The sequence below is a fragment of the Poecile atricapillus genome, chromosome Z (assembly GCF_030490865.1).
Source record: "Poecile atricapillus isolate bPoeAtr1 chromosome Z, bPoeAtr1.hap1, whole genome shotgun sequence".
Taxonomy (NCBI): Eukaryota; Metazoa; Chordata; class Aves; order Passeriformes; family Paridae; genus Poecile; species Poecile atricapillus.
The window spans coordinates 143,621,059-143,762,680 of NC_081289.1; the positions used below are offsets into that span (position 1 = coordinate 143,621,059).

Here is a 141,622-nt window from a genome sequence, read left to right on the forward strand (position 1 = left end):
TCATAGGTAACAAAATGGATTAGATAGCAGTGTATATTAAATAAATCTTTGTAAGTAAAAAAGAAACCACAGAAACAATTGCTGAGGAACATGTCTGCAGGCTCAGGTCTAGAGCTGGTTGGGTCAGCAGCAGCCAAATTCACCATGGACAGATCTTGCACCAGAAGGACATGTGCAGTGGGAAGGAGTAAAATCCCATTAATGTTTATGCTCAAACCAGGTCTGCCTTCCCAGTGGTACAGAAAGTGCCTTCAGAGTCAGTGCCATTAGAAATGAACAACCCCAGTGTTAATTAGGTTCATTAGCAAGTGCACACAAACAGGAGCCAGAACAGAGCTGTGTTCCAGAGTGCCAGATTTCATTCAGAACGCCTCCGTTGCAAACAGGAATGAGGAAAGGATGGAAAACCAATCACTGCACAGAGAGAATGACAGGGTTCAGCACGTTCTCCTGGAAGGCTTAATGCCAACCCCAGCCCAGATGCTTTGTAGCACATGTACAGCTTGGCAGTAGCAAGGCAGTTTCGGTAGAACAGAGATCTGGACATGCTGTGTCAGGGCTCTGCTGTGCCTTGACACTCTTCTAGTACTTATACAAAAACGCAACATCCAGCCCATACTTCTGGATACAGAACAACAGTGATGTGCTTAATGAAGAGAGCTGCTTTTGAGAGACAGCCCATGGAGAGAAAGCTTCCAACAGCGCTTTCTCCTACTCTGAATGGTTTACGAACACAAGGTTCAACGTGCCTTAAAAAAAGTCTGAAATTAAGAAAAATGCTCATTTTTTCCAAGTATATGATATTTAATTGTAATGAAATAAAATCTGAAAATGTCTAAAGCAATTAAGAAGTAAACATGAGTTGTAATACTATACCTGTAAAATGATTAATTCCATTCATTGTCATTAGAAATTGTGTAAAATATTTATTAAGGGCTTTGCCTACAGAGGCACAACATAAATAGAGTAAGTCCTGCTGAAATGTGATCAGTTCGCAGCTGCTGCGGGAACATCAGCAAGGCCACCCCAGGTGACAGTCCCAGCCTCGGGGCTCGGCCCCTGCGCTGCCAGGGTTTGCTCCAGAGCCCAGCGCCGGGCAGCTGCTATGCCACAGTCCCTTGGAGTCCCTCGGGCAGGTGCCAAAGCCAGCAAAACATGCTTGGAGAGGGAACGGCTCCTGCAAAGTTAATCCACCCCTTCAAACCCTTGGGCATTCTCCACGGCCATGAGGAGCTTCTCCCGCAGGTCTTCAAAAGATTCATACAGAGGTAAGTCTAGGCGGTTAAAGCTGGAAGGGACAAGGAAAGAGTCAATAATCCATGGGAAAATAGAGTTTTAAAGAACTAGAAAAGATGAAATGATTAGGGGTCTCGGATTAAGAATGCAGCTTGTGGTCCACAGAGTTCCCTGCACACCACACCTGCCCAAGGTGAGCTCTCCAGTAACTGTGTGCTGCCTTCCTTTGCAAAGCTGGAAGCAGGAATTTGGTAAAAATCGCTTAGGAGAGGGGAAAAAAGCCAACAGAAAGCCCCTCACTACATTTAGATGATGGAAAACAATCTTTGTCAAAAGATTTCTTGCTGATTTCTTGAGGCACAGCAAAAATATTCTGGATTTAGTGGACAGACCCTTTGCTCTCTAAGGGGAAGAGATGAAACATCCAAGAGAAAATCTTTCAAAGGTAAAAGGGTAAAAGCTAGCAGAGAACTGGAACACAAAGAGGATGGGCTGATTTTGGAGTGTGTTCAGGGTAGTATTGTGATTTTGTTTGGTGGGTTTTGTGCTTTTGTCTTCAGGTTTGTTTTTTATATTAAAGCTCATTATTCTATAGAATGATTAGTTTCACAGAGAGATTCCCCAGTCTGTACTGATAGTCTGTATAATAGTTTTCCAATTCAGCACAATTTTTCTTTGAAAAGCCACATTCCTGAAATGTAAGAGAGCAAGATAAATTTGTGCTGAATGCTTTCCATGTCTGCAAAATCTATAAACCAGGGTTAAATTATAACCTTACATTTGTTTTGAATTCTGCAATGATTTATGTGCTTTCTATGGCTGTTTGGTGATGTCTGACTTGCTGTAGTTCATTACATCCATTTACTAGGATGTAGGAAATAAACTAATATCCTTCAGTTTCTCAGTTTGTGAAGGCACTGGGGACCCACAGGATCAACTGCAGCAGTGTGGCCCTTCTGGCAGGAGCAGCTCTGGAATTTATGCTTTGGTGAAATTTATGCTTTGGTGACTTACCAGGTGTGAGCTCGGGGCAGCTTATCAGGACTCCCCCACTGCTCTATTGTAAACAGCTGAGGACCATTTGAACCTGGGTGAAAATGAAAACCGTATGAAACAGAAATTGCTGGACACTACCGAAACCACCTAAACATTATTTTTGACATGAAATGTTGGCATCAATCGTGGGCCGGATTTTTCACCCGTTCCAGGTACATTAGAGCAATACGAATGCGGTTCTTTCTTTCCGAGCCCCGTGAGTTGGTTTCAGAGCTTGGTCATGCCAAGGAAGTGAGCTCGGAATCAGCATTTAAAACTCAGTGCTGCGGGGGGGTCAGAGGTTGGCTGGATTCCCATCATGCCACGAGCAGCTCACCATAAAGTTCAGCAAATCCGTTCATAGGCACGCGTGATGTCCCGGTCACAAACTGCAGGAGCCGGATCCGTTTCTCAGCATCCATCAGCAGAACAGCCTGTTGGCAAATGGACACCACTGGCCTCAGCCTCCTACCCTGGCCTGGATGGGCCGGGCTGAAGAGCAGCCCAGAGCCAGCAGGAATGACCTTTGTATGAGCCAAGCCTTCGGGACAGAGTGGATTGTCTCTGCTCCAGGTAGCATCTGTGGGCTGCTCTGGCACCTGAGTGAGGTGACAGCAGATCCTGCCCCCAGCATAACACCCTCCTCATTCTTAGCAGTTTTCATAAAGAAAAATGATTGCAAAAAAGGGGCAATAACTTTGACTTACAGGACCAGTCAGAGGTGGTACCCAGTCTTACCTTCCAGAACCACTGGATAACGGGATGATTTGGGCAGTAACCATTCTTGTAGATGGTGTGTTGTCTCCAGTCATTGACATCGACGTCACCAAGGCCACACATCAGTAACTGCAGGGAAGCAGAACGGTGGGATGTGAAGGAGTGTGTTTCCCTGCACTCACAGGGTAACAAGGTGTCACTGCCCCTTTGGTCATTTATGCACACAGGGAGGGGAGAGTCCCAGTTTCTTCCCACAGTGTTCCAGCTACTGGAGAATGGCTGCACAATGACACCATGTGACAGCAACTTCCATGTGTTTGCCTCAAATGTGACTGGCACTGACCCACCAAGCTACTTCCAGAGGCACACCCCAACCACCTCCCCGAGTAACTACAGTTCTTTCCACGTCATGAATAGATTTATTAATTAGGAAGAAACATCTGATTTCCAACTCTGAGCAAGGCAGCTGTGTCTGCGCATTCCCTAAGGGAGAGGGATGGATAACTGAAGAGCCCAGAGCATGGCACATCTGTCAGAGAACTGTCGGCTTGGGGCACCAAATTGACTCACCTCTAGTTCATTCTCATCAAAAATTTTAATCAGATCAATCGGAAGCAGTTCTGTGAATCCCTAAAAAGAAGAGCAAAGTTAAAACTCTCATTCCACATAAATTCTAATTAAAAACATCAATGACCAAATTCCTTCAAGCTCAAATAATTAAACTTGAAAGAGAATGACCTTATGCTCATAAGGGAAAGATGATATATTCTTACACAAGATAAAACTGTAAAATCATAAAACATTAAGTATTCTATTTGCATTCTGTGCCAAGCTCCCTTTACACACACAGCAGTGAGTTAAGAAATCTGTTAGAAAAAAAATCCCTATTTTTGTGAAAGAAAGGAGCTACAGAACCTCACCTCCAGAAAGGCATTCATTTGTTTCTGCACTCTGTTGACAAACCGCCACTGGATGACCAGGCTGCAGAAAGAAACAAAAGCCCATCAGAAAAACAAACTCATTACCAGGTCTCAGCCAAGTGTTCTGAGGTTTCAGCAACCCCAAGTGCTTTCAGTTTGTCATTTACAATTTCAGCAAGTTCAGGTAACTGAGCAGCTTTCACCAGTTGATCCAATTTATTGGCTGGTGACTTGAGTGAATTTTGGAGAAACAAACCAAAAACCCCAGTGACTATGACCAGATCACAGTGGGAATATTTTCACTCCTGTAGGTACCTACGTGAGCAGACATTTTATTCTTCCAGAGCACTGAGTAATTAAAAATTCCCAGCAAAGTCTGCAAGCTCTGAGGAGAGCTGTCAGGACACAGCACCTCGCCTATAAATAAAGAAATACACTGCAGCATCAAAGGGACACCTTGCTTTCAGTACCAGCCACCCACAGCACAAACACCTCACAGGTGCAGGCATAAAAAATCAATTCCAGGCATGGTCCAGATCCAGGCATTGGAAATTAATTACCAATTTGCATGAATGTAGCAATTTTAATGTCTTTCACCTTGGAAAAGACCCTGATTTAAAATGCCAGCAGGTATAAGTGAATTTTGCATTTTACATCCTGGTAGGCAGAAGAACAGAGAAAGCTGAAAATTACACCTAAATTCAGATTTGGCCAATTTTTGGTAGGAGCACTGGCAATGGAATCCTGGCTCTGGTCTGTGACTGGCAGAGGAGGACAATGGGATAAGGGCCAGGCTGGAGATCATCTTCTGGCTCATCTGAGCTAGATGTTAAGAGAAGCGTGTTTCCATGGGGAGGAATTTCAGGAGAACAAAGCATGTAATTTAATTTACTCTTTGTTCTTATATCTCACCAATATAACCAATAGTAACAGTAAGATTTTTTTTTTTTCCCCCAAATGATCTCTGATGCTCTTGTGGAGTACAAAGTTTAGGAATTGCAGCAGGGTCAATTGTAACTACAACTGCTCTTTCTTACTCCAAGGCATATTCCATAATGATACTTACTCAATGTATTCCCGCTTGTTTTCATTTGTTACCATGATTTCGGACCCATTGGGCTTCAGGTCCACTTGATATGTCTGTATTTCAGAAGACCAAAAAACCTGTTATTTGAGGACATCTTTCTCCCAGAAGCCACTCTCCCTGAGCAGCATTTCACAAGCAGTATCAGGAAATCATAAGTAAATTGATTTACACTTTGGAACAAACTTGCATTGACAGAAGGGAAAACTGGCAAAGAGGGGCCGTATAATAATTATAATTATTATTTATAATAATGAAATTATATATTTATATAAAATATAACCAAAAATATGTACTTTATATGTACAAAATTTTAATAGTTATTATTTATAATAAAAGAAGCTAAATCACATATTGAAACTGCCCAAAGCCAACCAGTGTATTACAAAACCTTTCTATTCTGTGGCTTCAATACTTTCCCTATGTAATACTTTCTCCATGTAATCCATAACTTTATATTGCTTCAGGAAAAAGGCAGTAAGCACTGGAAAGTGGATCAGAATGTTTTGGACACGACTTTGAGTGCATGGTTTGAAATGTTTCAGTCAGTTTTTATAAAAGGCTCTATAGTCCCAGGTCAAGTTGTACCTGGAGCCAGGATCTAGCTCTCAGAAGCAAACAAAGGGAAGACACTAGAAAAGGTCATAAAAGGTCATAAAGGACATAAAAACTTCTAAGCAAATTAATTTGATGTCTACAACATTTTCATTTGTAATGGACTGTGATGCTATGAAACCTGGCAGCTTCACCCTGCTGTACCAGCTGTTTCTGTGACAGGCACTGCAGAGAGGACCTCCCTGGTCATTCTGCCACTCTCCTCTGAGAACACCTTCAACCTCAGAAACCCAAACAGCCCCTGGGCTCAGACCATGTCCCAGCTGGACTGTGGCACACCTTTATTCTCCTCATTGCAAGTATTTTATTCAGCTGTGTATCCTGCTTGTCGCAGAGATGTCGTGGCTCCCTGACAGGAATGTGGCACCCCCAGTCCCAGCTGGGAACACAGAAGCTGAAGGCTGCTCAGTGCATTCGCCACCATGAGACTCTGCTCAGTACTCAGGTACTTGTTGGCAATAACCAGTTCTAAGATGTAAATAACCTTTACATACCTGTCCAAAGTTTTCCTCATCTATGCAAAACATGAGATCCAGCTCCGTAGGGTCATTTTCCAGGATCCACTTCAGAGAGTTGTAGTATTCGCTATCCTAGGGCAGATCACAATTAGGCAATTTGAAAATAGGCAATTAGTGCAGAGTTGTAGAAACCCATGGGTCTGTGAGCACTGGCACGGGTTAAATGGGGTCTTACCACTGACTCCATGTCCTTCAGAGTTATGGGCTTCCCCAGCATCATCTTGTAGAAAGGTCTGATGAAGAAGCCTGTGAGAGAGGAGAGCGTTACCTGCCCTGCTCTGCACCTGCACATTCCATGAAGGTACAACTGCTTGGGGCCACCACCCCTGGCATTTCCTGTTACCTCCTGACTGTAACAGTCCTGCAACTGCAACAGCATCAAAGCAGCTCAGGTGTATTTAGGCACAGAAGGTCCAGTTTTTCAGTTTCAACAATTATCCACCAACTGCCATACTCCACTGACCACCCTAACATTAATGGCAGAGAGAGCCAAAAGCTGGGGAATTGAGCTCAGGGCACTCTATCCCATGTAAAATCACTACTCCTCTCTCCAAGGAATTGCCTGAAGAGCAGCCTGGTGAGCTTCCTCTGCTCAGGACTCCTCTGCTTCTTTTGCTGCACCAGGGCTCAGGAAAATCTGGTCAGTAATGTCTGCCTGGTGTGAGATTTCAAAATGAAGCAGAAATTCTAATTAAATCATTCAGCAATAATTTTACGTATCAAAATATGCTGCAGTTGACCCCCCTAGTTTGGCTGCAGGTTTGTATGGAAATGTCTGATACAAATTCCATGCTTTTCCTCTAGGAACAGTGCTCGTGCTGGTTCTGGAGTTTCAACTTGAGTGGAGAAAGGAGCAAAACTTTGTATGAAACCCACTTGTTGTAATTTTGTGAATTACCATTCAAGTCTCAACAGTGTCAGTCCTAGACTGTCCCCAGAACCTGGGGCTCTCAAGCAGGTGCATTTCCTTCCCCAAAGCCCAGGGGCAGCAGCAGAGCAGGACTCACCGTCCAGCAGCTTCCCGTGGTACACGGCCAGGCCGGCAACCCGGCCAATGAACGTGAAGTACGACAGATGGTCTTCGTTACAGAGACCTGAATTAGGATTAATCTGAAGTGTATAGTTGTCCCTTTTTTGGGGAAAGAAAAAAAAACAGCTAAAGAACCAAGTCTTTAAATAAGCAGATACTCAGATATGTTAATAAATAACTTGTGCTTGGGACATCTCCCTCCAACAGCATTGTGGAGCTGTGTCCAAGTCCTTTCCAGTCTGTCCCACCACGGAGGCACCGAGGGCTGACACAGCAGCAAACCAAACCCACTGTGAGCAAGAGATGCCCTCTCTCCCTTGCACTAGTGGATTACCCCAAGGTTTTAAAGCAGGGCAGCCCCCAGTTTAAAGTTTAAAGGGAGGCCACTGCTGGGGAGCTCCTGCAGTGTGAACGGGCAGCTGCGTTCCGAGCTCGCTCTACAGCAGTGCTGCAACTCTGGGCACCAGAGGAAAGAGGCTTTTCTGTGACATTGGTCCCTTCACCATTACAGGCCTCAAAAAGTGCAGTTTTGCTGCCCTGGATATTGTCTGAGCAATGGAAATGTTTTCTGGGTCCTCAAGGACAATTCCAGAGGCTCTCTGAAGGGCAGCAGGAGCAGGACAGTGGGGCTGCCCAGGGCACCCCGGGAAGGAGGAGGAGCTGCTTCTGCCCAGAGCAGCTTTGCCTCTTGTGCAAAATGTAATGTATATCCCTTGAGAAAACAAATATTAATGGACACTTACGTTGCTGAGTATTCAAAGAGACCATAGTAAGGGTTAAACATCTCCTTGGACAAGAGAAAAAACCATTCTCTGGCCACACCTCCATAGTCAAGTCCTTTTTCTGACTCAAATTCAATCCAGAGTCTGGCTTTTAGTACATCAGGTCTCTTCACAGACATGATTCTTCTGTAGGACTCCTCAAAAATGTTATTTCTGTGTAATTTCATCTCAAATCTGTTGGGTATGTCAGCCTGTGTCAAAGAAGATTAGATTGTCCTTGTTAGTCTCAAGAAGGAAGTCTTTGGGCAAATTACTGACTCAGTGACAGATCAGACATCTGGTGTTCCAGCTCCCCGTGTTTTTACTTCCCAGTGCTCTCACAGCCCACAGGTTGAGAGCATGGCAGGAACTGGGCCAGTTCCAGAACAGTGCTGCAGACTTCTATGATAAATATTTGATGAAAATGACAAGAAAAGTATCAAACAAAACAAAAAAGGAGAAAGATTGACTGTGCTCTATTTTAAGGGCATTTGCATTTATCTAGAAAAATATGAGTCTTAAAGACTTTAAAAAGCTTTTTGTTGAGAAACCCATCAAATTCAAACTTTGCTTTGTGTTTTTGGTTCCCACATGAGCCCTTGAGGAGCAGCACAATGGAGTGACCTGGCAGGTGTGTCCTGCAGCCCCCCCGTGCTGGTTCTACTCACAGGTTTCTTTAACTTCTTGCGGAAATAGTCGTACTTCTGCTTGAACTCCCTGGAGTACGGCACTGCCTGTTGGGAGCAGCGGGAGGACACGTCATTCCAGCTACTCAGCTGATACCCCACGGTATTTAAGGGAATGCACAGCCCTGCTACCCACACATTGTGCTATGGGCTCCCCTAAACCCACCCAGAAGGGACAGCAGCCAGGAGAGATCTAAAAATCCCCCAAAATGATACCATTTTACTCTGAAGATAATATGACTTTACTACAGCTGTTAAATATTCTTTCTACATGTTTCCTTTATTTAAACCCAACACAAAATGCAATTTAAGTAATTCTGTTTTTCATGGCACCAGAAATATTATTATTGAAAACATTCAGATGAATCCTTAGTGCTTCTGTGAAATGGATTAGCTCCTGCTTTCCCTTAAAAACCAACAAACGAACCACTGTCAGTCACTCAAGGGACCATGAGCATTTCATTTCCTTCAAACAAACTTTCTCAAACAGTCTCTCTCATTTATGCTCAGCACTTCTGGGGAGAGGCCTATTAACATTTGGCACAGTGCTGTGTGTGAGGATCTCCAGTTTTAAATGTCTGAAAAATGGGTAAATCCCCCTAAAAGCAACTATGGTCAAACAAGCGACTATTACTGATATTATTACTAAGCAATTGGAATTACACTGTGCAGCAGGCTCATCTCCTTTGTTCTGAAACTCTTGAAGGTCACAAGGATTTACCCAGAATAAAAAGGCACAGGAAACATCTTGGGATTGGAAGTCTGATCACTCAGAATTACCATAACCTGGCATAATCCAGCATAAAACCAGCATAAAAAGTCAAAGAATCACTCTTTGATATTTTAAAAATTTGATACTGAAGTAAAATGCTGTGTTTATATTTTTCTAAGGCTGATATTCTGACACCTCTGTTTACCTGCAGGAGGTTTTATGTCTCTTAAACTGACAGACCCATTTTTGTCTATTTTTTTTTTTTCACACTTTGAATCCACATAGGGCCACCTCTCTCCTCCCAAGTGTAAAGAGATTTTCGTTGTCCAGAGATTCCAAAGAAACAGAACAATGTGTCAGCTCAGTAAAGTCCTACTGTCAGTAACGACCCAGGTAAGGGGTAAATAGGAGCACTTCTCCTTGGGCCTCCCCAAACCCTGAACAATCTGGGAGGCTGCCCTGAACTTGGTGTGACATTCCCAGCTTCTTCTGACTTAGGATGTGGAGCAGAAGAGCTCCTGCTCCTCCTAGGCTGCCCACCCCTGATGTGGGGAGCAGGCAGAGCATTTAATGGAAGCAGTTTAATGGGCATTTAATGGAAGATCCCACAGCAGTACTTACTGGGCCCGTGATGGCTGGGTTCTGCAGCCTGGGGTCTTCCCACTGCGTAATTTTATTATCTGCAAATAACAAAAGAAACAATCCCATGGTTTCTCTGGTACCACACTGTGAATTTCTGTTGGTTTTTTCTCCCTAGCACTGCTCAGCTCTGTCAGGGTTAGCAAACACTTGTGTCTCCCCACCCTCCCCAGCCCCAACACACTGTTTAGTTGAAAACATTCACTCAAAAACACAGAACTACCCCAGAACCCAGGGAATTTGCACTGCTTTGATGGCAACATCTGCACGAGTGGGTGAACATGTTCATTTGAACATGGGCTGGGATTGGAGATACACGGCCCGACAGGTAAAGGAACCCCAAACTTTTGGCAATGACACCCCAGGTTACTGTTTGGAAATTTTGCATAGACAGCTGAAGTATCATACTTCTAAACTTGGAGGGATTAGCATTTTCCCTAGACTGATTTAATGAGAAGGTAAAGGGAGGCAGAACTGTCCTGTTTTGGTGCAAGAGAACCACCCTGCTACGACCAAGGGAGATGCTTTCCATCTACAGCTTTGAGGAGCACCAGGAGGATGACAGGAAAGGCTCTACAGGACCACGGTGGGACTCCCCTGCCTCTAAGACAGCTGCTCCTCCCAGGATTCTGAACACGACGGAATCACAACAAAACAATGGTGTTGCAACAATAAGACAATGCTCCAAACCCCGTCCCAGGTGCCACCTGCTTTGGCGAGGTGTTGGTCACCCATGGCCTGCCATCCCTCTGTTACTGACACTGCTCTGGGTTAGGGACTGGGTATCAGGAATCAAGATTGCATTTTCCATGTTTCTAGAACTGGAAAAGCCCTGGAAGTTTTGAGCATCCCAAGCTGGTTTAACAGGGACTGAATCTGAAAGGTGCCATTAAGCAAATGTTAAATGGAGAAAATTCTGAAGGATTGCAAGCACATTTCAAGCCATTTGATCTATTAGTTAACTTAATAGTAAAATATTAGTTTACTTCCCTTCACACATTAAAGCTATTGATCACTTATGGGAATGCTGGAGGGCTGCCAGCCTGAGCTCCAGAGACCCCAGAGATGCTGCCAAGGCAGAACCACCCAGCCCAGCCCAGCCCTTTCCATTTTCAACCCCTACACTGGAATTCCCTTCCACAAAGTTCTCTGGTCACTTCTTGACACCAGCAGCCACAAATCACAGTGCCAGTTTTCTGTGAAATCAGAGGTAACACAACTGGAAATGACTGACAATGTGTCAGCTCTTTGCTGTCTGTACTTCTGAGTGCACAACGACACCAACGAATCTCAGCCTCAGTTTATTTTCAGAGTCTTACAGGGACTTCATATTAAAAATGGTCTGGCATGAACAACTCCACCTGGAATTGTAGCTCAGGATTCTTTGTCTTATCCCAAGTGAACATGGATAACAAACTTATGCTTTTTGAAGAACATTTTCAAAATTCTCAACATTTTAAAAAATTTCAAAGATTTGAGTCTTCCCACCAATACAATTCTCTGTCATAATGCAGGCTCTCAGGCCTTTGAGGATTCCCTCTTCTCCCTGCCTTTCTAAGGGGCCCCCTATTTCCCTGAAGTTTGGGACCCCCTGCCAGATACAGAACTCTCACAGCCAGGCATTCCCAGTGCTGATGGCATCAGAAGGGTTGGATTTAGGCACTCTTATCAATACATCACAGGGTGAGATAACTCATGACCAGGTGATGGCATTTTTCATGCCCTTTTCAACCAAAATTCTGCTAATTATTCCTGTTCTGAGTAATACTTTGCAATTCTCTTCACACATCCTCTTCCTGCACACTGCAGTGGCCATTTGCCAGCCTCACTCTCACTTCCCATCCCATTCCAGCAAACCCCTCTCCTGCTTTGCTGCTTCCTGCTGAACTAAGGAGTGCTTCCCCCTAATTCCTTGTGTAAATCACTGATGCATATTGTGACTATCAGCATGTGCTGGTGGATGTGGGCACACTCTGAGGGGAACCCATTCAATGTATCCATCCCCCTTGTCTGTGAATCCCTGGTAACTGTTCAGAAAATGGTTGCAGAATGGTTGTTTTTCCTTGTGATCCCTTCCACCAGGTAGAACAGAGGCTCCCAGGAAGGGCAGCAGTGTGCAGGGAACACCAGGGTGCCATGGAGGGTAAGGTACAGGGGCAGCTGAGGGCCCAGGGAGCCAGGAAAGGGTTCACTGACACACACAGCCTCTGGTACCAGTAACACCTGTGTGCTGCTCTCAGTGCTTCTGCTCCCTGTGAAACAGCACAGAGGCTGTGCTGGCTGCAGGGGAATTCTGCAATTCTTGGAATTCTCCCAAAGATGAGAGAAACATTTCAAAAATAGGACAAACAGCACTGGAGAAGTGTGCAGCAGAGGTACAAAACGTAGCAGGGAAGCAGGACACGACCAGCAGCTGACTCTGGCAGACTTGTCCTGCTGGTTTTGTGTCCTGGCAGTGGCACAGTCCCTGGCCCTCCAGGCCCCCCAGCCCAGCAGTGCTCAGGCACCAGGCTGAGACCAAAGGGACATCTGCTGGAAACAGGCAGCATTACCAAAAGCTTCCCCAAACTTCTGTGAAAAATGCTATATGAGAAGCTAAATCCACTCAGATCAAAAGAGGCTGGAGGGAAAATTCAGATGCACATAAATTTTGCTTTGTTAACAGTTACAAATTCTTTGAGGAAGTCTAATTAATGTATGACTTTAACATTCCACTTTAGGGACTAACACATGCTCAAATAGCTTCAGGAGACTAAAAAATTAAAGACTTTTAAGAGAGATTGGGAGGCCCAGCAGTTACACAGGTGTTTTAAATGGGACAATTTTATCCTGTGACTCCTTAGTGGCAGCAGTTTAAAATCAATGGCCATAGTTACATTTCCAGATCTCTGTTGGGAAAAACAATTACAGAAGGGATAAAGGATAACTCTGTACTGAAGTTTGGAAGAGGTTCATCGGGTGCTTGACAAGTGTATTTCCAATGTTTAGTTAAAAGTATTTATTCCATTTCAAAATTGTTATTACTTTAAAGGCAGTCTTTTAATAATGACTTAACACTGTCATCTCTATGGATGAGCGTGGGAGTCAGTGAAACTGAGGGACAAACCTAATTCTGTCAAACATGGCTAAGTTTAGGTTTTAACTCTCTGTGCACCCTCCTCTGATGGTTATGAGAGGTAACAATGGCTGTGAAGAAATGTCTCAGTATAAGTCTTAAAATCTCAAAAAAAAAACCCAAACAAACAAAAAAAAAAAAAAAAAAAAAAAAAAGAGAAGACCCAGGCCAGCCTTTGTGGGTGGCTTTGTTTCCAAACACCAACAAAACTCACACAGCAGTTCTGAGATGCTCTAGGAAGACAAATCTACAATGAAACATCACTTACACTAAAACTCCACTAACAGAACTGGAGAATATTAATGGGCTGGTGCAGTTTCACATGCTCTAAATAGGAAATAAGATCAGAATCAGCACTGCCACAGACCTGAAAGCAGAGGAAAGTACTTCTCAGTGCTAATTGCTCCACTGCCTATATGTGGAGCTGTGGCTACAGGATCTTTTCTCATCTTATTTTCTATTCCTAGTGTATATTTTAATTTATTAAGTGCAAATAAGCCATGGGATCATCAACAACAACAACAACAACTCCAAAATATCAACAAGAACAAAAGAAACCACAGAGAGGAAATGTTAATGCTTCACAAGTCAGAGAGGGACAAAGCTTGATGAGCCAATTAAAGCAAGCTTCCAGTGAATGTACAGTACCGTAGGAGGGCACTAAGTCTCTGGTATCAATGTCTCCACATATCAACACCTGGCTTCCTAAATGAAGAGTAAAATCACAAAGCTTTCACTTCAATACTTAGTACCTCCCTTTGTCTATTTGCTCTAGTGCCTGAGTGCTTACTTACTATGGTCTATATAAAATGTTCTTCCATCCAGGTGTATTCTTTCCTCCCAGCCAGGCTGGAAATGGGAAATAAAAACAAAGAAAAGAGAGCGTAAGTGAAGCAGTAGCAGTCTCACACAGCCTGAAGCAGCGCACTGTCCACACCTACTGGACTTGTCTCAAAGATGCTTATGAGGTAGGAAACCCCAAGTGACCAGATGCATAATGGCAAGGCCAGAAATCAAGGCAGACTCAGATTTAGATCATATAGAGGTAACTGAATCCTGCGCAGGGAATATTTTCTAAAGCTTGGAAGTGGAAACCTCTTGCCTCAGGATTCCCACCCATTTCCTGCTGTGGGCAAACAATCACAGAGAACAGATGGTCCATCGTGGCTTAGTTTGAAAGTTTCTGCTCCTACTTCTGAAAGCCATGTGGGTTATTTACTGTAAATGTGTAACCCAGGCTCCCTGTACAGTGGGACAAGAATGTCCTAACCTAGTCCTCAGGGCTTCCCTTTTCATCCGTTCCCTTTTCTCATGTCCCAAGCGCCTGCAGTGCAGAAAGGAGGGCGGATGGCAGGCTGTAGGCAATGCTGGCCAGCCTGGCCTGCCAGAAAATACAGAGGAGAAATTATTTCACTTCAATCTTGTTGGAGAAACTCGTGTTAAATTCTGTAGTCATCCCAGCCTCAATCCAAACCAGGAGGTTTAACTGAGGTGAAATCTGTTACTAATGATCTGTTGCTAGTGACAAGTCAGGCTACCCTGGTTCCACCCCTTGCAGTTAACAGAACAAATTGTAACTGGCCCTTCAGTGCCCCCAAGGTGAACACACACCCCATGTACCTGGACAACTACAAAAGCACAGTGTTTCCTAAAGCCAAAGAGCATTCCTGCTGCTGTGACCAGGCATGTGGCAGCTTTCACACATTACTTTCTACCTTTAAGGTCTGGGGGTATTTTTAAAAACAAAGCAAAGCTCTGCATTTGACATGTCTGTAAATTCCCATTATACCTTGATTGCAAGTAGGACAAAGCTTCTGACATTAAATTGATGATTTGCTCTGCAAAATATGGGGGTTTCATTGAAAAATCAAAATTTATTCCAATTTCTAAATGCTAGAACATGCTGGTGCACTGATGAGAGCTTGCCTGGCACAATCTGCTCTGCTTTTCTCAATCAGTAAATGATTATCTAAAAGCACAGTCAGAGACATAGCCCAGGTAAGGTGTGCAAAGCTCAACACTCCAGTAGAACAGACAAAGGCCATCACAGCCTCCTGGGCTGGCCCTGGAGGGCCTGAGCAAGCCCCAGCACACAGCAGGGCTCCAGAGCCTCCAACAAGGGCTGTGTCCAGAACAGAGCAGAGCCCTGGGACAGCAGGTTAGGTCAGAACGCAGGCACAGCATCACTTACAGGAAGAGGGCCCAAGTCATTGGGGTTCAGAGATGCTTTGGATCTCAAATGCACCGGAAACTTCAGCCGTGGATCCTCCTGGAACACAGGATACACACACAGTATGCAACTGTAAATCCAACAGATCAAGGCAGATCTACAAAGTCAAGCACACAGGGATCTAGAAATCCTCCTATGTTACAGTTATTCCTTTTGGAGAATAGAACAAAACATGCCTCATTAGGATTCCTACAGCGCAGTGAATTTTCTGGTGCTGAGTGAGTTCGGGTGATGTAAGACCTGACGCCATTAAATGTGTGTGTGCTATGTCCAGGGATGTGCTTCAAAAGCCACACGCCTGTTCTTAGGATGCCTGCATTCCACAAGGGCTTTTACATCCACAGACACATTTTTGGCTCTCACAAGCACAAAGACAAGTGCCAGGCTGGAATGGGGTGACATGGGGGCATAGAGGCAGGAGGAGAGACGGGAGCACGGCCCTGGTGCCTCGGCTGGAGCACTTACCCACGTGGTGGTCTTGGTGTTGTGGTCGATGAAGAAGGGGCGGCCGTTCGGGGCGATGCGCATCTCCCAGCCCGGGGGCAGGAAGCTCTGGGCCCCCTTGTGCTGGGGCTTGGGGGAGTTGTAGGGGGATGGCTGCGGGGACTGAGGGTTGGAGAGAGTGTCCTTCACTGCCCTGCGCACCGGAGAGTCCTTCATGCCCTGCGGAGCAGGAAACAGCACCACTGCTCACATGGCACTTGGGGCTGCAAAACCAACCCAACCTGGCTTCACAGCAAACAGCTTCTCATTCCAGATGTAATTAATACTACAATTCAATGCTGGGACTGATTTACTAGAACATAATTAGCTCTATCTGTGCCTTTGAACACACCCAGTCTTTTGCTGTGAAGGACATGGTGTTCTGTGCCTTCCTCTGCAATGACGATGCCCCCAGGATTTACACCTGATTGTACCTTCCCCTGCACCTGCCCTGCATGTGTCCATATTTCATTTTACTAAGGAAAAGACAAAAAGCAGTGTTTTGTGCTTCAGGGCCAGGGTATCTCATTTACAAAAATGCCTTTAAGTGCAAGGCTGTGTGAGCCACAGCTCTTCAAACTCTTAAGCATGAAGAGGAAATCTGAAGAGCTAGCTCTCCTCAGCACAGCCCTGAGTAGCTGAGGCAAGAGTTTGAATCACACTGTCAGAAGTCAAACACACACAGGCTCCGATTGTGTAAGGAGCCACTTCAGCTATTCTTTAGTCACGTCACAGCGAACATCAGTGCACAGCATTTGGAATTACTCTGAAAGAAGTGCAGCCCCTGTTTGAAGGCCAAGGACTGAGGAGTGGCTGCAGGAGCAGTCGGGGGGGCTCACCTCGAGCGGTGCTGACAGGGTGACCGTGGGGGAGCTGAGGCTGCGGGGCCGCCGGATCTGTGGCTCGCTCAGGTGGTTGCTGCTGCTCGTGCCCGGCCCCACCATCCCATCCTCGGCGAGCTGTGCCAGAGCAAAGCCAGGTCACAAACGTCACAAACGCTGCCCGTGAGTAGGACATGTTCAAGCTGATGTCACTGTTATCATCACTACTGCTCTTCTTAACCCTATTTCCTTAAAGGCCAGGTATTCAATGTAATTCCACGGGAAGGGCCAAGAATGTCTGGTTCTATTAATGGCTCAAGCCAACTTTCAAATTCACTCCAAAGAACACATTCGCCTCCTTTTAAGAGCTCTTCAGCACCTCTGGAAATTCATTCCCTAGCAGCAATCACCTTAACCCGTGCCTTGACATAATTAAAAGTAACCAAAACCATCCTAAACTGTTGCAGCTTTTTATGATTCATCTGTATTGTCATGACAATGCTTAGGGTTTTTCCTTTAAATTTCAGCTTTCTGGAAGCTGCTGCAACTGAAATGACCCCTAGCCAAGCCAAGTGTTTTCTCCCTGGGTGCAGCACGGTACCTGCATGATGGGCCGTGTCCACGTTGTGGTCCGGTTGTTGTGGTTGACGTAGTAGGTCCGGCCCTTGGCGTCCTTGCGCTCCTCCCAGCCCGAAGGTAAGCCAGGCGTGGTGTGCACGTAAGCCACAGAAGGCTGCTCAGGCAAGAAATCACTCAATTCTTATTTTATAATAGCTAAAAAACATTTCAAAGTCTGTTGTTCGTAAAAAAAAAGCAACTTACACTCTTCTTAATCACAACAACCATATGGAAAAATCTGGTTTCTGATTTAATTTCATTCAAGCTCTTTGTCACATGCCTTTGAAGCAAATAATTTTTTTTCTTCCAAGAGATCTTTTGGGTCAGTCTGACACAGACAAGTTTATATGCCTTCAAACATTCTATTTTATTACACATAATGACAAAAAAGAACTTTATGTTTTAACAAGCTTTCTTTAAAAGGCTGGGGTTTCTTCCTTTTAACAGGATGGATGAGTAAGAGTTAAATAAACCTGCAGCCAAAATCTCCCAAGTCCTGTTCTCTTCTTTACCCCAGGGTGTCTTGAATCAGTTGCCAGAAACTACTGTGGGTTTAGAAAGTTAATTTTAGCCATTTTGCTCTGTCACAAATGCTGCACTCAGGGCTCTGTGCCCCGACAACAGCAGATAACCCCAAACTGGAGCCTCAGCATGACAAAAACTTTCAGTAAAAGCTCCACAAATCAGACCCTGTTCTAGGAGAAGCACACAGGTAACCCAAGTCACATCCTGTTGCCCACAGGAACCGTGTCCCTGGGTGTGGCTGTGTCCTTCCTGCCCCCAAAATACCCAAGCACGAGTTCATACACATGAGCCAGGAACTGGAACCAAGTGGAGAGACTTGCATAATTCAGAGGCTGATGCACTACAAGCTCTGAAGTTTTGCCATGAAACAATAAAGGCCTCTGAAGGCTCCTGCTGAAATCTAGGACACATTCTCTTCCTACCCTCTATATTCCTTGCTCCAGCAAGATAATGAACTTAATTCTTGCTCTTGCTTCATCTTCGTCCGTGTCAGACCCAGAGCAAGTGCCAAAGGCAATGCAGGTGCTGTTTAAAAGCAGAGCACAGTTGACACAAGGAACTGGAGAACTGCAGGGATAATCAAGAAAGGAAAGGAGAAGAGATACTGCATGTGTCAGGAAGCTGACATACCCCAACAGGGAACAGAAAACAGAGGGAAACACATGAAGAATCCAAGTACAGACTCTCAGACTCATTTCCCTCTCTCCTGAAGAGCCAAGGACTATTTTCCCTGTGCTGGTTCACAGAGCTGGCAGGCCACGAGGAGAACACCTTGCCCAGGCTGTGCCAGTGGCCAACCCATCTGCCAGGGGTCAAGAAGGCCACAGGCAGGGCTGCAAAGAGCCCCCAGTGTCTCACTCACAGCTCAGAGCTGGGGACAAGGACACTACTGCTGGGCCTGAGCTGGGGGTACTGCTCCAAGGAGGGCCTTTGGAGGAATTCTGAAGGCAAAACCAAGGTGACCAGAGCCTTTTACTGCTGACAGGTTGTTGGTCTGTGAGCCTGAGGCGCACAAAGACCCAAGAGAATGCAGCCTTTGAAGACAAAGGATTCAGACCACGAATCCTGCACGGATTTGGGACTCTGGGTGTAAATGCTCCACAAAGACAAGGGGGGGATGAGTGACTGCAGCATGATGAGCTAAAACATCTTGGTACAGCTGCACTAATAATGAGTCACCAATGTTTGAACTCAGTTATTTGCAGGGAAATATTAATATTTTGCTTTAAAAAGTCTAACCAAGACAAGATGCTCTGCCAAGGGAGTAACACTGCAGTGCAGGTTTATCTAGCACAATTAACTAACTATTAATGAGTCAGACTAATGAGTTAGACTTTGCTATTTGCAAGTGTTCTCCTCTGGTTCTAAAATTAAAAAACACTGAATAGAGACAGTATTACAGAATGATGCATCAACGCCCAAAGTAAGACTTATTTATTTCCCAGATGTAAATAGCAATTTATACCAAGTATAAATTAAATTTCTTTCTCTGAAACAAATTCTCTAGGAGGGCATAAATTCATAAAAGCTATTTATGATAGTTACTGTAAATTATTTCCATGAAATAACTCACTTCAGACTGACAGTTAATTAGGTTAAAGGTTCAATATATATAATTTGGTTAAAGTTCAATATAGATTAAACCCACTTTCAGCAAAGCACATCAAGAATTTCATGGGATGGTCAAACTGTAGTCTTGGACTGCTGAGGAACTGCTGGAAAATGAAGCTGGCATTCAGTAACACCATTAAGAGCTCTGTGCTATATCACTGTACCCCCAAGGCTCTCAAATTAAGACCAACTTTAAGAATTAAAATTAATTAGTCTATGGAAAGTAAAGGAAGACAGATACAAGATGCAAACACAGATACACATACAATGATTGGATGTCTGTAATCACCGCTGCTTCCAGCGTCCCTTTTTAAAGAATTAGCTGTTGTAGCTTTCATTTTTCAGGAGCCCATGGCAGCTCCTTAGTGAACAGCTTCATCATAATTCAATGTCACATCCATGTCCCTAAACCATGCCAGTATTTGCAGGCAACTGCAGTATTTTGAGAAAATTTGAGACAAAAATATATAAGTTTTCATTCAATACCTGTATTTCACTCAACACATTGCTGCTTTTTCTTTTCTTTTTTTTTTTAAAAAAAGTACATTGTACCTCATTGTACAAGACCTAAATGTCCCCCCGTCTTAGTTAGAGATAGTGATAGAGTTAGATGATAAGAGTTTTATTACCGTTGGCTCCTCTCCCCCTGTGACAGTTGAAGAACGGGCTCTCCTAGAGGGACCATTCTGCTGTTGAATGATAATTAACGTTACACACATTCACTGAAGAAGGTCACAGCTTACTGTCACATCTTTAGGAGCATTTACATTTACTGAGAGAGAGCAGTTAGATGGATAATAGCAAATCTGAAAGGCATCAGTGGCTGGTAACCAAGCCAGAATCCCAGAGGAGCGCTGGATTTAGGAAGAACATGTACTCAGCTGCCAGAAATGATCATTAGCTCAGGAAGGATGAAATGTGGTTAAGATCAGGTGAGATGATGTTTTAGGGCAATGCTCTCAGTGCTCAGATTTGAACACTCAGGAGATGAGGAGTGTCCCTGAAGCAGAGGAGGAGGAAGGCTGTGCCCAGCCCCACGTGCCAGCCCCCGGCTCCAGCAGTGCTAAAGGCAGCGAGAAAGCAGCACAGCAGCCTCGTCCCCCCTGCAGTCAGGCACAGAGAGCACTGCAACCCACCCCAGTGCTCACCCCCTGAGCCAGGGATGTGCCTCAGCTACACTCAATAACTGCTACAGCACGGCAAGAGTCCAGCCTAGAGAAAACCTCTGTGCTTTCTGGAAACGTTTGCCCAAGAGCAGTAGAGGGAACAAGCAACACAGAGACAGCAGCTTCGGTAACAAACTCCTTGGTGTTGCAGATTCACATGGGACATACTTAGAACTTTTTAAAAATGAAAAAAAGAAAAACTCTTGGAAGAAAAGCATAATCTTTTGAAATATTCTTTTGCAATCTGACCAGTTTTATTCAAAAGCACACCTTGCACACTCCTATTTTAAGTGGTGTCTCTTTACCTACAGCTGAGAGGTGGCTGAGAGAACAAACCTGCCACCTCTGCAACCCTTGCACGTGGGCTGTAGGAGAGGCACCACTTTCTGTCAGCCTGAGCAGAGAGTGCATGGTTCTGATGGGAGAGAGCAGCTTTGTTTACAAAACATCTTTGTATCTTTCCCTGTTTGAACGATTTTCTTAAATAAACCTCCAGAAGTTGCTTCCTTTTCACTGCAATCAGGCAAAACACCAATTTATATATTGCAAGTAAAATCAACTTATGGGCCACAGAAATACTGTTGCTATGAGCATCCTGTGGCTGCTCCAGTTCCAGGTAGAGCTGGGTTCTCCTGCCCTCTCCTCCCCCAGCCAGGAACACCCCTTGGAGGAGTTTCTCCACTGACTGCACACAGGACTGCAGGAACCTAAATTTCCATGGTAAACAACTGAGGAGGGGGTGGCTTGCTCCATCTCCAAACATTTTCCTGTCTCAGCAATGTCCTTTTTTAGCTCACATGAATTTGGTCTCTGTTACTGTTTGGGACAATCAGATGCCTCCCCTGGTCACTGATCTGTGCCTGACCAGAGCTGACCCAAGGCAAGGTGTTATTCAGAATCAGAGAATGCCCACCCAAAAAGGAAGGACTAGAAGGGAGCTCTGGCTTACCAGGGATAGCTGGGACTGTTCAGCGACTGTGTCTGTCACACTGCAGGACCTCAGTCGTGAAGAAGGTTCTCTTTGCTGCAAGAAAAAAAAAAAAGATGTCTCCAAGTTAGGATGTTTATTCAAAAAATTCAGTAATTACAGGTACTAACCTCTTTGTAGCTAATCTCCTGTAAACAATTACCTACTTCTGTTTTACCAGAGTGGTATATCCCATTTCTCTACTTCCTATATACTACAAAAAAAAAAGGGCCCATCCATTTTTCTAAAAGAGAAATGTCAACATGAACAAACCCATGAATTATTGAAAAAAATAAATATTTTTATTTATTGAAAAAATAAAGGCATTAAGAAAGAAATCCAAAATCAAATACTACGGATGAGAGCTCAAAGTCTTAAAAATTCATTTACTTCAAAATTTATAGTATTTCTTATAAAAAACAAATCAGTTTTGCTTTTCCTCTTTGCTGCTAACTTTTAAATTAGTTATTAACATCCTTCACGATTGTGAGCTAGAAACAAAACCCCCCTACAAGAGCAGACACGCAGCATGTCTGACACTGCAACGTAATTCTTCCCCAGCAGTGCAGCTGGGCACTGCAGGGCTGAGAAGTGTTTAGGAAAACACAGCACTGACACAGCTGCAGTGAAACTGGGGCAGGGGGCTACTAAAATTGCAGTTCTCAACACAAGCCTCTGCATGCAGACCCTGCAGAGCATCAGAGCTGTCACTTGCTGAACAACCTCCAGGTGACATTCCCATCAGTCAGAGAGCAACTGCACTGGCTCTTTGGGAAAAACACACCTAATCAAGATCCTGCTTGATGAGAACAAGAGTATTTCTTATCTCTTGAACTGCAGAGGTACCTTGGTAGCATCATACTAAGAGTAAAAAATAAATAAATAAGAGCACGATGTTCTGTTTACTATTTACAATTATTTTTGTAATCAAAGAGACATAAAACATTGCCCCACTGGTACTTGTATTATCCTGATTTTTTTTGTGGTATCTGACTAATGGATAACACAGAGACCATTTTTTTGTTTTTCCCTTTCCTTTGCAAATTCCTAGCTTGATACCTCTACTCCCATATATTTTGTTTCACTAAAGGTCTAATAGCAGCAGAGTCTGAAGTTAAACTCACACAGAACTCTTGAAATCTGAACTCAGGAATTCTGTTGTCTGAGGCAGTTTGCTTGATGGTGAAGCTGTGATGCATTTTTTGGAAAGGAATTTTAACGGGATGCTCAGGCTTTCCTGAGCCCAGTAATCGCTCCCCAGGCGTGAAGTGATTGGGGTTATGCCAAAGAAGAGCACATTTCTGCACTAGAGGTTTACAGATCACACATTACGTACAATCAAAGAGCCGAGTTGTTCCCCATTGGAATCAGGAGTGACCTGGAGTCTTCTGCTCAGCTCCTCAGACAGCTCCTGAGGACTGGTCCGGGACACTGGAGATGCAGGAGGAGGTGGCAGTGACAAGCTTAAGGAATCCCCACTGGCACTTGCCTCCTCTGAAATGGTTTCCCAAGGCTAACAAAAGAGAAGAAACTAAGTTCAGGTTTTATACAGACCGAGTCTTCTTTCCCTTTGCCTTCTGTGTGATCATCTCACTGTGCCCGACACACAAACAGCAGCTTCTCTTCACCCTAAATCAACTGAACTGAACTGAATCACAGGGCAGTTCCAGCCAGTCCACTTCCCTTCTTTTTATCACTTATTCCACTGCTGCTCAGAGCAGAATAAGAAGTGTTTCTATCAACGTATCTATGACAAGCAGTTTGGAATGATAAATGTTTCTTCCAGAGTTTACACAGGACTCGGTGCTGCCCACAGGCCACCAGGGAGCTGCAGCTGCATGGGACCCTGGCTGCATTGTCACTGCGCTGCCAGCATTTTCCCAAGGCAATTTCCACAAGTGCCAGGTAAAACCACGGCTCTCTGTGCTGTGTGGTAATTAGCTACACATGAGAAACACAGCAGCTCCAAGTTTAGTCAGCTCCTGAAGGCCAAGGCTTGGGGATACCTCAGGAATGTCTCCACTCTCCATAGGCTCTGGCTCCAAATCCTCGCTGATGTGGCGCCGAGAGCGGAAGCGCCGGTGAGCTGCTTCTTGGTTTATCTGCCTGATGTTGTTATCTGACTCGGACCCCACATCGCTGCAGGGGGGAATCCGCCATGGAAAGGAGAAAAGAACAAGAAAATAACCCCAGTCAGACTAAGCCCCTGTTTTATCCATTTCCTTCAAAACCCAGGTAATACTTTTGATTATAAAAATCATTATTCATGCATGTATCAAGCTTCATAATTACAAGACTGTTCAATCCCTCAGTTGAAAGAAAATAAAACTGGAAGCATTTCACAAATATCACAGAACATCAGGTTGGGAAGGACCTTGGGGTCATCTGGTTCAACCTCTCCAGGCAGGGAAACCACGGCCCAGACAAGATGGCCCAGCCCTCTGTGAAGCCCAGCCTTGAACGTGTCCAGTGCTGGGGGATCCAGCACTTCCTGGACATGGTTTAGCGGTGCCTTTGGCACTGCTGGCTTCATTCATGATCTCAGTATAACTCTCAACACTGTCAGTTATTCACACTCTGTAAAATATAAGCTCGCCACAGCTTTCTAAATCTAATCTTGAGAAGATATCGCCACGGCTTGCAGACCTCTCTGACAGCACATTCAGGGAATGAAGCCTATTCACAGAATAATAGCCAGGATCTCCTCAAAGCTAATCTGTTCAACTTCATTAAAACTTAAAAGAGTTGATTTTTTTCCTTACTTCTTCAACAGTCTCTATAAACAAAGTAATTTATTCCTGTTAAATTACTTACTGAAAAATTCCTTCTCTTATTATCCTATTCCTTAGCTTATTATTCTTTATTCCTTATTTTATTCCTATTCTAAGGTGCGTTGTTAACACACTGCCTTCCCTGCCATCCCAGACTCCCCGGAATTTCCCAGAACACTCTGTGCCCCTGTGATCTGCTGGGCCATGAACAAAGCACGTTTTCCTTTCAGCCTCAGCCTGCTTGTCCATCCCACACAGCCCCTGGCTGCTTACATGAGGCTGGGTCGGTGCCACTGGGTGGTCCTGTTGTTGTGATTCACGTAGTAAGTCCGCCCCAGGTTGTCCACCTTCTCTTCCCAGCCAGGAGGCAGCGGAGGAGGTGGCAGCTCCTCCTGACGTTGAGACGCGGCATCGCTGGAATCCACCACGTCCCAGCCATGCTTAGGAATGAAGGAAAAAGACCTCTGTGGTTAGTGTGCAGCTCATTTCAATGAGAAAAGAGCTAAATCCCCATCAGTCTATTAAAGAGGGATTTCCAAAGGTGGCCGGGTGTTCTCCTGGTGGCTTGGAGCCAAAGAGAACCAACTGCCAACTTTGTTTCTGGGGCTTTATCCTTCGAGTGCAGCTGACTGCAATTTTTCTTGAATCCTTCCATGAGGATTCAGCCTCACCTCAGAGTCATCCCTCTGATCACTATTTTCTTCCTCTTGGCCGCCATTTTTGGGCATATACGCCATCTTCAGTCTCAAGAAACCCTTCACACGAGATTTGTGGCTACAAGACAAGGAGGTACATTGCATTCAACTAATCTTATATAATTGCAAATAAAAAAATCATGAAGTAAGAAATGTTTTAAAGTCTTCAAATGTTTTAAAGGTCCTTCCTCTCACCTTCTTGGTCTGAGGAGGAAATCCTTAAATGTGTATGGCCTCTCCATAGTTGGGTCTTCAGTCTGCAAGCAGCAGAGAAAATGGCAAATTAAAGGGCTTGTCCACAAGTCCAACCACATAAAGAACATTCACACAACAGGCTGACAGATTACATCCCTGATTTCTGCTGAACCCTAAGTTACCTAAAGCCTGGAACTTTCTATTTCTTGAGAATTTCATCTTTCTTACCAAGTAAGTCCCATCCTTCACATGTGCAAAGACACAGCTGCTGTAGGTACAGAACCAGGAGTTTCAGATGCCAAGGGAAAAGGATGATGGATCCATACACATCCATCCAATCCCCTGCTGATTGTCTGGGGAACTTTATTCTAAACTTGAAGCATGAACTGTGTTATACTTGGCAGCCTCTCCTTTCACTGCCTGACCTCTGCCCCTGCCAGTGTCCACTTGCTCTGGAAGAGACAGGCTGCCTGTTCTGCTCAGAGATTTTAACAAGCTCACCAGGACACCAAGGCATGCACGATTCAGCGCTGCTGTTCAGCACTCAGCTGCAAGGGATACGCTCCCAGTGAGGAGCTGTATGTTTTACCCAAATTCTGTCAATAGTAATTAGCTGGTATTGGAGAAACAAGGATTCTGGCAAACCGATGGGCAGGATGAGACAGCTGAATATTAATTTGTTAATAAATACATGGCAGTGGCTCCTATTGAGGCAGGGAAGGATGAGCCAGTGTGCACACACACCTTCCCAACGGGTGACTCTCCCTGGAACGGGGCAGCAGCAGGTGGGGAAGTGCCCGGGAAGCTCCTGCAAGGCCACAGCTACTGAAGGAAGGAAGGACTGCTCTGAGACACAGCAGCTTTGCCATTGAAAACATCTGAGGGGAAAAGGACTCTTCCCACTGTTCCACCAGGGCTGCTTAGACCATGTCTGTGCATAAGGATACATAAATGTAGATATCCACACAGGCCCAGGCCAAGCAGTGCTGCAGAGCACAGCTGGGATGACAAGAGCTCCCATGAGAAGGGAACAATACATTTGTCACCACAAGGTGCTCCCCATCCTTCCCCTGTAGCTTTCCACTCTACAGTTTATAACCCAACACACTGCCTGCAGACTCCAAATCAACCAGAACAGACACATCTAAACAAACATCACTGTGCAAGTCATTACAAAGCCACTTTTCTCCTACAATAATAACATCCATCAATAGCAAGAAGTCAAAATCAGACACAAAAAGCCAGTTAAGCTCAACCAACACCTCATTTTGATGTAAACACTGCAATAACTTCACCCATCCACACATAAAAAGCCCTGCAAGGTCACAGATGTTAAGATTAACATGCACAACTTTTAAAAAATATTAATTACATTCAGCCAATGTTAGTCATCCAAAACAGTATATAATATCAGAAATGTTTGTACCAAGGCTAAAGCCTTGGTACATATATACATACACATATATATTTATTCCTATTTACAAATATATAAACACAAATTGCACTTAATTTAGCATCTAGTTTTGCAGCCCATGCAGAATCCTGGCTGCTGGGGGGAAACCAGACAACTGGAGCCTTACAGAATTACAGAACCAGCTTTACACTGAATTCCTCCATTAATTAAGAAACAGAAACAAACATTAGCACCGTCAATCCAAACACCTCAAAAGTCTGTTGACAATAAAATGATTCAAACCCCGTGTTGATTACTTTCAATTGATTGCTATTGAACTCTTACTGCTGGCAAAGAATTCAGTTTCAGCTAAAATAACGAACAGATGACATAGTTCTGGCAGCCTTTTGGTGTTCCATGCATTTGCTGAAGCAAATCCGCTCTCATGATGCTTTTTTGCCATCCCTGCCATGCATAGCTGATGCATCTCCCTGTCCCAGGGCAGGTGAGGCCTGGATGTCCAAACCAGTTTCCTTTAAGCTCTGCTGGGAGCTTTAGGAGGATGTAAGTGGTGCCCACAGCCCCAGGGGTTTCCAGAGATCTGCTGCTTACCGGGAGGTGACTGAGCGGTACATCCACCTGGCCCAGGAAGTCGTCTCTGGTCTGTCACACAGAAAGTAAACTTACATCAGAAAAGCAAACAATAATAAATATCAGTCTAGTCACAATGAGACAAAAATAAAGATGATTGAGTACCATTATTTTAGGAATCACTGGTTTCGACCCCCTTACTGTTGCCCATTTTTTGTTGTTCTAATTCATTTATCTCAGCACAGCACTTCCCGAGACACTCCAAAGAGGTTCCTGAGCCCACATGTGGTGCTGCTGGCACAATTCTGTGAGAATTCAGTTTCTGGGGGAAACCACCAAAACCAACCCAGAACCCCCTGAAAGCACTGAGAAGCCCCAGGTGGTTCCCTGTTGAAGGGGGACAGATGCAAGCCTCCTACACTTACCCATGGTGGGAGCAGCTCACCCAGAGAGGGAGAATTGCAGCATTTGGGTCTAGCCTGGGAACGTTCCCCACAAGAGGCAAAGCATGGAAACATTGGCAGCAGCTGAGGCCAAAGGATGCCCGTGGCAGACGGGTGTTTGCTGTCAGAGCTGGGCCCTGTGCTCCAGGGACGCTTGGGATTCACTCACACAGCAATTTTCAACAGCGAGCAGTTGTGTTCTTCCAAACCCAACCATGGACCACAGAAGGCGGCTTCTCCCAGCTACTGTTTGTGACACCAGATACCAGCCCCAGTGATTCCCAAATAACCTGCTGCCTATTTATAACCATGCTATGCCTGGAATTCCAGGAAGTGCATGCTGACACTGCAGAGCCAAGTTTACATATTTCTCATAGCAGAGCATTAAGTTTAATATTAAAATTCATATTTTATATGAGAACATCGTAAGAATTCTGTTTCTTCTACAAAGATAGGATGATGTTTCGTGATCCCCACAGAATGGACACGTCCTGCTGTGCTGGATGCTACAGAACAACACAGGACAACAAACAACACCAAGGACACTGCGCTTTTGCCACTTCTAAGTAAAAACAGTGAGTAAATTTTTCATTACAGAATATTGACTATTCATCTTCTGCCTAGTAAATACTAGAAATAAATACCTGGTAGCATGCACTGTTCTTAGGGAATTAACATTTTCCCCTTAATAGTGGCAAATCCCAAGTACTCCCCACCTCCTGCTTCAGTACAGTCACTCCAGTAACAATCACTGAAGAAAATGTACACCTATTGCTCCATCTCTTCTTGCAGCTTAACTCACGGACACAGAAAATGTTCAGGTATGTTAGAAACAGCCTTAAAGAAGCTGAACCAACAAAATAAGTTTGTAGCTTACAGTGGAACTGGAAAGCCCTGAGTCCCAGCCAACTCTGTAAGCGGGATTACCTCCTCATCTAATTCTGCATGGATATGGTCACCTTTGCCAGAACTAGGGCTCATGTAAAGCTCAGTCTTTATGTAGCACTTGACTGTACACATACATCTGTAAGAAAAGGGGGGAAGGCTAATATATTCATATAAATATTTAGTATTTTTGTTCTGTGAAAAGAATTTTCTCCTGCAAGCCTCCACAGCCCTAAAATTTAGGCATTGTCACTTTGAGGCTTCCTGCTTCCAGCAAAGGCATCTCATGAACCACAGGAACCTTTTCCACTGCCTTCTTTTTCCCATTTCTCATTATAATGATGCTGTTTGGGTTTTGCTTGTTTATTTCTTATATATGTTCTCTGTATTCTTCACACATCTATTTGTAACTCCATCACCAATTGTATTAGTGACTTGTTTTCCCAGTACTTTTCCGTGGCCTTTCCCTAGGCAGAAAGACAAAACAAACTCCAGAGCTCCAAGCCCTGGGAGGTACAAGGTCCCAACGCTATCTTGGTTCTTCCTGGGAACCAAGGCCGAGAACAACTCTTGGAGATGCATTTCATGGACAAAGTGCAGCAAGGTGGGGGCTCCAGAGAAGGGGCTTGCATCACCACTTGTCCTCCTAACTGGTGCTTTTCATCAATTATGCTAATTTCATATAAAACCTACAAATGTGTTCTCACCCCTGGGGGTGGGGGTGGGCTTTTGGGGACATCTCCCCATAACTGCTCCTGAAGGCCTTCATTAAAGATCCCCTTTTATACTGCCTCCTTACTAAAATTATCTCGAGTTTCATTTCCAGGTTGGGAAAAAGGCAACAAAAACAAGTCTCTGTCACTAAAATGCACAGAGGCACCCAAGGCACTGTTCAGGTGTGCATCAGTCTCACACCACTAACTCCTGCTCCCATCTGGTCCCCAGACAGAGTCGTGTTCTGCACAGCAAAGGCACAGGGTGCACATGCTCACCCAGCTATAGCTTGAATCAGACTCTCCCAACCAGAAGTGACCCCTCAAATGCCACTGCTCCCTCAGGGCTGCTCCTGTCCCACCTGGAACGTGGCCTCTAGGTGGGCAGCAGGACAAGCACGTGTGGGCAGGGCTGGGGCAGGGTTCAGATGCTTTGTTATAGTCCTACAGCAAAGCCCAAGTAAACAAAAGCTTTCCCAAAATTTCCTAATTAGCCTTTAACACTCCAGAGCAATTTTACAAAGTTTCAGCATCCCCTGCTCCACCTGCTGGATTGGTTTAGCACATTTATTGGAAGAGGAGAAAGTCAGACACTGCCCTATTTTCCAAGGAGCTCTCTTGAAATGAAAGGTAATCACAGCTCGGTGTTTTGGCAGAGACATAAATAGCCCCTGTCTGTTCAGGAAACCCAAATCTGTCCGAGCACCTCTCTCATTTATGCTCTGATCCTGTGGGGAAGCAGCACCAGGCTCACACACAGCAGGTACAGCAGGTGTTCTGTGCACTGAGCTTTCCTGAGTGTGTGAGGGACCCCTCACCTGCACAGACACTGCAATGAACCCTGGCCACCACTGAACCCCAACAACAGCCCAGACCTCAGAGAAAAGCCAAGGGAATAAACAAGGAAACACTTCTTTAAGTGTAATCAGTAGTCAGTGACCGAAAAAGCTTTAAAAACCAACAGAACTACTTGGAAATTCTAACTTGTGCCAAACACCTCACAATGTTCATGGTAGGGGACTGAGGTGACAAGGTGACACTCCCAAGCCAAATGCATGTAAAAATCAGGCTGCAATTTGGTGCCTATCCAAGCTGCAAGCCAGGAAGAAAAGCCTGGGATAAAGTTGCAGTGCCCTAAATGCCCTCAGTCTCCAAAATAGCAGAGAAAGGAAAAGCACCCCTTGACACTTTGGTGCAAACCAGAACGTTTAGCTGAGCCTCAGAATCGTGTACAGGCACCTCAGCTTCACTTGGAACCACAGCAAAGTATGAGTAAACTGTTGTATTGATGTTCATTTCAAACACTGAAGCTTGTTGTTTTCCAGAAGGGAAAGTGTCAATGGTTAACAGTTCAGCTGTTAGAGACTTGCTCATTTCAGCTCTGGAATAAAAGGTAAATATTACCTCAGCCATGCACCCTTTCTTTACGCTGACCTCTAAGAGTGGTGAAATGCACAATTCACCACAAGGTAAAACAGACACTGCAGTTGGGTAATAGCTGAACACACAACTACAGCAGGCAGCTCAACTCCACTTAGCTTTATTCCAGCCTGAATAGAAGTCACAAGTTAGAAAACAGCAGAGGTACAACAGGTTAGTCAGGACTTTGACTAAAAGGTTACACAAACAAGGTGAAGGATCTGCAGGAATGGGCAGGTCTCACAGGGCCATTTAGTTATGTGCAAAATGCTATTGAACCCCCCAAATGTGTGCAGACACTCCCAACACACACAGTTCTCCCAAGGAAGGGTTCTCCTGCTGCCATGCTGCAATCCTGTGCTTATCTGCTAGCTCCTAACACCAACATCATGGGCACAGCTCTCCCAGCAGCCCTGATCCTGGACCTTTCCTGCCCGTTTCCTAACCTGGACCAATGCACTGCTACAACAGATCACCAACAGCACACAACAAACTCCTGAAAAGCGCCTGAAAATTTCATAACGTTGGGAATGATCCAAAGGGGTTCCCATGGAACACCCCTGGGTGAAAACACCATCGCCTTGGCCTGGGAACCACCGACACCCACAGACCACAGAGCCGCGGCTCATCCAAACTGAAGCATTGGGCAGAGACAGTGCCAAGATGTGAAGAGAAGAAAAGGCTGAAAGGGCCCCCAGAACCGGGGCTGTGGAGCTGAGCCCGGAGTGCTGCGGGTACAGAGCTCCCAGAGGTGCTCTGGCTCCCTGGCCAGGCACCAGGCTGGGTAATAACACTCCACCCACCTCCAGCTCCCTTGGCATCTTGAGATGATCAGGATGTTCCCAGCTTCCTGACCTGAAAACTGTTGCGTACTATTTCTGGGCACTGTTTAAAGAGATGCCACGTTCCATCCCAGATATTGCTTCATTTCAGAGCAGGCAGACATGATCCCTACAGTAAATTGAACTGGATTGTTAATGCCTTAAAGTAAACCAGAGTTCACACCTTTCCCAGACCACAACCATCCTATGCCATGCTTCAGCACACAGCTATGTGCTTAAATTATTATCCAGGTGGGAAAAGCCTGCTCAGGTTCAGAGCCTGTCTTGACATTCATTCTAAATATATTACAGCCACGTTATTTCCAAACTGTTCAAATCACTGCAGGCCTGCTAAGAGCGAATGTGATGAGAGTGAAGGATGCTCATGGGAACACACGTGGTACACGAGTGCCAGCTGGGGTTTGGTGGGAGAGAGGAGAGGCTCAGGGAACGCAGCCCTTGGGGACAGGCAGCTGGCTTCAACCTGCTGATCCCAACAGCCAAAGGCACCGTGCAAGGTGGGATAAACCCACCTGGCAAAGCCAAATCCCAGCCTCTGCAGAGGACATTCTCAGCTCCACTGAGCGCTCAGCAACCACCCTGCTAGAACAGAAATGGAAAATCAAGCACAAATTAAGCCAATTTTCCTGATGTAGCACTCAAACCCCTCACTTGAGATGTGATGGACCATTGCTGCCAAGTCCTGGGAAACTGCTCCAGGAGTGGTCCAGACTGGCAGGCTCAGACAGCATCACATTTCCCAGCACAAATCCATTAGAGCTGCACACAGCAACGGGAGAACTGCGAGAGCAGAAAACACTGCTGCCTTCCCAGAGAGCTATGGGAAATCACTTGTCTCATCTGCAGAGAAAACTCTTCTGAACCATACTTTTACCAAAGGCTCTACAAATGAGAAGGACCCAAAAAACCAAAGAGGATTTCAAAGTTCATCAAAGTCCTGTTACTTATTTTTAAAAAACCAAAAAGCTAGCAGCAAAGCACAATTTTATTAATTTAAAGCACATTTAACTGCACTTGGCTAAAACCTTAAAGTATTAATTAGCCATCACAGATATCTCTACACCTAAGGCTCATCAACTCCCTGATCTCACTCTCATGAATAAAGCTACAATGATACTTTTATGATATTCCTCTATCATTTGATGATATGATTCCTAAAATTCTTAGCCGGCAAGTTGCAGCAATCTTTCTTTCTTTCTTTCTGTACTGCAGTAAAACTTTTCATTTACATAAACTTTCAGAAATTCTGCCACTTGCCACTGTCATCTCCCTTCTTTCTTAAGCAAAATATTTTCAGCAGCACTTCCCAAGCACAACTAAAATTCCATTTTTCATTTGCTAATAATGGCAACTGACTATACTTTTGCAGGGGATCTCTGCAACCTGGCTATGTTATTTTCACTGATATTTTCTTAATCAAAAACATTGCACTGTAACCACAGGGAAAAAACATGGAAAAAGCTGGGGGGGAGGTGGTGGTTTTCCTATTCCAAATCTCTAAGTGCGGGTAGAACAAACCATATAGGTGGATTATTTCCTAAAAAACATCTCCAATTATTCCTTCCCACCAGAGTAAACAAACGCTGACTTTTCCTCCAGGCAGCTCAATACAACAGTGTCAATTACAGTTTCCCTGGTGCCTTCCCTCTCAACTTTCATTTTACGACCCAATTACTGCCCTCGGGTGTCAGAGCCAGCTCTGAGCTCAGGGAAGGCTCCTGGTGTCACCCCTGGCTCTCCTGGGACAGAAGCAGGGAACATGCAGGCAGCCCTGATCCTGGGAGCCAAACCACAACTGAGGCTTAGGAATTATGGCCTGAGCTGCCATTTCCCAGATGAGGCTCCAGAACCATCACAGCTGAGGAAGAAATGCCTCCTTCCTGGCACATGGACAACCACAGCTGCATCAGTTCTTCAACGGGTTAAGCAAATCACAAGACATAAGCATCAATTATTTAAATTATTATTTAAATTCTGAATTATTTCTCTTGCACTGACTGCTGATTTGAACATAACAAAAAACACTGGGCACCTCTGCCGAGATCTGATACACTCCTGAAACACAGTAACAGCCAAGAAAATTCCAGATAATGTCAGGGAAGGAGCAACCAGTGAAGCCTTATTCTGTTCATTACTGAGCTGCCCATTGCAATGAAAGGTGTGGCACAGGAGGCTGCAAACAGGAGGCTGCTCCTCACTCTCAGTTCCCAAAGGCTCTCTCCCTGTGATGAACAGAGTGAATTCCTGCTGTTTTACCATTGCTACATTACCAACAGCCTCTGCAAAGATGTGAATCCATTCCTCCTTAGAGACTGAACAAGCCAAATGTGGACCAAGTAAAAGAGTAGAAATGGCAGGAAGAAGGAGTTGATGCCTGAGATATTTAAAACAGGCCTGAGCTGTGAGAGGATGTGGAAAACAGGAGCAGAATCAATGTACAGAAGTGAAAGAACAGGTAGAAAGGATTTAAAAATGCATTAGAACAGTTTCTGTCCTATGTTCTGTAAGAAATGAAGGAGTTACTTAAAAAAACCTCTCAGAACAAAAATGAAACAATCTTCTTATGAAGTTTCATTGTAAATCCCCCAGAAAGAACAGTGAGGCACAACAGAAGGGGCTCAAGTGCCCAATGCAATAGTCAACAAGCACCAAATTCTAAACACTCTGCACAATAATCTGCCCTCTGCAACCCATGCAATAATTGCAGCCTGTGGTACCCAAAGAGCACTGCCAGAGCTGCAGCTTGGGCAGGAGCACAGGCCTTGGGACAAGAGCAGTTTGTGTCTCTGAACTCACATTTAAGGAGGCAGCACCTCTGCAGAATCCAACCCTCCCTGCCCACTCCACGCACGTTCTGGCACGGCAGGAGAAGGGCACTGCGCCAAGAACATTTTCCAAAGAACTCTGGCTGAAACTCTTTGCTCAGAGCCCTCAAGCCATCTTCCTTACCCGAGCTACAGAGCCAGAAAATAGTGCAAGAAAGTCTCAAACCGAGTCTCATAAATGTTGCTCTTCCAAAAAGCAAAGGAACGTTTTATGGAGCAGCAGCAGAGTACACTGAGTACATGCAGAGTAACACAAACACCTGCACGCCACCTTTGATAGCTGAGGAGTCAAGAGGCACAGAATCTCCAAAACAATGGCATTCCAAGTCGAGAAACCGTAGATGTGAGGCCAGCTTGGTAAAGGCAGCAAGCAAAACGAGGGCAGGTTTACAGCAGGAGGATTGTTCCAAGGAAGGGGGGCTGGTGTCTCTCCAAAGCACAAACAGCTGCATTTTACTACTTGGAACTTGCCCAGAGCCCCCCCAAACTCTTTATTTGTTCAGCTTCATCCTCAGCACTGCTCCCACTGGGAGGGTGCCCAGAGCACATTGCAGCACTCCCTGCTGCTGCCCTGGCAAATTGTTCATTAATGTTCTCTTGCTGCAGACCAGGAACCATTCCAACAACAGAGCTCTTATTGTCTCCACTACCATTTCTTCTCCTCTCCTCTGCACTAATCTACTTATCCACTTATCCTTCCTTTTCCTTCTGCTCAAAGAACTGTTCTGCTTTTGCTGTTCCTTCTTCTCATCAACAGCAGCTCAGATTTTTGGATATACTCAGACTTTTGGATTCCACTATATATCTGTCACGACCAGTTTTTCTGTGTAAGTTATATTAAGTTAAGAAATACAACCCTCAGAAAAACCAAGTACTCTAAGAGTAGAAATGCTCTCCTGTGCTAGGGGGTTTATATTCCCCCTAAAGCTGTTCCAGTGCTTCTAAATACCCTGGAGAACTGTAACAACCGAGATCTGAAGGATTTGAGATACAGAATGTATGCAGCTCTTGCAAAAGTGCTGGAAAGATGAGCAGCAGGATAGCTGGTTTTAACAGGAAGGTTAAAAATGGCCATCACCTTTTAAAACACATTCACCTCCTCCTGCAACATGAAGAAGGCAGCTGAGAAAGACAAAAAATGGTCAGACTGTGACTTCTGTGGGAAGTGAACAGAAACAAAACAGAAGAAATACATGGTTTTTCTCTCAAAATCGGTCAAAAATGGAACTATTTTAATAAATAGCTTGAAAAATAGAGAGATTAGGGGTGCATCACTTCCAGAGGCATAATGTGTATATATTCTGCACAGACATGCTGAGTAACCTTGCACTTTGGAATTTTCTAACTAATGATTCTTTTCTCTGCAGCTCTTCCGTGATTCTGGTCAAATTTACTGGCATTCTTCATACAAATTACAATAATTCTCAACTCAACAACTCTGCAGCAAAGAACTGCTTGTTGAACAATGGAATTCTAGTCTTCCATCACACCCATCACACTGATGTGACATTCTTCATTACTGAGCACTACTCCTGAATTTGGTCTCCTTGAAGTGCATACTGCTCATTGCAAGCAGCGCTAAAATAATATAAAATGACTCATGGCAAAGTAAAAGTCCCCAGTTTTCCATTCATCCCCAGGAGAGACACTCATTTCTGCCATTCCACCCTGTCCGTATCCACGCCATGCCCTGGGGCACCGTCAGACACCCGCAATAATTCCCCTGTAACCTGAGCATGACAAGCCAAGCTCACGGGACCCGGGATAGCTTGGAACCAAATGTTTGTGTGACCCCTCATGAACCTCCAATAAAGCCTTGTGGGCACAGCAGCTCACATTTATACAAGCTGTGATTCCCATGCCATGTCCAGCTCCCTGTGTGCCAAGCTCAGCTCCCTGTCCCTGAGGAAGTTGAGGGTGCACATCTTCATTAGCAGCAGGAAGCTGCACCTCAAGCTTGCCTCAGTAACAACATAGGGTCAGGCCTTTGTTTAAAAATGACATCCTAAGAGTGCAGCAGGGCTGTGAAATCTCTGCTCTCCCCAGAGCAGCCCATGAAGTGCCAGGGATGACCGGGAGCAGCAGCCCCAGGCAGCAGCTTTGCCAAGCGTCCAGCCCCGTTCCATCAGCAGCATCACCAGGCTTTTCTGGATCATGATGCGCTGCTTTAGGCATGTGGGCTGAGGTTAAACAACAGAGCAGCGGTGGCAGGGAAATTAAAGTCATGAAAGGCTCTGCAGGCAGGGAAGTAAGATTGCTGGAATGGACTCGGGGAAGGCACGCTGACATTTATTCAGCCTGAATTTTCCAAAGGTACTAAGTACTTTCTTTCAGCTGGCTGATCCCAGCAGTACTTACACTCAAGAAGGCATTAGGCCTGGCAATATTTGATATTGTATTTTTGCTTTAAGGATTCTCCTAATGTTATGGAAAAAAGCAAAGTTCACTGTAAGGGTTCTAAAGGCTGCTTTTCTGTGACACGAGACTGCGTCCTACGGGGTAATAATCAGAATCCTGAGGGAAACATGGCTGTGCACTGACCAGAGGGGACAGTAAGGTACTTCATGCATACGCCATTGACATGCTAATTAGTGGATATTAATTACTCCTAACTTCTGTGAATTAATCACCTTTTAAACTTACACATGTCCAAGCACTTTTGCCTTGCTGAGACCAAGAACCTTCCCACCTGCTCAATTTTCAAGGTTAAAAACAACACATTTGTTTGTAGAAAGGATAGCCAAGATTATATTGTCTAGTTCATGGGGATTAGTCACTAATATTTACTGCCAGATTTTTTATGTCATTTAAATTCCAGTCAGTTGAAAATCCAGTAGGTAACTGGTAATATGAACTCTCTGGGTAAAAAAAAAATCAAGAACACGGGATTTTGTTTGTGTTCTGGAATTCTGCACAACGATTTGATTAGAGGAAAAGCCAGAACTCCAGCACTATTGGCTGCAAACGTCTGGTCAGAGCTGCCAATCCTCATCCAATTTAGGAGCAGAACAAAAGGCAAGGAAGAGTTCTGGGCAGCTCCAAGCTCCCAGGAAACCTCTGCTGGAGCCTGGGAAAGGAGCAGACGCTGCCAGCTCCCACATCAGCTCCGTGGAGAATGGAGCTGCTGCTGCCAAGCGCCAGCACCGCATTCTTCCTTCCCTCCCTCCCTCCCTGCATCTGTTTGGGCTGCACCTGGCACAAGGGTGATGGCACCTGGCACACAGGAGCCGGGTGATGGCACCTGGCACACAGGAGCAGGGTGATGGCACCTGGCACAAGGGTGATGGCACCTGGCACACAGGAGCTGGGTGATGGCACCTGGCACACAGGAGCTGGGTGATGGCACCTGGCACACAGGAGCAGGGTGATGGCACCTGGCACAAGGGAGCAGGGTGATGGCACCTGGCACAAGGGAGCAGGGTGATGGCACCTGGCACACAGGAGCCGGGTGATGGCACCTGCCCACTCAGACCCTTTGGAACTTGCTGTTGGAGACACAAACACTGCCCAGCACAGCCCGCTCAGACCCTCTGGAACTCGCTGTTGGAGACACAAACACTGCCCAGCACAGCCCGCCTGGCACCAGGGCACGTCCCATGCGCTCCTGGCAGGGCCAGGCAACCACTGTGACTTCTCAGAGAGATCAGGTCCTACAGCACCCTCTCAGTGGGAAAGAGAAGGAGTTCCCACTCTTCCTACAGGCTGGTGAAAGCTGGGCAGAATGCACAGTTAATGCACTGAATGCACAGGATTTGCAAGCTTAGACAGCAACCCAAACCCCTACAGACACCTTTCTCTTCCTCCCCTTTTAACTGAACCTCAGCTGGGGGACAACAAAACACCCAAACTCCAGCACAATGCAATTCCCTAAGGAAAAAACACTGTGAGGTTTACTGGGGAGATGGCAAGAGCAAGAGTAGATTGATTTCAGTTCTCTCACTAAACATTATGCAGGTTTGCTTTCCTTTAAGACATTTGCATTGGGGGGCTGCTGCAAGGCCAAAATGATATTAAAAAATGGTGACATCAGACCAAAACAAATCTCTAAGACCAGTTCCCACAGTGGAATGGCTCCCAGAAGGTTTTCCCTACTCAGCCAGTGTGCCATTCCTCACATTTGCAAACAACAACAAAAACTGTATTTCCCTTGCTCAGTTAAGATCAGGAATTTTTATGCAATGAATTAAAAATGTGTAATAGACCTCAAATAATATCACCACAAATTAATTGATTACTGAAAACCTCTTTTCATACTTCATGTTTTACTAAACCCTTTCAGAAATTGCTGATATCCAGCTTCACACATCAGAGACAAGGCAACCGCTCGAAAATGGAAATATAATTTATTTCATTATGCAATTTTTATGCATAGAGCGGACTCACAGAAGTATATTTAGGCCTTGGATAACATCCAAGCTAATAATTAATTATGTTTTAAACTACTTGCAGTGTAATTCCCAATATTTCCCATTTTACCTGTTCTTTCCACAGCACTCAGTGCAATTTTTATTTTATTTCAACAACTCGTCTCATTCCTTTGCCTTCAGCTCTGGAAGCTTCTCCCACACACCCTTTTCATTTTTTCATTCCTTTCAGAGACAAAAACCTGGCTGGTCATCATGCTGGTTTAATTAATTTATTTTTCTGTACATAACTGCTGACTTTTGGAAGCTCCCAACATCCTCCTGGTAGATGAAAAGATGGATGAAAGCATGGGACTCCAGATGAAGAGAGACAGTAATATATTTTACAATGAGATTTAATCTGGAAAGTAACTAATCAGGGTAGATTTGGCTTTGGAATAGCTGCTGAAGTAAAAACTTCAGTCTGCGTGCAGAACTTCTGTTCTGTTTATGTGTACAAAACATGAACGTTCTGAAACTCATCATTACTTGACAGCTTTTCTCAAACAGCAAAGCAGCTGAACAGCACAAAAAGCAATCAACACTCTCTGGTTTCTTCTCTGTAATTTTCTGTGGCTAGATCTGCACCAAGGCAGCTCTGGCTGGCAGCTGCAGCGTTAAACTCGTGTCAGCATTTCCAGTATAAATTCTCCACTTTGGAGATTGCTGTGTACCCAACTCACATATGGATTTGCCATGCAGGAGCAAAGAGATTATTACTGCTCTTTTGAAAAGTGATACTATTTCCATCTCTGCTGCTCAAGGTTTTATTCTGGTTTCTTCACAGAGAAATACCAACAGATACAGTTTTCAGGGAGAAAAAAATGCCTGACACAAAGTTCAGAATCCCAGGGAGCTCTGGGAATGTGGAGGGATGAGGTAAAAAGACAGCACTGCCAGCTATTGACTCTGAAAACCTGACTAAAAACTACAGATGGGTTTCTCAATTCTGCAGGCTAATCTACACTACTTGCCATGAATTATTTGTCCTCCACCAACACGGGGGGAAGAAAAAAAGCTGAATTTATTCAGGTCCTGCCTTGAAATGCAGCTCCTGCTCTGGCCAGGTTTGAGCGCACCCACCTCCCCAGTGCTCCAGAACCCGCCTGCAAGCTGATGGACACCAGAATTAGCAAGGGGGGCAGGTGACTTCTCACTAGGGAGAGAACTGATTTTGTCCCTAACAGAAAAGCTAAAGAGACCCAAGGAATGGAATTCATCACCCTCTACCTGCAGCTGTCAACAAAGTCCTTATCTGCAGAGAGCAGAGGCTTTCCAGGTGGCCATCTGCACTCCTTGCAGAGCAAGTGGAGAGCCAGGAAATTCACAGCACTATTCATTTGAACCATTTAAACCTCCAGCTAAGAGCACACGAATGATTTTCTAGAAATGCCTGTTAGAGCCCAGCTAGCCTGCCCTGAAGAAGGACTGCAAACCCAGACATGTGCAGTCCAGAAGGAAAAGCAGCTCTGAGGAGAAGGCAGCCTCTGGAAGGTGCCCACACCTCCCTCCTGAGAATGCCAGAGCACAGCTGAGCTGTACCAGTCCAGCCAGCCTGAAAGGGACACACTGACAGAAGGAAGATCTGGAGTGCTGTATCCAGGTCAGGGTCCTCAGAGAAAGAAAGAATGAAAGAAAGATGTGCAGCTGTTGGAGTGAGCCCAGAGGAGCCCATGGCCCCTCTGCTCTGTTCTGCAGCCAGGCTGGGAGGGCTGGGGGTGCTCATCTGGAAAGGAGAAGGCTCCAGAGAGAGCTCAGAGCCCCTTCCAGTGCCCAAAGAGGGCCTACAAAAAGGTGGGAAAGCAACTTTTTGCAGAGGCACAAGTGACAGGGCAAGGGGGGAATGGTTTTAAAAGGGGAGAGATCTAGATCAATATTAAGAAGAAATTCTCTACTCAGAGGGTGGTGAGACAGGCACAGGGTACCCAGGGAAGCTGTGGCTGCCCCAACCCTGGAAGTGTCCAAGGTGAGGTCAGACAGGGCTTGGAGCTACCTGGGATGGTGGGAAGTGTCCCTGCCCACGGCAGGATGAACTTTTAAATCCCTCCAAACCCAAATCATCCTGATTCTGTGCAAGTCTCCAATACTTGGTCTGCTTTCAGTCCACAAGTCAGATCCTAATGGAGTAACTGCTGCTTCCAGCATCATCTACATGGAAACGGGCCAGGCAGGCAAGCAGTGAGGTACAAGGAACAGGATTTGCTCCATTTTTGTCTATTTATTCTTTGGACTTGGCAGACATTTAGACTTGGGGTTCAGGAACTACACGTGAACCCATTCCGACTCAAGCCCTAGGGATGTACCAGCGTCTCTGGACACCAGGAAATGAAAGATTTAAATGAAGAGCTGAACACTGCTGGTGACTGAGCACAGGAGTGGCACAGGCAAGAAGTGCAACGCTAGGGAGGAAAACAAAGATCCCTCCCTGAACTGTATTAACACCAAATAACACTTATGTCTGGTCATGGTGATTTGAAGGGGTGAAAATCCCTTTTTGTTTTAATGAAACAATGAAGATTCTCACCAGCTTTCCTTGTGCTGATCAGCAATACACAAAGCACTTGGTGCCTTTTAACAACTCAGGAGAGAGCCAGAGCTTACTCTGAAACATTGACGTTTATTTATTTTTAATCACACTGTTCACTTTATGGGCTCAAGTAGAAAAACAGAATGATAACTTGGAACTGAATTTCATACCCACCAAAATGTATCTCTTATTTTGCAAATGACACTGCTGAAAAACTTGAACAATGTTGTTCCTTCCCTGTCCTTTCAACTGTCCCCAGAGGCAGCACAGGGCCAGCACAGCCGTGTGCTGCCTCATCACCCCATTCAGATGAGCCATGGGGTGGGACTGCTTGGTTAGGAATTCTTCTTTCCCAACCCACTGGAGCAGGGACAGAGCAGAAGCTGGAAACACATGGATAAGGACAGAGAATGCTGTGCCAAGGCTTCCATAGCATTGACTGTGCACAGCATGGCAGAAGGCTGAGCCCCAAACCAGGCTAACAGGAAACACCAAGGTATAGGGTGAGCTCTTGGGCACATTTTCCCCTCGATTTGCTAATATGAGAGATGGTGTGTCATGATCGCATCCCTTTCCTGACAGCTCCTGACTCCATCCACAGCTGGTGGGTCAGCTAGGCAGCCTTTTCTGCAGGAAGAGTCTGAATGTGTTCCTGAACAGAACTTCCTGCAGAGCTGATGTCAACCACAGTCCCAACCAAGGCAGAAACCAACCCTGCAGGAGGCTCTCCCTGTGCAAGAATGGTCTATGGAAGTGCTGAACTCTTTAGACAGACATTTCCAATCCTGGATAGGGCAGAAACACACATCTTTTCTATAGATGACTTAACATTAGCTATACTGTGTAACATATTATACTGGACACCAGGAAACTGTCCCCAGCAGCTCCACCAAGGCCATCAGCAAACCCACTGACCTACATTCTCTTAGGCCAAACTCACAAATAAACAAACCCCAACATGAATAAACTGATTCCACTCACAGGTCTCACAATGAGATAGAAAAGAGAATGGTTCCAAGGTTTTAAACTTGCCTTGTAGTAGTGATTTTCTGCATGGATTGCTATCCATTCTTTCCAAACTTTGCCCCGGTGGAAATCTTTTCCAAACCACAGGATGTCACAAAGGTACAAAAGAGTTACCAGCAACCTTTCTGTGCTGAAGGGGTGTCACTGAAACCAAGAAAAATGGGGAGTGGAATGAAAGGACTAAGGAAGCATCCTGCCCCTCTAGAAAAATACAGTGTCAAAATCCACTGGGCATTAAAATACATTATGATGTGACTGAAAAAGTGTTTTTTTCTCATCTCCATTGCAGCCATGTAATTGTCAGTGGCTAATTACCAATTTTAGAGAAGGACTCCAGCAAACACAGCCTTTGTTAAGAGCAGTTGGCTCTGCTATGGGTGATAAAAATGACCCCTGACCACCACTGCCACATCTCAAGTCAAGCAAGGCATGTCTGGGGGTGGCACAGCCCTTGGGAGTGGCAGAGCCTGGCAGCAGCACTTGCAGTACCTTGATTCCACTGAGTTCCACGTTCCTCAGATGAACTTTTTAACCACTTCTACGGAGTCTGTGTGAAAGCCATCGTGTGCATTGCACATGTTCACCCAACCCTGCTTCCACTTTGACAGAAAGAGTTGCCAGAGCAGAGTTTTAGCCAGAGTTCAGGCACTCGGTCCCTGCTTTGCCATGTGGTAGCTGGGATGAAGCTGCCGCCTTTGGTGCCCCCATGCACCCTGCAATGCAGCACTCTGGCCTTTGTGACTGCTCCACTGCTGTCATCAGAGGATCCCAGCATGGGGTGGGCTGCAAGGGATCATCTTGTTCCAACCCTCTGCCACAGGCAGGGACACCTTCCACTGGAGGAAGATTCCCTTCCCCTTATCTGAGCTTGCTCTTTTTGGTTTATGCATCCCAATCCCAGCTGGCATCTTCAGAGCACAAATAGAGTCTCTACTTTTGTAACAATATTTATTCTAAAATGATTTCTAAGAGAGGAAGAGCTGAGCTGTGAGAAATGCAGGCTTTCAGAACCCAGAGGTGCTGCTTCTGTTTGTTTACTAAATATATTTCAGTCCTACTCCTGCAACACTTTCCTAGGGCACGCTGTATTTTGCTCACAAAGATGCCTTTGTCAGCTCTCTCCAACAGCTGTCCAGTACATTTTTGAAGTGTTTCCCACAAATCCAGCTCTGCACTCACAGCCCTCAGTGATAAACAACAGCAGAATGTGCACAGACATTCTATTGCATGGCATATAATATCAGAGCAGGCAAAAGAATTTGCAACGAGGCTTCCAAATAAAATTTTTCACAGTTTGACATGAGCTCAGCCTTTACTTAATATTTTACTCTGTCTGGTAATGGAAGACATCCTGCCTGCCCCAAAGCACTTGTCTAAAAGAGCAGATATTTGAAAGGTCACAACCACTCGGAGCAGCAGGACTGCAGACGCCCGCTCGGATGTTTGCTCTGAGATAAATCAGGCTGCAGCAGCTGCTGCTCCCAGCCCTGGCCCAGGCCCTATATCAATCACATACACATAAACTTCTTGCACTGGGACACACCACAATTATGGTTTTTTTCACACTATCAACTATATAAACCATGGCAACCTCTCCCTTCAGCTTAAGAGATCAGATATTTCAGGCACTCCCTTAAATCACAGATCTTCCAAACAAACTTCTGTGGGACACATTAAAAATGGCACCTTAACAAGGAATGTTCTGTGGTTAAAAAATGCAACAAAACTTGCGCCAAAACGCTTCCATTCCCCACACTTCCCACGGCATCCTGCCCAGTCCATCACCTCTACCCACAGTATTTCCGGATTTACTACAAAGTTGAGAAACACCAAAAAAGGGTTAAGTTTCAATCAGTTCTTTTCCTTGGAGAGTTTCTGCCCTGCAGGATGCAGCACCATGTGGGCTGAGCGCCTCTGAGCCTGCCTCGATCCATTCCTCATGGTCACTCACACCAAGAGCACAGAGGAAACAATTTCCTCCTTCTCCTCTGGGAACACTGCAGCGTGTCTTTGGGAGGGGAATTGTTACCACAGGGGGGGATGAAAGCAGGGACTTGCAGGGAGAGATCCTTTAGGAAAATGAGAACTGCTGCACAGACCCCAGGGCACATCTCTGCAATCCTCTGCTGCCTCTGTGCTAGGTGTGACATCCCACAGCAACCTAAAGAACTTGCGACGGTGGGCCACCGGGAACAGCTCATCTTGGAAAGGAGCAAGGGAGAATAAAGGGAAAGGGAAAAACAGATATACCTTTTTCTGCTCCCTTACAAATCCTGGAACCAAACCTGTACCAGCAAGGGATTTCTTTTTATTTTACTCTTTGAAGAAGGCTGGAAAAACAGGGAGCCCACAAGCCTTTGCACAGGAAAGCTGCAGAGTCACCCCTGGCCTTGCTGCAGGGAGCAGCTGTCCCTGTGCAGCATTTCAGTGCCTGAGAGCACAGGAGCCATGGAGCCTGAAATCTCCTCAGTGACCACGCCACAGCTGGAGCCAGAGCTCGCTATGCTAAATCCAGCAGCCCTGAGCTGGGAACTCGAGTGGGCCGTGTTGGATTGCACAGCAAAGCAATTTAAGCAAATGACTAATCTAAACCCTTTGGTTCCGTTCCTACTTTGGGCTTCGAAAAAGTAGCTGAAAAACATCAATCCTCACCTGCTGTAACAAAGCAAACCCAGAAGATTAATTTTGCCATCCTAATGCCAAATCAAGGCAAATCCAAACAACGAGACTGTTTACTGCGCTGTGCTGAGCCACTTGCACTTGGACTTGGATCAGGACTTGCAGCATACAAAAAGCATGACGTGTTTTTCACTTCCAGAAGGAGGAAAGAGAAATTACTGTAACAAAGGTTATTTTTTCCCCAGACTTCTTAGTACCTTAACTAAGTCAGTATTTGAAAATCTCCTGATTGAAGTTACCCTAAGATTCCCACAGCCTTAACAACTTCATTACAATACACATTTTTAATGTGTGTAGAGGTACACGTGTGCCCACTACACTTAGTGACAAAGTATTTGTTTTTAAAACCAGAGTGCACAAGGAGTTCTTCATGCAGCAAGGTCTCAGCCAACTAAACTAACAGGAACATTAAATTTGCTATTTAAATGCCGTGATTTTAAAAAAATCTTTCCAGCTGACGTAACAGTGAATTAAGAAACATGTGACAGTAAGATCTGAAAATATTACCCTGGATGTAATCATGACCGAGAGCAAAGTTACAGGAGATTAGAAATGGAGGCGATCGGTAGCTTGCTCCACAGAAAGGCAGAACATTCCAGCACTAACAATGGAAGCGCTGCAGTTGGCTCCGGTCTGGCAGCCTCTGTAAGGCAATCCGTGTTTTGCCAGCGCACGCACTTTAGCAGCATCATACTTACTGCGGGGCCGGCCGCCGTGGGACCGGGGGTGCCGCTGGCCTCCTTTGGGTGACCAATGCCCTGACTTTGTTCTTCAGGCCCACGTGTGACAAGAATCCTGAAGTGCTGCTGCCTCATGTTTTGATCCGGTCTGATTTTAAACAAGCATCCCTGCCCTTGAGGCATCCGCTCTACCGAATTGCTTCTAGGTATTTCTGCCCTGTTCCTGCTGTTTCCAGGCAGTTCTGAACTCAGCCCATCACCTGCAGGGCTAATTCCCTCTGCTGGTGGCTGGACAGGGTAGGAAGTACTCCTTTCCAGCCGGATCCGAGGGTACCTGACCAATCTGTCCCCTTTGGTTCCGGTAAAGCCGAAGTTACCTCCACCTCCTGCGCCTGCACCGCTCGTCTGTGGCTGCTGTAACTGGAGAACAAAGAACTTTTTCCCTGAATTTGCTGACAGATCTGGCACATGCTGCAAGGACCAGCGTCGGGGTTCAGGGGTGGGAGCATTATTTGGAGCCTCGGGACCAAAGGGAAGTAGAGTAACTTGAGGCACATCTGTGCTTGAGGCCCGGTGCTGAATCCTCACGCCGCTTATGTTCAAAGCTGAAGCTGCTTCACTTGCTTCTTCTCGCTGGGCAGGCAGCAGAGCCTCCTCGCTCTGGTTATTAGTTGGAACACTACAAAATACTCTACGGTTACAGCAGACGGTTCCATCCGTCTGCTGCCCTAACTCCTCCGGCAGCCCGGGTGAAGAACTTTCAGGAGTCACCTGTGGAGCGCTCGGAGAAGAGCGGTTTTCAGCAGAGGATGCGTAACGCTCCCTCAAGTCTGCGAATTTACAGAGAGGCGTCTCCTCTGGAGACTCCGGGGACTCGTCGGCGCAGCCGTCGGCGCCTTTGCGCTGCAGCGAGATCTGCATGGATGAGCTCCTGGTGGGGCGCGTGTCGAGGCCGTTCAGCAGCTGCGGGATGAACATGGATGTGCTCCTTTTCAAGGAGCCCGCTTCCTGCGGATCTCCATCGCCGCCGTAATCCGCTCCGTGCCGCGAGAACGCGTGAGGGCTGCTTCTTCTCGGCAAGGTGTGGAACGCCATGAAAAAGTCATCTTCTCTCTCCCGGGCAAGGATCTCCGATTCGGGGGCTGTGTTGCTTCTCCCAGAGCCGAAATGAAACCGCAGCCGATGGGCCATGGTTTTACAGAGAGAAGAAAAGGAGAGGGAGAACAGCAACAATTCAGGCACTGCCAGAAGTTAAAAACCAAAGACATAAACTCCTAGAAAAAGTGTCCCATCTGCCAAACGGTTAGCACTGCAGCCCTGGGAGCGACAGATAGCAGAAATAGCCCAAGTGGCAAGCAGCATTCCAGGCATGATTGGGCAGGAGCAGTCAGCGCTCCTACACACATGGTGACATAGGGTAGGATGGTGGGAGTCACGTGGCCTGGTTCCCCCTCTCCAATGTAAGTGTGTGAGGAGTTTGTTTTTTCCTTTTCTTTTTTTTTTTATAATGCCAGCAAGAGCCTGAAACAGCACCTTCCCAGCTGCTCCTTTTCCATCAGGGAGGAGCGGCCCCAGCGGGAGAGCTCTCGCAGCTGACCGAGGCAGTGAACACACTCAGCACCGCTATAAATCTCAACCACATCAGATTCACAGGGCACACTCCGAGAAAGCACTTGCAGAAAAATCTAACTACAACACAACCACTTCCATTATGTGTTAAAAGTGTAAGTCAACACCACATGCAAATGAGGAAAATTCTTTCAAGCGTAACATTTTGGTGTGTTACAGCTCTGGGCTGTTATGGCGGAACAGTAATAAATACAACACGGTTATGCTTTCCATTTTAACCGTGCTCATAACACAATTAAGCAACAAACTTTTCCCTTTAAAAAGCCCCAACAGCAATGCAACCTGCACACCCCTTTGAGTAACTACAAATTACAAACAAAGCAATCGTACACGTGGCAAAGATCTCTCACACAGTGAAAGCAGCAGAACCGTGCAGGACAGCAAGACACAAAGCTCCTTTTCCAGATTTACCAGGCAGTACAGGTGAGGGAAAAGCAGAGCTGGGTGTCGCATGTGCCTTTGTACCGATTTGTCCTGCACAGAACTGCCTGCTCCTGGCTGGCCTCCAGCGAGGGACTGGGCAACGCCACCAGGCGTGGTTCTGCCAGCACGGAGTACAGTTACACCCTCTGACAGCCAGAGGAGCTCAGGAGAAGGACAGGCAGACAGGATACACCAGAATGTGAACAACCACCCTAGGTCAGAGCTCTGCTACAACCCTGAGGGCACTCACACGTGAAGGGTGCGCACACTTCTCAGCACGCAGCAGAAAAGATTCTCTGGGTAACCAGATGTGCAGCTCCATCTCAGGGCCTGGGCAGCTGTTCCCTGGAGGAACTGGAAAGCCTCAGTCTTGTCAACAGCTCTGAAAACCTGGATGCGGCGGGTCAGTCCTCTGCCTAGACATCTGAACTCTGCTTGCAAGCAGCTTGCTTTCAAAAGCCAGAAAATTGCCAATCCCAAGAGTAACGGCAGCTCAAACTGATCAAACTGCCAGCAGCCAATCCCACATTGTTTATGTGGATTATGAGACACAACAAGAATGTGAATAGCCAAAAATGGTTCTGGAGATCGCCTTGTAGAAGCACCGGTGTTGCTATTATTTTATCTTCTTTTTCAGTTAAAACATATTACTCAAGAACACGGTCTCTGCACCCAAAATGAAGCTGCATCCATCACATTCACTCTGTTGAGCTTAGGGAATAGAAAGGCAAGGACACCTGCAGAGACAAGGTGCGCTTTGATAATTTGGGAACAAGAAGAAGGAACAAAGTCCTTCCAAGGAAAACCATTTAAGTATTGACAATAAGTATGTGAGAATACAGCCAAAATAATCAGTTCAGTGTCTCCTCATTCTAGAAACAGAACCTGATGGAAACCTGCTACTCCAAACCCCCCAAAGTAGTCACCTTGCCACAGACCTCCTGCAAGGAAAGCCATGGCTCCTGATCCCAGGTGTTGCCTTGGCCAGGAGGTTCCAAGCCCAAGGACAGACTGACTTTAGAGGTAGGACCAGAAGAACACACACAAATCAGTTCAACAAACAAAAGTGCTGAAAGTGCCAGGGTAAGGCCAATACTGCACACCCAAACTTGAAAATCCAAAGCAGTATGTCTGAAATGAGTATCCCCAATCTGTCATTTCCCAGCTGTCACTGCATGTGAGTTTTTTCTCCAACCCACCTCCCTGCTCCTGTGGCACCTCTGCATTCCAATGGCATGTGGCAGTTTGAATGGTGCAGGTGGTCATTAAGATAATTATACACAAATAAATATGCTCCTGGTCAGCCCAGTGTAGAGGCACAGTGCCACTGGTTCACCAATTTACTTCCCCCTGAGGAATTCAGCCATTCAGCTGCCAAGTCCTCTCTCTCCCCAGATTACAGCTTGTGTGGTTTCCTTTGCTCTTTGTTTATTGGCAAGAAAGAAGGAAAGAACCTGTTTGTTGAAGACAGATGCTTCTACACTGTCTTTTTTTACTATAAGTATCTTCACAACTCTGATCCTAATTCTCAGAAAGGAAACAAGGTTAGTAAAGACTACTTCTCCCAGCCCAGAAAAAGTTAATTCCTGATCTCACAAATGGAGAGATGGTGTTACAATATTCAAAAAGCACCCCCCCCAAGAGCCATCCACCAGTGTGCCACTGCACTGGTGTGTTCAACCCTGGATGTACAGAGGGACACTGTCACTTTTCTCACCCATGGAACTACAACAGGAGCTAGCAGCAATCAGGTGGTGAAAGCCTCCTCCAGAAGAGTTACTACATCAGCCAAAAGCAGGCAAAGACCAAACCCACTAACAACACGTGAGCATTGTAAGGCAGAGAACTGAAACCCAACAGAGCATCGTTCTGCCATGAGCCCAAACCTTCACACACACACACACCATGTGCACACAAGGTGCAGTCTGGTAACCACCTCCAAAACACGGCACAGAAGCACTGAAGGACTGGAAAGGGACACTAAAATCATCAGGGACTGGAGCAGCTGCTTTATCAGCAATTAAAAAGGTCAGGACTTTATTGGTTTGAAGTGGAGAGGCCTATAGAAGGACAGAGTGAGGGTTTCCCTGTCAGAGGGCTGGGTGAGGAGGACTGTTTTGGTCTGACCAAGAAGGGCACTGCTTTAGTGCCCTTTTAGCCCCAAACTCCAATGGTTTTTATCCATCTGTTTGTGTTTCTTGGCACTCTCACTCAAACAACAGACTCAAGACACCTTTAAGTTGTGTTGTATTTCTATCAGCCATGGCACACAGAGCCTTGAGATCAGTGTAACACAACCAAGACAAGCACTCACCAGTCTGTTCTCATCAAACACCTCAAACAGGAGCCGATGGTTGGTTGGGTTTACCTGTGAGAAAATGCAAATGTCACTGCAAGTTCAGCAGCTGGACAATAACAATACCTGGGTACTGGCTCAGGCAGCAATCAAACCAAGGTAAAGAGGACAGGACTAACAGGTCTGATGTCAATCTTTACTCAAACTGGAGCACCAGAACCTTACTGCAACTGGCAAGAGCCTGGCAGTTGACAGGAGAGCTTTTATTTGCTGTGCTCAGTTACTGCATTTCCCTGGCAGAGGACCCCTGGACACACTGCCAGGGCTCCCTGACTGACTGATTGATTTATGAGGAGCAAGAGTTTTGCTGCATTTCCTTCAGAATTTCCCATTCTCAGGTATATTTCTGACTGTCCATGGCTCAGCAACTCTAGCCCATTTAGCACACACACCCTTGGAACACCCAGCAGAAGTCTCCCCAACACCTGCAAACAGCAAATATACCTCCAGGAAATTATTTACTTAAACTGAAGCAGAAAGACTGCCAGCATTTAAAAGGACAAAAACAAACATAAGAAGAACTCTGTCAGAAAGACAAAACAGCTGCTATTACAGAACAACAAGCTCTACAGTGTTTGATCCAGTTGATGCATTTTTTCAGAAAAGCTTTGCAAGCCAGGTTACTATGACCAACATGTCTAATTAAGAAAATTGAGAAGTAATATACCACAATGCACTAATAATTCTGTGGCACATCTGGAGATGGACATCCCAGTTTTGAGACAATCAGAGAACTATGACACTCAAAATGGGGTCTAAATTATTTTATAAGTCCTGTTATTGCTGAAGGACGTTCAAGATGTTTTAACAGCAGTGTGAAAGTGTTGTGTATTCCCTTTTCCTGAGATTTTAGATGTGTATTAGCCCAGACAAGCTGTTTGGTGCATGTGTCCCAGTTAGCATTGCCATGCTGAGGGACATTCAACGTTCAACATTGCAGTGGTGGCACTGCTCTCCCAGAGCTCCTCATCCAGCACAACTGGAACAATCTGCCACATCTGCCCTCGGGCACTGGTGTTTGAACCCCCTGAAGTTCTGAACCTCACCTGCTTTTGTGAAAGCCACAGCCACACTAAAGGTCAATAGCTGTTCTTTGGAAAAATATTGTCTGCAACCCAGTAGCAAAGTTATTGCTCTTCATATTTATATAATGGCAGGTTGGGAAACAGTTTCCAAGTAACCCAGAGCCAATTCCTGCTGAGCATTCCATCCCCACAGAAACAACAGCAAGTGCATGGGGCAAACAGGGATTTGAAGTAAACATATAAACAACAGTCAGAAAACAAGATCAGCTGTGCAGGTTCTAATAATGACCACAAATAAAGAGAAACTTACTCTGAAGTAAAACTCTTCATTCCATTTAGGGTTCAGGGTCTGTAAAAGAAAGAACAATATTTACATATTAACTTTAAGTTCTCTGGTGTGCAATTATAACAACCTACATGCAAGTGACAGTTTTAAATAAAAGAGGAAGAAAAGCATGTAATAAAAGAAATTTAAAAATACATTGCCATCTAGAAATTCTCTATTGAGTAAACCAAACGTGGGAGGATATTTGAGTCACGATGATCCTAAAATAGACATTAAATATAATTTCATGATTAAAAGACAAATCATTGTGAATCTATAGAAATAAAACCTGAAGACATTTAATTCTCAAGATTCATTGAAACCCAGATGAAAAAAAAGTATTTTTAAACACAAAGGTAACTTTAGGCCTACTAAAACATGCTCAGATTTATACTGTGAAACAAACAGAAAAATAATTTAAAAACCAAAAACAAAAGAAAAGGTTATTCCTTGGAATAGGCAAGATATTCTTCCCATCTCCTCCCAGCCCAAGGATTTTAATTTTAACAACCTGACTGAAATGCACAGAGTAAATGTGCATATAGACTGCAAGCTGAAGTAAGCTCAAGCATGACATAATAAACTGATAAAAAAAGAGATGAGAACTCCAAACAGTAATTTGGGGAATTCAAGCTTGGGTAAGTATAAAAACAATTGGACAATATGTCCAATGTTTTTGTGCTCATGCCAAATCATTCCCTCATGCTCTCACACAGCAGAGATTTACGGGCAGAGCTGACAGGAAAAATTGGCTTTACACCCACGACAATTCTGTTCTAGCAGAGAAGGGGAATCTTGGCTGTTTATCTTCCTCCTTGCTACAGATCCAATAAATTCCTCTTGTGCAGGACATGGGGGCTGACTGTACTGCACCCTTCCACAAACTGGGAGCACAGGACCCCATGGCAGAGCAGGAAACACCTCCTCAAAGAACAGAGCACCCTAAAGGGCAGGGGAACCAGTGAGAGGAAGGGATGGGCCCGTGGGCACAGAGAAACTTTCAGCTTTTTCCCCTCAAGGATCACAGTGTATGCAGCAAAAACTACTTTAAACTGAAGCAGTAAGGAAAACAATGTTACATTTTAAACACTTGTATTCACCAAATGCTACTGCTGTTGGCAAGAGAGGGTACATACATTTCACCAAACAGCACTGCCTTAACAATGGTTTGGAGGGCACCACTGCCCATTGATAATCCATTAATTCCAAATGCTGCTTAACCACAGAGTTCAGGGAAATCTGATGGATGAAGCAGCAGAGTCTTTGATAAATGCCTGGTAACTCACAGAAATTTCTTTCACCTTTACAATTCCCACTCTTCCTGGGCTGAGTCCGAAAGAAAACATTTGAGTGCCAGCAAAGGAGAAGGAATTGCAGCAATAGCTCCACACAGGACATGAGCAGGGAAACAGTAACAAAAACTCAACCTCAAGGAGAGCTACATCCCGAGGAGGGCAAGTGCTCCACACACCAAGGACTGCCAGGAGTCAAGCTGAGCTAGAGCTTCCCCGGGTGTTCAAATCCTACAGCAAAGGAGGACATGGAGAGAAATGATGCTCCTGAACGCTGGAGCTCAATGGGGAGACTGGGCATTCTCAGAGATGGAAAACTATTTTAAATATTCCATAAGGGAAAGGCAGAAGTCTTTCTGGAGCTCAGCACAGTCAAGGTGAAGAAATTGAAGAAACTGGATAATCTTCATCTGAACTTTTAAATTCCAGCAGGAATTTAAAGAACATGCTGACCACGTTAGAGGATCAGAAGGCAGCAAACAGCAAATCCAGCTTTCCCTGCTTGAGAGAGAACCTTTTCAGCAGGGCATTCCAAACACAGCTCCAAAACAAAGTACAAAGCATTAATCAAACCTTACAGCTGGATTAACTATGGAGGGAGATAAATGGAAACAAAAAGCCTCAGGAACTCAACCCAGGTAGGCATGCCACATGAAGCTGACATTTTCTGGTAACTTTATTTTCTCAGAGTGAGAAAACAATGAGCATTTAACCCCTTTGGCAGTGAAGCACTTCCAGAGGCACAGTCCAGTTGTGATCTGAGCCAGATCAGACAACGGCACAGCTCACGGAAAAGGAGAATAAAAAGGGGACACTGCAGCTCCTTCTGCTTTCCCAAAAGCACTCCTGCAAGGCAGTGATGCACAAAGTTACTCATTCAACTGAGGAACACAGAAATGAGGAGAAAAATGAGAAACACAGAGCTGCAGGAGGTAACTGCCAGTCAGTCACTCCTCAGATCAACTGTATTTGGTATTTTTCTATTAATGATTTGAACTCAAAATTGAGATATGATAATGATGTTTGCTATTTACAAAATAGAGAGAAGATTGCAACTTGCACAGGGAGAACTCTGCCTTGAGATGAAATTTAACAATTCAAAGCAGAAATTACCAACTAGAACTTTCCAACACATGAGGTAATACCACTCTTCCAGAAATGTCTGAGAATGTCTGGGCTTTGATTGACAGTGAGAAGAAACAGTGAGAAAGGCAGATGCAGTCCTGGGAATGAAACAAGCACCAAAGGCTAACCAGAAAGTCTTGGAAAATTCTTTTTCCACATCAAACATGCCCTGGTTCTGGGACAAATTCTGCTTGGATCCTCCACACCTCCAGGATTCCACACTGGTGTTCTCATGACACCCCATGTCCTGATTTTAGAAGTGCATCATTCCAGTTGGTGTTTCCAATAACAAAATTCTCCTCACTATTCTGTTTTGCAGCAATGATTTCAACTGAACCCCTGTTGATTCTAAACACCTCCATAAAAGATGACAACTCATTATTTTCCCTTACTTTTCATACAGCTTATGACTATTTTCCTCTCTGCCACCAATACCAGCAAAATAAAAAAATAAATATCCTTACAAAATCTTAGGGTCCTGATAGTGACAAATATCCCCTGGCGGAATTTTGTTTGTATGAGCTGAAATTGAGAAATGAAATAAAACCCAATTTTGGTTCTAATTAAAAACATAAGAAATCCCAGGATTCTCTTACACCATGTCTTCTGTCATCTGGTTATTTTCAATTCCCATATTAGGAAAGTATTTCAAAAATTAAAATTTTGAACACAGTGATCATTCTTGTTAAAAGTCAGATAAATTATAATTAAAGCAGAATTTCTCAGTCCTTTATTTCAGCCATGTCTTTCAACAAGATATGAATTTGAAAAAAGAAGCTGTGAATGGTGCAGTGGGATTTGATAAGCCAAGCTTTAGGGAACAATATCAACATGGTAGGTGCTGTGACCAGACCAGCAGGACTTGTTCTCCAATTTTGTTTTGGAGAAAACCACATTATACAGCTGCTATAAATGTATTTAACAATTTTAATTAGTGCTGCATTATGTTATACAACTGTGTTCCGGTGTTCTTAATCCTTCCAAAGCCACGGAATTAAAGAGTATATACGTACCTTTTTGATAGTTTTTGTCTGCACAAGAGCAAGTTCTCTGTTCTCATCTGCTACATACAAGGAAAGTTTCACATAGGGGTCACTGCAAAAGAAGACAGCAGGTTTAGTGGCCTCAGTTGTACAGCCAAGAGCACTGCAGAAGGAATTTATCACTCAACTGGGTGAAACAGCACCTCCAAACACTTCTAGTGGAATTGGCCCCAGTGAAAGCTCCAATCTCTAATGAGCTGCTGAAAACAACACACTGAAAATGGGTGTTTGGATGTGCTCAGTTAAACCCTGCCCATAACAGCAGAGGTCATTCCCTGCAGCTCTGTCCCTGCTCCCACCCAGCTCCTGCCCACAGCACTCCATTAAAACCAGTCACACAAACGGGAGCCGTGGGCTTTGGGAGAGACTGCCTGCAACCAAGCCTGGAGGCTGCCAGGGGTGCAGCAGGAAGCATTTGAAGCAGTGCTTATAATTGTTTTGAACCATAAATCCAAGCTGCACGGTATCAGCAGTGATTCAGACAGGGCAGAGAGCAGCCTGCTCTAGCGGGAGCTGCTCCTGCCCACGGCACAGGGTGGAACTGGAGCTCTTTAAGGTCCCTTCCAACGCAAACCATTCCAGGTTCTGTGCTCTAAACTGGGAGAAAGAGTGTCCTGTAGGAACAGGTGAACTACACACAGGTACAATGCCAGGGAGTGGAACGGGTGCCTGAGTGAAACCAGGATCCTGACCTGCTCTGCTGCTTCCCTCTCAAGGCTGCAGCACACTCAGCTAGATGATGATCCGAGCTTTCTTGAAAGCATCAACAAGAGACACTCACAAAACCACCAGACATTCAGATTTTCCAACCAAGTCATTCAAATGCTGATACTTTTTGAATTTAAGGAACTATTTTGTTACAGCATCACTACAGAACAATCAGCACTTGCGTGTTCATTATGCTGGATGCTCCACGTGTCCAATATAAAATGGCACAAAGGTGGAGACAAGAATAAATGAGAACATCTTATTGGATTGATTATTCCTATCAGTAGGCACACATAAATGCTTCTACTTAAACTGCAATTAAGTTCAGCATTAAGCACCAAGGTTTAGAAGAAAGCAAAGCATCATTATGATTATAAAGAAATGCTGATGCTGCTTTGAACTCTTTGATGAACCGTGTTAATATTTACAGGTTTCTTCCCAGAGTTGGGTTAACAATCCATACTTGGGCAATGTTGATTTCAGGAACCCTTAGAAATGCTGCTATTTTTAAAGTGCTAAAATACCCTGGATCAATCTTCTGCCTACAGAAAATGAAAACTGTGAAAGTGTCACAGATTATTTTTTCAATCTATTTCTATTTAAAAAAACCCAGAGAATAATTAAGTTTATTACAAATTTCCACAAGGAAATTTTGCTTTTCCTGAAGGGATTACTGACATCTCTGCCTGCTCTAAAAGCGGGACAGAGCGAGTCAGAGCGAGCTGGGCAGCCAAGCTCTCGGTCCTGGAAGTGAAGCTGGAGTTTACCCAAAGGATTGGATATTTGAGACTGTTCACTTACATGCATTTGTTTACTAAAAACAAACCTGTATGGAGACCAAGGGAAGCTGGCAGTGCCCCGAATGGAGCTGTGTCCCACAGCCCTGGAGAGCAGCTCTGCACGAGCTTGCTCAGGGACACAGCACAGAAGGGAACGAGCCACGAGGAATTCAGAGGTCCCTTCCCAGCCCCAACAGGCCAGGGGGAACACAGAGACAATTCCTCACACTGCAGTTACATGAGCTCTTAGAGACTAGAATGCACCTGATTAATACTAAAATTCTTACGTTTGGAAGTCAATAAAAAGCATTGTAAAGCTTCTAAAAAACTTAGTACCTAGAATCAGGCTCAGATTCCAACAACCAAATAAGCAGTCGAATTTGCAAGTGCCACTAAGTGAGCAGCTCCAGGTGAAAGCCATGCTCTGCTGTCTGCTCTGCAGGGAACACAACTGGCACATCCATAGAGACACCAGGAGAATGAAACAAGCTACAGAGGAAAATAACACACACCAGCTGAGACCTCCTGGGAAGCTAACATTGTAATGGAACAAACTGGTGAAGGAATCAGAGAATGGCAAAGAATGGGAGAAGGCAGAGCCCCAGTTAAGAACACAACTACAGCAGCAAAACAAAATAACTGGGATCCCAGAGAACAGACACTACATGTCAAAGCAGCAGTAGAAACACTGAGGGAACTTTACAGTGCTTAATTGCACCCTGAAAACCCAGCTAATAGCAAGTACTCCAGATTATTGTGGCATCTTTGCAAGGGAAAATCAATACCAACACGGAAGGTCTATTAGACAAAAACATGAAAATCAGTAAAATTGAGGAAAACTTGCAAAAGAATGAAATACTGCACCTGGTCTGTTAAAAGTCACTGACGAACCAATCCACAAATTGGAATGAAACAGATGCAAAGATAAGCAGTAAAATACCAGATTTCTGTCTAACAGCAGTGTCTGCAGAGCTGTTAAAGGAAGGAAATCCTGATGGTTCAGGTGACAGAAGACAATAATGAGACACCTGCTGAGAACACAAGAAAAGCCCTAGAAATCAATGGGGTGAGTTTGGACAATGCTGTCAGGCATGTGGTGAGATTCTTGGGATGTTCTTTGCAGGGCCAGGGGCTGGGACTCGATGATCCTGATGGGTCCATTCCAACTCAACATATCCCATGGTTCTATGATTCTAACTTTTGAGCACAGAAAGCAGACTCAGATCAGCCTGGAGCTGCACCTGCCAGATATTCTCACCCTGAAACAGACTGATTAAAAAGAAGGGAGATGGGGATTAAAATGAAATAGTGCTTTGTTAATTTTTCCTCAGGCAGACTCACTGATTCCTCAAGGAAGCAATGTGGATCCAGCACTCCTGGAAAGCACCATTCCAAGCAGTGCATTAATACCTTCATTGTGCTCTAAAAACAAGTGGGAAATAAAGCAGCTCATCCCACAGCTCCTTGTGAACACCAGTCTCAGCCCTGGACTGCTGATTTGCATCAGGATTGAAAAGGGCTGGAGAAGTTTAGGAGTGTGCCACTGGATGAACAGGAATGAAGCCCTTCCACTCCCATGGATAACTTCATGGATCTGACATACAGAACTTGCAAGGAAAACTCTCTGCAGAGGTCACTGAGGAGAAGTACTGGGTTTGCCTGGGGAAGAGGATAAAGGATTCAATGTGGAAATGTCACAAAACAGAAAGCTACAAGTAGAAAACTTGCTCTACATCAATTTTTACACTAGTACCAGTGCTAAAATGCCATCTTAATGAAACCTGCAGCACAACAAATTGATAGCCATGGACTGCTAGGAAGCTGCTAACGCAGGAGATATCCAAGAGGAATCTAGAGGTGTTTTGGTGGAATCACTGCAATAAAAATGGAGAAAGGAGATGGATAACGCCTGGGGACACTACAGATGGCCAGCCCAAGCCATAGTTACACTCAAACAGCATTGCATGCACAGGGACACGACAGACAGACTGACAGACAGCCCAAGAGGTGACCAGACTGCAGCTGCAGGGCATAATAAACCTACACCTAGGGCAACAAAGAGAATTTCGAAGGACCAAGTCATGCTTAAAAGAGAAATGAGCCCAGTCACCATCATACCAGTGACTGGAGATGAAGGGGAGCTGATTTGTGAGCACCTAAATGCTCTTTGCTACCAAAATCAAAAATGATTAAAAGCACTAAATCTCATCTCTCCAAACATCAGCACCTGCCAAGATCAGGAGAACCTTGAAGCTGATAAGAATTCTCTGGAGGATAAAAGGGAATCCTAACAAAACAATGCTAACAATGGAAGCTACATTAATCATAATCACAACTTAGTACAAATAGAGTTTGGCAGAACAACAGCCATCAAAACAATCTGAAGTCTTAAGAAATCCTTTTCCCAACCTCTGGAATCCCTCAGACATCCAGAATTAGCTATTTGCCACGGTTTTGCCAACTTGCAGTATTTGGCATTTTCTTAAAGCTGAAGCAACTGTAGCTATGTAATTTTCATCTTTCATTTGAATCTCAGCATGAGAAGGCAAGCTTCCAACTCCTTTTCTGGAGGACAACAAAAGCACTGATGACTCAAAAACTCCAGTGAAAAACCTCAAGGAAGATCAGCCTCCTTTAAAAATCTCATTACTTTGGAGCAGTGTGAAACTGGGGCCCATGAACAGTGTCCCATTTGTCCACATGAGTCTGGAATCCCATTTGCTCTATACTTTTGAAGCAGTTTTGAAAGCAAGTCTCAAAACTAGCTTCTTCCAGTGACATGATGTATTATTTACTTATTTTAAGCTCCAAAAGAAGGGGGTGGAGAGCACAGGCACATGTGAAAGAACAATGGAACTACTAAGGCCTACATGGCTCTATTTTTATTTTAAAAGCTGAAACCGCCTCCCCACATATAAAATTTAGTAACACTTGTTATGCAAGTGCGTGAATGCCAGGCTTGTCACATGCAGGCAAACTTTGCATTTCAAAATAGCCCGACTGGTTTCCTTTGGAACAGTCTTGCACAAGATAATTTTGCTTCTGTAAGAAACACAGAACCATTCCCTTTGTGCTGCCCCTTTTCTGCCTCACATATGTGAAAGAACAGCTCCTGGAATTCTGGCTACAGAAGTGCTGGCACACTCCAGCATGAAGGTAGAGAAGCCTCTTCCTCACAGGCACATCCCAATCTGATTCTTTCCCTGGTCTTGAGGGGAGCACTATCTGGCTGTGGGCTGATCTTCATCCATCCCCTCACTCCATCCAAGCTCCCTGCACTCTCCTCGGTGCAGGCACACACAGAACAACCTCCTTATTAAAGCCTTACAGCACATGTCTCCCTGTACTCCCGAGCCACAGAGGCTGAATGTTTCCACAATCCCCAAAATGATCACCTTCAGATTTCTGTCCAGAACAGCAGCAGACCTCAGGCCAGCTCCTGCCCACGGGCCTGGGATGGCCGAGGGCTCTGGCTGTGCCTGGCTTGGGGATGCTCCCCATGGACACTGCTACACCTGCAGGCTGCAGCAGGAAATGTGCTTTTACAGACAACACACCTTCAGTTCCACTTCCAAATTCACATCACTAACACACCGTCTTCACAAATATTCATCTCAAGGAGTCTCCACAAAACTGCGGGAGCCCCTGGGATAGCAGGTAACATCAGGGCTGAAAAGCAGGTTACGCTCGGCAAGAGGAAATTCCGTGCACCTGAAAATGTTTTTCAGAATCATTTAAACACACTTAGAGAAACTCTGTGCATGCACTTAGGGGAGCTTAAAAAGTTCCAAGATCGTTTTAAAATTCTAATGTTTTGCTTAGTCACTTTTAGATTCAAAGAGATGAGGGAAACAAAGCCTCAAAATATGCATCATTAAAGAAGATTAGAATTATAATGAGATACTTCTGACCAAGTTTTATGGAGAGCAGTAAAAACAATGTTCTAAGGCAGAACCTCTTACAGTCACTATCATTTTATCCCAATTCCCCCGGTGACTTCCCCATTCCTGCACAGTAAGAAGGGAGAAGCACAATAAGAATACACAGCAATTAACTACTAGCAATGCTCCACAGCACGCTGGCTGTGTTTGCTCCCTGGTTTTATTTTAGCACTTCTGAGTTTCATCTTTCTCCCTGAACTGAGTAACATCCATTAAGAGTTTTTCTCCAAGAGAAGGAAGATTTTGACTTCACTGTCATCCAAGTCTCGTGTCCTGTGACCAAAGCAAAGCACAAAGTGTCCAATCACACAAGGAGAAAGGAAAATCAGCTTCTGAAAAGAAAACAAAACCTTACCTTACCCTTCACCACAAAGCCAAACTTGCAGTCCGTTGTGCCTAAGCATCCCAAAATCTCACTCCTCCATAGCAAATCCCAGAGTCATTTTACAGACCTCCCATTTCCCTTCCAGTGTTTTATTTCGCAAGGAAAAGCTCGCACTACTTCTGACTCTACAAGAAATGTAGCAAGGCTTTACTGAAGAGCTGCTAGAGATAATGACTCACATCACAGACAGCTGAGAAGTGTCTGTGGTGAAAAAAGGAGTTAAAAATTATACCTCAAACCCCACCTCCAGTGTCTCCACCTTCCTTTACCACGTTATGTTCTAATAAAGGGTAACGAGATGGATTCCTTTGGTATTCTTGCTCTCTTGGAAGTCTCCCAGAGCATAAAGAATATTTTAATCTTCCAAAACAGATGGAAGTGTAAATATGGGGTTTTTTCCTCCCCGAGGCCATTTCTTTTGCAAAGGTTAAATGAATGCTCTAACAGAATATGCAGACATCAGCCCCTGGAGCTGAGGGGCTGATGTATGCATAGATCTTCCTATGCCATTTCACACTCCCAAAATATCTTAACAAGTTCCAAAATCCAGCGGGGGTGGGGGAGGAGAGAGAGAACTCCATGACACCTGGCTTTGGGAAGAGAAAAGCCCAGCACAGTAGTTCTGCCTTAAATACTTCAGACAAAAAGGTTTTCCTTAGATGATTTTATTGACATGCCCCTTTTTTCAAGGTACCAGATTCAGGTAAACTCAGATCACAGTATATATCAGGCAGGTGGGAAAGCTGAGGAGCTGAATACAGAATCTTCTTTTCTTCAAGTAACAAGAAACATTTTATGTTTCTGTATTTGTACAAAGAAATTTTTCACTGAGCACTTATCTGATGAGAATTATTTTTTTACCATGACATTATAACCGTCAAGAATTATTACCAAGTCATTAAGCAGCAAAGACCACATCCTCGAATGAGCAGCATTTCTCCATCTACAGCTCCTGAAATATGTACCCAGTGCATCCTCCAGAAGATACCGTGCAGGAATGGGTAAAAACCTGAAAGCCTGGGTGGCTGGGAAGCCCTCAGGTAGCTCAGGCTGGCGCTGGAAGCTGCAGAAACTCTCTGGGGCCCTCTGCTGCCAGCAGAGCCCTGGGTGAGAGGGAACAGTGCTGAGATGGACACACAGACACACACACAGACAGACAGACAGACACACAGACAGACAGACACACACACAGACAGACAGACACACACACAGACAGACAGCCTGTGCCCCAGCTGGCAGCCCAACATCCACTGCACACACTACCATGAGCACCAACACAAAGCTTCCCAAATGACACTGTCCATTACCCAGCACGTTTCTGCTGAGCCTTTCACCCCTTCCTGTGCCAGCACCCGCTCTGGGTGCACACTTCAGCCGAGCCCTCGTCTCCTGTCCCACTGAGGGCTCCCTTTGGGAAAGGCCAGAGCATTTCCATGGGGAACACAGGCAGCTCTGCCTCGTGCTCTCTGTGCCCTGAGGAGCGCTGCCACCGAGCACAGGCGCTTCTGGAAAGGGCTCTGCTGTTCCTCTCCTTCCCAGGCAGGCACACACGCCTGGCTCTGCACCCAGCAGCGGGTGTGCTCATCAGGCAGCTGCTCCCTGCACCCCTCAGCTTTTCTGGGAGCACATTTCATTCCACAGGGAAGCACGAGCCACGCGTGCCTGCCCAGCAGTGCGGATGCTGCTTTTGCACTCCCAGGTCCAGCTAGGGCTGGATCACAGGAAGCTCTCAGCTGGTTTCTTTCCCTTCCCACACTGTTAGTAACATTTCATTTCCACTACACTGGAAAACCTTCCACTGCAAATCAGCTAGAAAAAGAAAAAAACAACACCAGAGTATGAACTCTCTCCTACTTGAGCAACTGCCCTCTAGTCAAGTGGCTCTGGGAATTCGGTCACAGCTCTGCTCCACCTCCGGGGCCTCCCTCGCCAGGATGCACACAGCGCTCTCCCTCTGGCACATGTGCAGGTGCTGGAGAGTCATTTGAAGGGGCATTCAGAAGCCAGACTATTTTTTAAAACGATTTGATGAATTTATGAAAGCTGCTCCCTTCTGTGGATTTGTCTCTGCTCATCAGAGGAGCCATCGGTAGGAGAAGGGGAACAGGCTGTTGGCCAATCCAGTTCCAAGGACAGCTCCAGGGCTACAGCTATCACCACAGCTTTTCCAATAGTTAAAACAGATATACCATAACTCCACCAAGTGGGCCAGAAATACTGGACTTGAAAGAATAGGTACAAGGTAAACATCTGCCCTCTTTGTCACCTGCAAAGCCACAGCCACCCGGGCTCTCCTCCCATGACAGACCAGTGACAGGACACTCATTAATTAAACAATTCAGCCACATTTTACACAGCCTTGCTCACATCAGGAGTATACAGCATGACTTACAATCCTACCTGCAGCCTGCCTTCCCCAGCTCCAGCATGGATCCTGGACACATGAAATCAAACCTTGAAAAGGGTTTTCATTTTGATTTGCGAACCTTGAAAACCCTTGAAAAAGGGCTTTTCAAGAAAAGAGCAGGTAAAAGCAATAAACCCAGAGGCAACCCATAACAAACTCTAAAGCCATTAGCAGCAGAGCACCCTGACAATTAAAAACATCTTTACTGATGTTTTCTTTACTGACTAGCACTTCACATTTTCAACTTCCAGCCAGCCACAATTTTCACTTACTTCATGATTTAGAAGGCAAAATACAGTAGCTAAGGCACCCCATCAGCTGTACCTTTATGGGATACACAATCTGAGTTCCACCAGTACTTGGATTCTTGTATGAAATTCATTAAGACACTTCAATTAAGAAGTTGGAAGGCAATTAAAAGGAAATGTCAAACATTCACACATGCAAGCTGATGCTAAATTCACAAAATCCCAGTCTGCAGTATCTGTTCACCATCAGTACCTAACACAGACTTGTAATTTTACAGGGTAAACTCCAAAGCAGGTTACAGACCCCCACTTCCATCCACACTTACCAGCCTCTTATGCCCACCCCTTCTGCGCCCATGTGGATGAAATGCCCCACATTTAACCATCACCTCAGGGTGCTCACAGTTCCTAATCCACTCTACGTTCTTGTTACTTTGTGCCATTGCAACCATAATTCCATAAATTTCTGAACTGTTAGGAGAATCATAGGAAGCCATGGGGTAGGAAAAACCACCTAAGATCACTGAGTCCAGCACAAATCCATGTCCCCGAGTGCTGCATCTAAATGGCTTTTAAATCCCTCCAGGGATGGGGACTCCACTGCTGCCCTGGGCAGCCCTTTTGGGAAAGACATTTTCCCCATCACCCAACCCAAACCTCCCCTGGCACAACCTGAGGCCCTTTCCTCTGTCCTGCCCCTCGTACCCTGGAAACAGAACCTGGCCCGCAGCTGGCAGCACACTCCTGTCAGAGTGCTCTGGACAGCAAGGTGCTTTCCCCTGAGTGTCCTAAGACATCCCTACCTGCTAATAAAATCATTTCCTAAGTCAAAAAGAACCCCAAAAAAAGCAAACTCTAAAGCACCGAGATTTCTTTACTGTTACAATCTTCAGAAGAAAAGCACAAGTTTCTCCAGTGCTCCACACTGGTAAGAGACTTTCCTTAGATTTAATCAAGAAGGAAATGGCTTTCAGACTCTGCAAGCCCACAGGCAGTGTTTTATAATGGTAAAGTTGATTAAAAATGGTCAGGACAACCCACTGAGATGCAAAACACAATGTGTGCCTTGTAGTTAATCTTTCACAGTTCTGCAGGAACATGGGAACTGTTTGAAGCCCTGCACAGCTCCACCCCACAGAGGCACAGGAGCTGCTGGGGCCAAGCTCTGCAACACCAACCTGCTTTCAAAGGACTGCACATGAACTCATTTGAAAGAGTAAAACAAATTTCAAAACATGTGTAGGGAATGTTTTTAACTCTCTGCTTTTATGGAAATCCTACTGACTTGAGACCAATTTCCCTAAAATATGGTAAAGGTCACATCAATAGGAATCAGTACAAATTACACTTGGATTTAGCTTCACGCATTTGGAAAGATAAAAGTTACGTTGCTTACAGTCAGCATCAAAAACTGCTCTTCAAAACAAGACATCTGGAGAAAGAAAATAAAAAAGCTTTGGCACACCATATTCTGCACACAGCTACCAAAGGAACGCTTTTGCAAATTTCACCCAAAATACTAAAGTTGATTAAACTTTTAATTGCTGCTTTCATGTAGTTTTAAGCTAGATACACAAGTTAATGAACAATTTGTAAGCATCATTAAAGAAATACAGGAAAACCCACAGGGAGGCTCATTTATACATTAAGAAATTAGTCATTTCAATAAAAGCTAAAATTGGATACCACTAATTTCAAACTGATAAAACCCTTCTAAGTAGATGGGAACATTTGCAGTAGAGCATTTTGTCATGCTTAGGCTTAAGAGAGCAGGAATGTCAAGCCTGAATTAACCTTCAGAAAAAGAAAATTACTGGGTTTGGGTTCATTTTAGCTTGAGAAGCAGCTTCTCCCCCAGGTATTAGCTGGCTGGGTTCTGCAAGCCTGGGCTTTGAGCAGAGGAGGAAGAAGGCAGGAGCAGCCCCAGCTGTGCCCACACACACCCAGCACCCTGCCCTGCTCCAGCTCCAGGAATCGCAGGGCTGCACAACACCCACCTGGCTCCAAAGATGTCTTTCTTGGCCAGGTCAATGCCAGAAACCACCTTCACCCTGAGGATGCGAGACTCCTCCTGTGAGAAAAGAGAAAGAGGGTTTAATGGTTATTCTGTAGGTCACTCTGAAGCTCAGCAGCTGGCAAGAGGTTAGCAGACAGCAGGAGTCTCTCCTAGGGAGGATTTGGATAAGAACCACCTCTTGGAAGGCTTATCTGAATCCAACCATGAGGAGTATTCGACTTCAGTCAGAGCTGTTGAGAGTTCAATAAAGGCACAGTAAGAGTAGATAACAGTAATACATCATAGCAGTAGTACTGTAACAATAATAGCAATAAAAGTAGAAGAATATTTGCTGAACGGGGCCATTTCACATCCTAAGTGATCCATATGCCACAAATTTATTCTGCATTGACACTAAAGCTCTTCAAACACAAGAGAAATTATTCATAACATTTCATAACATAATAATTCTCACATTAATGAGAGATGTCTGTGGTGTAAAAATCGAGGATGCAAGTTAAAAATAAATCCTTAAAATGAATTTTTGAAGCCTGTCTCACCACCTTGGTGTACGTGGAGAGCTCAAAATCAGCATTCACAGACAGATGGCACGTCCTGCAGATGCACATCACTGGAGCATCAGTCTGATGCTCAGTTTATCACTTCATTACATGGGGTGCCTGAGGAACATCAGTAAAAATAGCCTCTTTTTACTTCTATTTCACCCTGCCTGAGCAACACAAAGAGGCCACCAAATTGAAACCTGGAAAGTCTTCTACAGAAACAGGTTCTGCAGTCCCCATATCAGTGATACCTTCTCTCCTCTGATAAGCCTCCCAGAGCTGCAAGATACTGGATTCAATTACAGTAACTTGAGACTCCATTCCTTGAAGCCCGTTCAGACAACAATTACACTTTCCCACAGGTTTCTCCTGGTCTGTTTGCTTTAGGCAGCTGAAAGGCAGACACAGCTTTGTCAGCTGTCTTGGCACAGATTTCTCTGACTGTGAGGAAGGTCAGGAGCAGCCCCAAAGTAGAGCTTTACCTGGGTATCCCAACTCACCCCTGTGGAAAGAGGCACGGACAGGGGATCAGAAAACAAGAGTCCCACTGAACCTGTGTGCAGGGCAAGTTCCAGCCTGGCACACGCCCTGCCCGAGGAACTGGGCTGCAGTAAAACAGCACTGGAGGCACAAATCCCTCCTGTAAACCAGGTGTATGGTGATCTCCCCAGCAGCACAACACTGCAAGGTAGCTCCTAATTAGGGAACAGGATTTGTTCCTAAAAGAGCCCAAAGCTTACCCGAGAGGTGAGCAAAACAGATGTGAAAAAGAACAAATCAGTGCACTCACATTAGTGGATATGGAAGGTTTTTTTTCCTATGCACCGTGTGCCTGGATGTCTAGAGCTGCTTTAATCTACAAAAGGCAATGAACTTGCAGATTGTGATCAAGAGAATTCCTTCCATAAGAGAAGGCAGCATAAAAAAACCTGAGCTGAAACTTAGACTGTTCAGACCTCACTGAAGCAGAACTAGAGGAGAAGTTGCAATAGCTGTTTCTATATTAACAATGCTGCTCAGATTCCCTCTAGCAAAGTCCAACATCAACTTTGCTAGAGTAGCATCTTCCTGCGCTGAGGACACCTCTGCATATTAACTGATTCAAAATAAATCAAAGGAAAACACAAACAATATCCCCCACCATCTTTCGAAGCAAAAAAAAGGCAAGAGGAGGTCCCACTACTGGAGGATCCCCTAAGTGTGTCTTGCAAGATACAAAAGATGATGCTCAAGAGGATCTAAATAGATTCTCCAAGGGTCATATCTGCTTTAAGTGACCCAGAAGCTACGACCCTGTTCCCTCCTGCAAGGAGGCTCCCAGCCTCTCCTCAATATTCCAATTTAACAAGCTGAACAAGTGCTCTTGAAAGTGTTTGTTCTAATTTTCATATGCATGAAATATATACACATATATATGTAATGTTTAAAAAAAAATTTAACCACCTCCTCAATTAGTCATGAGGTCTACCATATGTACCATATGTATTAACTTTTGCTGACTCCTTGTATCACAATTTCTTCATCTCCAAGTGTGCTGTGTCTAGGTAAAAAGGAGTTAAATTATTACAGCAACAGCGAGGTGATCTCACCTCATTGTCCACCAAAAAAATCAGATAAAGGATTGCTTGGCTGGGCACAGCCTGAGACTCACAGAGTACCAATTACCTGATGCAGGTTTCCACCCAGCCCTCTCTGAAAAGACTGTACAACAACATTGGGATTTTGGTTGTTTTTTGTTGTAAACCCAGGGCACAACGACAGAGATCACTGACCACAGAAATATTCTGCAGGAGAAGACCCAGGGTTCAAAACCCAAATAATGCAGTGATCCCCAGCACAAGCAGAGAACGGGATAAGGAGACAGATTAAGGAGAAGTGGGATCTGACATGGCAGACAGTGAGGCTGAAGGATAACGAACATACAGCTGGAGTCCTAATTCGCAAGTAGACAAACAAGAGCAAGCAAAGCAGGGGAACCAGGCCCATCAGACACAGCACAGCTCTGCAGGACTCAGGGAACCAGGTCCACACGTGCTAGGAGCAAGGAAGGCTCCCTGGGGAGGATCCACACCGATGGAAACCAGGGCCTCCTCCAGCACTCAGGGCTGGACCACCATGGACACCCCTCCCCAAGCATCAGATGCAAAGTGGAAGCAGAGGAAGGACAGGTCCCTGACTGGAGCAAGATGGTTCTGCTGGACTCCAAAAAGAGCACTTGCTTAATTACCCCGGCCCTGTCTTAAAACGGAAGGAGATGCCAGAAGCAACGGTGCAACCGTGAGTTCTCTCAGCTGAACAGCTTGAGCTCCCACATGAGCTGACACTGCTGAGCACACACTCAGACTCAGACTGTCCAGAGCACAACCTGATCCACACAAAAGCTGCAGAGCACAATTTACTGGCACTTTACCCTGACTGAAAGACTTCCATCAGTGATCAATCACCTCATATATTCTTAAAGAGCAATTTCCCAACACAAACTCCCATTTTCTGGCAAGAATATCTAATATCCCTTTGAGTCAGCAAGCAGTGGAGGCAACTGCACACTGCAGGACACAATCCTGGGATACTCCTTCCCTCCTCCTGCACCCAAGGGGCCAGCACCCACCTTCATCTGCTTATCATCCCACCCCATCCTTCATGAGCAGCCAAATTTTTCTCCTTGCAACATCACAGAGATCAGGAGGCAGAAAATGGCAAGAGGAGAGAAGAGGCCTCAGAAGTCACTTGCCACTTGAGTTACCGTTTGCAAAGGAAGAACCTTTGGTTCTGCTCAGAGTTGAAATTACATGGCAGAAGAAAATACCTGTGTGGGGATGAGATTAAACTGTATCCACCTCTGTGCAGGAAATGAACACCCGACTCTGCAATTTTCTATTCCACTGAATTCCCTGCATTTTGTAAAGCACATATCCTAAGCTGCTTGTTGAAGCACAGTTTGAAAGATAAGCTCAGCTCATTCCACAGAGACATTTTTCCATCCTATTTCAACCTTGCCTGGAGCACACTTCCAGAGGCCAGGCTGTGCTCTGTGCAGCCCCAGGGCTGATGCTGCAGTTCCATTCCCACCGCGCTCGGCTTTGGCACCTGCAGCACAAGCAGGAATTCCAGGCAGTGCTGTCCTGAGCGCTGTGATTCAATCCACTGGCGAGGCTGTGTGTGCAGGGGGGTGGCTCTGGGGCTGTGACCATTTCAGCAGCTCCATGTGCACATTCTGGCAGCTGGCCCAGCCTCTGAACAGCATCCCCAGCTGCTGCAGCCTGCCCTGAAGGGCCTTGGTACCTATTAGTGCTGAGCTCCACTGTGCCTCACGTCTGTCCAATCATTAACATGAAGTTTACGTATTCCTGCCTTCCCAAAACATGTCAAAGGTTACACAGTTCTTCACTGAAGGATAACCTGGACACAGGCTCTGTTCTCTTAGCTGCAGTTCACAGTGCCATTTCAGCCGGCTTGGTTTATTGAGGTGGAACCAAGCTCTGGAACTGGAAGCCTATTACAGATCAAAACCCAGACTTCATCAGCAGTGAACAAACCTCATGTCACCTCAGAAAAGATGAAGGAAAACAGATGTATTTCCAGATTTAGGAGACTTTTGTATGTATGACCTGTATGATTCCCATTTTGTTAATTCTTTGTCAAACACACACCACATTCACTTTCTCCAGTTGCTCTGGAAAGCCAAGTCATTTTTAAGACCCATTAAAGCACTCACATAAAGAAAACTTATTCAGTGCTGGCCTTGGATTAGTAAAACACCCTGGAGCTGTGGAGTTTAAAGAAGAGTTGTGACAGTAGAAGAGAAAGAACATGGGCCAAATACAGCATCCCGAGCTGCCTTCTCCCCCCACAGCACGGCGAAATGCTGCCCGTTCAAAGGGGCACATAGCAGTGCTGTAAAAGCAACCTGAGCAAGCTTTGGAATACACATCTGTATGTTCTGAATGCACACTGAAAGAAAGCCCCAGCAATCCAGCCTGGTGTGAAAAGGAAAGCTGCAGATGTCAACTTCCAACAGGACAGAAAATCCCATGACACACGTAACGTACGCATTAAGAGAACAGCCTGAAATAACAATCGATGAGGGTATAAAATTAGAAGCTTGACTCGTTTAAATGAACAACAAGTGTGAAAGGCACAATGGCTGGATCAATGCAAACCAATATTTGAACAGCTGTCACGCAGACCGGGAAGATTAAACATTTAACGTGTTTTTCCCAAGGTATATAAAACGATCTCTGAGTCAAACAGCCCAAGATGGGCAGGTTTGCTCTTGTACTTTCCGAGCCACGCACAGCAGCAGCAGCAGCAGCAGGCACAGCCCGTGTGGGATGCCAGGCTGGCAGCTGGAGGAACCCCGCAGTCACCCCGTAGTCACCCCGCAGTCAGTCGCCCCACAGTCAGTCAGCCCACAGTCAGTCAGTCACCCCGCAGTCAGTCAGCCCACAGTCAGTCAGTCACTCTGCAGTCAGTCGGTCACCCCGCAGTCCGTCAGTCAGTCACCCCGCAGTCAGTCAACCCGCAGTCAGTCAGTCACCCCGCAGTCAGTCACCCCGCAGTCAGTCAGTCAGTCACCCCGCAGTCAGTCAGCCCGCAGTCAGTCAGTCAGCCCGCAGTCAGTCGCCCCGCAGTCAGTCAGTCGCCCCGCAGTCAGTCAGTCGCCCCGCAGTCAGTCAGTCGCCCCGCAGTCAGTCAGTCAGCCCCCAGTCAGTCACCCCGCAGTCAGTCAGTCACCCCGCAGTCAGTCAGTCACCCCGCAGTCAGTCAGTCACTCTGCAGTCAGTCAGTCGCCCCGCAGTCAGTCAGTCAGTCACCCCGCAGTCAGTCAGTCAGTCTGCAGTCAGTCAGTCGCCCCGCAGTCAGTCAGTCGCCCCGCAGTCAGTCAGTCGCCCCGCAGTCAGTCAGTCAGCCCCCAGTCAGTCAGTCACCCTGTGGTCATTCAGTCGGTCACCCCGCAGTCAGTCACCCCGCAGTCAGTCGGTCAGCCCGCGGTCAGTCAGTCAGCCCGCGGTCAGTCAGTCAGCCCGCGGTCAGTCAGTCAGCCCGCGGTCAGTCAGTCAGCCCGCGGTCAGTCAGTCGGCCACCCCGCAGTCAGTCAGTCGGTCACCCCGCAGTCAGTCAGTCGGTCACCCCGCAGTCAGTCAGTCGGTCACCCCGCAGTCAGTCAGTCGGTCACCCCGCAGTCGGTCACCCCGCAGTCAGTCACCCCGCAGTCATTCAGTCACCCCACAGCCCTCGCACACTCACCGCGGCACCCAGAGCTCCACCAGGCACCACTGCTCGCCCGCCGCCTGTGCCCGCACAAGCAATAAATGACCATCGCCGAGGCAACGAGGGGGAAGGCCAGCGAGCTTGGGTTTCACCTGGAGAGAGCTTTGCCTGAGCCACGGTGGGGGAGTGTTGGTTCAGTTTGGCTTTTTTTTTTCCTTCTCTCTGTGTAGAGACATTTTTGATTCCAACCCTTGATAGGCGCCAGCGAGGTAAATTTCCACTAACTGTGAGGAGAGAAACCAGATGCCGCTGGAATGTTACCTGCACGTAGAGACTCTGTGAATCCGGTTTCATCCACTGAGTACCTCATCTCTAGTTTTATTATAGCTGAAAGTTTGCAAAACATAATGTACTTAAAAAGATAACAGATCTTTAACTCCGTGTTTTGGTGGCAAAACAAATCCAAATGGAAAAGACAACAAACGTTTAATTCAATGTTTTAACTGTGGCACTCCTGGTTTCCTGAAGGAAAGCTCACCCACAGAGCCTGGCGTGTTACACACACAGTCACCCAAACACACACTGCTCTTAATTCTCCCGTTTTGTGGGAGAAAATCAACCAGGATGTGCAGCTCCAAAGCAAAATCAATCATGTGTCATCTGTGTAAGAAACCTAATAACCATGTTAGGCTTCTCCTAAATCTCCCAGCAATTGAAACCAAGCTCAGCGGCAAAAGAGTTGAGCTGATTCTTACTTTCATTTGGTGGATTAAACCAATCCACATATGGCCGAGTGAAAAAACGTGCTTTAGGAAGCTACTCCAGACCACCCTCCTGCAGAGAGTACACCCAAATTGGCTTATCCTGTTCTGACTGGCACCTCCAGAACATCAAACAATGCTGGGCAGCCCAAGAGGGAGAACCCAAGCACGGTGCCCTGCCTGGCAGGCTGCCACCATCACCCCCAGGGAAGGCAGCTGAGAGCACCCCAAGGAAACAGCTCCATCTCTGAGGACATCACAGTGACTTTCTGAAGGCCATAGCAACAGAATGTGAGTCTCACTATAATTCTTGCAATATCTTGCTAATCTTGAAATTGTCAGTGGCAATTTTGCCAACAGTGTTTGATAAAATCTCAGTTGTGCAATGCAAACAAAAGCATGCACCAGGGCTATGACCCAAATCTCCACGTTCCTCTGCAAGTGCAGCACGGAAAACAAACTTAAAAGTTCACTTGGTTACAACTCATCTGGCTCGAGGGGGGACATTAAAATCTCCTTTCAGCTTCACCACAAGCAACCCAGCTCAGGACTTTGTCCTTGCATGTTCTCATCACACTCCTCCTCACCAAATCCCAGAGTAACTCAAACTGTGCCTTTTCTTACCCACAGAGTTCTCAACCCTCGCTGCAGGATGCAATGTATTTGTAAAAACCCCATTATTTTCTCCACAGATCACAAAATTAGAGCAACTAAACCTAAAAGCTTTTTGAGAAAAGAAGGCTATGCAGTTTGGATCATAAAGACCCTCCTGGCCAGAGTTTACAGAGCACTCCTGGCCAAGCAAGGATTCTCACACAGCAGGAATCATAAGATGAAGCAAACACCAGTAAGCATTACAAGAACTGCAGGGTTTAGAGAACCATGGCATTCATAAGCTCATACAACAGAAAAATATGAAATGTTTTACAGGAGTGATTTAGGTCCTGTTTCAGACCCCTAAGGAAGGTGTTGACTATACTCATGTTCTCCTTGGCTGGAATGACACACTCAGCAGAAAAACACACCAGGCAGAATTTCATCAAGGCACAAGTTTGTCTTAGAGGGACACTATAACGATGCTGCTCCTGCATGGGGACAAACCAGCAGGAAAGAGCACACAAAACTGGAATGAGCAAGTTAGAACACAGACATCAGGATCATGGGGATCAAAGGTACCTGCACATCAGTGCCAGTGAGTGGGACCAGGAGTCCAGACACCCAGTGCAATGCTGAAAGCACACCATTAACAAACAGGCTCAAACCACACTGCTGCCCTCCTGAAAATCTGCTCACAAGGTATTTTTACTATGTGTTTTAAAAAACTAAGTGTTCCAAGTGAATTGTGATCTATTTTTATGGAAATCCACTGAACTCCATGCAGTTAGATATACTTGAACAATTTTAGCAAGCGTGTTGAACCAGGCCACCTGTGAGCTTTGGAAATACCTAAGAGGATGCAAAAGAACTTCCATTTAATGGGCCTGCTGTACTGCACAAGACTTTCCTCCTTATTTAACTTTCAGACCTATTTATGTCATTAAAAGGATTCATGTAAGCAAAACATTGTTTTCTGCACAACCTCCCTAACTGAGCTCTCCAGTGTCTCATGCAGCAATCACAGAATCATTACAGCTGGGTCAGATCTCCAAGATCATCAAGTCCAACTTCCAATGCCCGCTAACACCCTAAGGGCAGGAGGGTATATTTGCTGAATCATCTGTACATGCCATGCCTTTACAGTCTAGGAAATTCTCTTTCCAAGGGAAACTTTGATCTGCTTTTCCCTGGACAAGACAAGAGAAGTGCCTAACCATTGGTGGGAGCATAGAAAAAAAAAAAAGCATTTGGTACATGTTGCTATTAAAAACCTGAACAAAGCTTTGACTGGGAGTAACTGGTGCATTTACAGCAATCTGTGACCTGGCAGTGACTCTCCTCTATGGACTTAGCTTTAAAAATGAAAAAACCCAACAAAACCATGCCAAAAACCACACCCAATCTTGATATTGCATGACAGATGAGCACCAAGACCAGCTGCATTCAAACTGAACTGAATTCCCAAAGAAAAGTCTGACAGAACTTCTTTTTCTTCCCTCTGGGGATACAGAAACCAAACTGATTAAGACATCAAGGTTTTATTTAAACAAGTTCTGACATTCACAAACTGCCATAAAACAAAGGAATGATGATTCTCTGCATAGAATTTTGCCAGTGCCAGGATGCTGGCCCTGATGCTGGCAAAAGAACAAGGCAGGTTGGTTTAATTTCAAATCCTCATTATGGCCAGGTCAGGACCCACACAGATCCATTACTTTCCAGCAGTACTTTAAAACCTCCTAGGCAAAAGAGAACCACTAAAAATCCATGTCCCCAGTGGATGTCTGACAAGCCCAACCAGTAACAAGAAAGGGTTGCAATTCCCAATTAGCAGCCTGCAGTAAGGACTCCCAGAAGGACCTGACGGGAAGATTTGCTTTCAAAGCAGCTGCTCCAGCACAACACAAAGATTTTTACCTTTCACTACATCAACCTCTGATACATTTCTATTCTAATCATTTTTTTAAAAAAAAATTAAACATCTTGAACTGGTGTTTTTTGATCTCATGAAATACACTAGGCCCTTAACATTCAAACTTTTTAAAACTGAAAAATTAAGCCTTACACTTAATACAACCATCTTCATTTTTCCTATGTGAAATGGCACACAAATCCAGTGTAATGCTGTATTTTAGCCTAGCAGTTCCCACAAAAATCCAGTGATTTATCCAAAAGCTTCCATCAGTACACAGCAGACATTCCCACTCCCTGCCCGGATCCAGCAGCGATGCTGCTCTGGTTAATGATATTCCCAGCTCAGGGCCAGGCTGGGCAGGGCTTGGAGCAAGCTGCTCTAGTGGAAGGTGTCACAGAGCAAGCAAAGATCCTGTATCAACCAGGGCAGGTTGAGCTACACTCACTCCAGTAGCCCAGCTAGTTGATCACACAACTATATCAACAATAGATCACACAAACATGTTTATGTAACCACAATCTATATTCTTGTTAGATATTTAATGATTCCAGACCATAAACCATCAGTGGCTGCGCTGCTTAATGACAAAACACACATTCAATAAAACCCTAATCCAACAATAAACTGGGATTGGAGGCTCACTTCTAACCCAGATAAGTTGAGAGATCGATTCCACGGCACACACCCAGAGCCCAGAGCTGCACCGCTGGCTGTTCCACCTGCAGGAAGATGGAACAGGGAGCTGCTTGAACAGGCTTTGCTGGAAAAACCCTGACAGCAGGAAAACTATGCCAACTGACAAGAAAATGCCAGTGCAGCTCTTAAAACCTGAAATACCTCTGAACTTCTTCAGTCTCAGAAAGACAAGCTCAGGTACCCTGGGTGACGGACACACCAGGCTGGCAGAGTGTTTGCCAAAGGCAAGAGCTGGGCACGTTGCAATTACTTTGGGATATCAGAACCCACAAGTCACCTCTCCTAACAGCCCATGGAGTGTCTGACAGGAGGCAGCGCTCCTGTTCCTGCTCTATAGAGGCTGGGAAAATGGATTTACTTGTGTGAGAGGCTGTCTCAATGGGCACAGGGTGCTGGGGGCAGAAGCAGAGAGGCTGAGGGAGGTGGGTTTGCTCAGACTGGAGAAGGGAGTAACTCCTAATTCCTATGGATCACAGCCTGACATCTGCAGGGAATTCAGCCTGTACTTTCCACTTTTTAGCTGTTGTAATAGCTTACCTGCAGTAGCTTTAGCTCAGAGCAGAACTTGGGAATGTCAGTTTTCACAGAGACACTTCATTTTCTGACACAGTTTGTTTTGTTGCATGAATCATCCTATTATCCAACCAGAAATTAAATTAGATCTTCCAGCTCTTGGCTGCAGTTAATAATTAATGTTACTGTATGAGTTTCCAACCTCCCCTGGTGAAAAAAATTCTTCCAAACACATTAACATCTCAGTGAGTGGTGTTGTCAGTCACTCCAGCAGTTCACTCCTTTGGCTTCTCTTCTTCATCTTGATCAAGTTTCTTTTTTTTTAAAAGAATAACAAGTCATAGCCTCTAGCAGTACCTCTTGTCCATTAAGGCTTTGCTCCCCACGAATTTCTCATCTGGGGGAAGAATCACTCCATTACAGCCTCTGCCCAGATTAGGGGAATAAAAACAGCCACTCAAACCAGTGAAAAAGCCAAGTCAATGGGGATGGGATCTGCTCTCACCAGAAACATCTCATGTCAGGCTTTTGGCTCTAGTCCTGCTGTCTCCAACCTACCTGCACACCATGTTCTACCTCCTTCTCCCCCTTCCTTTCCTGCTCACTTTACAAACACAGCAGCCCTTGACAAAGATTTGACTCTTTATGTTCACTGTGAGTATTTATTTGTGATATAAATGGATACCCTAGGGCTAGCAGGCTCTTCCACCTGAGAACTACAGTGTCTCGCAAAGACCAAGGAAACTGTTCAGTTACTAGTCCAGGCTCTGCCCTAGATTTGGGCAGACAAGCAGGAGCAAACACAGCCCCTCCTGGCTGGAAGGACAAATCCCACAGGGGAAATCCTCTTTGCTTCTTCTCCAGTGCATCCTGGACATACAGACATATGTTATGAACATCCAAAGATGAGAACAGAACTTGAGGTGTGGAGGGAAAAAAAAACTTAACAAGAATATGCCCAATGCAGGAGACTGAGTAATTCAGCTGCAGAAGTTTGCTCCTATGCATACATGCACTGCAGGTGCTTTTGAAGGGGAAGAAAAGTGGGTACTATCTTAATTTAAAGGCCTTTTTTTCTTTTAATGGAATATGCTTGTCTTTTACAGACTGTAAAAGAACAGACTCTAAAGAAAAACAAATGCAATGAAGGTGCTACTGAGGGCTTGCTTTGTTTGTATCAGTAATTTCTGCATCTCTATTGGTGGTGGAAGGCTTGAAAGGGTTTTAGGGGGGTTGGAGTGTTGCTTGCATTGGTTGTTGGATTGGGGTGGCTGTTTGTTTTGGTTTTCAGTTGTATTAATTGTTTATGGGGAATTCCTTCAAGATTTGTGAAATTCTATCAATAAATGCATTGTTGGCGGACCAAGCTCAGAGGTTAGCTCAGGCACTCGTTCCCAAAATGGTACTTGACACTGACTAGACTAAGAAACACTCGTTCAAATATTCACCACTCATTATCTAAAACAGAGGCTGCACTTTGTGTCCTGCCAGGCATTCTGGCTGCAAACTGGGGCTCCATGCCCCGAACAAAAGGCACATTCAGAATCCATGTTTTGCAGAAGCGCTGCAATAGGGTCAGTCATTCAGCATCCCAGAGCAGGACCTTGTCCTGGGGAAGCACAGATGCATGTTCCTCTGGGAGGCAGAAAAGCAAGGGAGCAGAGGGCACAGCAATGCTGAATTCCTCAGGCAAGTTACAGGCAGTGGATCGGCTTCCACAGCAACCTAAAGAAATTATTGCTTCTACCTGCTTATTCTTGACCCTGTATCACACTGTGACCTGCAGAGATGATGAGGTACACACAGGGCTGGTTGCTCCTGACACCACAAGGACTTTTAGAGAGCTCAGTCAACAACCTCGGGAGTAAAGAACACAAACGTGTATTACAGTGACTGAACACAGCAGTGAAAAGCTCTTGGGATCACACAAATTAACACAAGTCTGAAGAACAAACTCAGTTTCCTCCAGGCAGGTTTAAATGAAGTCACATTCCCTTCCAGAAATAAGATGATCTACACCAAGTCCAATTTTGCTGGTGACTATGTTGCACCAAAGCAAAGGGAGAAAAGCAGCTTGGAGCTGCAGAGCCCAAACTGCAGCGGCACAGAACTGACTCCTTTAACAGGCTCCCACTGGAGATGGGCTGGAGCTCCACAACAACACACAGCCTAACACATTCCATGAGATGGCATTTGTCCTGTAGGCAAGCCCATAGTGCAGCTGCTTAGACTGAACACAGCAAAATCCTGCTCCAAAGACCAGGTAACAGCTCCAGAAAACACAAAGGCTGGCAAGGAACTTGTGACATTAAGAAAAGTGCTACAGTGGTCAGCAAAAAAACCAAAGGTGCCAGGCAGAGCGACCACTAAGCTGGAGTAAGCTGGAATAATGAAAGATTCTCACAATTAGTCTTCCCCAAGTCATTGCTTGAATGCAAAAGGGTAATTTTTATAGAATAATGAGAGTGCTGGCCAGCCCAGCAGACATCTTCACTGGCACACAAAGCCTACTGTGTAATTTGGTACTATCTTTTGATAGGAATATCCAATATTTCTGCATCCAGAGCAGCAAAGTGCTCTCTCTTCAATACTCCCAGGTCTCAAACCCTGATCCAGACATTTTCTTTCCTCCAGCCTTCCCTAAAAACTACAAGTGAGGTCAGAAAATTGTGAAAACCAGTAAATCAATGTACTCCCTGTCCTATGCTATCACATACCTCCTGCCTCTAAGGCACCTTCCAAGCACTGAAAGCATTTATGAAATATGAGGAACAAGAAGTCCCATCCATGGGAATTTCTCCATGAAAAAGCTTTTCAGAGGTGATCACACAGTGCAGGCTGTCCTCTGTCTCAATTACACACAATCCTGTCTTTCCATCTGACTGGAAGACTCGAGATTTCTCAGAAAGAAACATCTCCTCAGTGTCATTGAAACAGCAAGGATGTTCCAGACTGAGTGGGATCACTGCAAGGACTGACACAGTGTTAATGGCCATTTTGACAGTGGAGAAGGGCTTAAACCTCTCCTGGAAACTGCAGGGAGCACCACCTCTATCTAAGAAGACAGAAAGAGCACAGACTGCAATCAGAGATGAAACCCAAAGGTGAAGAATTGCCCCCATTGCTGGGCACAAGCCCCTCACAGCAAAGACCACCACGCTACGCTGGCCCTTCAGCCTCTGCTTGCTCCTGAGTTTAACAGTGAGCCCCAGGGACACGAGTGAGAACACAATGGGCAGCAGAACCGAGACCACCAACCATATCCACAGGAAACACGAGACTCAGGTGAATGCCAGAGCAAGAGGAATTCAGCAAGCCCTCGATACGAGCTGTGAACAGCTTTCATCACACAGAGGTCCTGGATTTTCAGACAGCTCACTCACAGGGAGCACAAACACACACAACATGTGCTCCTCCTGACCAGCTGGCTTCATGCAACCTGTCCAGACCAAAGGCCAGCTGTGGGAGGCAGGGAGTTCCTGCCAGCTCTGGTCTCCAGAACAGGGACAGTGCCCCAGCCCTTGGGGTCAGCCTAGCCCCAGAGACAACCAGCAGGAGATGCCCTGGGGAGCCACACCAGCCCCAGGACGCAGGAAGAGCCTGTCTGACCTCCTGATGGCAGCTACCCCAGGTCACACGTCCAGCAACATCTGCATGATAACCCTGGTGTCCACCAGCCGTGGCATGTGATTCCAGGCTGGGGGATCAGCCACAGCACTGCCTCACCTTCCTAATAAACATCAGGAGATGCTGAGTGCTAAACCACCTAAACCAGCCAGTTTCCACAGCAACACTTAGCAATGACACACTGAGCTTCTGTAGCACATCCCAGCCTTATCAAAGGCTGTCTATCAGCATGTGAGCTCCAGCCTGCAGGGACACAGGGCTGGGGTCCCTGTGAGCTCCAGCCTGCAGGGACACGGGGCTGGGGTCCCTGTGAGCTCCAGCCTGCAGGGACACGGGGCTGGGGTCCCTGTGAGCTCCAGGCTGCAGGGACACGGGGCTGGGGTCCCTGTGAGCTCCAGGCTGCAGGGACACGGGGCTGGGGTCCCTGTGAGCTCCAGCCTGCAGGGACACGGGGCTGGGGTCCCCAGGCTGCAGGGACACGGGGCTGGGGTCCCTGTGAGCTCCAGGCTGCAGGGACATGGGGCTGGGGTCCCTGTGAGCTCCAGGCTGTAGGGACACGGGGCTGGGGTCCCTGTGAGCTCCAGCCTGCAGGGACACGGGGCTGGGGTCCCTGTGAGCTCCAGCCTGCAGGGACACGGGGCTGGGGTCCCCAGGCTGCAGGGACATGGGGCTGGGGTCCCTGTGAGCTCCAGCCTGCACTGACACGGGGCTGAGGTCCCCAACCTCACTTCCCAAATGCCCAAATTCCCAAATAGTTCTGGTGTCCAATAGAGAGCAGACCAAAAGTGCTTAGTGATTTCCATCACCAGGTACACGCTGCAGCAGCCATTTCAGCACTCACCTCTGACCTCCCTCTCACACAGGATCCACCTCCTGTCCAAGTTTTGGGAATTTGAAATAACAATTTCATCCCCTATAGGGCACAGACACTCAGGAGCTGCTGGGAGCCGGGCAGCATGCACTGGCCCAGGGTACAGGTGCCTGCACCAAATTACAGCTGATCATCTCTCACAGGAGTGAAATGAATAAACACAAATGCAGGTACAAGTACCTCAGAACTGAACTGACCAAACCCCAAATAAAATGACAGCAGGACAAAGGGATTAAAGGCAAATTCTCATGATGTCAGCAGGCTGAAGAAACCACTCAGGGTTTTGCTAAATCAATTCAAGCAGTGTTAAGAGGCATTTCTTTAATAAACAATGTCAATCGAAACTGTAACTGAAGCTGTGACTGAAATGTTTTAAAATATGCACTAGTACCAAGCCAAATTTTGGACAACATTCTCCGGAAAAACATGACACAGATAGGCACATGATATGAGAAGGTCACCATAAGACTGGAAAACACATTAGCTACAAACTCCAGCATTTTAACTCTGCAGACTTTGAGGCCAGTCAGTAACAGCTGTGAAGGGCCCATGGTTTCAACAGCTTCCAAAGGGGCTCTGTCAGGATCTTGCATTAGGAGCATGCAGGAACACGGTGACAAACGACCTGGCAGGTAACCCACACCCAGCCTGTAACCACTTAGCACAGTCTGCTTTACAATGTTTGACTTTCAAACTACAACAGAAACTAGTTAAGACAAAACCAAAACCTGGCTGTGTGACTTGATTTGGCACAATCTCTAGCACAGCTGCACGATGTCCCTGGATAAAACAACTCTGACCTTGCTCCCAGCCTGGCCAGACCTGCCCGGCACAGCATCTGCAGGACAGGGGGGCCTTTGCTGCACCCACCTCTCCCATTCTGGGGTCCCAGAGTGCCACAGCCATCACCCTTGGGATGCAGCTGGCCCCTAAACAGGGATAAGTAAAATCCCAGCTTAAACACAGGGGAGGAAAATGCAACATGTTCTTTATCATGCTAATCAGAACACAGAATGAGAAGGTAGGCTCTGGATAAGAGAGGCAACAGAAGCATGGGGATAATAATCCACTCCATAAAACAAAGAAAATTTGGAAAAAAGTATCTATAGTGCTATCTTTAAAAGAGAACAATCCATTCAGGCTCACTGCCCGTTATCTCTCCTAAAGGCCCATGTCCAGCTCTGGTTTCCAGACCTTCAGCCAGGCTCCCTGGTGGCCAGGGGAAGCCTGTCCCTGTTCCTGCCCAGCTCCCAGGTCACTGCGCCTCCAGTGAGCACTGCTGGAGTCCTGATGTCACAGCCACAACCAGAGAGCAGCTCACAAGCAAGGAAAACACACCTCCAGTACTGTCAGGCTGGGAATATACCCTGGTACACAGCTAGCTTTTCATGAGAATGCTGCTCACACAAGCAGGGCTGCTGGGAGAGGATCAGCCCCAGAAGTGTGGGCGAGAAGCAGCACTGGAGCCAGCAGAGGCACAGGAGAAGCCAGCCCTCGTGCTGGGGGGTACAGGCCAGGAGGCACTGCCGACACAGGAAGCAGCAAGCAGCCTTCATCCCACTCACTGTGCTCCCCATCACACCCCTGTCAGGACCCAGGTGTATCACAGCACTGCTGGGACCAGCCTGCCCTGCCAGGGAACACCACGCAGCAAGGCTCCCTCCCACGAGGAACAGAAAGGAGAAGTGCCTCCTGAGGCCATGGGAGCAGGAGTGGTGTTATTCACACACAGGCCAGGCCAGGTATGCACAGGAATTTATCTGATCCTGAGGACTGAATGTTTTTCTATGGACACTGGAAATAAGGAATAAAATATTAAGTGACCAAACTTGACCAGCTGGAACTGAAACAAACCAAACATCCAGCAAGGATAAACACAGAGGCAAACATGTGCCTCCACCACTTATCTGAAACAAGTGCAGGCTGTGCAAGGAACATGCCCCTCGCTGTGGCACCCAGCACTGAAGCTGCCCAACTCACCACTCCTTGGGTCGGCCACTTCTCCACCTCAGGTGTCCACCCATCCCGTGGGACAGGTGTAAACTTTAGTAATGTGCCGGGATTTAGCACTGGCTAACTTGACATGTGGTCAAACTATCACGAGTGCTAAGACAGCATTTTAACAAAGGTGGGGGGGATAAAAGGCACCTATGAAATGAGGCAGAGAGGTGATTCTGCAACCCTGAACTCTGAACAGAGACACCATTCCCACGGCTATAAAATGGAGATGTATGTACACCACTGCCAGATGGTCTCACTCAGTTCACTAAAGCAGGACCTGTCCAAGACAACATTTTCAAGTTCTTTCAGCTCAACTGTTACAAACAATGGCCAAGCCAGTATTTTATAACACTCAAACATCATTGTACCGAGAGCAGAGGTTACAGAAGCAAGTCCATTGCTCATCGCTGCGCAGCAAAGCTGTTGCTTTGTTATTGAGGCTGAATCAGCACAAGCACAAAGCCCAGACTCACAGTTTTGTCCACAAACCACTTCTCCCTCTTACCACTCCCTTCACCACAAACAGCAGGAACGGTCAACTCAAGAAATCTTTAAAAAAAGGTTAAAAACACCAGTTGTTTGTTAGGGAATTCATCCACTTAACATTCCCATATGACTACAGAGGAGTTGCTTTTAGACAAAATTGCCACAGACTTCATCAGGGTCAGCATTCCAGCCTGAGACCCACATAGCCAACTTCACAGCTCACAGCCACCGAAGAGCAGGCGCCCTACCCTCCCTTCACACACACCCTCCACCACCAGCCCAGCAGCTCCTGCCACATACCTCTGACTTCCATCAGCTTCCCAGAAGTTACTGCAATTCCACGGCCCTGCAAAGACATTGGACGCTGTCTGCAGATTTGTCCCAGGGCATACAAAAGAAAGCAGGTTCCCTCTCTCAGCAGTGCAAATCCACTGGAGCTGTGTGGGCTGCTCCAGAAGCCACCAGCCTCAACTCCCTCTGCCCAAGTGCAGGGTGAAGGTGCAAGTGAACTGTCCTGGGATCAACCACTGAGATCAGCACCAGCTGAAGCTCCTCAGCACATACCCAGCACCAGCTGAAGCTCCTCAGCACATACCCAGCACCAGCTGAAGCTCCTCAGCACATAACCAGCACCAGCTGAAGCTCCTCAGCACATCGCACACACCTAACTGGGTGCTGCCCAAGGGCCCAGTGCTAAGGAAGCAGTCACAACAGCAGCCCTATAGTACACCCAACTCCTAAATCCCATTTGGTTCATCTGAATAAACCAGGCACCTCTGATGGCAGCAGCCAGTGCAGCCTCATCTCCAGGTACCTGGGCTGTCTCCATCAGCCATGGGTCTCAGCTTGGCCTCCTCTTTCCAACCCCAAAAACCCAACACTTCTGTGGGGCCTTCATTTTTGTCCGCACAGCTTCCAGAGCAGCACGCTCCAAACCTTACATCCAGTGCCACCAGGAAGAGGCCAAAAGCAGATTTTCCCCACCACACCAATTTCCAAACAGACCATCCATGAGGGAGTCATCCCAGGACACCTTCTCCTGCACACTTCTCACCGCTCCCATCTCTACAAAATCTTGCCATGAATTTGGTGTGATCATCTACATAACACAAAGATGCTTAAAGAGAGTCAGACTTTGGACTGCTTTCAATTAAAACCAACACAGATTACAGGAACATACTTCCACCCTCAAGCCAGGATTATTCAACACTAGGATCTGCCAAAGAAGAGCGCATGGCATGGTTGTGCTCCCCATTCCAAATGCTTCTGCTCCTCTCCAGCAGATAAACTACATGGAGACAGGAAAACCTGGCTTGAGCTGGCAGGACACCAATACAGCCACACTGATCCACGCAGTGAGGCACAGAAATAAGGTGCTATGGCTTAATGGCAAAGCCCAACTCATTGATGGAGTTTTCCCTCAGAATAGACAGTGCTCTCACAACTGGAGATATTTATTTTGGTAACAGGCAAGGTTCCTAAATCCTAGAAATCGGGATTCTGACAAGCACCTACAGCCTGCCAGCACAGAGGAATTACGGTCAAATGGAGGGAAATAAAAATGAACAATTACAAATATACACACCAAGTCTGCTGTCCAGTCAAGACATCACCTGGCAGACACAATACATCTTAATACATTCTACAGTCCATCTCAGAAATCAAGTTTCTGGATTTGTTTTGTTGGGGCTTTGAGTTGTTTTTATAGGTTGGTTTATTTTTAACTATTTTAACTACAATTAGCATCCAGGCCTGTGCAATTTAGCCACATCTTTTATTTTAAAATTAATTACTAGTTCTCAACAGAAAACAATCCATTTCCTAAGGATTTGGTTTTCTTCCTCCTTTCTGGCAGAGGAGAGGAAAAGACAGGAGCAGGGGAAGGGAACACTCCAGCACTAAAAACTGGGCAGTTTAAGAACCCCATGCTGGGAAAAGTTGGCATGACAGTGTGTTAAATACTTCAGAAAGGCACAGTTCCAGTCCCAGGTAAAGCCTGTCAGGTGTTAGTACTGACCTGGCAGCAGCTCCAGCCCCGAGCTGAGCACACCAGCAGTAAAACCACATTCCTTCCTCACAGTGCTCGAGGTAGGAGTCACCCAACCCGCGCCACATTCCTACCCAGCATACCCAAAATAACAGTGTACACAAGATTACACTGCACTCCTTCCCAAAAGGGGACAGAGCTGCCCAGCAGCCCTTCTGCTGCTCCAGTAAAACCCTCCTATTCAACACAACAAAGCATCTGAGAGGAAGTAGCGGTGAAAGCAAAAGATGAAGAAATTTATGGAAGTTAATGAGATTTCTCAGTTCACCAACACCAAAATTTAATTGTAATTAAATCAAGATACTTCTGCACATTGTTATCACATCTAGGACTTTCTGTTGACTGAAGCTGTTGGATAATCCAGCCCTCACTGCTATTACAAGGCCTGGAAGTTTTCAGCTTGTCTAGGAAGTCCCAGTTTATATTGGAGAGAGGTTAATTAAGCAAAGGTCCTGGCCCATCCAATCCTCTGGGACTGAGAGGTTGCCAATTCAGCCCAATGCAGCAGAAATCAGCGAGCTGCCAGCATGCTGCACCCACAGCTGCAGATGTGCTGTGTTCTCTGGATCCTACAGCAGCTGTGCAGGGAGCCCACCTTGAGCCAGGAGCTGTTTGCTTTGGGAAGGGTAAGTGTGGTATCTCACAGAGACACAACTCCAGCCTAGAAGCTGCAGGGGTGAATTCCTCCCACCACATCCTAGGATGTAGCAGTGATTCCCCTCTGCCAGAAAAGCTCATGCCTGGTGGTATTTTCCAAAGGAAGGCTCCTGTAGGAGATCTGGAACTCCCAGCACAAGCCGTGCTCCGGGGCCGAGCTGCCTGCATATCCACAGGTGTGGGGCTCACAGTCCACGTTTGCTTTGCAGGAAAATGGCCTCTGTGCAGGAGCAGAGGAAAACCTCGAGTCCCCATTTCCCATTCCACAGTGCCCTCCACCGGCCAGCCCTTCACACGGAACCCAAGGAATGCTCATCCCAATTCCCAAAGGCACAACGGAACCGTGCCTTGCGCTACCTGCACACCACCCTCGGAGGACAGACAGCAGCCAGGGGAGACAGAGCCATCTCTGAATGGGGATATAGCTAAAACTAACGTTCCTTGTCTCCTTCAGACCCTCAAATTAATACAAGCCTTCTTAAATGTCCTTACATTCATTTTATAATGAAACTAAAATTTACTTAGTGGCAGCACTAGTGACCAAAACATGCCGATAACTCATCAAAAGCTGGTGTAAAATGCAGCCTGTTAGAAAAATCTATTGACCTCCTGAGAACCACAGCCTATTTTGATATTCTGCCACACAAGTAGATATGCAAGCCCTGTCATTTATGAAATGCTTCCTTACCTGGACTTTTTAATCATCATTTAAGGTTTACATGCTATCCCTGAAGCCAGTGCACTTAGAGTCCATAAAAACAATTCAGGGTCAATAAGAAAGTCACTCTTCTGAATCTCTTACTGCTAAGACACTGTCAGTGCTGTGACCAAGGGAGATCCCTCTCATACTCCGATGGCAGTGAGGCTTTTATGTAACCAGAATATTCAGAGCAGAAACAACAGAGCTCTCATTTAAAGGGTCTGTGTTCAGTGGTGGTGACAGAGGGTGCATCTTCTCAAGGAACTCAAGGGTTTTTTCACATAAAGCATCCAGGTTCAGGTGTGCAGTGGGCTGGGCTGGAGCTCACGGGGTCAGGGGAGCATCCCTGGGCAGACTGGCCCCACACACTGCCCCTTTGCACCTCAAAGCTGAGGAGCCACAAGCTGCTTCTCCAGCACATCCCTGCCCTGCTCAATCATCCAGCGCTGCCCCAGGAGCTGAGCTGGGAGCCAGCGCGATGAAGGGACACAGCTCTGGAACCCCTCCCAGCACCAGTCCTGCAGGGGCCCCGTGGGGATGGCCTGGGCTCAGGAAACATCTCTGGCCCTCCCAGCACAGCGTGGAAGCTGGGTAGCAGCGAGGTACAGCCTCACCACTGAGGCCACACAGCAGAAAACATCACCTGAAATCTGACCGCAATCATCTACAACACTGACAGTGCCCCAACAACTCAGCATTGCCATGACTTCCAAAGCTTATGGTTTGCTTCAAATGCAAAGCAGAGAAATCCAGCCCTGAACTCCCACGTGTCACTGCTGTCATTGAGTCCAGGGAGGGAGGGAAAATCACAGCCTTTTTTCCCCCCCAGTAAATCCTGCTGATCATGAGCAACAGCATCTTCTTGAGGCCTTTGCAGCCCCATCTCATGGATCCATTAACATGACACTCGAGTACCGGGAAGGAGACACCCTCAAGGGAGATCATTCCAGAGCAACAAATCCATCAGGAACATGTAAACACAAAAGCCAACCTCCCATTTGCCTCAGTCTGAAACAGTTTGCACAGACAGTTTATCCATCACAGCACAAGCTGCACTTCACCACAGCACCCCCGTGGCAAATCTTGGCTTATTCCTTCCCCTGATGTCAGATGCCATCCAGGTGAGCATGTGCTTTACAGGAATTCCTCCTGTCCACAGGAACCGTTTCCATCATGCTCAGAACTGGGTTTGTTTGCCTTTCCCCAAAGTGTGTCTCAGTAAAGCCAAGTGCCACACAGGCTCCTGAGATCCTGAAATCCTTCAGGATCCATTCCTCAGGCACAAGGCTTTGCCCAGCACAGCCCACAAGAACTAAGATGAAAGGTTAGGCTGCAGTGACTGCATGCAGAATTATTTATCTTGAGGCGTATGGGATTGTATCTCACACATTGAGATATTTTCAGGAACATAAGATCCTTTTGACAATTTCCAAGGCATGACAAAATGTCATCTCAGTAGGAAGCTTCTAATTCCAATTGACTCAATCACAAGTCACAGAAGTTGAATAGAACTTGAAAAGATAAGAATTCTGCAACTGCAGGGAGCAGTTTCACATATGAACCTCTTTATGACCTAATATTTAAAGGTATAAAAAGACACTCTTCAAGGATCTTTTTTCTGAAGTTCCATTTTTTATTCCAGCAAACAAAATCCAAGGAGCTGCAAGTTTTGCTTCCATCCAAGGACACTGAGAAAGCAAAATGTTTGTGATTTGTGTGGGCAACATTTGACTCTCAAGAAACCCGAACGGAAACAAACAAGAGGTGCACTTCACTCACAAATATTTTCCGCTACAAAAGGCTGTAAGTTTTTATATACGCTGATATTTAGAGATTACATGAAAGCACCTAAGCTTCCAGGAACCTGTATAAACATTATTTCCCAGAATGGCCAAGGGGCTGAGGTTGGCACAAGGCTCTGGAGGTCACCTGGCCCACCCCATGCTTCTGCCAGAGCTGGCTGCTCAGGCCTGTGTCCCAAACAGCCCCAAGGATGGAGCTCCAACACCCTCTGGGCAGCCTGGCCCAGAGCAGAGGTCACCCCAACAGTGAAAAACTGGCAGTATATGACTGATTTACAGCTACTTTTAACTAATTAATATAAAACACTTTACCGTTCAGATTTACAAGGAGGCTGATCTATGAACACAACAGGACGAGCTGCAACGATTGGCGCATCCCCTGTGACTCAGTGATCCCCAAATCCCCAAACTGCCTGGTGTCCCCACACCTATGGGAGTCCTTGGGCAAAAGGGAACAATGTCCACGTGGAAGGCAGCCCTGGGAGCCACAGTCACCCACAGGGAAGGGAGCAGGCCCATACCCTGCAGCCACACGCCCACCGCACACATCAGCTGTGCAAGCAGGAGGGAAGCCTGTGCCTCTGGTCTGTAGGAGAGACTGCTGGTTCTGTCTCTCTGGAGAGCCACTCAGAGAGTCCAGCTTGCATGTAAATCACTGCATTTTCCAATCAGCAAATGTGCCAGGAGGGGAAGCACTGCACAAGGCCAACTCAAAGCCCTCCAAAACCCATGTACAACAGATCTGCAAGCTGCATTTCACACCCAGGCAGGAACAAAGGAAATGAATAGGCTGAATATGTCCACATATGCAACTCAGCCTCTCACACAGCTAATAGAGCTCTGCTTTCCAAAAAATGATGAGCCAAGTTTAAGCCAATGCTAGTGGGAAGTCATTACCCACACAAGGCAGCACGCAGAGAACTGTCAGCACACCTTCCTCAGCCCTCCTGAGCTTTACCTTTACTAGAGCTCTCTTACAACCACCTTCCTGAGAGAGACCACCCTCCCTCCCCCATGCTGTCCTCTGCCCATTACTAGAGACTCAACAGCGGGTCAGGCTCTCAGGGTCATGAAACCACAGCCCAACAGGCTGTGAGTATCACCTGCATCCTTCTCCATGCCACTCCTCCCTCAGTCCCTTCTCCCTCTTTCTTCCATCCTATTTCCATTTGTGGACTCCTGCTGCAGTTTTAGATGGTCGCTGCTCCTCCTGAGAAGTGTCCAGCAGCAGCAGATGCACAGCAAAGCAGGAAACAAAGCACAGTCTCCTGTCCCTCAGGCAGTATGGTCATCACTGCAGCTGTGACATCGGCCACTGCTGAGAGACCAGAGCCTTTCTTTTCCCAGCAGCTCCTTTTCCAACAGCTTGGTTTTACCTCGGAGATGAGTGACAAACACATCTCCTTGCTCACGGCTCCACAGGCCAGGTCCCCAGCACAAGCTGGGGCTGAGCATTGTGGCAGGAACAGCCCCAGCTCTCCCGAGATCCCTCCACCTCCAAGCCAAGGTTGCAGATTTCTCCCTGTATCCGTTTCTCTTTAGCATTCCGTGCAAGTAGCAGCATATGTCGAGGCAGGAGGCAGGGACAAAAGACACAGCAAGCACACGCACAACAGAAAAGGCAGCAGCCAAGCTCCAACGTGGTGTTCTCAGCCACCTCCCTGGGACTGGCAGGGTGGCTCCTGGCTTCCCTTTTCCTCACAGATCACACTTGCTAATATAAGCACAAAAGCAGCTCCAATCAAATGTTTTGGGATGCCCGTGATGGGACAGCAGACCCCTCTGCCTGTAGCTGTTCCCTAAGGCTGTGCAGACCCCCAGCAGCAGGCAAGATCACCGCAGGCCCTCCGGCAGCCCTGGAGCAAGCAGGGCCCTGCAGATGGCTCGGCAGTGGGCCCAGCTACCTGCAGGGTTGGGAAATGCACCGGAGCTGGCCCAAAGCTGCTTGGGGACTGGTGCCAGCCACCGCTGTGCTCACACGAAGGCTTATGGAAACAACCCAGGGAGGAGAAGGTTCCTCTCTGCCGTTGTGCTCGCTATCTACATCACCCAACGCTCCTGCAACGCCCTCTCCTAGCCCCTACCTTCACACACATGCAGAGCATTTGCAATCACTCTGCTCTCAGCTTTATAATTTAACAACAACAGAATGACACCCCCCCTTACCAAAACACCCACTCCTGCCCAGGAACCTTCTTCCCAACGCGAATTAAACCTTACAGTCATCCAGACGCGGTGCCGCTGAAATACACCAGGTAAGAAACATTGTCTATCAGCTTCACAAGGCAAACGTTTTTAATGTTACTTTCTTCTACACCACAAACAGACCGACACATCACCCGTTGTGTTCAGCCCCACAAAACCGGAAGCAATGCTGTTGTAATTACTATTCACTCCTGTAAAAATAAAAGCAATACGTGCGCTCCTAACAGCCGATACCTTGAAACCACAGCCCAGTAATGCAGCCTTGCCCACTGCTGATGCTCTACGACACTGGCTCCTAAGAAAAGGAGCACCTGACCAAGGCAGTGAAACAAAAAGGGCATTAAATAAGATTTTTAACATTCACGTAAAGTAAACTGGATTGTTCTCTCGTCTGTACGGTTTGTTTGGTTCTACAGAAGACATCGGCTGATAAAGCCGGCACACGGCGATTAGTTATCGCGGGTCCTACCCCGCTTATCAGCTCCATCTGCATTGGGGCCAGGCTGTGTCTGACACCGTGCCCAGCGCCCCGAGCCGGCGGCTGCTCCGCTCGGGCCCCGCGGCCGCTCCCTGGGGACACGGGCAGCGCTGCGGGGAGGAGGCGGCGAGGGGCGGCCGCCCCCTCCCGCAGCACCGCGGGCCGTGGCTCTTTGTTCGCCGCCGGCCCGGCCGAGGCACCCGCGGGCTCTGGGCGGCCGCACCTGCCTGGGGTGCGGGCAGCGCTCCCCGGGCAAGCGGCAGCTGCGGGAGGGGCGCGGAGCCCTGCGGAGCGGGCGACGCTCGCCCTCCCGGACCGACCGTCGACCTTCGCCCGGCTCCCGAACCTCAGCCGCGGCTCCCGCCGACGGGGCCCCGGCACGCCCCGAACCCGGCCCGTCCGCGCAGACCCACCTCGTCCTCCGAGAGCCCGTACACCGGTTCCGCCGCCGCGGTCGCCATGGAGCCGCTCCCGGGCCCGCCGAGCCGCCCGCCGCCGCCTCCTCCTTCTCCTCCTGCCGCCGCTGCTGCCGCCGCTGCCGCTGGCCCGCGGGCGGCGGAAGGCGCCGGCAGCCGAGCCCGGCGGAAAGGGGCCGGGGGCGGGGCCGCCCGGGGCCGCCCGCGCTGCCGCCGCCGCCGCGGGCCGGGGCTGAGCGCGGCCGCAGGGACGGGGAGAGCCGGCGGGGCGGGGAGAGCGCAGGGCCGGCCCAACGGCGGCGGGCGGGGCGCGGCACAAAGTGCGGGAGGGGCCCCCGCTCCCGCCCGCAAGCCCCGAGGGACGGGCGTGAGGGGGAGCGCGGAGGGGAAAGGGCTCCGAGAAATGGGGGCGTGAGGGGGCGCGAGATGGGGCGTGAGGGGGCGCGTGAGGGGGCGCGAGATGGGGCGTGAGGGGGCGCGAGAGGGGGCGCGTGAGGGGGCGCGTGAGGGAGCGCGTGAGGGGGCGCGAGGGACAGGCTCGAGACGGGGCGCGAGGGATGCGCGCGAGGGGGCGCGAGGGATGCGCGCGGGCGCAGGGGCGCGTGTGGCAGGCGCCCCCCAGTGGACGGGAATGGCGCCGCCGGGCCTGGACTGCGAGAGCGCTGCCCGCGGCACCGGGATGTGTCCCGGGATGTGTCCCCGTGTCCCGGGATGTGTCCCGGGCCATATCCCGGGCTGTGTCCCGGGATGGGCAGCAGCGAAGCCCCCGCCTCCCCCGCTCTCCGGTGCAGCCGGACGTGGTGGCTCACTGTGACATACCTTCCCTCGCCATCACGGGTTTTAGGGACACAAAACACTCTGGGCACTTCTGGGCTAAATCGAGTCCCGATTTAGCTCCGAATGAACTTTTGGGTTGTTTTGTGCCCCTGAGCTGCTGTGCCCCGGCCGTGCCCCTCTGTGCCAATGTCCCGTTCCCGATGTCGCCGTGTCTCCGGCAGTGGCGGTGCTCAGCTGGAGGCTGGTGAGGGAGCTCATGGCAGCGGTGCCCAGACACCTTCATGCTGTGTTACATTTACCTGGAAGTGTCACCGAGACACCGGCACTGGTGGCACCACAGCCCGACACACGGCTGTTCTGGGCACTTCAGACCAGTGCCGCTGGCTCCAGCTTCAGCTTCATCAGCCCACCTCTGTGTGCTCAGCTGCTTGGTACCTGTTTCTGTTCCACCCAGCTGAGCAGAAAGGGAAAACAGAGATCCCTTTTTCTGGAGAGACTCCCCAGCAGTCCGTAGGCCAGGAAGCTTTTCCAGCCTTTCCAAAGGCCTTTCTGGGGCAGGAGGGATGTGACCTCTGCCCAGATAGCAGTGCCTGGAGCACGAGCTGTTAAAGTCCAGCCTGGGGAGACATCAGCCTTTGTACTGCCCGGGTCGCTCCTGGCCATAAAGCACTCGTGGTGCAGGCAGGGCCGGGCTCCTGCTCGCCTGACCCAGGCCAAGCCTCTGAGCTCGAGTCCACGGGAGCAGGCGGCACCAGGCTCGTTCCTCAGGCCCCTTGCCAAGATAGATTCTGGTTTGTTCCTCTCTGCTCTGAGCTCAGCAGATCATTCCCAGCTCTGGGTGTAGCTTTGCCCCCTTGCTTTTCAGTCAGCTGCTTGGTTGCCTCAACAGAAGTGTCTCTACCGTGTCCCACCCTCTGGATAGCACAGAAAACCAGGAATTCGGGAGTCCTCTCATTCAGTCCATAAACACATCGCAGTTCTTTGCCTCCCATATCTTTCTGCGCTGACACCAAGAGCTGGAAACCATCAGGAACCTGGCATTTCTACTCAAGAACGTTTCTATTTCTGAAGAACAGAATGAAGAAGCAGTTGGTGTCATTCAAGAGCTGTAACTGGCCTGCAATCCCAGCACGGTGGAGACGGTGATACATGGAAGTGTCAGAATCCAGATCTTTTCTGCAGCACGTGTTCATGTCCCTCTGGAATCACATCCACGGCTTTTTGCTTGCAGCTCACAGCACCCGGGCTGCCGGTGCTGTACAGTCAGCCAGCATTCCCACCAACAGGTGCTCCCCAGGGAAAAATACACTGGACAGGAATAGAATGAAAGAATCTCTAAGGCCAGAGCAGAAAATTAGTGCCACTAACAACTCAGTTGGATTGCAAAGCTTTAGTATCAAATTCCAGGCTGAAGATTACTTGTTTGTTTGCCTGCGCATGTTACATGCATAATTCCTCTTTGGAATTGTGTTTACAGTAATAGATGGCCCTGGAGAGATGTAATTCATGTGATAATGCTGACATCAGAAATCTCCAGGTGCAGCTCAGATGATTTATAACTGGCCTCTTTATAGAACCAAGGCCCATGAATTATTTACAATTTTCTGAGGAAAATAGATTTCGTGTGTCTTATGGCTGGCGATTCTCCGTGAGAGCTGTCGCTCCATCCACCTGTGCAGGACGGGAGCGGGAGGATGCGGCTCCCGCTGCGAGTGGTGCATGGAGGAGGAGCAGCTGCCCCACACACAGCAGCTGGCACTGGTGGGGACACTGGGCCAATGTGAAATAATGGCTTTGCTGTGCCACGTCTGCAGTGACCACTCCCCAGAACCCCCAGGCACCCCGATACAAAAACATTACCCAAACACTGCTTTGTGTCTCACAAGGCATCTTCAGAAGCTGCCAGGAAAACACCTGGTCAAACACTGAAAGCTCAGCTGTCCCCACTCCCTGCAGCCATTCTACACTGCCAAAGCTCAGCCACTTCCAGCAGTTGTGGCTGTTTACCTTTGTTTTTCATTGCTGACTGGACCAGCTGTTACCCAAATATTGAAAGAGATGCTGCTTAGAAGCATTAGCCAAATATTGGGAGATGCTACTTAGAAGGTCACCGTAACATGCCAGTAGAGAGACTTTACACTGTAAATCCCTTGGACTTTAAATCATCTACTGACAGTAGACACAAAGAGAATCCAAATAAACCATGATCTTCCCAAATACAGATGCTTTGGATTTCAGAGAATTGGCTTGAACAGATTAATAGAGCCCCGACCTAAGCAGAAAATGCTCTTTAGGAAATGAGCTGGATGCTTCCAGCTCACCAAACAGCATTATGAGAGCAAACTGCTGCCAGAGGCTGCCCAGAATGACTTGCTTTTTGCTGTTCCATTTATTATTTATTTCTTCTCAACAGCTCTGGTGAAATAAAAAATGAGAGTGCAGAGGTGAAAATCACCCAGACAAGGCTCCCTTTGGTCTGATGTAGCACCAGCTGCACATGGAGTTTGATAATTCCTGTGTCTTTTAAATGATTATTATACTTCAGCGACTGCCAAGGGGTATTTAAAATGTTCTATTCACGCTGTATTACTCATTCCAGTGAACTTAACAAATCATAAAAGTAGTAGTGGCAAGGTACAGATTTTATCTGATTAGCTCTTCCATCGTGGTTTGAAACAGGATTTCATGATTTCTGCAGAGGAGGAAATAGAATCTGCATCACACTGGGCTGAAATGAGGCTGTGTACAGACACACCTCAGCATCGTTCAATATTTGATGGTGTTACTTAACAATCTTTTGCTGATAAAAGGCTTTCCCCACTGCAAAACTTCTCGCTGGTGATGATTTTTCTCCTTCCTTCTGGAAAAATTTCATAAGAAATGTTAATATTTTATCAGGTTGCTGTTGGACTAGCATAATTGCCTCTGTGTTCTCAGTCTATACCTTCCTTGAAGCATTATTGAAATGGCTGGGGGCTGAGCATGGTTCAGAACACAGAAAACCAGTAGAAGATTAACTATTTAAAAATGTGTCAGTATTTTCTAATGTATTATTGAGAAAGTCATAGAAAACTCATCAAAGCTATAAGCCAAGTTGAATCAAGCTCCCACAAAACATAAATTGTTAATTGTTGCTCAGCTCCCAGTGATAATGTAACAGGCATGAGCAAAGGAAGATTAACCCTGGAGAAGTGGAGAGAAGCCCTGTGTTTCTGTCAGTGGTTGGTAGTTTACAGGAAAGGAAAATCCCACCATTTTGGGGCTATTTAAAGAGTAGTAACAGAATGGTGTGAGGTGTTGTGCCACAACACTTTGGACAGAGGCTGTTAATTGTTCTGGAAGGCCTTTGATATAGTCAGTGACCTGTTTTCCAGACAATTCCTTCCAGCTCACTGTCTCCCACAGCATGGAAGTGTTCTGGCTGGTGTGGCAGTGCCGGGGCTGGGTCCCCAGGGAGCAGTGCCACTGGCAGAGGCCAGCTGGGAGCTGCTGTCACAGGGCAGGGGCTTTTCTTCCAGCTCAGTACTTAACCTGAGGGTGTTTTACCTGGCTTAGCCCTTGAGCAATCCAAATACCATGGCATCTGTTCTGTGGACTGCTTCTTCCACTTGGATTTCACGTTCTGTCTGCGTTAATACACCTTGGGTTTGTTGGGGTGCATGTGGTACTGAGAATCACAGGCACACATCCCAGGGAGGACAGCAGAAGAGAGAAAGAGGGAAAACTGAAAGCTGATGGAAGTCAAGTTGCTCAGACTGAGCTCAGATTGACTCTGAGTCCAGCTCACTGTGTGAGTCCCAGCTGTGTGTGACACTGCCTGGGCGGGTGGCAGGGAGCGAGAGCATCCCACAGACCCGGAGCTGAGGGCTGGGGACAGAGTCAGCTCCGGAGCTTTCCACAGCTTCCATGGGAATACGGCTCTTCAGGTGAGTCACATGGGCCTGACTCAGGCCCAGAGCCTCTAATCTCTGGGGCATCTCCAGAGCAATGCTGTCCCTCCTGTTCCACCACCCCACACCAGCTCTCCCTAGCGCTCCTGGGCTGCTCACCCCTCGAGGGAGGAAAAACCCCAGACCCAAAAGGCTGGTGTACTTAACATTCAGGCTCATCTTGCTTGGTTTCTTGTGTCTGGAACTGGCCAGAGTGGAAAATTACCTCCTTCTGTTGGCCTGGCTATAATTCTATGTAATTCGATTTCTCCTGCTTCTTATATTATGGTGCACAGGGAATAAGTATCAGCTGTCCATCTCCCCCACATGTGCTTTTACAGGCCCATAACCCTCTCCTTCAGTCCCTTTCCTGCTGAGAATCTGTAGCACACCCAGTCCCTCCAAGATGCCCAACTTTCTTTTACCTGTGAGACCTTTCAAACAATCCATTTCAGTCCTCAGCAGTGCCTTTGCAATCCTCATCCTCTTTTCCTCCCCTCCCAGCCTGTTACTCTTTGGGAGTAAAACCATGACAAACACAACCCTGCAAAGCAATTTTGGCTGCAGATTTGATACTTGCAGCATTGGGCTGCCCCACCAAATGTGACTTTTCTGAGCTCAGATCCTGCTAGAGCTGTCACCACACCACCCCAATGGTGGGATATTCCACATGAGCTTGAAATGTGTTTGCTGAGGGCACAATTCCTTATCCAGGATCCTGCAAGTGTATTTTTGGCTGGCCTAGCCCCAGTGAAAATCCTGCACCAATGCTTTCTGGAAGGAAGTGGGAAGGAAGGGAGAGGTCAACTCAAGCTCTGGAGCCCTGCCCCTGGGAAGAGGGACACCGGAATCTGGGTTCTCATGGAGATTTCCAGATTGTTGCCTGTATTGCTCATTCTGTGCAGGATTATCAATAGGGAGTTTGCACTAAATCCCTCTCTGCAGACCTTTAAGGAGACATTTCGGTGTTCAATGCGGGAAGGAGCCCAGCTTTTGTAAATCCTCTATCATTCCTTCCCCTAACTGTAATCAGCACACCCACCCCACCCCACCCGTGCCATTGCAATTCCAAATCACCAATGCATATCTCCTTTCAGGGTGGGGATTTCTCCTGCACTTTGGGTTTCGTAACCCCGATGTTTGGGCTGCAGCTGACAATCATCTCTCCTGTGTCTGCAGGGCACACAATGGCTTCTCCCATTCCAAATGCCAAGTGCAGCACGGTAGCTTTGTGGAGGTTTATCCAAGTTAGGACAAGTCTTCCTCCTTCGGGGAGATTTTGGAAGCATGAGGACAGGTTTTCTCACAATGGGCTAACCCTACTTTTAATATCATATTTCTAAAGGAGAATTCATTCACTTGCCTCAGATCCAGACAGCCTCAGGATTTTGCTTCTTGTGGAATTGGAGGCAGGTCAAACTCACAGTCCCACCTGACCATGTCTGAAAGGAGAAACAGGAGTGATCCCCAAGACATGACCCTTAGAGCCTTGAAAGTGTGACAAGCATACAATTAATAACAGACAAACTACTTCAGTGGGGTTTGGCAAGAAATCTCAGCCCCCCATCTTTGCTCCTGTCCAAAAGAGAGATGTTTGATATCCCTCTCTCAAAAGCAGTGATGAGCTTTACCATTTCTGTGCCTTCATCTCAGTTGTGTGAATCTGGACAATACTGGCAGGTGTTTGAACCATTTCCATACAGGGCTATAAATATTTGGGAGAAAAGTGACTTGTGGTATCCTTCAGGTTGTGTCATCAAATCAAATCAAATCAAATCAAATCAAATCAAATCAAATCAAATCAAATCAAATCTTTTAAGAAATACATGTTCTTTAATAAAAGATGCTTGTTAGAAGAAGGGTTATAATAACCTGGAGACCTCAGAAGATCCTTGGGCACAGAAAGCAAGAGCATCCCTCTTAAAGGAGTAGAAGATTTTGCTCCAAACCCATGAAGTTCTTGTCAGAATGTGGCTCCCATCCCATCAGCTCACGCTGAGGCATTTGGATATTCCTGTTCCATGAGCTCTTTGGTTCCAATTGGGTTTGTATTGTTATTTAAACTTTCTGTGCATTCAACCAAAGCAAACTCATGGCACAAGTTATTGAGTGAACTTCCCAAGGAGCCCTAACCCACAGGAATACTGCAGCAGTGGATAAAACTGCAGAAGTGTTTCAGCAGGATTTCTGGGAGTGTGGCTGCAGCAGGGAAATGAATCAGTTGTGTGTGCTTAGTGGAATTATCTTTATAAACAGTTCACTTGCAGGCTGAGGGGCATACCGTGAAAGCAGCCATGTGCAAAACAGCCGGAATATTTTCCCTCTATTCTTTATGCTGTTTGTCTAACTGCAACTCAAGCTGCCCCACATTTCCCCAGAGACTCGGGATGGTTTGGGAAACGCAGGGTCTCTCTCCAAAACGCAGATTCCGAGCGGTCTAATAATGAATCTCTTAGGATTAAGTGTACAGGAGAGTTGTGGTGGAGGATAAGGAGTGTCATTAAGGAAACCCATACTCTGAAGCACTCCTGGAAGTACCCAGTGTCAGTCTGCTGAGGAGCCCAGCGAGGCACTTCCCCCTTGGCTGTAAGGCCCAGCGTCCCCTGGCTGGACAGGCTGAGCACCACAGAGCAGGGAGGAAGAAGAGGGAAGAAACAAAACAGAGCAGTGGGAAACAAGAGGGATTAGTTAGAGGAGAACTGCAAGGAGAGTAGTGAGCAAAAGGGTGAGTAGGAGGAAAATCAATCTGAGCTGTAGGCGGGTAAGAGGTACATAAAGCCATGAAGATTGGTACCAGATTAGAGTCGTGAGTCAAACACTGAAGCGTGAAACAAAGGGTATCCCAGATCCTCCTAATTCAAAAACTTGGGGAAATAACCCCTCTGCCAGAGATCTGTTCCACAAACCCAATATTCATCATGTGCAGTAATGCTCAAAGGTGAGTCATGGAGCTGGTGCACATATGTGGGGTCAAGTGGTGGCACAGGCTCCAAATGTGCTCAAAATACAAGGAAAGAATAGAATGGGATTAAGAACTGTGTAAAAACGTAAAAACTGAAATTTCTTTGAAAGGCCTTACCCTGAAAAAGGAGGAATTTGTGTGGTTTATACTTACAGAGCCAGCTAAGGCTCTGAAGGGGAATCAGTTCAATCCACCCAGCCTCTGAATTACACCCATGGATTCATTTTTCCTCAACCAACCACACTGAGAGTAGAGACACTTACCGTGGCATACCAAAAATGGCCAGTGCCAGATTATACAAAACCTGTGATGTTTTTTCTCTTGCTGTAAAACCTCATCTGCCTTAGTATTTATTTCTGTAAGGTTACACTTCTCTATAGCACCTTCTAAACTTGTAGTGGCTATGGATGAAATTCAGTCCTGAGCTGGCTGAACATCATGTGGACACTTCTCCTGGTGTTTCCATGTTCATCTCCATCTGGTATGCTGGGAAGAAGAGGCAGGAGGATGCAGTGAGTGGCAGCTCCTCTTGCCAGGAGACCCTCCAGTGGCAGGACACGCTCTCCAGGGATGGGATCACGTACCTCACACACTGAAACCACCCTCAAAAGGGCAAACTGACACTGAAAGATCCAGAGAGAAATCTTCAGCAGCAGGCAAGACATACAGATCTGTCAAAAACACCATCTGAGGCTACCTGAGGTTTGGAAGGCTGGCATTTCTGTACCAGGCAAACATGTTTTGCATTTTCTGTTCAAAAATTCTGAGCACAGCCATTTGTGCTGACACTCACATGGCAGAGGGAAGCTGGGGACAGCACAGCTCCATCCACCCAAGTGAGGCTCCTCAGAGCTTCTCTTGCAGGAATTCTGAGAGCAAGAACAGGACATAGTAATCAGCCACAACCTGAATGTGTTGTTTATCCGAGGGTACAGCTCCAGCACTGCAGGCAGCCCGATTCCCAGCCTCCCTAAACAAGAGTCAGGAACAGTTCTCCAGAGATGTGTGAAATCATTCTAGAGTAAGGCTGATAGCGTGGCATCTGTGTGAGCCTGTGCAGCGACTTTTCTTGCTGAGTGGGAGGAGGATTAGTGGAGAGAGAGAAAAAGACAGCAGGGAAGGTATTCTGTGTTGTCAAAAGCTCCAGCACATGTAACTCTGTGGGTGGCTGCACATCCTTACGGAGTCCCCGCGGATTGCGGCGGGCTCTGCCTCTTCTCTCATCAGCCAGAGCTGGATGCTTCCTCCTGGGGGCACACACCTAGAGCAGGAATATGTTATGCATTTCTTTTGGTCCAAATAGCAGCACTTTGGAAGAAGCTGCACAAATTTAATGCAGATGTGCCTACATTGAGATTGTTGATATTTTTATAGGCTGACACACACAAAGCATAAATCACATTTACCAGCAATCCAGTGCTTGGGCATTTCCACTCTGCTTACTCTGGAGTTTAATCAAATGAATGCAGTCACCATCTAACACCATTAATCACCCATTTTAAGCAATAATGGGGGCTTGAATGTAGGAAGAGTGAGTGAATTTCTAGGTAGCTCATGCTTCTCTCCATATTCATTTTAAGTCTTGAATAGAGTCATAAAATATCCTAAATTGGACCCACACGGAACAGCAGAGTCCAACTCCCAGCTGGGCAATACAACCTCTCCTTGCCCTCATTCTGATTCAAATCAGTCTTTGCCACAGCCCCACATGAGCTCTGCTCAGTGATTCCTCTTCTGGAATACTTTCCCCTTAGTTTCAGGCTTCAAGCCACATTTACAGGGAGCAGAATTTCAGCTTCCATAAGGCACCTTCCTTGGTGCAAAGACCAAAAGAATTTCTTTTTCCAGTGTATGGAGTCTGCAAAAGAACCATGGGGGCTATAAGCCAGGAAAAGAAGGATGCTGTGACCAGTTACATGCTCATATATATATATATATATATATATATATATATATATATGTGTCCACTTTATTGTAATGACTCAAATATAAATATTTTTATATTATATATATATATACACATCCATGGCTCTTGGTACAGGCCCACTCATGAACATGTTACATAAAATGTCATTGTGAGGTGGCTAAAAGCAGTAACTTCCCTCAAAACCAAACAAACTGAGTCAGTTTCACGTGTCTGTGGTGAAACAGGGATGGTGCCACATGCTGGATACACCCTGGGGATCCTGGAGCTGCATTCCCAGCCCCAGCAGAGCTGGGTGGTCCCATGGCTGCTCACAGGAGGCTCCTCACCTGTTCTGTGTGCACTGAGAAATCTGTGCACTGCAAACTGCTCCTGCCAGAGAGAAAAAATAACAATCCACATGACCTGTTGTTCCTTTTCAAACCTCTGCTGCCCTGCCCAGACAGGCCCATGTGGCCAGAGAGCAGCTGTAGGGCAGAAGAAGCCATTAGGAGCATCTGGATACATACCCTGCAGCCACAATTTGTCCTTGGTGTTCTCACTTTCTTCTCCTTAATTGAATTCCCTGCCTGCTGGTGTGTGAGCAGCATTTCAGTCACTGGAATCACTTCACTAGGACATATCACTTTGAAACTCGTCAGAGATGATTTAATCTTTGTACAATGCTTTGAATTTGTAAGTAAAATTATTACTCTGCACCTTGCTCTCTCCTGGAGGATTCACCTAGTACTGTGAATTTTCATGGAATTACGGCTAGAATTGCCTGGCAGACTGGTTTTTCCCATCTTTTTTTGCATGCCAGCCAGTCAGAGCAGCGATGTGCACTATCTGGGATAACATCCCAAAGGCAAAGCCCACACAAAGGGCTCTGAGTAATGTTGTAGTAATTCCTCCAGGGAAACGTGAGATGGATTCTCTTTTTAAACCACATAAAATAATAGCAGGGTTTTGTTGCTGCTTCAGTCAAGCCAACATACGTTCCCTTCCTTCAGAAAGTATGAAAGCAGCAAATTACCCGAAATGGGCCTGGTTTTGTGCAGACAACAATGCAAGTCATAAAATCAATAATATCCCAAAACAATAGCCCAGAGCTGAACAATGGCATTCACTGGGTGAAAGCTGAGCAGGAGTAATGCTCCCTTGAGGAAAGACTCATCACAATTCACAGAAGACAGGATACAGCCAGAAAAGCCTGAATTTTGATTTGTGGCAACACAGACTCATAGGGAAAACAAAAACAAACAAAAAACTCCTTCTAGTGTAAAAAACCCTAACAAAACCCCTAACAAAACAAACAAACAAAACCCCTCCAAAATCCCAAACAAACAAAAACCCACCCAAACAAGTAAAAGACTTCCTAAGTGTGCTCTGATGGGAACATTTCCACCTTCAAAAAGGTCCAATCTGAGCAAAAGTCGCCTTCCCACTGAAATTCCAAGTGGGACGTGAGAAGGAATGAAGTGTTTGAACACTGCACAGCTCCAGGATCAAATCAGTTCGGCTCTTCCAGGGAACGGAAATTCAGAAAGGAAATAAAATGGAAACAGGCACAGAACTCGAGTCAGTGATTTTTAGTTCCTCAGTCTTATCCTTCATTTCCAAACACCCCTGCAAGGCCATGTGTATATTCTGCTCTGAATTGATCACTGTACTTGTTCCCAGATCCCAGGAGCTCCATTCCCTCCTGCTTCCCACACTAATCCCGAGTGTCGGCATGCAGATTTAACCCTTTAAAAGCCGGTTTTCCAGCCGGGAAGGGAGCGGAGGTGGCAGCAGCAGGTCGGGCTGGCACCAGAGCTCCGGGAATTCAGCGGAGTGCGTCCCCATCTGCTGGCAGAAACGAGGAGGAACACGGGAGCTCCTCGGGAAAACACCGGGATTCAGATGGAGTCGAGGGCCCCATCCTGTGCTCCTCAGAAACCTCAGCCCCCGGTTTCATTTCTTTTCCGGGAAAAAGAGCTGCTCTCTACAGGAAACGTCCCTGCCACGCGTGGTGGAAAGGCTTTACGGACTCATATAAAATCCACGCATTTCATGGATCACAGCCAGAAAAAGGAATGCACAGGAAACATTTTTTGAATAGCTGGAGTAGGAAGAATCTCCACAGCTCCGTGTCCTTGCCGTGAAATTGGCGTTGGGGTTTCTGTAAGCACGGGAGGATCCCTTATCCAGGGAATAACGAGGCACGCTCCAACACTCCGGCAGTCACCACTCCATCTCTGTACAATTCTCTGCTGGGCTGCACTCACCCAGCAGAGCTGCGGTAATTAATGGTAATTAATGGTAATTAATAATTCAGTTGGAGCAGAGCCTGATTAAAGCTGAGCTGTCTCCAGCTCAGAGGCAGAGAAAGCTCCCTGGAGAAAGCTGTACACCAACACACGAGTGTCCTGCTAACGTGTTCCTGGAACTTGTGAGGTTCTGGCACAAGATGAAGCTGCTCCTTTTATTGATTAGTGATCAGGATTCCATCTGAAATCACATGGCAGAGTGAGGAGGCACGAAGGCATCCCCCTGCCAAGGGTTATCTCTGCCACTGATTTGTTGGTTCTTTCTCTTTTAGATACCGGTGGTAGGAAATTGAAACTTCCAAAAGATCTGGGCTCAGCCTTCTTGACACTGAAACTGAGCTTTAGTCTAGGAAGACCTCGAATCTATCAATTTTGTCTGAAAGTTTTTCATTTGAATGGGGGAAGAAAAAAGGAAAAAGAGGAAATCCTCCACGTTTTAACACAGAAAGGAACAATCTTTTCAGCAGAATTGCCACCTCTTATCTTCTGCCTACAAACTATACAAGTTGTAGCATCTGCCCTTTCCTCAAATTAATGACTTTCAAAATTACCATCAAAATGACTTTTGATTCCAGGTTAGCCGAAAGATATAGAGAATTAAACTCTTTTCTCCCCGTTTGGATTAATTGCTAAAGAAAACAATAGAAAGATGATCGGGGAGAGGATTGCTTAGAAAGACAATCTACATTATCCCCTGGTTTCTGCATATTAGGAAATGAGTCAAATAAGAATGTGAATAAATAAGTGTGTTCAGAAGTGCTTAAATACAGAATTATTGTGATGTATAACCCTTTACACACAGTTGTGTCCCAAACCAAAGCGAGACACACAGGAACAGAGGATGGGAAGGAGAGAAGGAGCAGTGGACAGAAAGGAGTGTATTTCTGACCAGGGCACATTGCTGTTTTGGGGTGAAGGATGAGACTGAGGAATAAAGGAGAGGATGGAAGAGAAAAGTCCCAAAGCAGAAATACCTGCAGGAACTGACCAGGACCAGGCCCTGAGAGGGGCAGCGGAGGATGCTCCTCCTCATGGCCCCAGCGTGGGGAACAGCTGCTGTTTCCCTCAGACCTGGATCTGGACTGAGTGTAAAACTAATATTTGGGCTGGGCCATTAGTCACTGCTAAAGAACCCTTTTATCTCCAGGAAATTCCTTCCTGACAGTGTGTCTCACAAACCTTGCTTGTGAATATTGAAGTCAAAGCCAAATGTTCAGCCCTGGGCAGGAATTAACGTCCTGCACAAAACAGGAATTGTCACAGGCACAAGTAACCTCTTCTGCTTTGCTAAGCCAAAATGTTCCTGATTTTCATTAAATTTGGTTTTATTCTGGTGTGAGGAATTTGAGGCAGGCAGTAAAATAGAAAAGTGCTGAAAGACAGCTCGGGAACTCAGCATCACATTTTTGGTCTAGGAAAACCAAGTCTGTTTGAACAAGACTTTTCTGGCACAGGAAAATTGAATATTGTTGCTGCTGAAAAAGAAACGGTGCAGTCTCTCCAATACCTGCCAGTCCAAAACAAAGATCACTTTTAGTACAGACCAGCAGCCCATCATCACTTTAAGAGACAGAATTTTCCAGATTTTTGTATTTAATCAGATCAGTAACCATATCTGCATTCCACTTACCCTAAACTGCATTATTTGTGAACAAATGTGCATCTGGCAGAACAGCACTACTAATTAATTTATCTACTTATTACTGAGCAAAACCATGGGTTAACAATATCACTCCTGCGCATCCCCCAACTCTCCAGTCCTTCCTCAAAAGGGTTTGGGAACCAGGAGTCCATTCTGAGCTTTTGAAAGGCCAAAAGGTTAAAATCCCGCAGCGTTTCCAAAGCTCTCGGTAATGCTGTACAGTCCAGCGAATAAGGAGCGATGAAGCCACCCTGTCATTTACAACAACGCCAGGAGGGAGGTCCCAGCTATCACCAGAGCTCCAGCTCATCCTTCCCCCGGGCTGCTGCTGGAGCGGCCACCTCCGGAGCGCCCCGGTCCCGCAGGTAGCGTCTTCAGCGGGTCCCAGAACCCCGGTCCCGCAGGGCAGCATCTCCCGCAGGTACCAGAACCCCCGGTCCCGCAGGGCAGCATCTCCCGCAGGTGCCAGAACCCCCGGTCCCGCAGGGCAGCATCTCCCGCAGGTACCAGAACCCCCGGTCCCGCAGGGCAGCATCTCCCGCAGGTGCCAGAACCCCCGGTCCCGCAGGGCAGCATCTCCCGCAGGTACCAGAACCCCCGGTCCCGCAGGGCAGCATCTCCCGCGGGTCCCAGAACCCCCGGTCCTTCACACCACATCTCCCGCAGGTACCAGCAGCGGCCGGAGGGTCCCGCCGCCCCCGAGCCCGAGCGGGGAGTTGGCGGCGGGAGCGGCCGCTCTGTGTCGGGCCGGGGCCCCTCCCCTGCTCCCCGCCCGGAGAACCGGGGGAACCCGTCCGGCCGGTCTGGCGGCGGCTCCCAGGGAGCCGGGGCGGGCGCGGGGCCGACGGGGCTCGAGAGGAGCTGAGAGAGCGAGAGGGGACCCGGGGCACAGGTGGGGCCGGGGCCGGGGGGCTCCTGCCCAGCGGCGGCTGCGGGGCTACCGGAGAGGGACCGGGGATTTGTGGCTCCCGGAGAGGGGCCGGGGCTGCCGGAGAGGGGCAGCGGGTTCAGGGCAGGGCTGCCGGAGAGAGGCCGGGGGTTCAGGGCTGCCGGAGAGGGGCCGGAGCTGGCGGAGAGGGGCAGCGGGTTCAGGCTGCCGGAGAGGGGCCGGGAGTTCAGGGCTGCCGGAGAGGGGCCGGGGCTGCCGGAGAGGGACCGGGGCTGCCGGAGAGGGGCCGGGGCTGCGGGGAGGTGCCGCCCCAGCCGCGGTACATCCATCCATCACCCCCGGACACGTCCAGGGCCACCTCCGCAAGAGTCGCGCTCGCTGCGGGCCGGGGGTCGGGGCAGGCTCTGTCCCGGCCCGCCCCGCCGCACAGGAGGGGCCGGAGCTGACCCAGGGCACACCCGGAACGCCTTTCTTTCTATTCTCTTCCCTTCCCAGAACATCAGCTGCTCGGAACGGTGATCCCACGCCTTGCTTCGGAGGGTTTAAAGCCCGGCGGAACAGAACGGCTGGCAGCGCCCACCCGAACCCCACGGGGATCGGCGTTCCCCTGGCTCCCAGCCGCGGGATGTGCGGCCGGTGATCGCGGAACCCCGAGTCTCTCCAGTTTAAAGAAGTTTAAAGAAGGTGCAGAAGTTTGCCGGGAGGTCAGGTAAGGCACGGGGAGCCTGCCCAGCTCGGCTGTCGCGGCCTCCCCGAACCCCCCGGGCACCGACTCCAGCTCGTGGCCCTGGGCTGGATGCCCTGCTCCCGGTTTTCATTCCCATACCTATAAATGATGAAAACAGCCTTCAGGGCTGCGGGGTGATTACTCATTAGTCAGTGTTTGTACAGCCGTCAGAGCAGCAATAGGTTTCTGCATTAAGGAACAGTAATTCTGCAATAGAAAATACTGGACAAGTTACCTGTGAGCTCAGTGACTTGCTTGCAAAACAAAACAAAACAAAGCAAAACAAAACAAAGCAAAAACAAACAAACAAAACACACACAAAAGAAATCGGTGTCTCGGTGCTGTTACCTCGTGCTCGTGCCTGTGGTTTAAACATCATCCCTTCCCCGGAGCGGGGATGGAGCTGTGCTAAATGGAGCAGCTCATGGAGCGTTTCACCGCTGGCTCGGCTGGCAGCAGGAGAGCTCTGAAAACCAAGAGGCCGAGCAGCGGCGGCAGCCGGGGCAGGGAGTGACGGCCAGGGCTGATCGGTCCCTGCGGGACTCGGCCGGGGAAGCCAGGGCTGCTGAGGCTTGCGGGGCTGCCTGGCCCTGGAGCATTCCCCAGCCGTGTGTGGCTGCTGCCCGAGCCCCTGGGTTAACTCTCTGTAAGTGCCTGTGCTGGATCAGCCTTGCTCAGCTTTCTCTCTGGCTGTGGGATTTGATCTGTCTTTCTCCTCAAAGCCTGGTTTAGAAGTTGTATCTGGCCATTTTTGAAGTTTTCCTTGTCAGCTTCTGTGCTGGTGATCACCTTAGAGCTCGCTCCTGTCCCAGGCCTCTGTCTCTGTGTTAACTTGTAGCTACCATCGAGATTATTTTCAGTAACTTCTAAACTGTTCTCACTTAGTTCTGCCATATAAGACAGCGTGTGAATGTTCTGGACCTTTGCTTTGGGGTTTGGGATGGTGAATTCCAAAAGCCACTTGTGCTGAAGCTGTTTTAGAACGAGCTGCAGTTTATTTCTCTGCTCTCTTGTCGCTGTGCCTGTTGTTTGAGGGCCGAGAGTGTGAAGCTCTGCCTGCTCTTGAATGTGGAAAGGAGCTGTGTCGGTGTTGTTTCAGATCAGAGCGGTTTTGATGCTCTCCCTGGCCGTGGGCTTTGTCAGACCTCTGTTAAATGAGATGCTTTGTGCAGCTGTAACTGAATGCAGGATGTTGGCCAGGAGCTTCTGAAACCCAACCCTGGCTCTGTCAGTGACTTACCCAATGGCCTTGGGCAAATCACTTAACCTCTGTGTTTCTGTGCTTGTCGGGGTGAAGGGTATGATTGTGGCTGGAGAGCGATCCTCTGAGCCCTGCTCGAGCTCTGTGGCAAGCTCACAGGATCCTTCTGCACTTCTGCAACATCTGCTGGCTTTCAAACTCACAGAATCCTTCTGCAACATCTGCAACATCTGCTGGCTTTCAAACTCACAGGATCCTTCTGCACTTCTGCAACATCTGCTGGCTTTCAAACTCACAGGGTCCTTCTGCAACCTCTGCTGGCTTTCAAGCTCACAGAATCCTTTCTTTGCTGGCTTTTCCCCATGTCTTCTGACATGAAATATGTTTTTCATTTGAGTTTGAAGATTGATGGTGGTAGCAAAGATGTGCACTAATGTCTTTACAAACAGGGGGTTTGAAATGCCTCTGCCAGCCTCAAGGCCTGAGTTTATCACAGAGCCCAGACAGTGACTCCTGAACCTCAGGGTAATGGACAAGTGTTTCCTCACAAAGCCTATCACAGAGCTCAGAGAGCCTGAACGTCAGAGCTGGGGGTAAAATGCCAGGTCCAAAGGGGGATGTGTGCCAGGTGTACCATCCTGGTACCTCAGCTGATGTGGAAAGGAAGAGCACAACACACACCCTGGAGTTTAGGATGAAAGGAGGCTGTGTCCTCCAGAACCCCAGAGAGAAACTCCACAGGGGTGCACCCAGAGCACTCTCTCCCTTCATTTGAATAAAGTTGCAGCACTCCTCTGTCTCCTTGCTGGACACTGGCTTTTCATAGCGTGATTTTTCCTCACAATGGGCAATTTCAGCAAGTTCATGGGTGCTCTTGGGTACAAAATGCTGTACAGTGATGCACAGGGAGATGCTGAACAATGTATTAAAAATGAAAAAATGGCGGTGAGGAGAAGCACTGCAAGGGAAAACAGGAAACAAATCAAGAAAAGAACCATTTGCCAAAGGGACTCTGTCCCTGAAAGGAGGGACAGGAGCAGCACAGAAAGGTCTGGAGAACTAAGCAGAAATCTCTCTCCTAAGAAATTTCGCAAGGCAAATCAATTTCATGATTTTTTTAAAGAAGAGTTTTTTGTTGTTGTGTGCACACGAGGTGGAATCAGCCAATAAACCATTTTTTTACATTGTTTATTGCAGATGGAGCCTGAGTTGAATCTGAGCACAGGGAATTCCCTGTGAGTGGCCGGTGCCAGCGTCTGTGATGCAGTCTGGGCTTCAGTCACACCCTCCATCGGATAAAGGTCAGGGAAATGGCTTTGGTGTCCATTGCAGATGCTGCCAGAAAAGGTGTATAAATGGAATTTCCAATCTTGGTAGCAGGAAGTAACCTTTATTTAGTCCAGTTAAAAATACCTGCTGGTTTTGATGATGACTGTGATTGCTAGGGAAAAAAACTCTATAAAGTTCCAAACATCTTCTACTCTAAACAATGCAGTTTAAGTGTGCACAAAAATAATTCTTTTTTCCTCTATGAACCTCAGTATGGGCTGTTATATAAGGTGAACCTCGAAAGCAAGGTAACACCCTCAAAAAAGCAGATTGAAACCCTTTCAGAGTACATGGAACCTGCAGCTTGAGCAAAGGTTAGCAACCCCCTTATCTTCTGCAAAGATAGCTTGCCTTGCCTTGGACTTTAAATGACAGAGCTCTGCAGGTCTGTTAATGAGAAATCCCAGGGCAGATAATGGGGAAAATGATGATTTTGTTTATGCAATGGCACATCTTCACCCATTTTTGCGTAACTCCAGGCAGCTGGTCTGTAAGATGTGGGTGTCTTTCTCAGAGTGATTTTCTGTTAAATTCTTGGTGTCTGGTTAATCTCTTGTGTCAAATCCTGATGGCTTATTGGGATAAATTAATTATATTGGAATGTCCTTCATACTTGTTTTCATACAAGTTTTAATAAATAGCTACACTGGGGAGTACACAACAACCTCTGCTTTCTATTTTTAATTTTTTCCCCAAGATGGGACTTGAACATTTGTCAGCAGCGCAGAACTGCACCGTCTCTCCTCTCTCTAGAAAGTTTCAGGGTCTTGGTGTCTCAGCTTCCTTCACCAGGTGTGTGGTGTGTTCAGGAACTGTCACCTCCCAGCAGCTTTTTAAAGCAAGCTGTGCAGAGCTTGGTGGTGCCAGTGTTGCAGTTTTGCTCCTCCTTTGTTGTTTGCCTCCTGATGGTGCTGGTGATTTGGTTCCCGGCAAAGGAAACTTCTGTGGGTGTTGCAGGTTTGGCTGTGCACGGTAGCAATTAAAAAGTCTCTTGGAGCTGGAATTAGTCCTTGGTGCTCAGAGTTTGTCCAGCCTGCAGAGCAGCAGTGGGTGCCTGTGTTCAGGTGTTACTGTGAATCAGATCCACTTTGTGTTTAAAATCGGTGTGTGGTGTGCTGGTGATGAGGGGCTGGGGCACAGCAGCACTCCATGGTGCAGGTGACTCGATGGTGACTCCTGGCACCTGCAGGATGGGGTCCCCAAGGATTTCCCACGTCTCAGGGACAGCTGGAGTCGGTGGTGGCTCTGCTGTGTGGAGATCTCGGGTATGACACGTTCTGCTGTCCTGGCTCGTGTGGGTGCACGGCTTCCCCAGGAGCCTTTTGGGTTTTTATCTGCAGCCATGCTGGAACTGCTCTGATTGGAACCTTTTGGGGAGGGACCTGAGCCACCCCGAGTTAGGCACGTGCTGGCAGGTTCCAGTGGGACTGTTTCCAGGCTCACAGTGCAGGGAAGATGTGCAGGGTCAGGAGCTGGGTTTCATTACCTCAATGCTCTCGAGTTCAGGTACCTGAACTCCTGGATTCACCTTCTCTGGGGCATCCCAGGAGCTGGGCTTTACCTTTCTTAGGGTGCATGTGGCAGCCAGTGGTGTTTCTGAACAAATGATTAAGGGAAATCATCCCCTTCAAGATATCATTTTTGGTGTTCAACTGCCATAAAGTAGTCATTCAGGGAAGTACTTGGAGCTGTGGTGTGTGAGATAGCTCTACAGATTGATCAGCTTTAAGCATGTCATTTACAGGGCAATCTCCCTGAAGCTCAGCAGTGTTTGGAGTGAAGGTTATTTCCTTGGTCTTTTTGTGCTGATTCATGCTGTTTTAGCTGCTGTTTGCTTTTCCTCTCCAAATGTCATAAAGATTACCTGGAAGGCTGGAGCTGTTCAGGAGACCCTTCTATCTGCCTGTCCAAGCACTTGTTCCCAGAAACATCTCATATCTGCTGTGAGTAATCAGTGACCCAGCTCACGGGTTGGAAGCAACCCCAGTTTCTCATTTGCTGGTTTCCCTACAGCAGCTCTGGTTCCAGGGAATGAGTTGCTGAATACATTTTTCATGAAGGCCCATACCCTGTGAAAGCCCTTGGCCAGGATCCCTGAGGGGAGAGCACAAAGGCAATATCCTGCTGTGGGAGGCAGAGGGAATATGAGGGATATGAGCTCCTGCTCCCTCCCAGGCTGGCTCTGTCCGTGTTCCCGTTTTGGATCCGACTCTCCGTTACTGCCGAGGAGAGCAGAGTGGGACAGCTGAGGATGGCAGCATCATTACTGAGGGAAAATCCAATTGGGGTGCTCATGTATCTGCCAGCAGGTCCCTGTGGGACAACTGAGGATGGCAGCATCATTACTGAGGGAAAATCCAATTGGGGTGCTCCTGCATCTGCCAGCAGGTCCTTGTGGGACAGCTGAGGATGGCAGCATCATTACTGAGGGAAAATCCAATTGGGGTGCTCCTGCATCTGCCAGCAGGTCCTTGTGGGACACCCCAGCCCAGAGCAGCTCTGGGAGTTTGTATTCAGCCCTCCTGTCAGCAGGTTTTGTTTTGCAATGCCGGATGTAACATCTAGCAAAGAAATTAATCTTACGTGTCTGAGGATCAGGCTCTGCATTTAAATACTTTTTAAAATGCCAAGTTAAATCAGTGAAATATCTTGCTGTAGCTTTTTTGTCCTAATTGAACTCCAGAGACCTAAAGCAGTTCAGAAGGGTCTCTCTGGGTTACTTTTTGTACTATTTGAGTTTGCTTTATGTTTCTGCTGCTGTGCTCTGAAAGAGCAGTGTGTGGCCAGGTTTGAGCAGCTGTTGAGCTTGGCACTGCCAGGGTGAGTGAGGTAGTGCAGAATACAGTGCCAAGGATAGGAACATGCAGGTGTGGGCTGTGCACGGGCTGTGCTGGCCAGCAGGTGTATGATGGTGAGGTTTGTGCTTCACATCTGAGGTCTTCATAGCCATAATAAACACAAAATAACAGCTTTAGGGGCATTTTAATCCTTCTACTATGCATGTCCCTTCGTTAACTTCCAGGGCACTTTGAGTGATGATCTGATTTGCAAGAAGTCACCCCAGGTTCTCACAGCACTGTCATGTTCAGTGACTCTCCAGAGAGGAATTTAGAGTAAGATTGCTTTGGGTTGCTGTTTACTGCCTTGAAACAAATGCATTAAGTGGAGTTTTTACAAGGTTTAATTTATTCCAAATTATCTGGTGCGTGCCCTGAGGCAGAAGTAGACACCAAACCTGAGTGGAATTTGCCCTTTAAGTAAATAAACTGGATCAGGTGTACCTAAACCTGTGATTAATACTATTTTGATCTCCTTTACCTCCCCATGTATCCATAGCACTATTGAATCAGCAGGATTTCCTGAGCTAGAAGGCAGAGCTGGGAGCTGGGCATTGCTCCCCACCCACCCAGGCAGTGTGAGCTGACACTTCCTCTAGGCTGAGGTGCTCAGTGTGAGGTTTTCCGTTCTGAAGCTGACCTGAAACAGTGTGAAAGCCCCTGCTCTCAAGTCAGGAACTAGAAAATGAGGGCCTTGCAGCCAAGAACCAGCTTTTAAAAGTATTCTCTGAGTAACAGCAGCTGTGTTGTTCCATCTCCATGAGCTGTTTCCACAGTCCTCAGGATGGTGACTGCATCAAAAAACCAGTAGTGGCCTCCTCTGTTCTTGCCATGTTTGTTCCCCTTTAGTTTCTGCTGGGTGCTGCTGGGTGCAGGTTCTGCTGGCTGTGTGCTGCCCTCTGTTCCCCGCTGCCTCAGGCCCAGCTGGCATCTCTGCAGCTCCTGGCATCTCCCCTTTCACACACCTTCCTCTCAACCTGCGGCACGTCCCAGCCAGCCCTTCCCTTCCAGACCAGGTGTCAAGAAACCTAACTCGAAACCAATTTGTCAGCCTGTCACGGGAGGGTTCCTGTGCCCTGGGTCCTGCAGCAGCTCTTGTCTTGTCTCTCCCAGCTGCGGGAGCTTTTCCTCAGGCTCCGGGCTGGCTCCTCCTGCAGCATGCTAATGCTGTGCCCGCAGCACAGAGCGTTTGTGCTGCCTGCAGGGGAACTCTTAATGACATCTCCTCTCTTAACGAGGTTTTCCAGTCGGCAGTTCAGTTCTCTGAGGAGGGAAAGTGACTGCAGTTAATTTATCCTTACCCCAGATCACTTTGCTGGCGTCTGTTCCCGGTGAGCATCACCTCTGGTGGCTCTGCAGGAATTGCCGTGGAGCCACACATCTGTCATGGAAAACAAAAGCAGCACGGTTTTGACATCTCATCTGACCCTTCTCATTACTAATTCGTTCATTAATCATTAAGCAGTTAATCAGTAAAGTTTAATAGACTAACAGCTGAATCTCTGTGTGCCAGGAATATGAGCTTGTTTCGGTTGCTGTGGAGTCAAAGACCTGGTGGCATTTTGTGTTCCAGGCACAGTGTGTGGGAGGAACTTGTTCCCCACAGCACAAGGGGCGTCAGCAGGACAGAAAGAGCTAAAGCACCAAAAAGAAATAAATCAAAATATCACAGTGAGGTATTCAGGGGCCTGAGTTGGAGCTTGGAGGTGTATTCCCTGACTGCAAGGCTATTTAGGAAAACACGATCTGTAACAGGTTCTACACCTGTTAGGGACCAGCTGTCATTCTCCTGGGTAATTCCATCAGGGAGAAGCCTCCAGCAGCTTGGCTGGGAGAAGTGGTGTGGGTTCCTGCACACTTGTCCTGGTGGATTTGTTGTGTTTTGTGGGCTGTCAGTGTGTGCTGGGCAGGCCCTGCAGTGCTGTGGCTCGCAGCGTGGCGTGCCTTGGGCTCCCTGCCAGCAGCCTGCCACCGGAGCAGCGCGGGCCGTGCTCATGGAATATTTATCTCACTCTTACCGCAGATATTAGGGAGGGGAGGTGATTCAGCTTGGCAAAAAGCAGAAGCTGAGGGGGTGTCAGCAGCTTTGGTGCCTGCCCTGCTGGTTGCTGGGTTTGTTAGCAAGGGCCATGCCTGGTGGTGAGGCAGGGGAAGCTGCTGTGCAGTTCAGGGTTAGGCTCCCCCCCAGCGATGGCTGGAGATTCCAGACTCCAGGCACATGGGCACAGCTCAGCTGGAGACCATCCCTCCTCTGCTACAGCTCAGGCCTGAGCCAGAATGCGTCCTGTGGTGTGCTGGGGTGTTTGCACCAACAAGTGGGATCCTGCAGTGACAAACACTGCTGCTCAGCCCGTGCAAGAGAGAGGAACGAGGCTGCTTTGGGCAGGCTGGGATGGAGGATCAGCTGTGTGACCTGAGCCCTGCATGTCTGACCTGGCTCTCGGTGCTCAGTTCCGCGTCCCCCTGTGGCCAAGCAGGGCTCCAGCTCCTGTGGCTCCTCACGGTGCAGTGGCCAGACGTGTCCGTGCGCTCCCCGGCTCCTCCGCCCTGCGTCAGAGCACACGGTGCTGCGCTGTGTAATTAATCACACGTAGCACAGCAGTAATGAGGGGCTGGCTGGGGCAACAACTGTCCCCTGACTCTGCTCAGTGCTGGAAAACTGAGCCCGTGCCCTGGGCTGTTCTGGGGAGACTGGTTTCATATGTGGGGTTTGGTGAGCGGTACCAGCAGAGGAAAATTAGAGATGTGGTTTGCGGCACTCGCTACGTGAGCTCTTTTCCCTAACTTGTCCCAAACCCTGGCAGGCTGCTAGCAGGATGATCTCAGAAAGGGATTCAGAGACCACCTTCGAGGAGGATTCCCAGCCCAACGATGAGGTGGTGCCCTACAGTGACGATGAAACAGAGGACGAGTTGGACGCTCGGCAGCCTGGGAATGAGCTGGGACCGAAGCAAGCCAGCAGGGAGGCTGAGGAGATCCGAAATCCTGGGAAAAAAGGTAACAACATCCTGAACTGGATTTGGGCAGTACAAGATGCTGGATGCAGAGGCTGAACCTCAGGGACCCATTGGACTCATGTGTTTATTTGTCAGGTATGGTTTGGGATGGCTTATCTTACTCTGGAGGAGTAACTGATGGTGGCTCAGTTCAACAAATGCCAGAATGAAACTCAGCTTCATTCCATCCTGCAGCTCTGTGCCACTGCTCCTTGCGTAAAGATAATGAGCTGCGTGGTGACCTCCTCTTAATTAAGGCAGGCCCTGGATGTGCGTGGCCTGTGCTCTGGGAACTGTTCACACAGACCTTCAGCTGCTTGTTTTCCCAATCCTCTGGGCTCCAGCATAACCATTTTGCTGTGCTCAGTCAGTGTTTTGCCTGGATTTCTGCTTGTGCAGAGCAGATTTCCAGCTCACTGCTCATTTTGTAGGCTCCAGAGTTTCCTGAAAGGTAAAAGGTGAGTGGGAGGAGTTCGAAGGGACCGGCAGGTACAGCTTGTGGCTGCTGCCGTAGGAACAGTGGGAGGAGACTTTCTGGCATCCCTGTTCTGAGCCTCTGCCCAAAAAAACATCTGGAGCTCCCCTAAATTCCCTTTTCTCATGCTGCAACACGAGGATTTTCAATGTAACCAGAGCCTGTGTCATTTATACAGATTTTCTCCTCTTTGTGTGGGAACAGTTGATCGGCTCTCATTTCATAACCACCTGTTGTTATGTTTTCATTTTACAAGCACCTGTCACATGTTTAGCTTAAGATTTTTTTAATGATGACATCCTTTAAAGTTGATGAATTACCAAAGCAGCCTGCCAAAACATTACGTGTTAGCACCACAGTTTAAAGTAATTTTGAGGAGGTTGCTTCCTGCAGCTTTTACCTCAGACCTCATTTGCCAGTTTTCCATCAGTTTTATCAGCACAGCAATGTTTTTGGAATGTGTAAAAGAAACGTTTATGTTTTTCTTTATGTCCTGTCATTTTGACAAAATTTAGTAACTTTCTCAATTTATGGGTATAATCTTTCAGATCAAAACGTGATTCTTTGAAATAAATATTTCTCTATTATCTTCTGGGCTTGTAAGCAAGCCTCTGGAAATGAAAGTTGTGTAGTCACGGGAAAAGTCCAGATACATCAGTCTGGAATTTCCTCTGTGGTGGGTGAGGGGGGAAAAAAAAAGGTCTTTGGATTTGGGTTTTGAGGTGTGAGTCGCGGCCGTGGCACTCCTCTGCCGCCGGGAGTTTCACCCCGTCCATGGGTGAAGAGGATCTGGTGAAACAGGGAAGAGCATCCAGCAGGGACAGTCACTCCAGCTGGAGGACAGAGGGGATGCTTGGCCGCTGAGTCAGGAAAGCTGCATTTCAAAATCTGCCTTCCTCACCCTCCCCAGGCAGGCAGAGCTGCCGGGAACCGCCTTCCAAAGCTGGGGAATGAATTCCTGGGATGGGAAACCTCGAGGTTTCCCGAGGGTGTTGCTGGAATGGGAGCGAAAGCGGTGAAAGAGCAGGCACAGACAATTATTTGATAGATGCAGCTCCTGCTCCTGAGTGCTCTCACAATCAAACAAAGCGGTGGCTGAAGAAATAAAATGAGCCCTTCAGATTTGTACTTTTTTATGGGTGTGAACAAATACTTGCCTTCAAAAGATGAGCTGACCTCTTCCAGCAAGACGGACAGCCGGGTTGGAGTGCTCAGCGCTTCACGGGCCTCACAGAAGTGAACTAAAAGAGGAGAGAGAAGGGAATTTAACATGAATAAACGTTACCCTGCAGCTTTCCCACAGACCTTTCAAATGTTAAGCAACGCTTCTTCCTCTGAATGTACTTGAATTGCTGGGAAAGACAAACAGGCTGGAAACTGAAAAGGTTTTTTTAAGGATATGTACTATAAAGCAGGTACCAGCCGAGCTTCATTGAAAGTACCTTTAAAATGTGGATTTGAGAGAAAACCTGAAAGTGGCAGATTTGTTCCCACATGTTTATAACGCTTTTCGATCCCTTTTATCCCTTCCAGACTGCAGCTGGCAAGTTAAAGCAAACGATCAGCGCTTCTATGAGCAGCCGGGCTTCAAGAGAACAATCTTCCTGTGCTTCAAAAAAAGCAAATATGCGGTAAGCTGTTTTATCCCAATGAGGTGCTAAATGTCGGGTGAATGCTTCCTTAATCCCTGAAGATCTTTTTGGGATGGTGAGTGGTGTAAAAAACCACCGTTCACAATTCCTCAGTGCTTCCAGCAGAGGCGGGCGGGGGGGGGGGGGGGGGGGGGGGGGGGGGGGAGGAATAACTGGGCTGGGGTTTTGGAATGGTAAATCAAAGTATCAAGAGACTTGTTTAAGGTGAGGTGGAGAATTAGGAGCTTAAAAATACACACTGTGCATTTGTGTTGGAAGGAGAGGCTCTGCTGTGTGACTGATGTTTGGATTTCTCCCACAGGGAAACGCAATTAAGACGTACAAGTACAACCCCATCACTTTTTTACCTCTGAATCTGTTTGAACAGTTCAAGAGAGCAGCCAACTTTTACTTCCTTGTTCTTCTCATATTGCAGGTAAGCGAGATGGAGAATACTCACTGGGAAGGGAATCTGAGCTCAGTAATATTTATGACACAATTCAGTGCTGTCCTGTCAGGGAATTGAGGGGCACTGTCTGCCGAGACCAAACCCATCATAGCAGAAACTGCAATAAATGTGGATGAGCTATAGCACAGCTCTGGGATGAGCTAGCTGCACAGAATTAGAATGAACTCGTTGCAGAGCTCATGAATTTCATGAGGAAAAGATGTCTCTTGAGTTCATTTCATAAATCAGAAGCACCAACAGTATATGAGCCAGTGCAATTGTGAAGGGGAAGCTGATTCCTAAGCAGTGTAACAGCCAAACTCCTCCCACAGAGTTTTGTTCATTTTCACAACCTGACTTAAAATTGTCTCTGATGTGGTGTTTTTTTCTCTAGTCAGGTGACTATGAAATACCTCTGATTTAGATGTGATTGATGATCCTGTACTGAACTGATTTTATTGGTCTTTCGTAGTCGATTCCTCAAATAACGACGCTGTCGTGGTACACAACGCTGGTGCCCTTGCTCTTGGTGCTGGGAATAACTGCAGTCAAAGACCTGGCGGATGACATTGTAAGAACCACGTTCTGTTCACTGAAAAGCAAAACCCACCCAGTGTAGCTCATTTCTCCTGTTGTGACAGAGCAGGGAGTTCATTCTTTGCTCCGCTTTCAGGCTCGTCACAGGATGGACAATGAGGTTAATAACAGGACATGTGATGTCATCAAGGATGGAAGGTTGGTGTGTTCCCCTCTGAGCTCTGTGAGTGATGAGTGTTGCCCTGTTGCTAAGCTTTGCCCCAGATCTGAAGCTGTAGGTGATAGGAAAGGTTCAGCTCTGATCTCCACTGCCTGCCTGAAAACCTCAGTGAAGCTGGAAGAGAATTGCTTAAAGGAGTGATTTAAAATTAATTCACTGGGACTAAATCTGTGCTAAGAGCAACAGATCTCTTGTCTCCTCTTTGGAGAGAAGGACAGGAATTCCTAGCTCAGTGAAGTGGGAAGAAAAGAGCTGGGCTGACTTCTGAGCTGTAGACCCTCAACGAAATTGCAGTTTCTGAAAAGCAAACCCACAGCGCACCAAGAGCTCATTTTTGTTCTAAGCAAAGTTCAATCCTAGAAGATTTATAGAGTGCATCGTGTTCTAGATTAAAGAATAATAATTATTAAACTATCTTGATATTAGGTTCAAAGCCACTAAATGGAAAGATATTAAAGTTGGTGATATCATTCGTCTGAAGAAAAATGCTTTTGTTCCTGTAAGTGCTTCAGATACATTTGTTTCATGTTTCTAGAGAGTTCAGGAGGAGTCTGGCTTTATTTGAGGTCTGTTTATTTATTCCCTAGGCTGATATTTTGCTGCTGTCCAGCTCAGAACCGAACAGTCTGTGCTACGTGGAGACAGCTGAACTGGATGGGTGAGGCTCTGCTTAGGGATGTCTGGCAGTTCATTTGGGCTGAGTAGGAAAAGAGCAAGGAATGTGTATGTGCTTGTTAAACCACACATGGGTAAATGTATCCAGCCGCTGATTCCCACAATTGAAGAATCACTCAAAACTGTCCACTGCAGACACATCAAAAGTGTTGGAGAATGTGGCATGGGAAGAAAGGGAAAGGATATGGACTTATTTTTTACTTTAGTACAGGTTGCCCAGAGAGGTAGTGCTACCTTAATTTAATTGTGCTTAAACTTCTCTCCTGTATCCGTGGCTTTAATAAAATCACCTTTTAATCCTTTCTTCTTAGAGAGACCAACTTGAAATTCAAAATGGCTCTAGAGGTGACACACAGACACCTTCAGGAAGAAAGTGCCCTGGCAGACTTTGATGGTGGGTACATCTCTAACCTAATGCTGTTAGAACGTAGCTCAAATTGTTTGCAAGTCAATAAATGTAAAGCTACTTCCATGGTGGGTACAAATCAGTGCATTTGGATTTAATTTGTACATTAAACACACTCTCCTCCAAATTTTCTAGGTCTGGTTGAATGTGAAGAACCCAATAATCGACTGGATAAGTTTACAGGAACATTATCCTGGAGAAACTCAAATTATTCCCTGGATGCTGATAAGGTTTTGTTGCGTGGCTGTAAGATCAGGAATACAGATTTCTGCCATGGAATGGTCATATTTGCAGGTGAGTAATATTTCCCCACTAAGAGCACACCTGTAGAGTGAAAAAGGATCTTCATCTTACAGACACCAACTGTATTTCATATCCCACTTTGGTAAAACTATAATACTGATGTGTGTTTGCTTATCCTATCTTTCCTTTTTTTTAATTTTTCACTCTTTATTTTTAGGTGCTGACACAAAAATAATGAAAAATAGTGGAAAGACAAGATTTAAAAGGACAAAAATTGACTCCCTCATGAACTACATGGTTTATACTGTAAGCCTTTTTGTTTAAAATTCAGATTTTAAGTGAATAGTGAATGCAAAGTTAGGCAGCCTCTTCCTGTGTGTGTGTAATAAATATATTTTGGCTTTTTTCTGGCCTGCTGAGCTGGGATGGAGTAGGAGGAAGTGTGAAAGGTGCCTTTGTGGGAAACATTTGCTCCATTTCTCCCCACAAATACCCGTCACATTCTGTTTGGAACACGGGGATTTGGGATTGGAGTGGAGCAAGTGTTTCTGAAGAGTGAGAATCCTGTGTGTGCCCTGCAGATCATCGTGGTCCTCATCCTGCTGTCGGCCGGGCTGGCCATCGGGCACACCTACTGGGAGCAGCAGGTTGGCAACTCCTCCTGGTACCTGTACGATGCGCAGGACTTCAGCCCTGCCTACCGGGGCTTCCTCAACTTCTGGGGGTACATCATTGTCCTCAACACCATGGTGCCCATCTCCCTCTACGTGAGGTAGGAAATCCCTCAGGAGGTGTCGCTGCGCGGACGCGCGAGCTGCGGCCGCGAGTGAGAATGTTCCCTCTCTTTCATTCAGCGTGGAAGTGATTCGCTTTGGCCAAAGCTATTTCATCAACTGGGACCTGCAGATGTACTACCCCGAGAAGGACACGGCTGCCAAGGCCAGGACCACCACGCTCAACGAGCAGCTGGGGCAAATCCAGTACATCTTCTCAGACAAGACTGGAACCCTTACACAGAACATCATGACCTTCAAAAAGTGTTGCATAAACGGGCAAACATACGGTAAGTTGTGCAAAGCCTGTGCAAGGAGGATGAGGAATTGTTGGAAATCAGGTACATACGAGTTATCTTAGTTCCAGCTGAACTTCCACAATTCACACCTGGCATTGGGTAAAGCATAGGGTTGAATTGTTGAGGTTTTTTCCCCACTTACAGAGTGGAAATTAAGGAACTTTATCAGGAACTTCTCAGCTTTCAGAAAAACTGAAAATTGGCAATTTGCACAATTTTTTGTACAAATTTACTTTCACTAGGAAGGCTTTGGGGCCAAAGTCAAGGAGCAGACAGGAGCAGCAGTTTGTCCTTTTCCTTTCCTTGCAGTGCTAGGGCAGTTCACGTTGTAGATGTGCTGAGCTCTGCTGTGCCTGCTCCCCTGACCGCGGGTGCTTCCCTTGCAGGAGACAGCCGGGACGCAGCGGGGCAGCTCCAGAGCCACCCAGAGGTAGGTTGAGCCCAGCTGGATCCCTGGAACGGGAACGCTCCCTCGGCAGAGCGCGGAGAGGCGCGGGTGGGCACACAGCAACGGCGCCTGGGCTAACTCAGACTCTCTTCCCCTGGGTTCTAAGCAGCAAGTGGATTTCAGCTGGAATACGTACGCTGATGGAAAGTTCTTATTCTATGATCAATATCTGATAGAGCAAATAAAGTCTGGAAAGGAGCCAGAAATCCAGAAGTTCTTTTTTCTGCTTGCAATTTGTCACACAGTCATGGCTGACACTTCTGATGGTGAGTGCAGCTTTTGGTTGGTTTGTTTTCCTTGTGTAGCAGAAAACAATAATTCAAATTCAGTTCTACAAGGGAGAGATCTGCACCTAATGCTGATATATTAAGGGAGGAGTGTTAGGCTGCCCTTTTAAATTAAACAAAACTAAATGGAGGGGTGATCAGCTGTTGAATTTGTGAATCACTGGTCAGAAGTTTCGATTAAAACATGGAATATTAATATTGCTTTACTCCCATCTTTGTGAAATCTCCATGGAACCAACTGTGTCCTGTCCTTTCTTGTTCCTAATGTTTTTGGGGTTTCCACTCACTGTATTGGTGTCTCTGGCCAAGGATTTGTCTTTTGGAGTTCTTTTTGGAAGTGGTTCAATGACCAGATTGAGAAATTAGGATATTGAGGTAGAAGGCATGGGAGTTTGCGTTAATCTGTGTGGGGAAGCAGGCTGAGGACTGATTCAGGTGTGAGGGCTGGGTGGGTTCACAGTCACTGCTCTGTGTGTGTGTGTGAGCTGCAGCAGTGCCCAGCTGGATCCTGAGCATCTCCTGCCTGCAATCCCACAGGTCAGCTCCATTACCAGGCAGCGTCCCCGGACGAGGGGGCCCTGGTGACGGCCGCCCGGAACTTCGGCTACGTTTTCCTCTCCCGAACACAGAACACCATCACCATCAGTGAGATGGGGGTCGAGAGGACCTATGATGTCCTGGCCATCCTGGATTTCAACAGCGACAGGAAGAGGATGTCTGTCATCGGTAAGCTGATGGCCACCAGCGCGCACGGAGAATTTCAGGGGTGAAAAGGGGTGTGCAAAGGAAGCTGGCGTCGAGAATTAACAGCCGTGTGACAGCCCTGGGACACCTCTGAGTCCGTTGAAGAAGGAATGCCATCTTGTGCTTTGGGACATGGCAGTAGGCTGAAAAAGCCAATCTGAAATGATTCCTTTATCTGAGGGTGCCACCTGTGCTGTTTCCCTCTGCAGTAAGAGAGACCGGTGGCAATATCAGGCTGTACTGCAAAGGGGCCGATACGGTGATTTACGAGCGGCTGCACCCCAGCAATCTAAAGAGAGAAGCCACAGAAGAGGCACTCGATGTATGTTTTTATTTTGTATGCTCTTTTTAAAAAAAAATTGTTTATTTCTGATAATAATGTTATTAATTTCCTTTTCCTAAGCTATTAAGACAAATGGAAACCTGCAATTAGTTCTGAAAGTTGGATTTGTTTTGTCGAACTTGTCAAATGCTTATGTTCTTACCCTCACGTTTGGATTGCAAATGAGGAGTTTTCTTTTGTGGATATGTGTGGTTTTAATTATTTTTAAGGTCTTTGCAAATGAAACTCTCAGGACACTCTGCCTGTGCTACAGAGACATAAGCCAGGATGAATTTGAAGTGTGGAATAAAAAGTTTGTGGAGGCCAGTTTAGCTACAAGTCACCGGGATGAAGCTCTGGACAAAGTGTATGAAGAAATAGAAAAAAACCTGATTGTAAGGAGCTGTGCATTTTTAGTACATTTCAATTGTGTTATTAAAAGAAAGTTTCAATGTTTCAATGCTACTGACCACCTGTATTTCAAATCCCTTCCAGCTGCTTGGTGCAACAGCTATTGAAGACAAACTACAGGATGGAGTTCCAGAAACTATCTCCAGACTCTCCAAAGCAGACATTAAAATCTGGGTGCTTACTGGTGACAAAAAAGGTGGGGTTGCTTACACCAAAGAGCTGAAAACTGGAGGGTTTTATCCTGTTCATATGCACTGCGGCATTGAAAGGCAATTCTCATACTGAAACATAAATCAGAAATTACCTAAGAGCACTTGAGCTGCTTCTGGCTGCTCCTAACAATTACTTGTGACAGAACTTTCAGTAAATACTTTCCTCTCTTAATTTTTTTGGTAGAAACTGCTGAAAATATTGGATTTTCTTGTGAACTCTTAACAGAGGAAACGGCCATCTGCTATGGAGAAGATACCAGGCAAGTGAGAACACAGAGGAGTTCATTTTTGGGATTTGCAGTCTGAGCCTGACCTTGGCTTTTCTGCAACAGTTTCTCCGTCTCTTTCCAGTGCTCTCCTTCAAACGAGGCTGGAAAACCAGAGGAACAGCGCTGGATCCAGTCCACATTCCTCTCTCAGGATGAACGAGCCCTTCTTCCAGGGCAGCAGAGATCGGGCTCTAATCATCACTGGCTCCTGGCTGGTATGTACCAAGGCTGTTCCCCCGAGTGTCTGGGGTTTTGGGGCACCACCAGGTTACAGTGTCTCTCACTGAGAACTCCGTTCCTTTGTCTGCTCGAGCAGTTCATTAAAATGCCAGAAATGGACACTGGGAGCATAATGACCTCAGGTGTGATGTTAGATAGTGCCTGGAGCAGGACTGGAAACGGTGCAGAAGGGAACTTAGTAAGTTTTACTTTTTTCACAGAATGAAATCCTGCTGGAGAAGAAAAAGAAGAAAAAGAAACTTAAACTGAAATTCCCCAGAACAGCAGAAGAGAAGAAGAAACAAACAGAAAAAAGGAGAAGGGCAGAGGCCTACAAGGAGCAGCAGCAGAAGAACTTTGTTGATCTGGCCTGTGAGTGCAGGGCTGTGATCTGCTGCCGCGTGACGCCCAAGCAGAAGGCCATGGTGGTGGATTTGGTGAAGAAGTACAAGAAGGCCATCACCCTGGCCATCGGAGATGGGGCCAATGATGTGAACATGATCAAAAGTAAGGCAGCTGTCGAGCTCTCTTGCTAGGACAGATCTCCTCTGGCCTGCTCCTGCAGTCTCTCCACTGTCCCTCTCTGTCAGAAGACTCTTCCATCTGCTTTGCTGCCGTGGGGCTTTTACCTTCTGTGCCTGTTTCCCTTTCTGAGGAAGCACTTTAGGAAATGGTTAGTGGTTTTTTTCCTGATCTATTTTAATTTTTTATTCTGTATGCATCCCCTGAGCAGGGAATTGAATCCCATCTGTTCTCACGCTGTGTGTTACAGAAGTGTGACATAAAGACCAAAGCAGCAGCTTGGCTGCCCCTTGCCTGGTGGCATTAGCCATCCCAGATTGTACCTGCTGCTCTTTGAACAGCTTCTCAAGAGACCCCAGTGAGAAACAAACATCTAGGATAAGGTTTATGTGCCAAGGGTGTTTGTAAACTGCCTGGCCAGTTTGTTCTGGACTTTACTCCCTCCGTCCCATTGCTTGGTTCTCTTTGGTGAATTTCCCAGGTGCATTCTGACAGAACAAGCACTGAGAGAGAATCCAGGTGACAGTAGAAATGTGCCCCCGGTCCTGCTCCTGTCCCTTTGTCCAACCTGGTGTGTGGTGTTTGTGTTCTTCACCCAGCTGCCCACATTGGAGTTGGGATCAGTGGCCAGGAGGGGATGCAGGCTGTCATGTCCAGTGACTACTCCTTCGGACAGTTCCGCTACCTGCAGCGGCTGCTGCTGGTGCACGGGCGCTGGTCGTACATCAGGATGTGCAAGTTTCTGAGATACTTCTTCTACAAAAACTTTGCCTTCACGCTGGTCCACATCTGGTACTCGTTCTTCAATGGCTTCTCTGCCCAGGTAGGAAGGTCTGCTCGTGTGGGATAACCACAGGCGGATGCTTCTGTCACTGCGGAACAGCAAAGACAGCCTGGGAAGTGCCAGGAATGTGAGGCTGTCACCAGTGGTCTCTGCAGGAGGATGTGATGGGTGCTGAGCGAGTTAGTTAAGAGCAGTTAGGTATGATTGCAGAGCACTGAAGTCAGGATCATTGTTGTAGAGGGAGGAAGATTTGCAAGGAGTGGGGCAGCTCAACACAGACTAAAGAGCTTTAGCAGAGCCTTGAGCCAAGGTGCTGCTGCCTCTGGGTGAACTTAAAGCTGTAGCAGAGCCCATGTGAGCTTTCTCAGGAACTGGAGGGGAAGGATGTAATCAAATGAAATCCCTAAATCCTGCAATTCCACCTCTGTTGCAGACAGCCTACGAGGACTGGTTCATCACTCTGTACAACGTGCTGTATTCCAGTCTCCCGGTCCTGCTCGTCGGCTTGCTCGACCAGGTATGCCCGTGTTGTTAGAGAAGATGAATCCAAAGGCATCTGCCACCACGTCTTTAGGTTACACTGGTTGCCGTGAAACAAGAGGAGTTTGGTTTTGTGGCTTTTAAGAATGTCTTCCTTTTGCATTGCTCAGTGCAAATCCCTGTTGTTGGAAGGAGAAAGGGATCTGCCGTTCCCTTTGGGACACGGTATAGTTCAGCTTCTCACTCTTCAGAGCTCACGCTGAGAACAACAATTCACAACAACTTTCTTTTTCGTTTTCCTCTTTATTAAGGATGTGAGCGACAAACTGAGCCTTCGATTCCCCAGGCTTTATATTTTGGGTCAGAGAGATTTACTTTTCAACTACAAGAAGTTCTTTTTAAGTCTGCTCCATGGAGCTGTGACTTCACTGATCATCTTCTTCATCCCGTACGGAGCCTACCTTAAATCTATGGGACAAGACGGAGAAGCCCCTGCAGATTATCAGTCCTTTGCTGTCACAGCAGCATCCTCTCTGATATTTGTTGTCAATTTTCAGGCAAGTAAGCTTGGTTTCCTGAGCTTTGGCGCTCTGAGAACACTTTCTGTTCACTGCTCTAAAATTTCTACACTAAAAATGTAGCAACATGCAAAAAGTTGTCATTATTTGGAATCAGTAAACTCATTTGGCACCTCTGTTTGCTTTTAGATTGGCCTGGATACATGTTACTGGACTTTTGTTAATGCTTTCTCAGTATTTGGGAGTATTGCACTTTACTTTGGGATCACATTTGACTTACACAGTGCTGGAATCCACGTTCTCTTCCCTTCTGGCTTTCAGTTCACAGGTCAGTCCTTGTGGTTTGTGCTTCTCAGTCCTGCCTCATGTAGCTTTGCCATAATTACCTTTTGCTCTTTTTATTCCCAGGAACTGCTCCGAATGCTCTGCGCCAGCCCTACCTTTGGCTTACCATGATTTTATCCATTGCTATTTGCTTACTGCCTGTCGTGGCCCAGCGCTTCTTATCCATGACAATCTGGCCTTCGGAGAGCGACAAAGTGTGTGAAATCTGTGTTATGTGGGTGACTATGGCAGGAGCGTGTTTACAGGGGCTGCTGTCACTGCTAAGCTGTGCTGTCCCTGTGTGGAAGGTTTCCCTGTCCATGGCAGGGGTGGGATGGGATGGGCTTTTCCATTCCAAGCCGTTCTGGGATTTTGTGCTAATGTTAGAGACAAGTAAGTGATGATGCCCTTGGGAGAGGTTCACAAGCCTGGCTTGGGTCCTGGGGGAGGAGGAATGGCTGCAGGGCTGGCCAGAGGCAGCAGCTCAGTGAGGGCTGTTTCCTTTTGTGCCTGGCTGAGATCTGGTGATGCCACCGACACCTCGTGAGGCTGCTGAGGGCCCCGGTTTGGGCTTGATTTAGGTTCTGCTGGAGTGCCAGGGTTCATGTCAAGAGTGTAGGGGGATAGGTTTGGCTGCTTCTGCTCTGCCTTGAGCCAGCACAGCTACGAAAAGAGTTCAGGCTGTGCCGATGTGCTAACGCACGACCCACCGCGTGTTTGCGTGCAGATCCAGAGGAACCGTCGGAAGTACCTGCTGGAGGAGCAGCAGTGGAAGAGGCGGCAGAGCGCGTTCCGCCGCGGGGTCTCGGCTCGCCGCTCCGCCTACGCCTTCTCCCACCAGCGCGGCTACGCCGACCTGATCGCGTCGGGGCGCAGCATCCGCAAGCGGCGCGCCCCGCTGGCCGCGGTGCTGGCCGGCCCAGCCACCGGCTCCGGGGACACCGGCTCCTGATGGGCTGTGCTCGGCGCGCCCCGCTGGCCGCGGTGCTGGCCGGCCCAGCCACCGGCTCCGGGGACACCGGCTCCTGATGGGCTGTGCTCGGCGCGCCCCGCTGGCCGCGGTGCTGGCCGGCCCCGCCACGGGCTCCGGGGACCCGCGGGACACCGGCCCGTGATGGACTGTGTGCGGCGAGCCCCGCTGGCCGCGGTGCTGGCTGGCCCAGCCACCGGCTCCGGGGACCCGCGGGACACCGGCTCCAGGGACCCTCGGGACGCCGGCTCCGGGGACCCTTGGGACACCGTCCCGTGATGGGCTCTGCTCACTGCTGGCCACGAGCTGCCGCACCCAACCTCTCCGGACTAACAGAGAGCCTTTCTTAACTACGTGGCATAAGGATGTGAAGATTTTTATGTCTTATCACAAAGGTTTCTGGGTTTGGACTCCTGGGAACGCAGAAAGACCGAGAGCTCTCCGTGGAGCTACTGATCCTTGTGTGACAGTGAAGGATACATGTGCTGGGAACGAAAACCCAGCAGTGTCGGTTTTTAGCGATGCCTGGAATTGCAGACTTTTCACTTTTTAATACTGTGTTGGTACACAGCTGTATCTACATTTCATATTCGTCACTGAGAGCAATTTTGCCTGTGTGCTCCATGTCATGAACTGCTCAGACACAATGGCACACGGGGTGCTCGGCCTGGGGAGAGCCCTGGATGCTCCCATGGGAGCTGCCACAGGTGAGCTGGGATGTCTTTGCTGATAAACCCCAGCCAGCGTCAGAGTGGATTAGGAATCAGGATAGATCTCAGCTCTGGAAGCTGCCCCCAGAGCTGGCACAAGCTATTCATTTCAGTTCTGGACACAGTGATGGATAACTAGAAATCAGTCACTCTCATTGAAATGTATTTCACTTGCTGGTGCCTCAGTTCTTACAGTGTAAAAAGTGTTTTTATGAGTCTCTTTACTTTTGCACATTCCTGGAGGTGTTGGAATGTTTCACTTTTATCTACTTCCCCCTCCCGAACTAAAGTTAATTATTGAAATGGTTTTATAGTAAAAAATTATCACCGACAGCTCTCATTCAATGAAATGTACATTTCAAAAGTGTGATGCAAATAAATATCCGAAAGTCTAGTTCCTTGCAATGAGTCCGGGCATTAGACTCGACCATGCTGGAGTGTCAGCACCTCCCGGGGACAACAGGGAAGGGAAGGGAAGGGAAGGTGCGGGAAGGTGCGGGAAGGGAAGGGAAGGGAAGGGAAGGTGCGGGAAGGGAAGGGAAGGTGCGGGAAGGGAAGGGAAGGTGCGGGAAGGGAAGGGAAGGTGCGGGAAGGGAAGGGAAGGTGCGGGAAGGGAAGGGAAGGGAAGGGAAGGGAAGGGAAGGGAAGGGAAGGGAAGGGAAGGGAAGGGAAGGGAAGGGAAGGGAAGGGAAGGGAAGGGAAGGGAAGGGAAGGGAAGGGAAGGGAAGGGAAGGGAAGGGAAGGGAAGGGAAGGGAAGGGAAGGGAAGGGAAGGGAAGGGAAGGGCGGGCCGGCTGACGCAAGGCGGCGGCGGGTTGGCTCAGCCCGCCCGCCTTGGCTCAGCCCGCCCGTGATGCAGTTCCTGCGCCGCGGCCATGGCGGGGGACGTGCTGGGCAGGACGGCGGCGCTGGCCCTCGGTGAGAGCCCGGGGGGCCCGGCCCCGCACGGCGGAGCCCCCGCCTGTGCCGGTGCCCGGGGGGCCGGGCGGGACCGGGCGGGGAGCACCGGGAGCGGCCGCAGCGCCGGGCCCGCAGCGCCGGGGCCTCCCCGGGCACGGGAGGGGTCGCTTCCCATTTCGGCTGGGGCCGGGCCCGGGCCGAGCGCTGCCCTGGATGGTCCCCAGGCCCCGTGGCCCTGCTGGGCTGCACAGAGCTGTTCCCGGAGAGAACAGAGAGGGGCTGTTCCCGGAGGGGCTGTTCCCGGAGGGGCTGCTCCCGGAGAGAACAGAGAGGGGCTGTTCCCGGAGGGGCTGCTCCCGGTGGGGCTGTTCCCTGAGGGGCTGCTCCCGGTTCCCCGTGTGCAGCCAGTGGCTCCCGGTACCTTGGGAGCCCTTGGGATTTTAGCGAGCGCACTGCATCGGTTGATTTTTTTAAATGAAAGATATGAAATAATTGTTATCCTGACTGACCAGCTAGTGCCTTTGAAGGTTTATCGCTGCTGATAAGCATTAGATTTGGTATAATAGAAAGGGTTGGGTTCGGTTGGGTTGGAAGAGGCCTTTAAAGGCCTCGTTCAGCCCTTGCAGTGAGCAGGGACACATCCGTGTGCGTCCAGTTTCTTTCTCATAATTTTTTTTTTGAGTAATTGTCCACATTATATATCCCAGAAGAGCTGTATGTGTCTGAACGAGAGGGCAACGACTCCACTGGTGATGGGACACAAAAGAAACCGTTCAAGACTGTGCTGAAGGTGAGTGTGGAATGTGTCTGGGGCGATGGCCCTTGTATTTTTACATGTGAGTTTTGAACCTGTTTTTGCAACCTGAGTGCCTGCTCAGGCTCTGTAAGGATGATTTTGGTTATTTTCCCCTCTTTTCAGGCATTGATGACAGCAGGAAAAGAGCCATTTCCTACAATTTATGTGGATTCCCAAAAAGAAAACGAGGTGCTGTGGCATTGAAGGGTTTCCTAGTGGGAATTATTTTACTGCTTCTTGGTATGAAGGGACACAATGTAATCTGCTGAATTTTGTTCTCTCCTTGAATTCTTTAGAGATGGGCCATCATTTCCAAATCACAGATGAAAAATGTCAAAAAGCTGTGGCACAGGGAGCAGATGAAAAATGAAGCTAAGGAGAAGAAGGAGGTAGGCTGCAGAAGGAGCAGAGCACCATTGTTTTCCAAAAACATTACAGTGTCATCATCATTCCTGCCCCTGCAAAAAAGCTGCAGGTTGCTCCTCACTGGTGCTGTTGTTTCACATGTTATTTACAACTGGCCTGGTTACAGCTATTTAATAAGTTATTTCTTTCAAACCAGGCAGAAGATCTCCTGAGAAGAGAGAAGAACTTGGAGGAAGCCAAGAAGGTTGTTATCAAGAATGATCCCAGTCTTCCAGAGCCCAAGTGTGTGAGTATGATCCCGTGCCTTGGCACATGGTCTGTGCTAGGGCATCCGGCCAGCACAGAGATTGTGCTGCTCTGGGATGGGTCTGGATGAACTCTAAGAGGTGTGAACCATTCCCCTATTTAATGGCTTTCATTCCCTGCCTCACAGGTGAAGATCGATGCTCTGGAGGCTTACAGAGGGCAGAGAGTGAAGATTTTTGGCTGGATCCACAGGTTACGGAGGCAAGGTAAAGCATGAGCAGTGCTGAGCCCGTGCAGGGAGATAGGACAAGTACAGTGGCCTTCAAAATTGGGACACAGAATGAGTCTGGCAGCACCTGGTCTCAAATTTTCAAACCAGTTAAGTGCCCTCTTTGGTTGATGTCAATGATGGCTGTGACACTAACAATTCCCCCTGATGTGTGGGCATACAGACATTTCTTAGTTCAGATCCTATTGGAGGCTAATCCTACAGGATTTCCTCAACTTGTTCTGTGTTTTAAGCTAATCCTGCCAAATGAGGCGCTAACCAGTACCTGCTCATAGTGAAACCAAATCCCTTCTCTTTTTAACTAGGGAAAAATCTGATGTTTATTGTCTTGAGAGATGGCACAGGGTTTCTTCAGTGTGTCCTTTCTGATGAGCTGGTGAGTTGTGTTGATTCTGTTCTGTCACTAATTGATACACCTCATGTGTCGGTTTGGTTATGTTCTCAGCCTACTGACTCAGTTGTGTTCCTGTTAAATTGTGTCCTCTCACTGCAGTTTGTCAGTGTGAGAGCTCTTTAGAAGTGACTGTGAGCTACTCTGTGACTCCAGTAGGAAAGTTAGGAATAAAAACGTGCTCACCTGTGCCTTTGTGTGTCTCCTTGCAGTGCCAGTGCTACAATGGGCTGGTGCTGTCCACGGAGAGCAGCGTGGTGGTGTACGGCACGCTGAACCTCCTGCCCCAGGGCAAGCAGGTACGGGAGCTGCTCCGGCTTCTCCTCCTCCCTCTCGGGTCACTGGTGTCCTGAGGGAGGCACAAGCAGGGGTGGAAGGAGTCACTGCATTATTTCAGAGGGAATTAGGGCTGGAGAAAGAACAAAGATCCCAAAGCTGTGCTGTCACCCCCTGTTCAGTGTGAGACAGGTGAACTGTGTGACTTTTCTGCTTCTGCCTGAAACGATTTTGCACTGATGGACAATTCCTAGAGTATAACGTGGAGAACTGTGTTAAATAAATTACATGGCTTCATTTTCCTTAGCAGGTCAGTTCTTATTTTGTGAGGCTAAGAATTTTTCCACATCTCTTTTACTGAGATGTGTTTGTAGGATAGATCCAAGGTGAGGTAATGTGAGCCCCCACTATTACATTTTGGTAAAAATCTGTGGGTTAACCTTTGAAAATCTGTGTTTCTACCCTAAAAATGCTGTGATTGAAGTAAAAATGCCATTTGTCAGGGTCAGAAGGCCCCTGAGATCCACACGGGGGAGCTGGTGAGAGCAGAACTCGGTGACAGACTGTCTGGGCTGGAAGGACCTTACAGCTCGTGCAGTGCCACCCCTGCACCGACAGGGACACCTCCCACTGTCCCAGGTTGCTCCAAGGCCCGTCCATCCTGGCCTTGGGCACTGCCAGGCAGCTACAGCTTCTCTGGACACCCTGTGCCAGGGCCTCACCACCCTCACAGGGAGGAATCTCTTCCTAATATCCCATCTGCCCTGCCCTCTGTCCACGGGAAGCCGTTCCCCCTTGTCCCATCACTCCAAGCCCTTGTGAAAAGACACCCAAGGGGCAAGCAGTGGATTTTCCCCCAGTGTTCGCTTCTCTCCCGCTGCAGGCTCCGGGAGGCCACGAGCTGAGCTGTGATTACTGGGAGCTCATCGGCCTGGCCCCGGCAGGAGGGGCTGACAATCTGCTCAACGAGGACTCGGAGGTGGACGTGCAGCTCAACAACAGGCACATGATGATTCGAGGTGAGAACATGTCCAAGATCTTCAAGGTGCGCTCCATGGTGGTGCAGGCCTTCAGGGATCACTTCTTTGCCAACGGATACTATGAAGTAAGTGTGTGTTCCTGGGCAGCAAGCGGCTGCTCTGGTGGCCTGGCTCACACACGTCCTCAGCTCTTCACCCAGCAGTGACAGCCCTGTTCTCCACCAGGTCACACCACCAACCTTAGTGCAGACGCAGGTGGAGGGAGGCTCCACCCTGTTCAAGCTGGATTACTTTGGTGAAGAGGCATACCTGACCCAGTCATCCCAGCTCTACCTGGAGACCTGCCTGCCAGCTCTGGGAGATGTCTTCTGCATTGCTCAGTCCTACAGAGCTGAGCAGTCCAGGACCCGCAGGCACTTGGCAGAGTATGGACAGCTGTCCTTGTTTCTTTTTAAAGAGCTTGATTTCCTTCCCAGTGTGGGAGTAAAAGGGAGTGAGAAGTGTGTGCTGGGGTTGTGGGTTTTGTTAAGAGTTTGTTTTGTGGCGAAAGGTGTGGTGCTTGTATGTGACTTGGCAATGCTGTGGCTCTGTTTCAGGTACACTCACATTGAAGCTGAATGTCCTTTTATAAGTTTTGAGGATTTGTTGGACCGTCTGGAGAACTTGGTGTGTGATGTCGTAGACAGAGTCTTGAAATCACCTGCAGCAAGCTTACTGTATGACCTCAACCCGGTAGGCAGCCATGGGAACACCCAGGAAATTGGGATTCTAAGCCTTTCCTACTCCTTTGGGAGATGCAGGGCACGGCAGAGAGCTTACTTACTATTAGTAATGATAAGGAGAATATTAAACATAATAAGAATGAAAAGTCTGCAGGGCTGGTAATGACCAAAGCAGGGAACTGTGGGGGAAGATGTCCCCTGCTGGCACGGTCCAGAAGCCAGCAGCGTGCTGGCATTTAGGGAAGTGTGGGCTGTGCCAGTGGAATAAAAACCTCCATCCCAGAGAGCAGATACTGACCTGCTGCTTGCTGATGGAGCGTGAGGGAGTGATGAAACAAGCAGTGTTCCAGTTCCTCACCTGCAACATGGAGCCCTAAAGCTCTGGAAGTACTTCCTTATCTTTCCTCACAGGTGATCTGTGAGTGTTTCTGGGCTTGAGATGGTTGTGTTTGGTTCTGGCTTTGTGGTACTGAGTTTGATTTGTTCATTTAAGCGATAATTTGATGATGTGTGAGCTAGGAAGGGCTGTGGACGTGCTGATTAAAAGAGTATCCATTTTAAAATAGTGCCTTCCACCCCCTGCAGGGTTTCCAGCCCCCCAAACGTCCCTTCCGACGCATGAACTACGCTGAAGCCATCGAGTGGCTGAAAGAACATGATGTGAAGAAGGAAGATGGCACTTACTATGAGTTTGGGGAGGTAATGCAGCTGTGGCTTGGGGTTTGACTGATGTCCTTCAAACATTGGGGTAAAAATCTGTGTTGTCACCTGTCATCAGTTCCCTGGCCACACTTCTCCAGCACGTGAGACAGTTGTTTGAAGGAGCTCAGGACAATTTGACAGCATAGCCAGGATGTTTTTTTCCCCTTGCTTTTCTGTCTCACATATTGGGGAGACTTAGATTTTAATTGAACAGGTTTTTTTTCCCCAGACATGTGGGTTTTTATGTCTTCTAAAATAAGCTTGTTTTAAGAGTTTAGGTGCATTAGGATGAAAGCGTGGTCATGAGCGGTCTGAAACGGTTTCTGTTTCATGCTCTCTTCATGTGGGACTTGTTTATGGGAGTAGTTTTGGTGCTGAGTATGAGTAAAGCCTTCTCTGACCACAGGACATTCCCGAAGCTCCCGAGAGACTGATGACAGACACCATCAACGAGCCCATCTTGCTGTGCCGCTTTCCTGCGGAGATCAAATCTTTCTACATGCAGCGCTGCAGCGACGACTCGCGCCTCACCGAGTCTGTGAGTTGTTTTATCTGGCACCTTCTGTGAGTTGTTTTAGCTGGCACCTCCTGTGAGTTGTTTTAGCTGGCACCCTGGAGCAGTGGGGACGCTGGAGTGCCCCAGGGGACTGTCAGAGAATCCGTGCTGGGCTGTGTCAGGGTGCCTTGGCGCGGGGCCCGGCTGCTCCCCGGCGGTGTTGCTGTAAGCGCGCCGTGCTGCGCTGTGTTGCAGGTGGATGTGCTGATGCCCAACGTGGGTGAGATCGTGGGGGGTTCCATGCGCATCTGGGACAGCGAGGAGCTGCTCCAGGGCTACAAGAGAGAGGGCATCGATCCCACACCCTACTACTGGTACACGGACCAGGTCAGTACAGCACGCTGCTGCTCGCCTGGGGCTGCAGCTCCCTCCTGGAGGGCTCAGTTGGTTCGTTTTGGTGCTATTACTGCAATTGTTAATTACAAGAAAATGTGTAATATCCCTGAACTTCACAGAGGAAATACGGTACGTGCCCTCACGGAGGATACGGTTTGGGATTGGAGCGGTTCCTGACCTGGATTCTGAACAGACACCATATCCGAGATGTCTGTCTCTATCCACGCTTTGTCCAGCGCTGCAAACCTTAGCCAGCCTTAGGAAAACGTGTGGAAAACTGAGCGGCTGATACTTGGGAAAGAGTGATGCACGCTGCTGTACTACAGCCTGTCTGACAACAACACTTCTGCAACCTGTTGCTAATTCAAATACCATTTTAGGATGTGAAAAGGAAAAAAAAACAAAACCTCTTTTTTAAAACAGAAATGCTAGTAATTAACTGGAAAAAAACTTAGAAAAATGGTTTAGGAGCATTTATGCTCTTGAGTCATCACAAAACAAAGATCCTGATAAATTGCCATTTAAAAAACAAGATACACGTCTGCTTTTAATATCTGTGATTTAAAATATGCTGGGCATTTGATAATTTTGTTTTTAAATTTGCTTTAATTTTAATGTCTCTTCTTTTGGGGTTTCTTTTTGGAGAAGTCAGGAGTTCTAGCTCTTGAAATTCCCTAAGAACGCCCTGTGAGAATGGTGTAGGAGAGACACGAACAAAGGATAAAAACGGGAATAAGTATCTTGAGCACTGCACGTTTTTGGTTCCTGCTGATGGTAGTGGGGGTTCTCAGAGTGGATTGGGCAGCAGGGTGTGTAGCACAGTGCACAGCATTGCACTGTCAGGGGGTGGGCTGGGGCTCTGGGGCTTTTTTCAGGTTATTTATTGCTCAGCAGTGCTGAGGCTGCTGGCCAGGCGGGCTTTGCTGCCTTTCCCAAGGGCTGTGGATGGGGCACACACCCAGCTGGACGTGTCTGAGGGCTCCTGGGCACGGGGGGGCCTTGTGCTCCCTGTTTGCAGCCAGAAATGCCTGCCTGAGCCCAGAGGAGCAGCAGCTGAGGCACGCTGGATTTGCAGACTGTAGTCCCAGCAGTGCTTTCCCATGTCTCGCTGAGGTGTGTTCATAGAGCAGCCCCCTGTCCCCTTGTGCTACTGCAGCTGAGCAGCTTCCCTGGCTGTAATGAACTTAGCAAGTAGGGATAATGAAATACTTCATGTCTTGAGTCGTCATTTATCGTTTCTAGCCATAAAGCAATTCCTTTAGCAGAGAGAAAATGGAAAGGTGGGTGCATCATTTGCCACCTGCACTGACACTTGAGCTGGATTTGCCATGCACTCCTGGAATTGTTGAGCTCTAGATACCCATATTTTTGTAACAAGTGATTGGTTTTCTTCATCTTGCATGTTATATGAACTGGTCTAAATCAGCAACCAATAAATTATGGCAACAGAAGCTGGTGTGCGAGACCGTACTTGACATTAATGCCTGTTCTTTTACTGAGTCTTTGGAGCATGTTGCTTGATACATTGTGGATAAAAAACCAGGAAAAGGGAATTTTCATGGGCAGTAAACGTATCCCAAGAGCTTTTTTCCCTTTTTAAACAAAATCCCCATTAATTAACTTAAAAGCATGATTTTTTTTTAATTGGAGGGACCACCTCAGCTGCCCAGTGAAATGTCCTGGAGAGAAACTGGTGCTGACTAGGGTTGCTGAGGCAGCAGTGCTGGGGGAGCAGCCTGGACCTCTGGCACCAGGTAAAGATTTTATAAAATGCTTTCCTTTTAGTGCCTAGAGTGGTGGGAAGGGAGGAGGGTCGGGAAAAGATGATTCTAGAAAAACATCCCTTGTTTAGGCTGAGTTTTCAGTCCTTAAACCTGGCAGGGCTGAGCTACTGTGTAAAGGTTAAAGGCATCCTTATCAGGGGAGCTGCTAGAGGAAGGGCTGAGGACTTAAGAAGTGCTCATGGAAGAGGCAGATCAGATAAGGAGCTTAAAAGGTGACTGGATGGATGAAAGATGGTGTGGAATTTACCAGAGACTGCTGTGCAATTCCCTCTGCAGCTGGTGGAGAGAGGTGTGGGGTGGAATCTGGGAAAGATCTTGCTTGGAACACAAGAGAACCTGAATTTATTTTTATTAGAAAGGGAAAACAAACCTGCAGAAGAGAAGAAGATGTGTAATCAGAACTTGGATCTCTCCTCATCCTCACTTTCATTTTCCTCCACAGTGTCTCCAGACAGTCAGATTGGTAATTGGATTAGGAACTGGTAAACTGGCCTGCCAGCACTGGTTTCAGGACCTTTCAGCCTTTTGGCAGCTTTGGGATGACTGTCCTTTAGCTTTGAGTAGATTGCCCCCTCCTTACAATCACTTAATTTACATTTATCTATGTTAAAGCCTACCTGGCCCCTCTTTGTAAGGCACTTTTGAGGACAACACAGTGCTGCCAGCCTTTGGCACCGAGAGCTGGCTCTGCCCTTGGCCCTCCCATGAGGTATCCAAAGCTGCTGCTGGAGATGTGGGATGCAAACCACCCACAAGTGCAGGATAAGTGCTGTGGTGTTTGTTTCTTTGTGTTTAAATTACAGTGTCATTATCACAGAACCATCGAGTCTAACCACCAACCTAGCACCACCTCTGGAATTCCTAAACCACTAAACCACATTACACAGTGCCAGATCCAGATGCCTTTTAAACACCTCCGGGGATGGTGACTCCACCACCTCCCTGGGCAACCTTTTCCAATGCCTGAATTGCAGTGCCTGAATTTCTGCTGGGAGTGGAGGTTAGCAGCTGAGCTCTGCTCCTGCACCAATGTGTCTGACGGGGCGCAGAGCCGAACCCTCATCTCTCCCCATCATGAGGCGCCCGCTGAGAAAGCCCCCAGCATTTTTTACAGTAACATTTTAAATTTCTTTTTAAAACGTTTTGCACTTCTAAAACGTTTTGCAGTCACTTCAAACCGGGAGTTACCCTCCCTCACTCCGTGGGAGTCCACAGGGGCTATGGAGGGCAGCCGGAGCAGCGCCGCTAACGGGACACCTGCCTCAGGACCGCCGCGGCTCTCCCCGGACCGGCCCCTCTGCCGTGCGGGTACCGGGGCGGTACCGGGGCGGTGTAACGCGAGGGCCGGTACCGGAGGCGGTACCGGGGCGGTACCGGGGCGGTGTAACGCGAGGGCCGGTGCCGGAGGCCGTGGCGGGGGCGGTACCGGGGGCGGTGTAACGCGAGGGCCGGTGCCGGAGGCCGTGGCGGGGGCGGTACCGGGGCGGTAGCGGGGGCGGTGTAACGCGAGGGCCGGTACCGGGGCGGTGTAACGCGAGGGCCGGTGCCGGAGGCCGTGGCGGGGGCGGTACCGGGGGCGGTGTAAAGCGAGGGCCGGTGCCGGAGGCCGTGGCGGGGGCGGTACCGGGGCGGTAGCGGGGGCGGTGTAACGCGAGGGCCGGTGCCGGAGGCCGTGCCGGGGGCGGTATCGGGGCGGTACCGGGGCGGTGTAACGCGAGGGGCGGTGCCGGGGCTGTCTGAGGGAATGCGGGCGGCCAAGATGGCTGCTGCCACCGCCGCTGCCGCTGCCGCTGCCGGGCGTCACCGTGAGTGTGGGGGCGCCGCGGCGATGGCGGGAACGGGGGCCCGGGGGCGGCGGGCGGCCTGAGGGCCGCCTGGACACAGCGGGCCCTGCGCGGGCCGGAGCGCGGCGGCAGCGCCGGCACGGCGTTACACAACGGCCGAGAGGCGCCTTTCATAACGCTGACCCGCGCTGGGGCCGCGCAGGCAGCCGGCTGGCTTACCGGGGGGTGCTGGAAGGGGCCGGCTGCGTGGGGGCGACTTCCCGCCGGGACGCTGTGGGCTCCGTGAGCGCCGCGAGTTCTGTGGGCTCCGCGGGCTCTGTGGGCTCCGTGATCTCTGTGGGCTCCGTGATCTCTGTGGGCTCCGCGGGCTCTGTGGGCTCCGCGGGCTCTGTGGGCTCCGCGATCTCTGTGGACTCCGTGGGCTCCGCGATTTCTGTGGGCTCGGGGGTCTCCGCGGGGCTCAGGGGTCTCCACGGGCTCCGCGGGCTCTGTGGGCTCTGTGAGCTCAGGGGTCTCTGTGGGCTCCGCGGGGCTCGGGGGTCTCTGTGGGCTCGGGGGTCTCCGCGGGGCTCAGGGGTCTCTGTGGGGCTCAGGGGTCTCTGTGGGCTCTGTGAGCTCAGGGGTCTCTGTGGGCTCCTGTGGGGCTCCGCGGGGCTCAGGGGTCTCTGTGGGGCTCAGGGGTCTCTGTGGGCTCTGTGAGCTCAGGGGTCTCTGTGGGCTCTGTGGGCTCCGCGGGGCTCAGGGGTCTCTGTGGGGCTCAGGGGTCTCTGTGGGCTCTGTGAGCTCAGGGGTCTCTGTGAGCTCAGGGGTCTCTGTGGGCTCTGTGGGCTCTGTGAGCTCAGGGGTCTCTGTGAGCTCAGGGGTCTCTGTGGGCTCTGTGGGCTCTGTGAGCTCAGGGGTCTCTGTGGGGCTCAGGGGTCTCTGTGAGCTCAGGGCTCTCTGTGGGCTCTGTGAGCTCAGGGGTCTCTGTGGGCTCTGTGGGCTCCGCGGGGCTCAGGGGTCTCTGTGGGGCTCAGGGGTCTCCGCGGCCGCCGCGCAGGGGCTCCTCACGGCGGGGGCTGCCGCGCTCGGGTGCCGCCACCCGCGGCCGAGGGGCTCCTGTGGGGCTCCTGTGGGCCTCGGCCTCTCGCCCACTGTCGGTACAGCTGTGTGTTTCACCCTGCGTGGAATTTTCAACTCGAGCCACCCTCCCGTTTGAAGGAGTTTGTGTGGAAATGCTGCCCGTGTCGCGGTTGGCTGCAGGTGCGGCGGGAGGTGTGAGCCCCGGCCGCGCAGCGCTCTCCCCGTGTCCTGCCCACAGGCATTGCGTGCTCCCCATCTCAGTTTTCACTTTAGACTTTGATACCGCAGTGCCACTGCTGGAACACACGAATGAACACTTTTACCAGTGTTCCATCAAGCTGGGATCATCCTCGCTGCTCATCCCGTTCTGCGCCGTGTCCTTCACGATGCAGGTGGAAACATGAATAAACCTCACCTTAAGTCAGACAATTGCAGAACGTCCCATCCCTAATCCCACCCTAGAGTGTTATCCAAGTGTTCCTGGAGCTCTGGCACCCTTGGGACCATTCCCTGGAGATCAGTACCCAGCCACCCTCTGACACGCAGCCTTCGAAACTTCCCTTTTTATTGTTCTCTATAACTGACACACAGTGTCAGCACCTCAGAAAGTAATAACCTAAGAACTGGAAGTCAAAAATAAATATTTGAAAAGAGCCTTTCAGGCATCGGTGATGCTTGAAGTTCTTTAGTTTGCAGCCTTTTGTGTCGGTGCAGATGCAGGCATCCACAGCTACGCACTGGTAATCCCGAGTGAGAGGCTGGATTTGCAGGATGACTTGTTGCCATTGATTTGGGCAGGTTTTGAGGCCGTTCAGCATCTGTTCAGGAGGTTATTAGAGAGCTGTGAGCTGTAAGATGCTCTTCCCAGCGGGTGGCTCGCTCTGTGCTATTGGGGCTCAATTGCTGCTGAGCCCCTGCGGTCTAACAGGGGAAATGTCGCTCTGAACAATGGTCGGAGAGACGGGGATGCAGAATTTAACCTTTTCTTTTTTCACCACGAGCAATTCACACTATATTTGCACTAAAAGAATACCATGTAATAACAATGAACTCCCGAGGAGAATGAAGTGTGCCTTTGAAAAGGCAGGCTGTAAGCAGCAGGGAATTGTATGGAATGGGTTGGAAGGAACCTTGGGGATAATCTAGTTGTGTTCAGCTGCAGGGCCCCCGACAATGAGGACATGGAGATGCTGGAGTGAGCCCAGAGGAGGCCACGGAGCTGCTGCCAGGGCTGGAGCCCCTCTGCTCTGGAGCCTTTAGCCTGGAGAAGAGGAGGATCCAGGGAGACCTTGGAGCTCTTTCCAGTGGCTAAAGGGGGCTCCAGGAGAGCTGGAGAGGGGGGTGGATGTTCTCAAACTTGTAAAATCCTGGGGTTTGTCTGATGCTGAAGTCCAGATGAAAACCATCACCTGGCTGGGTAGTGAGAAGGAAGATCTCCATGTAAATGGATTCTGGAGCTGCTGCTCGCTGCTCCTGCCATAGGGTCAAACAGGAGCAGATGTCTAACCTACGCTGCAGACACGCTGAGGAAATCCTGTGCTTGCCTGGGTTAGCCCAGGTGTGTCTGACCCACGAGGAGTCACAGCCTGTGGTGTCAGCCCTTTGTTTCTGCTCTGTTGTCAGCACTTGGAGCTCTGACTGGAGCTCACAGCCCAGGCAGGCTTTGCTTTGGGGTTTGGCTGCTGCCTGGTACCTGCAGATAAATACAGAAGTGTTCCAAGGAAGACAGCAGCAGCCTGTGCTTTCCTGCCCGATTCCAGGGGGCTGAGTGGGGAAGGCTCTGTGTGGCCGGGGGGTGTGAGAGCTGTGGGGCCCCAGGGCAGCGAGGCTCAGGGCTGTTCTCTCTCCTCACCAAGGCTCAGGGCTGTTCTCTCCTCAGCCAGGCTCAGGGCTGTTCTCTCTCCACAGAGGCTCAGGGCTGTTCTCTCTCCTCATCAAGGCTCAGGGCTGTTCTCTCTCCTCACCAAGGCTCAGGGCTGTTCTCTCTCCTCACCAAGGCTCAGGGCTGTTCTCTCTCCACAGAGGCTCAGGGCTGTTCTCTCTCCTCACCAAGGCTCAGGGCTGTTCTCTCCTCAGCGAGGCTCAGGGCTGTTCTCTCTCCACAGAGGCTCAGGGCTGTTCTCTCTCCACAGAGGCTCAGGGCTGTTCTCTCTCCACAGAGGCTCAGGGCTGTTCTCTCCTCACCGAGGCTCAGGGCTGTTCTCTCTCCACAGAGGCTCAGGGCTGTTCTCTCTCCACAGAGGCTCAGGGCTGTTCTCTCTCCACAGAGGCTCAGGGCTGTTCTCTCTCCTCACCAAGGCTCAGGGCTGTTCTCTCTCCACAGAGGCTCAGGGCTGTTCTCTCTCCACAGAGGCTCAGGGCTGTTCTCTCTCCACAGAGGCTCAGGGCTGTTCTCTCTCCACAGAGGCTCAGGGCTGTTCTCTCCTCACCGAGGCTCAGGGCTGTTCTCTCTCCACAGAGGCTCAGGGCTGTTCTCTCTCCACAGAGGCTCAGGGCTGTTCTCTCCTCACCGAGGCTCAGGGCTGTTCTCTCTCCACAGAGGCTCAGGGCTGTTCTCTCTCCACAGAGGCTCAGGGCTGTTCTCTCCTCACCGAGGCTCAGGGCTGTTCTCTCTCCACAGAGGCTCAGGGCTGTTCTCTCTCCACAGAGGCTCAGGGCTGTTCTCTCTCCACAGAGGCTCAGGGCTGTTCTCTCCTCACCGAGGCTCAGGGCTGTTCTCTCTCCGCAGTGCTGAGGAGCTGCAGCCAGCTGCGGGTGCCGCTGCGATGGAGAGGCCAGGCCACGGCCGCCGCTGTGCCGGAGAGCACCAAGGCCCAGATCCAGCCCCAGGAGCGGTAGGTGTGCGTGGTGGGGTCTCGGGTAGCTGTGGGGCAGCTGTGGGGCAGCTGTGGGACAGCCATGGGGCAGCTGTGGGACAGCTGTGGGGCAGCCATGGGACAGCCATGGGGTCTCCTCTGCCCCGTGGGGGGGATTGTTTATCTGCCTGCCTCTGCTCTCGCTCAGGGGCAAGGACAGCCCTGTCCCTGCAGGGCCCACGTCAGGCCTGGGGCAGGGTAGGAGCAGTGGAAGGACATTCGTTATCACTATCATTTGAAGTTCTGGTTCCTGCTTTCCTGGGTTTTATTCAGCAGCCTTCTGATGCACGCTCCGGCAGAAGGGGAACAGAAACTGAGGTTCCAAAACACCGGGGATCCTCTC

The 141,622-nt window shown here is 47.9% G+C and overlaps 4 protein-coding genes across 12 annotated transcripts in view; 3 read left to right on the forward strand and 1 right to left on the reverse strand.

Annotated features, from left to right (window-relative positions):
* Positions 1 to 783: 783 nt before the first annotated feature.
* Positions 784 to 91,030, reverse strand: LOC131592699 (E3 ubiquitin-protein ligase NEDD4-like). Of its 8 annotated transcripts, XM_058864398.1 has the most exons (32): positions 90,802 to 91,030; positions 65,260 to 65,333; positions 54,765 to 54,846; positions 51,320 to 51,358; positions 49,943 to 49,996; positions 27,156 to 27,206; positions 25,151 to 25,212; positions 24,932 to 25,034; positions 24,534 to 24,700; positions 23,496 to 23,628; positions 22,826 to 23,002; positions 21,472 to 21,546; positions 19,986 to 20,045; positions 17,204 to 17,335; positions 16,621 to 16,740; positions 15,764 to 15,961; positions 15,260 to 15,337; positions 13,863 to 13,917; positions 13,717 to 13,773; positions 9,936 to 9,994; positions 8,585 to 8,650; positions 7,899 to 8,128; positions 7,133 to 7,254; positions 6,301 to 6,371; positions 6,102 to 6,197; positions 4,975 to 5,048; positions 3,909 to 3,969; positions 3,559 to 3,618; positions 3,010 to 3,117; positions 2,609 to 2,705; positions 2,251 to 2,323; positions 784 to 1,288 (listed from the first exon to the last, which is right to left on the reverse strand). In XM_058864398.1, exons 1-32 carry the CDS (start codon positions 90,847 to 90,849, stop codon positions 1,186 to 1,188), a joined length of 2,985 nt encoding a protein of 994 aa, XP_058720381.1. In that variant the 5' UTR covers positions 90,850 to 91,030; the 3' UTR covers positions 784 to 1,185. The 8 variants fall into 8 exon arrangements, 7 of the variants coding, with proteins under 7 accessions (XP_058720381.1, XP_058720382.1, XP_058720383.1 ...); XM_058864399.1 differs by lacking the exon at positions 13,717 to 13,773; XM_058864400.1 differs by lacking the exons at positions 13,717 to 13,773; positions 19,986 to 20,045 and having other exon boundaries at positions 90,802 to 91,029.
* Positions 91,031 to 105,190: 14,160 nt separating this feature from the next.
* LOC131572670 (phospholipid-transporting ATPase IC-like) lies at positions 105,191 to 126,507 on the forward strand. Its single transcript, XM_058825929.1, has 30 exons — positions 105,191 to 105,221; positions 105,714 to 105,927; positions 108,344 to 108,447; positions 114,117 to 114,309; positions 116,317 to 116,414; positions 116,737 to 116,850; positions 117,335 to 117,433; positions 117,536 to 117,597; positions 118,046 to 118,118; positions 118,207 to 118,277; positions 118,606 to 118,688; positions 118,836 to 118,994; positions 119,161 to 119,249; positions 119,525 to 119,715; positions 119,798 to 120,006; positions 120,402 to 120,445; positions 120,573 to 120,729; positions 121,288 to 121,476; positions 121,704 to 121,816; positions 122,047 to 122,211; positions 122,312 to 122,423; positions 122,624 to 122,699; positions 122,791 to 122,923; positions 123,149 to 123,434; positions 124,049 to 124,272; positions 124,667 to 124,750; positions 125,025 to 125,270; positions 125,421 to 125,559; positions 125,640 to 125,770; positions 126,283 to 126,507. Exons 4-30 carry the CDS (start codon positions 114,129 to 114,131, stop codon positions 126,505 to 126,507), a joined length of 3,753 nt encoding a protein of 1,250 aa, XP_058681912.1. The 5' UTR covers positions 105,191 to 105,221; positions 105,714 to 105,927; positions 108,344 to 108,447; positions 114,117 to 114,128.
* A 1,506-nt stretch (positions 126,508 to 128,013) lies between these two features.
* Positions 128,014 to 135,245, forward strand: LOC131573438 (asparagine--tRNA ligase, cytoplasmic). Of its 2 annotated transcripts, none has more exons than XM_058827405.1 (15): positions 128,014 to 128,152; positions 128,842 to 128,924; positions 129,054 to 129,119; positions 129,227 to 129,319; positions 129,493 to 129,582; positions 129,730 to 129,808; positions 130,137 to 130,207; positions 130,435 to 130,521; positions 131,382 to 131,603; positions 131,704 to 131,903; positions 132,075 to 132,210; positions 132,786 to 132,899; positions 133,309 to 133,440; positions 133,654 to 133,785; positions 133,914 to 135,245. In XM_058827405.1, the coding sequence occupies exons 1-15, from the start codon at positions 128,110 to 128,112 to the stop codon at positions 134,043 to 134,045; spliced, it is 1,680 nt and encodes a 559-aa protein (XP_058683388.1). In that variant the 5' UTR covers positions 128,014 to 128,109; the 3' UTR covers positions 134,046 to 135,245. The 2 variants fall into 2 exon arrangements, with proteins under 2 accessions (XP_058683388.1, XP_058683389.1); XM_058827406.1 differs by having other exon boundaries at positions 128,078 to 128,152; positions 128,845 to 128,924.
* Positions 135,246 to 137,296: 2,051 nt separating this feature from the next.
* LOC131593040 (ferrochelatase, mitochondrial) overlaps positions 137,297 to 141,622 on the forward strand; it is a 12,065-nt gene continuing 7,739 nt past the window's right edge. The window contains exons 1-2 of the mRNA XM_058865208.1: positions 137,297 to 137,383; positions 141,153 to 141,258. Coding sequence (XP_058721191.1) covers positions 137,323 to 137,383; positions 141,153 to 141,258 — 167 coding nt within the window. The 5' untranslated portion in view covers positions 137,297 to 137,322. The remainder of the gene's footprint in view (positions 137,384 to 141,152; positions 141,259 to 141,622) is intronic.

Bases quoted from the DNA above. Each gene is read 5' to 3' on its own strand.
- LOC131573438 (XM_058827405.1), top strand. From the start codon at position 128,110: ATGGCGGGGGACGTGCTGGGCAGGACGGCGGCGCTGGCCCTCG. The intron at 129,320-129,492 runs GTAGGCTGCAGA...CTTTCAAACCAG, and splicing joins AAGCTAAGGAGAAGAAGGAG to GCAGAAGATCTCCTGAGAAG. The intron at 129,583-129,729 runs GTGAGTATGATC...CCTGCCTCACAG, and splicing joins GTCTTCCAGAGCCCAAGTGT to GTGAAGATCGATGCTCTGGA.
- LOC131592699 (XM_058864394.1), bottom strand. From the start codon at position 46,767: ATGGCCCATCGGCTGCGGTTTCATTTCGGCTCTGGGAGAAGCAACACA. The intron at 3,619-3,908 runs GTGAGGTTCTGT...TCTTCTTTTTAG, and splicing joins AAATGAATGCCTTTCTGGAG to GGATTCACAGAACTGCTTCC. The intron at 2,324-2,608 runs GTGAGCTGCTCG...ATTTTCACCCAG, and splicing joins CGGATTTGCTGAACTTTATG to GTTCAAATGGTCCTCAGCTG.
- LOC131572670 (XM_058825929.1), top strand. From the start codon at position 114,129: ATGATCTCAGAAAGGGATTCAGAGACCACCTTCGAGGAGGATTCCCAG. The intron at 118,278-118,605 runs GTGAGGCTCTGC...CTTTCTTCTTAG, and splicing joins GAGACAGCTGAACTGGATGG to AGAGACCAACTTGAAATTCA. The intron at 122,424-122,623 runs GTGGGGTTGCTT...TTTTTTTGGTAG, and splicing joins GCTTACTGGTGACAAAAAAG to AAACTGCTGAAAATATTGGA.